Raw genomic sequence first — 125,507 nt, forward strand, 5'->3', positions numbered from 1 at the left:
ACTGGACTGGCATTAGCCGTTATATCAAATGTTGATCATCCAAAGTGATTTTCATGTAAACATTTTATTGTAACATTTACATAAATTTCTGTTTCCAGCATCACAACTTGTGCAGCTGTAATAGTGCACACCCTTCCATGACCTTGTCATGTTATGTAAACATAAAAAGAACCTTACCTAATACTTGTGAAATATTTTCATACAGAAATAAGAAAACACATCATTTATTCAAACTCACCAAAGAGACAAACCATGTTTACCAGCATCCAGAATTTTTATTGTCCACATATTTCTATTGTTGCCACTGCACTTTGTAGACCGAATCTTGTTGACTTCATTTTGTATGCCATTTATTTTACATGATAAAATGTATTCTGTGTATGAAATGTGATGTCAGATTTATTAACTTATTACTGTACATGATTCTATGGAAAACTATTTGTTGAACCACCCATGTTGCCTTACAAACAAAAGGAAATGCATTTTTTTTGTGAAAAGGAAGCTATTGTCTCTGTAAATGATGTATCATTGTGTCACTGATATACATTTGTACATGCACATGTGAAAGGAGAAATACTGATTTGAATTAAAATTATGCTCTTATTTTTACTGTTTGGCTTTTCATGTTAAAGGTCTCATAGGGAGGCTGTAAACAACAGTGATCTGTGTTGACAGAGTATATGATGCATTATGTCTATTCAGTTACACTGGGCAATATGACATTAGCTGCAGATTGCACTAATGGCATCTGTTTAGTTGATTCATTTGCTATTTATCCCCCTATCTCCAAGCATCATATGAAATAAATGCAGCGGTCTTGTAATGACTCAAATTATTATTCTTATGATAGAGTACACTACTGCGGCTTTACTGGCACAGTGGCATGTAATTGTCTTACTTGTAAATATAGTTTTCAGTGATGGAGTGAAAATGCCCTGAGCGAGTGCCTGGTATGAAATATGAATGTAGAATGTAGAGTTTCATACATTCTAAGGCTGGGCTGGAGTGAAGTGGAGCAGAAACTATTGCCTGTGCCCAGAACCCTCGGGACTCCATGAGTTATACATCCCCAAACAATTACCTGAGACTCGGATGCAGCCTAATAAAGGCTTGTTGTGTCAATTAATGCTTTTGATTGTTGACAACAGTATGAAAGACGGACAGTGAATGTGATGTTGTGGAGTGTACCAATGCCAGAGGCGAGCAGTACATCTGCACTTCATTGTGGATTGTTTCCCCGAGCTCCTTTGTCACTATATTAAACTGCATTTCACTCATTACCTCAGCTAGAAAAAAATGACTGGCATGACAGCCTGAGGCTGCCACTACAGTCTTAACAATGCTTCATCATTTATAATGCTATGATTAGGTGTTTCCCATAACACTATGCATCTATTTGAAAACAAAAAAACACAACTAAGTTAAGGTTGCTTAGGCAATGTTTCTAATCACTTAATGAATTACTGCTTTTAGAATGGATGATCTCTTAATGAATACAGAAGATTTATCCTAAGTGGCATCCTTTAAAAAAGCACCCTGTCGATTTTACACATAAAGGTCAGTTTATTTGTCATTAGGAGTACTGGTCAGCCTGTTAAAACAGCTCTATAATGTCTTCTGTTCCTGCTGAGGAGCTTTGTCAAGTCTGACAAATAATCTTAGAAAGGATCAAAGAAATATTGAGGTCTTGAGTCCAAGTACCCCCAATGGTCTCTATTCCAACCCCACAAAATTCTGACCAGACACCAAAAGAGAAGTCTAGAAAATGTTTTAATTAATTATTTTGGATTTTTCATATTTTATTTGCTCATTCACTAAATGTTGTGTCAAAACCTTTGACACACTTCAAGGAATACAATTCAAGTTGGTAAACAGTGAATCTTTTATTGATTGATTTATTTCGTTGGTTTAAAAGCAGTCAAATGTACGTATATTGTTTATAATGTAATGTAATCTCCTCTACAGTTGCTAAAACGTAAAGATTGCCCCAAAATGGACATGAGCTCAGTGCCCTCAATGGTAGCTAAAACCCTGCCTGCGTTATAATCTGGGGACAAGGATATATTAAATTTCATAAAGAGATATTATTGGTTGAATTATGGAAAATGTAGGATCCAAAAGTCAACTTTAAGGAAGAGCAATACAAAATAGGTGGCGTACCTCTTTTTTGGTTGAGTAATGCACAGGAGTGTTTACTCAATTAGCAGCCCTACCGGTGGCAGTTGAGGTCAGGCTGTAAGGTCAGAATGAGCTGCAAGTATACGTTAGGTGGTTAACATTGTGAAACTGTCGCAGTTTGGTTAGGTTAAGGCAAAAAGAACTACTTGGTTAGGTCGTAGAAAAGGTTTCAGTCGTAGTCATCTGGACACTGTTTTCAGAATCAAGACGTTTCGGCTCCCATCCGGAAGTCATTCTCAATTGTGAAAAAATTGGACGGGAACTGGAAATTTAAGCTAATCTGAGTTGCATAAACCCTGCCCTCAGGAAGGAATCTGCCTGAGTATCTGTTAATAGCTAGTTTCACCTGAAACTGACCTAATAGTTTCAAGATGGCCCAGTGATCAGTAATCAGGCCTATTGTTCTCTGGCTGCATCTACTTCATCACTGTTAAGTGCCTGATTGTGATAGACTTTGGGCAGATTAAATCTCAGACCACCATTTCTGTTCAAAGAGGGGTTCTCTTTCTTCACAAAAATGGCTTCCTTGACACCCCGTTCAAACCAACTCTTCTCTCTACTAAGAATCTTCACCTCGCTGTCTTCAAATGTGTGGTTTGTAGCTTGTAGTTTGTAGCATTTAAAAGCTACAAGACAGCGAGGTGAAGATTCTTAGTAGAGAGAAGAGTTGGTTTGAACGGGGCGTCAAGGAAGCCATTTTTGTGATGAAAGAGAACCCCTCTTTGAACAGAAATGGTGGTCTGAGATTTAATCTGCCCAAAGTCTATCAGAGTGTAAGACGGTGTAGTCCCTCATTCGTCCAGGAGTGTTCTATCGTAGAAAAGGTTTCAGTCGTAGTCATCTGGACACTGTTTTCAGAATCAAGACGTTTCGGCTCCCATCCGGAAGTCATTCTCAATTGTGAAAAAATTGGACGGGAACTGGAAATTTAAGCTAATCTGAGTTACATAAACCCTGCCCTCAGGAGGGAATCTGCCTGAGTATCTGTTAATAGCTAGTTTCACCTGAAACTGACCTAATAGTTTCAAGATGGCCCAGTGATCAGTAATCAGGCCTATTGTTCTCTGGCTGCATCTACTTCATCACTGTTAAGTGCCTGATTAGCATGTGATAGGCGTGACCAAGGTGATAATACACTCTGATAGATTTTGGGCAGATTAAATCTCAGACCACCATTTCTGTTCAAAGAGGGGTTCTCTTTCTTCACAAAAATGGCTTCCTTGACACCCCGTTCAAACCAACTCTTCTCTCTACTAAGAATCTTCACCTCGCTGTCTTCAAATGTGTGGTTTGTAGCTTTTAAATGCAAATGCACGCCGCGACAGAGACCAAGATTACAATGTTCAACATGTAAAACATTTTTTACACAGAGGAATACCAATAGAATAAAATACTGTAGATCAAATCTCTGGCTAATAAAATGCATGTAGTAAATGCTGAATATAGCCTATCTATCTAATTAATCAAACCAAAGAATTTCAAATGAGAATATTTTATTTCAGCATTACATTCCCCTATAAGGATGGGTTTTTGAGGTTGAGTACGATTACAGTGCACTTTAACAAAAATAGCATTGCTCTTTACTTGGAATCACATTAAGGAAATGAGTCCATTATGATACAGCCGGTTCACTGAATTAGCCTACTCAGGCTGTGCAGTTGAGTCGAAATATCCCAGCAACCATAAACTGGTGCCATCCTAGAGGTCCAGTGGAAAATTGGCTGTGCACAAATAATTGCTAAATATATAGCCTGATGCTCAGGCTGGAAGAGGAGAGCTGACTGACAAAGATTATGTGGTGTGATGAAGGTCAGCAGACCAGAGAAGGAGAGGCACTTGATAAAGCTATTTGTAGTGAATGTGAAGATCATATTAATGTTCAAATTAAAATAGTTTGGGTGGATTTGTTTCCAAATGAGTTTATCCCCCAACAAACCTGTGGGCTAGTTCAAGCTCATGCTGTGCAGCCAAAAATTGTTCAAACCCACAAACCTTTAGCGCCAATGTTACTCTCTTCTGAACTTTGGGGTGTATAAAATAAAGCACAAGACATCTAGAATATTTTAATTTGAAGAAATGGTGCAGATTAAAAAACTTGTGTTTACATTGTGTTTTTAGAGTGTGAACATCATAACCTGTGGCTTCAACGAAGAGTTGAAACAGGCTAATATTTAATATTTAATATTTATTTATTTACTAAAGCATTTTTTCTACTTAAAGCTATTGAGAAGCTATTGAGGGGGAATAAAAGGTGAAAATTTAAGGGGCTGTCTTAAGCCTCTAGCAAAACAATTGGAGTTATAGTCAGCATGAAAACACAGATATTCATTGATGATGCAGGTAGCCACCAGGCTAGCCTATAGCAAAGAAACTAACATTTCATGATGCAAAGCAGCCCTTTAAACAACATAGCAGTTAGCAAACCACCATGAGCTAAGTAGTAAGCTAGCATAAAACAACAAACTACTGTAAACACCAAAAAGTTCAAGCAGCAGTGTAATAGCACAAAGTTAATCATATTAAATTCTGTGAGAAGGTTGTGTTGTTTCTCTTTAACTGGAAATGTGGATTTGAAAGAAAGAGAGAAGGAAAGAGGGGTTATTTAACAACAAAAACCAGAAGAAAGTGAATGTGTGTTTTGCTTTTTTGAGGGAAAAAGCTTTGCTTTTTATGTTCAGAATCAGAATCAGAATCAGAAATACTTTATTGATCCCCGAAGGGAAACTCTTTAAAGCAGCTCGCCTTTACGTCAGTGCACACAGGAGAAAGTACTAGCAAAAAATATAATACACTATGAAACACTATAAAAACAGGTCAGAAAATACATTTTTATATATAATATTATAATAAATAATTAAGTACCAGGTGGGTATAAGTATAAGATGAAATAACTGTGAAGTACCAAGTGGGTTTACCGGTTGATGATGATAATACAGTATAATAATACAATGTAATAAAATAAGTATTAGGTAATAAGCAGTGGAAGTGCAGCTTATTGAGATTATTAAGATATTGCACAGCAGTAATGGAGGTATATAATATCAATGTCAATAAACAGGAAAAACTAACATGGGAAAACTACATATTGCACAGACTAACATGGGAAAACTAAATATTGCACGGAAGAGTAGTACACAGAATATTGCACAATTATTCAAGTATTGCAGAGATGTTAATGATCAATGTCCAGTTTAGTGACTTAGGGTCATACAGACTGACACTTAGAGGGAGGAGTTAAAGGGTTTGATGGCCACAGGCAGGAATGACTTCCTGTGGCGCTCTGTGGTGCTTTTTGGTGGGATGAGTCTTCCACTGAAGGTACTCCTTTGTTTGACCAGCACATCATGGAGCGGGTGGGAGACACTGTCCAAGATGGCAGGTAGTTTGGCCAGCATCCTCCTCTCTGGCACCACCGCCAGAGTCCAGCTCCACCCCCACAATGTCACTGGCCTTACTGATCAGTTTGTTGAGTCTGTTGGCGTCCGCTACCTTCAACCTGCTGCCCCAGCATGCAACAGCATACAGGATAGGACTAGCCACCACAGACTCATAAAACATTCCTCAGCATTGTCCGAAGGACAGACAGATGTTGAAGGACCTCAGCCTCCTCAGAAAATAGAGGCGGCTCTGGCCCTTCCTGTAAACCGCTTGAGTGTTCTTGGTCCAGTCCAGTTTGTTATCCAAGTGTACTCCCAGGTATTTGTAATCCTCTACAATGTCCACACTGACCCTCTGGATGGAAACCGGGTCACTGGTGCCTTGGCCCTCCGTAGATCCACAATCAGCTTCTTAAACTGCAGATGGTTCTGCTCACACCATGAGACAAAGTTCCCCACCACAGCCCTGTACTCAGACTCATCACCACAGCTGATACATCCCACCACAGCAGAGTCATCAGAAAACTTCTGAAGGTGGCAGGACTCTGTGTGGTAGCTGAAATCTGTGGTGTAGATGGTGAAGAGGAAGGGAGAGAGGACAGTCCCCATGTTAATTAGAGTCTTAGTCTCTAAGTGTCGAAAAATGTCGATTCATCAGCAATGTGAATGTAACTGTGATATTGGTTGGATCTAATGGAAATTTAAATGACATTCAATTTTGTGGCACCAATGGGATGGATGGGTTGTGACAGGTGAATCTTAGAGATTTATATGCTCTCATTTGTGTGCTGAAAACAGGACTGGAGCTTTGAATCTGTATTGAAGAAGTCAAAAGCCTGAATCAAGCTTTTATGATTCTTTATTCATTCAGCAAATGACATGTTGTTGGTTTTTCCCCCAGTGTTCACTGAATCCCTGTAATTAGAATGATCTGGGCAACAGCTCACCCTGCTGGCTAAAAAGGGGAATTACTACTACAAATTTCTTTCAGATGAAATTTGTATATGTCATGGTTTGAAAGTCTGTGTTTGGTTATTTCCTGTTTTATTTTGAAATATTGTCCTTTCCTCATGTGTCTGGTATTTTTGCTTGTCTTTGTTTGCTTTTTCCGCCAGTTTGGATTGTTTGCCCCGCCCTAATTAAGTTCACCTGTGTCTAGTTATCCTGCCCTAACCTGTGTACGTAGTCTCGGTGATGCCTCTGTTCTTTGTCAGTTGTCTCAAGTGCTATGTTGGCGGCTGCTGTTTTGGTTCCTGTTGTTTGGACTATTAGCTGCTTGCCTGTTGCCATCTTGCTTCCTGTCTACCTACCTCCTGCCCTGCCTGCAAACCTGGTGGACCTGCCAGTAAGCCGTATTAAATCATTGACTGCACCTGTCTACCTGTGCTGTCTGCGTTTGGGTCCTTTCCCTATTTCCTTTAGGCTGACATTCTTCACGTCTACATATGTCACTTGTGTTTTCTTTTAGTAAAATGGAATAGAGCAATATAAAGTTTAAGCTAATATCTGTATACTTTAAATAGTTTTAGGTACACCTAGCGATAACTACAGTCTTAAATTTAAAAATGTTAACTGCAATTCACTTCTGTCCTGATAACTGTCTAAAAGAATCAAAGAGAATCATTTGTCTGTTTTCTTTCTTTCCTTGTTTCCCCCTTTGAATTTGATCTTTTAATATACCCTGTGCTCTAACCCTTTTATTTTGCCTAATTTGTTTGGGGGTTCTGGTGGTGTAAAACAAATGTCTGTTGTACACCTGATTTCTGCACACTGTCAGCACTGAGGGCCATGATGGAAAAGTTGTTTTCTAATGAATTCAGTAGTGACTGTGTGCCAGACATCAGCTTCTAGTAACAAAGTGTATACAATGGAGTAGATCAGATCAGAACCATCTCACATTGCAAACTATCTCTTGTGGCGGATATAAACCACAGCTAAGGAGCTTCATTTTGAAAAAGAGAACCATCAACATGAATGTATTTATTTACCATGATGAACAGGGGTAATGTGCACACAGCATCAATGCATTTGGTCTTAGAAAAACAAGGTGAAATATAGAGTTATAGATCAGTCTGAGATGCATGGAAATAATGGGATTTACAGAAACAAATCTTATGTGTTCAAGAACTTAGGATCTTGGTTTTCAAGTGAAGGAGAAACAAATGCATTGATTTCATAACAGAGCAATGTAGCACCAGAATGACAATGAGGTACCCTTAAGATGCCATAATGTGTTTTACAAAAGCTTCATAATTAATGCATCCATTAGCATCCTCTTGGTTTTGCATTAGCTGCTCCACTTCATCCTCCCTCAGCTTCTCACCTGTGGTCCGTAAGGAAGAAACCAGGAGAACTGTCAACTCAGTATGTATCCTTATGACTGCTTTATAAAATCAGTTTGCAGTAAGACTGTTCAACTCACCCAGTGTTGCCAGAACGTGCCTGAGCTCAGCTCCCATGACTGTGCCATTCCCCTCCTTGTCAAATACCCTTAGACCCTCCACAAAATCCTCATATGTTCCACACTCCTTGGCCTTGCAAATGTGTTGGTGTATGGGCAGAAACTGGTCAAAGTCAAGCATCTTGGTCTGCATGTCTGTGGAAAATTATTAATTAAATGCTTTTTTTTTTTTTTGCCAAAGAAAATAAACGGTACAGGCTTCAGTCATGACAGATGTTGACCTTTTTTAATTTGAGCCTTTCTCTGTATTAGACAGACACTGCCTTAAAACCAGATTCAATGCAGAGTATTAACACCAATGTGACTGTGCACCTAGACAACAGGGGAATCACTCAGAATATTGCATATTATGCATACAACCCACCTTCAGGCTTGGGCTTTCCAAGGACATGCATGATCTCTACATTGGTAGGATTCTGGCCCAAAGCCCTAATCAGGTCACCACACTGGGCGTAAGTGATTTTCATCTCATTGGTTGGTGTCCTGTCAAGCAGCTGGAAAGCATCTTTGAAGTCTGAACAAAAAGAAATAGGTTATTCCTTTTTTGATTTCCATTCAGTTCATTGTGATCAGAGAGTGCATGCAGAAACTTGAAGACCTTGAAGATGCATGCTCAGTAATGACGTATAATGGCATCCCTCAGTTTAAAAAAAAATCCTAAATTGCTTAAAAAAATAAATAAATAAATAAAAAGTCAAACCTTAAGTTGTTCCACTCTACTTTGACTGACACATGCTTTCATCGCCTTTCACAGGGACTGAGTTAGATGGATGTGTTTACTTAAACATATTAACAAATCCGTCAACCGCTGTATCATCAACTGTTGCTGAACATTTCGCACACACTAATGGAGAGCATGATCATACGACCCATTAATTCCCTCTAATAGCTGTCAGTCCATGCAACACAAATGACAACTGTAACAACCACCTACACCTTACCCTCAATTTGCTCAGGGGTGAATTCCAGCTGAAAAGAGACAAAGCAAACAAGGTGGTTAGGTGCTGCTGATCATTCAGGAAGTAGAAGAGTTCACAAGTCAAGGGAATGGGATTGACTCTAATGGAAATTAATAAAACAAACAAAAAAAAACTAGAGGACAAACTGTTAAGCATGACCCCTGACCTTAACTCCACCTTTTTTTATTATGACATTCCAACAGATCTAGTTACAGTTTCCATCTGTTCTGATCATAGCGCATTGTTTATCAGTGACCTTGGGTCCAACACCCTCTTCTTACAGTATCTATACTGTCTGCTGCTGCCAGCTTCATTTGAGTTTATTTTTAGATGCCATATGTGGCAAATTATCTTTGGTAACTATAAACACCACCAGGACGTAAAACACAATCTCAACAGGGTCAGGAATTCACAACCTAATGATTGTGTTGTATACTTGCAAATGCATGAGCCGAAGATTAAGAAAAAGTTAAAGGAGGTCCTGCACATTTTTTTAAAATTTATTGAATAAGTTAATGAATAAATTTATTGATATAAGTTTAGTGAGATGTACTAATTTAGAACGTGCTGCTAATTCATCAACCACTTGAGTGAAACATGAAGGTGGTTCAAAACTTTAATGGGGACCTTGTTGAATTTTCACTTTTTATGAATACTTTGCAGAATGAAAGAAGCGTTACAAGACCAACACTTTTTTTTTTAAAGTAAATATCAAAGGGATGTAGAGTTGTAGGGTCAAATCAATTGTACAATACAGTATTTTAGTGTTCTATACCAGAGAAAGAGATCAATGTTAAACTACTGTCTGCATAACTATTCAGTTTTACACTCACATTGCACGGCAGTTTAATGTGGTGCTCTAAAAATAACTAATTGTTCTGATCCATGACAAATGTTGACTATTTATACTCATGTATATTTTGGGCTCCCGTCAGATAGTGCCCACAGTTTCTGTCTGATGTCTGTCTACAAACCCCAGCCCCTCCATGAAGCTTTGTAAAAATATTATCCAAACACTTATCTGAGCATGTTTTTAAAGATGGCTGGCAATGGCTATAATTATTTATATTTTTCTTCCTGCCAGTTTTTCCACCCTTTTGCCCTCAGAGGAATGGTGCAGGTGGTCTGCTATTCAGACATAATGAAAATCATATTTTGTGGCTTTAACCATGCTCCATTGTAACAGGGCGGCTTCCTCAACCAGGAAAACATTTATTCATTGAGAAGGGGTCAAGTCAGCAGAAGATCTTTCTCTGGTATAAGCTAGTTTGCCTCTGAACCTCTCTCTGACAAGAAGTCACAGCTTCTTTAACTGTATAATGCAATTTGTTATGAATGTTTGAAGTTTAATAAAGACCTGAAATAACTTTTTTTTTTTTTTAAATATTATACAAATTGCCAGCATAACCACAACCCATTCATATGGTACAGTGCTGCACTGCCAAGTTTAGGTCACATGAGGTCTCTGATGCTCTTTTTAAACACCAGCTTGGCTCCTAACATTGAATATTTCTATGAAATCTCCTTATTAGTAATAATCTAACTAAGATAAATAGAAATGTTACTATGCTAATAATTTAAATGCAAGAATCTTAATTTCCAGTGTGAGTTATCAGTCATTTAAAATATTAAAACACTCTAATCTGTCTCGATCTACGGTTTCTCTACGTTGCTTAATATTGGTATATTTGTTTTGATTTACCGTCACTGATGCGGGGTCAAACTCCGGGGTCTTGGGGCGCTCGGGCTCTGGGGGTTTGGGGGCCGCTACTGCAGCAGGTTTCGGCTCTTCCTTCTTTTTAGGGGCCATTGCAAGAAGCTCTCAGAAAGGCAAATGGGAAGACTGACACAACAGGGGATCCAGCACACTGCGGGTAGAGGGTAGGTCCCTTTATCCACTGTCCGCAGGTTTCATCTCCACCCCCCTTCCATACCAAACCACACTGCCAACAATGGGGGGGCAGGACTATAAAAGGATATGCCTTGGTGTTTCTATTTAAGACAAAGGTTGGTGTGTCTGTGTGTGTGTCCACATCATCAGGATATGGATGATGCAACACTATTAGCTGAAATCCAGGCCTGGTTCTGCTATCGAGGCTATTTCCATCAACACCATCAGTGAGACCTTGTGTAACCTCCCTGATCTTGGACTGTTGACCTTGTTCAGTGAAGTGTGGCGGTTATTAGTGAGGAGGGGATGACTCAAATGATGATTGCTGGACAAGAGGGGGATGAAGTTGTTTAAATTACAAGGCCACAATGCTGTATGATGAACTGCAATTCCCCACAATTATTCTTGATTATTATTCAAAATTGCAACCAATGAGACAGTATTATTCCCTGTGCACATGATGTGCCAGGACAAGCCTTTATGATGACCATTTATCTGGTCTGATCAGAGGGATTTGCAGAGCATTAAACTCAAATCCTCCCCAAAATAGGATGTTGACAGAATGTTGTATCTGTCTGATCTCTGACTTTTCGAGTGTAGTTGTATGTGAACAAGCCTCTCTCAAGAACATAGAAGTCAAGAAAGTAATCTGGGATGACACTAAGTGCCACTTTGTGAAGCTGCCATTCACACTTGAACGGAGACAGTTTTGTAGACAGAGTGGCAGCCAGGGTGATGTTTTTGGCGTTCACATTGTTTTGAAATAAAGATCATATGAGTGTAAATAACTCAAATGAACATTTGACTAATTTGCAAATTAATTAAAAGTGGGGCAGCCTCCAAAGGTCATTCATATTAGAACGATAGTTGCTTTGATTTCTGGTTAAGATGTTCATTCAAAGACCCTCTAAATAACCATTTCTTTCCAGTAACATTTGTTACACTGCATCCACACTGTAACCTGTGTATCTACCTATACAAATTATAAGCACACTATGAAAAACAATGTATCTAGCATGCTTCCAGTCTATCAACCCAATATATATCACTGGTCACAGGAAGCATTTGGTGTTTATGCTCAGAGTATGGAACAGCCATCCAGGTGTTTTGGGGTTTGCACCTACACTACCTTCTTTTAAAAATATTTCACTGCATTTTTGTTTACTTTAGCTTTTGCTTTTGTGTTTTTCCTTGTTTGTGTGTACTTATGTGTGTTGTCTGCATCAACTGCTTCTGTATGAGGCTGAGCTTCTCAAATAAAATTTAACTTAATATTTAGTAATTATTAATAATTACTCCTAGCATTTTAAGTGCTTAGGACGATACTGTACTTGCAATGTGTTTTGTTAAGAAATTTGGAAGTTTTACTAAAAAATACCAACGTTACCAAGGATGATGTGCTTAATCTCTTAAACATTGTGGTATTTCTTCGGGTCACAGTAGAACAGCTCATTTAAATTTCATGACAGCAGGTAAGACTGAAGTCATACATAATAATCATAATTATTAGGACTGAGTCGGCTTACAGACGGCTTATAGACCTTCAAGACTAAAAGTGGTTTGTATGACTCAATAAATTATTGTTTACTGTAGTTAAAGGGAAGGTAGGTGTAGTATGGATTCAAAAGGACATTTTGATTTGTGTGCAGGTGTTGTAATCTTTTGATTTCATATCTATTGACATATGGAGAATGAAATATGACCCATCCATAAATAAATGAGTGAAAGCTAAAAAAAAAAGTAAATCAATTCTCCTACAACAGTGTCTGACTTTGCATTGTTAAAGGATTGTTCAGTGATACAATTCATTCTTGCACTTGTTTTTAAACAAATATAATATATATATATATAATATTTAGAATTTTTCATCTTGTATCAATGTGCCTAATAAATATTTTTTTCCCTTCCACAGATTGATTATCTATAATTGCACAGACTTCCTAACATCCCTTTGTCTTTGCTCTGACAGATGTTACTCGACAGCTGCTCTGGGCTTGGGCTCCCACCCATCTCATGTGACAAAAGAGGCAACCGATCAAGTCAATAGTGGCAAATGGTGAGTATTGGCAAATCCATTGTCGGGCAATGCATCCAAAGTGTGGCTTTCATCATTTGTCGGGCTTGCAATGCTGCACCACCTACATTCTTCTTATGTCTGTCCATTTGCTTTTAAACCTTAAACCCTGGCTTTTTCAGAGGAAATAAATTAGTTTTCAGATTTCCTGTTCATAATGAAAAGCAAAGACTTTTAAGTCAATATGGATATTGAATGAGCTGTGAGATCCCCTTTGCTCTGCGACGACAGGTTGCAAAAACCAACAATATTGTGGGAGCTTAAACAGGATCGTTACAGTGTGGTGATGATAACCTAGTTGTCATGCATGATTAAAACAAAATCTATCCACTTCAATCAAACCCATATCTCAACGGTCATGGTTTGAGGGTTTATGTATAGTTTTTCCTGTTTTATTTTGACATGCTCTTTTCCCGTCATGTGTCTGATAGTTTTGCTTCGTGTCTTTGTTTGCATTTCTGCCTGTCTGGTAACCCGTGTAAGCCTTGTTATTTTGTCATTAAATCTTTGAACTGCACCTGCTCGGCCGCTGTTGTCTGCATTTGGGTCCAACTCCTGTTCCTCCTGCTTGGCAAACTACAACATTAACAAGCTAACTGGAGGATTAAATTAACACTCTCTGGGATGATGCCAGACAATATGGGCTAGGGCAAAGATGGTAGCTCACATTAGCATGACTTGTCAGTAACAACTTGTAAAAAGGATTTGAATGGATTGTTTTGATCATTGCAGACAGAGAGAGTATTTTGATATGTCATTGCGTGTTGATATTGTTAATTGATGCCTGTCAAGATTCTAAACCATAATATAAGATCAAGAGGGATCTCATCCTTTTTAAATGCTATAAGAGAAAAATAATTAGGCTCGCTCTGCTTCTCTTCCTTGCACTCACTGTGGCCTTGCCTGCCATAAAAGAGATGGGACATCGGAGCATAAAATAATCAACAGATTAGTGCGTGCTGCAGAAATAAGTCTTGGCTGCAGTTTGTTCCTCATTATTTTCAAACAGCACATGACAACAGTTGTCAGTGTTTGGCTAGAGCTAACCTCTACATAGTGATACAGATGGAAACTATATGTCAGAGTATAAATGGATCCAGCCCTGCAAAGCACAGCACCAAATCCACATTTAGGTCCCACCAGGTGACTTTAATTGACAGGCTTCAGCAACAATTCATGACATGACCAACTGTATTGAGTCAAGCTCTTAAAACATCCAAGACCTGTGCTATTTTGGAGTTAGTCTGTTGTCTGGCTGGTATGTACATGGAAAGGCTCCAATCTGTGTACAATGCCAATTGTTACTTGGACCCATCAGATGACCTTCAGTGCAGCTGTAGCCTTTGCTTTGCGGTGCTTTAATAGGATAAAAGCATGGCTGTTATATAATTAACACGAAAAAAGTGGTTGTGCAATTCAGATGTGTCACTAAAACAATGTTATTTATCAAGAGGGAATCTGAGGCTGAAAGACACAAAAAGCAGACGTTAAGTGTCAGTGGCATGCAGTTCGATTCTGAGGTAACATATCTCACCCTGTTGTTTGAGATGTAATAGTGGCCAAGTGTGAAGAGAACCCTATTTTCAGATGGAGGAGGTGGATGATAAAAAGGGGAAACACTCTGAAATCAAGTGTAGTGGCCCCCCTGAGAGGAAAACTTTGACAAGACTGTTAAATCGTTCAGCCAATAATTTTGACAAATCTTAATGCTGAACTTTGCTTCAACTCCAGTGCTTGCATTATTCATTTATTGCCACATCTTATTGAAAATGTACATTTTTTATGTGGGATAACTAAAGGTTTTTGCTTTGTTGTAATGTTTGTAAAATCAGATGCTTGTGATTCTTTAATTGGAGATTAAATTAATATATATATATATATATATATATATATAGCTTGGTTAATCAACTGTCACACTATGTGAGCATAAATCATAGATGTAGTTAAAATGCCAAATGATAAATTAGCATTCATCAGTTGAATACCAATTCCACATAAGAAATATATCTTGCAATGTTTTTGTCTAATTACTCATAAACCATAAGTGATATACAGTACATTCACACACAATTAAAAGTTTTGAGTTATGGATATTTAAACTCAGCATTTTGTGTTTCTCAGCTGATCACTATTAAAATATAGGCTTTTTGTCTGCTCTATACAACAAATTCATATACTGCAATACTAAGTGTATGCTGTGCTCTGTAGCATTAACAGGCAGAAACTCCCCTATGGCTCTGAATTACCTCTTTAATCTAATGATAAGGTGGCTAATACACCAGCTGGGCTCCTGGTAGATGTGACGTGTTCATTATCAAATCCACAAGGCAGTCAGTGAAGTGCGTGAGCATGTAATTATACTGTCCCTTGTCAACTAGGACCTGATGTGGTATCCAGTTTAGTGTGCAGAAGTGGTAACAGTGCCAGTCCGAACAGGCTTCACTCCAACATAGACTGTTTCCATGTTGTTTGGCAGAAATTCTTATTTAGTAAAGATAAAATAAACACCGTTTTCTGGGGACTCAGCAGGATTTCCGTTGAAACATTTTTTAAATCAATTTTATCCTTAATAAACAAACATTTATGCTGTTCCTCTCACCCTGCGAGAGTGTGTGTCGCAAAGAGACAGCATACAATTTATTGACGTTTGAACTCTTCTTGGTTCCATTCTTTCACAATCAATTAAACACCTCTAACATCAACATGCTTCCTCAATGTTCACAACCAGAAAGTTCATGCATCAAAGATCACACTCTGAAAGGTAATTAGAAGGAAGTATTATTTATTCAGGGGCAGGATGTCAGTCTACGGGACTAAGTTTTAAGTTGTCAACATCTGTGCTGTCAAACACCAACAGCTGAGCCACAGCACCCTCCTTTGGTCACAGGGTAACCAGCTGGGACAGAATACAATTACTAAAAAGTGAACCTTCTTTATGAATTCCCCATTTAATAGATTTCTCCTTTGGTTTTCCTCATCTCAACTTTTCCACGTTTTTTTTTTAACTCATTTAACATGAGTTTACACACAAAAACAATGGGGTAATTTGGAGTTTTGGATGCTGAGCCCTGCTGAGCAGCATCACTGAATCATTCTGACATTTCCAAGATAACCTTGTAAGAAAGTGTCCTCACATTAGATAGATGACACATCATGTTCACTGGATTAAAATCCAATTCCCCCTGTTCTCTGTGTTATCTGTCAGTATCTACTCTGTCCCCTACTGTACTGCTGTCTTACTTTCATTAGTCAGTGAGAAGAAAGAAAAGATTTATTGAGGTATGTGTATTGATCCTCATGGGGTAATTTCAGTCTCTGAATTTGACTCAGCAGAGCGGTATCTCGCCAGCACACAGTGACCACCACACACCAGAACGCCCTTGCTGCGAAGCGACAGTGCTGACCGCCAAATCACTGTGACAAGCGCTTGTATTTTCTGAAATTGCATACTGGGTTGTGATCTCTGCACAGTGCAGAGACAACATTAAACTCACAAACAACCCTCTTGGCACAGCCTCAACCCCACTGCTGCTGTTTATTACTGATCAGTTAATTGACCTGCTCTTCTCTGTCCAAATCATATTTGTTTACCAGCCAAACCTAGTTAAATCTAACATAATGTTCTTTTGATGCAAGTTTCTACATTAAAAAGAAAAATTGATTTTAAAAGAGCATTCTGTTGTTGAAAGTTCATTCTTGACCTTGGAAACAGTAGTTGACAAAAAAATCTCCATTTAGAAGCTGTTCTGAAGCATTCAATTTGAATTTCTTAGTCATTTAAGGACTTCTAAAGCTCGAAAGCTCCAGAGCAGCTACTAAATGGACAATGGGCGGCCATGGCTTGGTGGTAGAGTGGGTCGTCCACCAATCGGAAGATCGACTGTCCGATCCTGGCTTCCCCCAGCCCACATGTTGAAGTGTCCTTGGGCAAGACAGTGAACCCCAAATTGCTCCCAAGGGCTGTGCCGTTGGTGTGTGTGTGTGAAAGATTAGTTAGTTCCTTGAACTGAAGAGCAGTTAGCATCTGCCATTAGTGTATGAATGTGTGTGAATGGGGTGAATGTGATATGTAGTGTGTGAAGCGCTTTAAGTGGTCAGAAGACTAGAAAGGCACTATACAAGTACAGTCCATTTACCAATGTGGTGAGACTGTTCTGTCAACTGCTGTTTCCAAAAATAAGTTTCAATTGCAACTTTTAAGCCAACATTGGTGAAAATTCCTTAAAGAGATGAGAAATTAGAACACCAACAATTCCTTGAAAAGTGGGCAAAATCAATCTGCTGATGAAGATTGTGTGATGTGAAAGCTCAAGAACAGCTGCTAAATGGACCTTGAGGTGAGACTGTTATGTAAAGTAAAGCATTCTGTTAGATTTGGCTGTGCAAACTCTTTTCCCACTTGCTGGACTTTAACTTTAGTGACACACTGCCCCAGCTCTGTTTTTGTATTTGGTTGAAGGCATTTTGTTTTACCACAGCTGTCTTATTGCAAAACACTTTGCTTACTTAAGAACTTGTTGACACTATTGGACATTGTTGGCAGTCAAACATTACAACACATTTTGTAGTTTATATGTGCGTGCAGCTGCGGCATGTTTTTGCATTTACTGTATTTGTATTTTAATTGTAATTTTGAATTTCAGAACAATTTGTTCAACATCAGCAGTGAAAGTGCAAGGACCCTTGTTTGGGTTGGTTGACAATAACAAAATGTGACACTTAATGACTAAATGTATACTTCACCAGACGGCAAAATGTCTGGCTTTCAAAACCCTCTTGGAACTAAAAACTACAACTGGTATTTGCACCAATTCCAGGTCACAGGACAATGTGTCAGAGACCTGTTCATGTTATAGCGATTTCTCAGTTGTGTGTAGAGGCCGTACAATTCATTGGTTACCTCATGCTGCCTTATCTTTCTGAGACATGTTTGATAAAAGTGGCCTCAATTGCTATAGACATCAAGGTGGAAGAATGAGGTTTGTAATCATAAAGACCTCCATCTCAGTGTGTATGTGTAACTCGTGCTCAGGGTGTCAGGGACGAAGTTTCTTTGACACGATTTGTTCCTTTACTCTATTTCTGAGGAATACCTTTTGGGAGACCTGGGTGGGTGAGCTGTCAAGACAGCAAGAGTCGCTTCGGAGAAGATGAGCTGACCCCGATCCAGCTGGAAATAGCTTCCTCTGGGGATTTCACCAATTGTTTTGAGACAAAGGAAGCACATTGATTGTATTGTATATGATGTTTATTGTCTTCAAATCACAACTACAGTAAATGGGAATGATTAAAAATTAACCTAAGAAGTCATTCCAATTCCAATCCCAAGTGCTTTTCCCGGGCACAGTGGTGGTCATGTGAAATGTCCGATATCCCATGAATAACATTTTTCACCCATGAGTTGCACTTTCACATGCAATTTATGCAAAAGCTTTTGTCAGGGTTATGCGAAAAGGTGAAAATGTGGGTGGAAACATAAAAAAAAACAAAATGTACATATGGAAAAGATCAACCTGAAAGTATAAATAGAAATCTTCACATGTGAAGTCATGTGTGCTACATGAAACCATAAGTATAGTACAAAAAAAATGTTCACACATGAAAACCATCATGTGCCCAAAACATACATGTGCTTTGAATTTATGTGTTTTTTTTTAACATGACTTTTGGGAAATGCGTCTCACAGATATAGGGTTTCAGTGTATAGGGTTCATTCTTTTCAGTGAGTATGTCAAGCAAACATAAATGTAATGTGTGAATGCTGGCTTTTTTTATCTATTTTGAAAGGTGTCAAAAAAAAAAAACACCAGAGAAAGCCCATTGGCCGAGATGGACAATAACATCCAATGTTAATGATTCAGGAAGAAATCTAACATCTATAGTAGGAACACATGCGATGATAAGATGAAGTAGGAAAGAAAACATTTTCTGTCAATGTAATATTCGATAGATTTCTTGCAGACTCTGTATCTAGGGTGCAAACTTGTGTCCAACTTTCTGGATGATAGCAAATTTCTCACTTCTCTGAGACTTCTCACTTCCCTGTGTCCCATAGACACTGACATCGGACTCAACTGATCACTCAAGAGATAAATGCGTGAAAAGAAGCATCTACAATTGGACTTACTATTGAGTGGGACTCAGGCTACAATGGCAGCTTGCCAAGCTCTTCCTAAGAAAATGACACTATCATTGTTTATACTTGGCTACTGCAAATGGCTCAATGAATGAACAAATCTTATACCCCTAAAAATGCTTAAAAGAGCTATATGTAAGAATTGGCCACCTGTCAAATTCATGCTCCAAACAAACTGGGGGCAGCATATCACCAGAAAGCAACAAGTCCTACAACCCATATAACCACATAGGTCATTTGTTCTCACCCACTAATACAACCCACAGGAGTGGGTTCCTAAATTAGCACACCTACCGGTGGCAGTTGAGGACGGCTGCAAGCATATGTTATGTAAATCACGTGACATAAGTCATGTGACGTTAAACACGTGGTTAACGTTATGAAACAGTCGCAGTTTGGTTAGGTTTAGGAAAAGATCATGGTTTGGATTAAAATAAGTACAATATGTTAGTTACACAACTAACGTAAGTTAAGTATGTGACTTAAGTCAAGTTACGTGAGTCACATAAGTAACATTATGTAACTTAAAACTTTAAAGAAATCAATGTTGACTTTTGGTTTCACACAGGACACAAACCCTGGTCTCCTAGGTGAAAGTCCTTTGTTTATTTGTGCCAGACATCCACCCCACCGCCTCCATAGGCGGACTTTTCTTTATACTACGTCACCTGACTGCCTGGTTTGCTCCCGTCATAATGACCACAACCACTAGAGGTCACATCCTACAACAAACGTAAACATGGGTCATAACAGGCTGCTTGCACAGACGATCTATATGGACGTTTTCTGGTGAGGACAGTCTGCTAGAAAGTTGGGGTGTCCACCCGTAAGAAGCAAGGAAATGCACAGTCCCAGTGAACTTAGCAAACACATTAACCTGGTTTCTTACCCTCGGGGCAGCTTTACTTCTTCATCCTTTCATGTCAGACTAAGGGTAGACTGGACGCTACAGTGACTCACTATCGCCTCTTGAGGTACAAAGTTGTATTAAGAGACAGGATGTTAGCATGCTAACTTCAGTAGATATATCTGCAACACAATACATAGATGTCTTTGACATGATGTCAAAACTGTTATTTCTTCAGATTCTGTTGATAATTTTAGTTAATTTTTGAATGTTTTAAACTAAAATTCTTACATACAGCTCCTTTTAATATTTGTCTCCTGTTAATAAATTTTCATGTTTTGTTGCCTGTGATGGATGACATTTGCCAAGCACTTGCGACACTTTCAGGAGGTGGATATTAATCATTCCAGATGGATGTCAAGGATCAGAAGACTTCCATAGCCAGGGATAAGTACCATAACCAGAGATACGGTAACTGGCTTAAAGGCACACTTAACCTTTCAGAAAGAACGTTTTATAAGCAAGGCTTGTCCTGTTTTTTTAGAGAGGAGATTATGCATATGTCATGAACATGGTCCCCTCTGTTAATCTTCTGCAGTTTACAGTATTTTGAGTTTCCCATGGAGACGCAGTAGGGTGCAATCATCTGCATGGCGGATGAGCAAATGTATGGTCACATGTCTTATTGCTGGCTGTCTGTTTATGACAGTGTTCATATTGTTCATTGCCTCTCACCCCAGGAATAACCTATTCATGATGGGAATGAAGCCCAGGCTGATTAAGGTTGAGGATGTTGTTACAGTAATACCGTGACTTCGGAAAGAGGGATGCATAGGGTTAAAAAAAGGAAGGATTAAAGGGAAGTGGAAAAAAGAAAAATATATTAATATTATGAGTAATGTACAAACACATGTATGTTTCATGCACAAGTCTGTGAAGCAGGTGCTGCTGTCATATTGGTACTGAATGTTTCTTATGAGTTAGTTAAAAAAACATCTTATGGTTCAACTGTTGCTTCTATCTTTGATTTAATGAGCAAAGCAACACAACAAGAGATTGACATCAAGTAGGCCTACATGCTCAAAAATAAGACATTGCTTTGCTTTTTTATAGCTTTATTTTTTTTTACCTACAGCAAGTGACAGAAGGAATACAGCATCAAGACAATTTTGTCATGTAGGTAATTATTCATAGAAAAATTACTATGAATCAAATTGACAAAATGATTTGCTGTATCTGTCTATATCTGTTCAATTGCATTTGCATTTGCAATCAATTAAATTCAATTACATTACATTACATTACAAATGCCATCTAACTGTCTGGGGGCCCAGGTGCAGTTGCCAGCTTTGCCCTGTTGGCAATCCAGAAAAAAATCATTGAACGAATCATTGCAGAAGAAACTGTTCAAGTTGAGATCAACTTATTCGATTTTTTCCCCAGCGCTTTCAAATACATCTTGCAGTCTTTCCCAGTGCATGGAGTTTGCTCAACAGTCTCCATCGACTGGGGAAGATCATGAGGGGAAAAAGCTGGAAAGTGGACCTTGAGTTTAGATTTGTTTTCGAACTATTGTTTCCAAGCTCAAGGTAAGACTTAACTTTAACACCCCTATTTTGTGTTTTTAAGCAGATATAAACATTTAATAGATGGTTTATAACATACTATATTATTGGGACATGCTATTGAAAGCAGATGTGTGTTTTATTAATGTACAATATTTGTCAATAATTATAACTACCCTATGAAGACATTTTATATTATTACAGCTGTGTTTTACTTGATTGTCATTCATTATCTGTTATTACACCAGCCTCTATTTTTGGGGGCCCACAGGAGGAGTTATAGCTGTTGACAAATACATTTATAAACACTTAAATCTGCTTACAACCACATTATAGTATGTTATAAACCATGTTTTCAACGTTCATATACTGCTTATGAATGCTAAATAGGAGGACTTGGTTATTAATATTTAAGTGCACGTCGAGTGTACAGTATATAGCCCACATCTGTCTCATTGTGCAAACTATACTATAACTGCACATGTAATGAGTGCAGGCGAGTTAAAATTTGATTTGGTGTCATATCATTTGATGACACTGTCAACAACATGAGATTCCACATGAGGATAAATGACACTTTAGTGGAGTTGCTTTTGTGCCAAATCTCTGCTCTCTGTGTGGCAGTAACATCTGCTGAAACATTATTGTCTCATTATTGTGTTGGATAATGCATATATTTTCTCAGTCCACAACAGCAGTTGTGTCTTTGTATTTTCAGTGTTTCTTTGTTTGCTGCTCGGTGTGCTGTATTACAAACAGCCAGGCAGTTACTGAATTAAACAATTATTCCGCTATCATAGCTATTGCCCTGCATGGTTTTATAGATGGGAGATTTCACTTATATTGCCACGTTTAAGTGCTTGTTCACTATTGAGATCACCCATGCAAAAATGGTATTGTACCTTCAGCTGTTTGGAGTATACTAGAATAAGCAGCACTGGTTTTGCACAATGCTATTTTAGCATTGTACTGTCACTATTGTCCACTATACAGGTGTGATCATAACCTGCAGAATTCATTAAGAGCATGTTTCTGTGTTCTTTTTTGAGAAAAGGCTGTTTCATATTCAAACGGTCAGCTTAACACTTGAGTTGGTCTAAAGAGGATGTCACACTGACCGCTGGCCTCAGAGCAGCAGGCAAAAGAATAATTTTAAATGGGAACATCAAGACTACCTGCTTTACAAAATTTGAAAAAAGGATTAATCCATTTACCACTGGAGAAAAGCAGAACACATGATTATCTAAATGTTAACCCTCATGTTCTGTTTTGGGCTCTTGAGACCCCTGGTTGTCTTTAACAGCTCAAAGAACAAATTTAACATTTTAACATAAAGAAAATTGTCCCCTGTGACTGATATATTATCATATATGACATTGTTAGATTGTTAGTACTGATGCAGAATTTTACTGTTGTGGCTAGCCAAGTTGTAGCTAGTTTTAACTACTGTGAGGTAGTTTAGTTAAGTGGTTACCAACCCAGTGATCGGGCCCCACCAAAGGGTCAAAACATAAATCTTGTGGGTTGTGACACGATTAATGGGAGAGGGAAAAAAAACAAAAGTTCTGATACACAAATCTGTATTTTTTTTTTTTTTGGACTTTTATCTAATCTTGGCTGTTTTTGTAAAGTATTGAAGAGTTTCACCTCTAAGGTCTTGAACACTTATCTAAATTACACCATCTAATAAGTTTAGAGGGGAAATCACTTTTAGTGGAACTGCTAACAGCTCATAGATGAAAATACCTATGATAGCTATGAAATAAATGTAGCATAGAGTAAAAAGTACAATATGTCCCTCTGAAATGTAGTAGAGTAGAAGTATAAAGTAACAGAAAATGGAAATACTCAATTGTACAAGTACAGTACTTACCACCTTCACTGTTACTCTCTAATCCCAAAATCCCAAATAAGTGTGTACACACACACACACTTGCACACACAGCTGCATGAGGTCTAACAGGGAGTTAGACTTCTCTGGAGTATAATTGACCCCAAACACAAGTCATGTCTTTATGTCTGATGACATGTTTCTTTGTCTGTGAATGAATGTTTGGCAAACAAAATGAATATACATTTGTTTATGAAAAGCCCATTAAGCTTGTTATATTTCCTTATATAGTGCAATAACAGAGCTTTACAGCCATTACTTTCCTCAGTACTTTATTCAATATGTAGAAAAGTCAAAAGAAATAATACAATTGTAAATAGAAAATTATTATTATTATTATTATTATTGCCCATACAGCAGTGGGGTCTGTAGGACCTCAAAGTAGAGGAGTACCTCGAAGTAAAGCCAATGTCAACAAAACACACGAGTTAAATACAACAGTTCAGGATCAGAAGTGTCAAAAAATATATAGCCTAGTCGGATGAAAAAAACATATAGGCCTAGATTATTTATTTTTTACTTGCCTGAGACTGTTCATACATTCAACACTTTATGCCAGACCCTCCAGTGTTTCATTTACAAACACACGTTTAAAAGCTGTTAAAAAAAATTGTTAACTTGAAGCTCTTGAAGCCTTAATGTAAATTACAGAAAAGCAGCAGATGGTGCCTGAGATAAAAACGGATATCTTCTGCATTATGTCTCGGTAATCCAATCCTACTAGATGCAACTTTTGAGAGACTGCAGGGGGAAAAAGTGGTTTGGCAAAGGCCCTGCGATCTGTTGAATGTAGAGTTTGTTTGAGGGGTGAGAAAATATGTCATTTCGGAGTCGTGGTTTATTCCAACGTAAGAGAGTGCGCACCAATGAGAGGCTGTTACGCTCCACCCTACCTGCCTCCTTTCCGCCCCCCCTTTTCCATCCACATACTCACTACTGAACACGACCTGCTGCCTTCCACATCTGGAGACGCTTTCCAACACGAGAAACTTCAACTTTTGCATTTACTCTGCGCAGAAACACAGACTTTGTCTATCCTTCAGTGCGAATTTGGCTTTCTCTTGGTAGTAAGTAGAGATTCTTGAAGTCAACTTGGCGTTTCTGTCTTTCTCTGAGCTTTTTACATCACCATTGGTAAACAGAGCCCGTTTGGGAGTTTCATACATTCAGTTGCTGTTTAACTGCCACGCTAGATTGTGTTATAGTTGAACGCGGTCTCTGGAAATAACACAGGCTAAATGACACATTTTGCATGTTTTCGCAATGCGTAAGAAAGAAGCGTAACCAGGGAAAGTGAAGTGCCACAGTGTATTAATTGAGTTGATTCACGCAAATCAAGCAGCCTAAACAAATCTATGAAAAGTTAGTAATATCCCACTCTGCTCTGTCACGAGACTGTTTTTATTGTTAAATGCTGTAATTAACCCTGTCTGAGATCCTGCTGCTTTCACTGCCGCTCGCACGATAGTAGATGTCTGCGTTGATAGTGACATGAGTCAGAGGGAATCAAACAGTGAAATTCAACAGCGACTAGTGATGGAGTGATACATTTCGGGCGTATTTCTGTCCAACACTGATCTAACACTTGGAAGAGAAGACTGGAATAAGCCATAAGGCGCACAGCTCCATACTGAAGTGTTTAAATTAGTCTGAGGGGAAATTTAAAAGACCTAAAAATACAGCGTTGGTTTCTTCCCTACAAAGAATCATTTGAACTTCCCACCGCAGAGCTAGAGCGACATAAATAGTTCTGACATGTGGATGTAATTTCAGACGAGGAAAAAAGACAGATGCAGAGAAATAAAGAGAGCGGGCTAAGCATGAGAATATAGTAGATTATAGGAAATTAAATCGAGGGCAGAGGGAGGCGATTACAGAGTTATGATTTCGCAAGCCGCCATAAGCATAGAGAGGCCAGATGGAGTAAAAAAACACAACTCGCTCCACTTTGAAGAGAGTTAAGTAGCTTAAATAATTTCATCCGAGCATCACCAGCGTCTGTTTGAGCCCCGCAAGGACTCTTGGAGGTAGAGTTGCCCCAGGTCAGGCATGGGATCCGCTCTGCTGCTCCACAATCTGGACTTTCTTCTCATCTCACTACTCAGCAGTTTATGCCTGGTAAGTAATTTTTTTATGTATACACATGCAACCATGTATCTTGTGTAATAACCAAAATGTCATTTTGATGTTGCACTTGTGAGCTGTAGAGGTCCAGTGGTGCCTCCTCTGTTTCACAGATCATTGACAGCATGTCAGGCAGCAGGTAGAAGAGCAGCTGTTATTACAACCGTTCATATGTTAAGTGTTTTGCGTTAGGAAATGTTGGGGAAAATGTAATGCCACATGAATTTTTTAATCAGACAAAACATGCACACAGATCATATCTGCAAAATGTACTCTCAGCTTTTGATTTATACAAAATCTGCTTATTGCATTTCAAACTTGAACACATGCAAATCAGCATGTATTCAAGGTTAAGGGAAGAGTGGTATTGACCTCCAGAAGAAAAAACAGAAAGAGAACCAGGGTCAAAGTCAAAAGCTTTGTACTCACATCACCTCCATTTTATTGCCCCTGTGCTGCATGTTACACATTGTATGTTTAGTTTAAAATGTTGGAGAATCCGTTGTGTATTGACACACATATTGAAAGAGTCATAACTGGACTGAAGAGGTTGACAGGGCTCCTAAAAACAAGCTGCTGTGATTAGTGATTACACTCTTGTTCCATGAAACGTGTCTTCCCACAGTTACAATACAACAACACAGTGTTTGTGTAAAGCAGCGCCTGGTAACCTAGTTCCTGTAATAAGCAGGGCATTGTGTTTACTACAGATTGTTTCATAGCTTTGCAAAGCTCTCACCTGCCTGAACTGAAGCAATTCTTGCAGTCAAGAATGACCTGAACAATTTCACCTCTCTGATTCGCAGCTGTAATGATTTACTTTTGCCCGACATTGTAATTTATAATTGCGCACTCAAATATTGCCATAGCTGCATCCAGAAGGCCTGCTGCACACACACACACACACACACACTGTGCAGGCAGAGCAGCGCACCAAGTTGGTTCTGTGTGTTTTGGCTGAGGCTGTTGTGCATTCAACAGGCAGTTCGCCCAGGCTCTGAGGTACAGTGCATTTTCCCAGTGATGTGGTCCATCACTATACCGCAGTGGACCTCTAGGCTCATTGGTTTAGATGGCAGAGGAAAACAATTATAACATAGCTGTGTATTTATAGCTGATTCAACATTCAGTCGTTAAAAGGCTCTGTCTGTGGATGGTGTTTACCCGTTTTTAAGTTTGATGTTTGCTTAGTCTTCCTCTCCACAAAAAGGTAATTTTTTTCCAAACTGTGACCAAACGGTACGTAGAAGTCACTGAAAGCCAAAGCTAAGAGTGGAAAGTCTGTGTCTCTGTTTAAAGAAAGAACACAAAGCTTTTTAAATTGAGACATACAATTGTCAAACTACAGGACTACGCCACTTTCCGGAGGTTTGGCATATAAACGATGATATTCTGGTATCATAAATACAACTATTCACCAGTACACAGAACACAATGAACTGGTTGGGTCCATACATGTTATCCACCATTTTTATCTGAAGGAAATTGGCTGATACAAGAACAGACAAGGAATCTCTCCATTGTGTTTTACACCTCAGCAGGCATGCTGCGGTGATAGCTCACAGACAAAGCACTGCCTCACACAACCTTTGTTCAGTGTGACTGGCTGCCTCACTTTCTCAGTTATTACATTTATTAAGCGGAAGCACTGCTTTCAGGAACCTCAGCGAGCATTTAATGTCTACCTCATGACTGTGTTTTCCTCTGGGATGACTTGCATGTGTCTGAATCCTCACTGGGAGGACTAGAGCTGTATCTGTATCTGCCTGCCATAGCCAGGCATTATGTCAGCTCTGGACAAAATATGACTGCGAGGACTGTCATGATTTGTAGTGCACAAGGCAGTTTTGACTAGTTTGACTAGATGTGGAAAATATCCGTTGTTGACGACCTTAGCCCAGAACTTTTTTTGCAGAGAAACAGTGGCTTGGTTCCTCAATGTAGCAGAAATTTCTAGATTTAGTAGTTAAATCACGGTTGTGTTGAACCTGAATACTTGTAACTATCAATTTCACACATAATATTTGTAAAAGTAACACTAAACTGAAATAACAGATACAGAACTGTTAAAATGCACATAGATGAAAGATTTATGTCCATTTTCCTCAGCAGAGACACACTCGTTTGATGTTCATTGACACGATCAATCAATTTGAAACCACAGGATCATGATTGCAGTCTACAATTTCCATCAAAATGCATGCAACACGAGAAACAAGTGCCATTAAATGCACAAAAGACAGCTTTTTATCATAAATCTCTGCCTCACATTTTCCCTTATTTTATCATTTAAAAGCCTTTACAGTTAATGGTCCTAAAAAGCACACACTGCATCACCATCAAAATAACCTTTCAGAGCAGCTATATCTATCTCTGGCAAATTACCCTCAGTGGAACTTCATAACACAGATTAGAGTGTGGGATAATCTGTGTCTCTGGTAATTAGGGGCAACAGATTACTTCTCACTAATTCACATGAACTGCTGCTGCATTTGTTAAATAGGCTTTAATATTGAATTAATTTTTGCATGCCCTTTTAACTGATCTCCAGTATGACTTATGATAATTTTTCCCCGCTTTTGTGTGAGTTTGTGAGCGTGTGTGTATGAAACAGTATAAAATGAATCTCCTTAAATTGATTCCACAAATTTGCTTATTGCTGAGTAATTTAGGCAAGACTGCAGAGACCTCAGTCTGTTTGATTGCCTCTTTTAATTATACGTAACCTGCAGCTTCATGCAGAGAGTTATTTACCATAAACTTTCCCTAATAAGAGACGATGCAGTTGACCCTACTGTCGTCATCATTTTACTCAATGGGACACACCTGACGTAAATTATTCTTTGTTTGCTTTTATTTTGAACATTTTAGTTGAAATTGTAAAATTAGTGTTGTGATAATGCTGCGATAATTATAGCAATATTAATTTTATCCACATTGCCCACTCCCAGCTGCAGTGCCTCATTATCTTTCAAGCACATGAACAAAAGTGGAATTGTTTTACAATTTAATGTGCAACACTGATTCATTTCCATTTGAAAAACAAATGACTCCTCTTCATGAAATTACAGGTGACATGAAAGTAAAACTCTTCTCGCAATAGCCTCTTTGGTTGTAATAATGTCACCTCTGACCAATGAAACTGTATGAATAGGATCTTTCTTTATCAAATATGGCTGTTTTTATTCACACAGGGTTTTGAAAGGAAATGCTTAAGGTTAGATTTTGTTTGTATTTTTCTCTTGTGAAATCATGGCTCTAGTCTAAAGTAAATCAATCCAAAATCTATTTGAAAAGAACAGATGAGTTAAACCAGGTATTTTTCCATATACATTTGATGTTTTCATTTATTATTGTGAGATACTACAACAAAGTGCCACCTATAGCGTATATATATATGTATATATATATGTATATATATGTATATATATATATATATATATAAACATAAACTGTTTGGACACAGCCTTGATCTTGATTCCCTCTGTTATCAGGCCCCATTAAGACACAGAGGGACAACAAAGTCCTGCCAAGACCAATTTACTCATCTCAGTGTACATTTTTGTACATTTCTTATTCCTTTTATTAAAGGAAAAACCCACCCCCAGATATGCTTACACAATAGGTATCATTAGTGTGTTGTTTTCTGCCTCCTAAAGGTTATTTTATGATGAAGGGCTCAGTTTTTGTTTTTTTGTATGTGTGTGTGATGCATGGCCAGACTTTATATTGTGACCTTTACTGCTCCCAAGTAGGAGAAGAGGAGCAGTAGGAGGTGTGTCAGTAATGATTAAGTAGCAAAGTTTAATTTTGTTGTCAAGAATTACCAGGATTTGTTGCCTGCCTTCAGACCACAAAAAGCATTAAAAAAAAATTTTTAATCTGCTATTTTTGTGTTTTTTGTGTATTGACATTGGTCACTTTTGCAGTAAGTTGCCAGTTGATTTACAAATCAGAGCCCACTGCTCACAAAAACAATACAACAACTTTGAGGAAGCCCTCAGTCATAACAGTTTAATTTCTTACTTCAACTTTCGCAGCTGAGGATCCGTGGAGCGAATTGCTGATTATTGCTTTGCTTGAGCAAATGTGAGCTCTCGCATGGCGGGAAGCTACTGAACAGGCCAAGGGAACACTGGCCATCTGGCCATGTGAATCCACCAAAATCCACACCAGAAAAACAAACAAACAAAATACTCATTGATAATCTAGCATGTGGGCTCACAATCAGCATTGTTTCTAAGAGCAAACGATGCATTTTAAAGCTATTAAAGCTATTTTTATGAAGGTTATGTATATGTCATTGTTATATTGAGTAAAAAATCATTATAAACTGGATTTTTAGTGACTTTCAGTTTCCTTGGGTATGGCAATGAGCATGAAACTAGCCCTAAGGTAGTTGTGACATATTTTTATGTTGGCTAATTTGACTGTAATACTAAAGGATGAAACACTTTTTATTATAGCTTTAATTAGGCTTAAAGTTAATGATTTTAAACCAACAGGCAACTCCCACTGTCTTTCCACAGTACAGGGCAGTGATAATAGTATCTGGTTGTTTGGAGAATTTGAATAGTGTTTATTGTGTGTGCTTCACTACTTCAGAATGTCTCATAGTTGTTACTCGGTCTAAATGAAGGTTAAAAAAGTTTAATTAAATAAGTTGTTGCACCGCCATGTTTCTACAGTATCCCAGAATGGACAAACCAAGCACTAGCTCTAAATAGGGCCGTTCACGTTTAACGTGAGTTTCGCGGCCACCGTAGTTTATCCTACACGCTTGGAAGGGGAGGGTGATGCGAGCGGTATTCAAATGGTTGCAAACTGGAATTTCACCTCTAGATGTCACTAAATCCTACACACTGGACCTTTAAAGTGCGGTATAGCCTGTTCATTTGTTGTGGCTCTGCTTCCCACAAGGACAGCAGATGCTTTTATGTTGGATCCACTTCAGACTATTCTCTCCATCACACAATTACAGGATGGCTGTTTTGCAGAAGCGATAAAGAGGCAGTTTGATTGGTCATCAGTGAAGTGCTGTAAACAACCAGTTTGCTATGCTCACTTTTTCTCAGCCTGCCTCTCTACTTTTACTTCAGTTTCGTACATTTTACAGAATGATGTTTGTTTGGACAGTACAGACAACTATGAAGTTTTAGTCAGTGGCCATGTAGCAATATACCTGCTAGTGTGGCTTGGCAATAATTCAATATTATTGTTTATCAACCTTCAGCCGAATCATATGGTATCATGATGATATGATCTTTTCATATTATCATTCTACAAATTCCTGTTGTCTTAATCTGGGTTTTCAAAGTCTGACACTTGGTGCTAAGCAGGTTGTGTACAGTGGGTTTATCAGAGCTGTTTTTGAGGAAAACAACTTTCTGCTGTGGCTGAAAATCAGGCAGATAAGAGCAGTGAGACTGAACCAAAAAAAAAAATCAGGAAACTGTGGCATAAAACCAAAACAATGAGCTGGAAGATGTTAAAACACTCCGTAAAGCTGTGGGGAACTGCAAAGTCAGGTAATAATTCTCTGTGAGTTTGTCACTTTCACATTACATATAGTCACTTGATCCATTGTTAATATAAGATATTGATTAGAGCTTCAGGGTTTTGTTTTACACATATAAGGAGTTTCAGTCTCAGGTAATATATAACAGTGAAACAAAATTCATTGGTTTGAACATCAGTTTGATTATTTCACATGTGGTTTTCATTCATTTGCCATATTGTTACATAATGTATACTGGCATCATACTAGTTTATGAACATTAGTGCATGTCTGTGTATACATTGACCTATTAGTATTGGTTGTGTTCCCATTTAAATTTTGAGAATGTTTTTTTTTTACACTTTACGTGACAACTTTTGCAACTTTTTCCTACATCATGAAAAGTATAACTAATGGCTAAAATAAAAAATGTGAAACTATCCCTTTATATTAGTAATTATAAACGCCTGATGATAGTCTCATTTCAACAGTTTCAATAGTTTCATTTATTTAGTCTCACAGTCAACAGTTCTCATTTCCACTCTCATGCTACAGTAGACAGCAGTTGCTCGTGCTAATTCCAGTTTGGACTAGTGTCAGTGCAAACAGTGGGTTCACATTGTTGCACTGTTGAACTGTATAGGCCGATTGTATGATGTTACTCGGCTGCCATCTTTTATGCCTGTGTGAAAAGCAGTAGTGGAGGAAGTATTCAGATCCTTTACTTAGTAAATACTAATACCACACTGTAAAAATACTCTGTTACAAGTTAAAGTCCTTTGAAAATGTTACAGTATGTAAGTATAATCAAGAAAATGTACTTAAAGTATTAAAAGTAAAAGTATTCAATGCAGAAAATGCCCCCTGTGACTGTTATATATTACATCATTAGATATTATTACTCAGGCATTAATGTAAAAGCAGGATTTTCTGTTAATCAATTAATTGACTAATCGTTTCAGTTGTACATTTTCATATTTTTTCTATGCATTCATTTGTAAAGTAACTCGTAACTACAGCTGTCAAATGAATGTAGTGAAGTAAAAAGTACAATATTTCCCTCTGAAATACAGTGAAGTAGAAGTAGAAAGTAGCATGAAAAGAAAAGACTAGTAAAGTAAAGAACAAGTACCTCAAATTTGTACTTAAGCACAGTATTTGTGTGAATCTACTTAGTTACATTCCACCACTGGTAAAATGTAGAAAAAGTTATAGTGAGCTTTTTTCTTTTTTCTTTTCTTTTTTTTTGTATTGTCATACTGGGTGTGGAAAATTACCCAGAAACTTCAAAACTTCACTCTACAGAGCAATATACATTTAAACCTGCCACAGGCTACATGTGAATTAACAGTTATAAGTGGTGACAATAGGTCAGGAAAGCTTCTAGTTGTGTTTGAGGTATAGTTATGGATAGTGCTTTAAACCACAGGAAGCTTGTACCTCTGTGGAGACAGACACTGCACTCACTTCTCGAGTGAAATATCACATCATCGAGTCACTGAAACACACGAAAAATAACATGTTTACACTCTCAGCTTTGAGAGTATCATGTAATTGTGCTTGATGGACTGTGGAGAAATTGAAATCAGCAGTAGTATATAAAGCTGAAGGATTTGAGAGGGTGTATTCAAGTGCACAGATGGTATTTATACCCACCTTGGTAAGATGTAATTTCTCCATCTAAATGGCAGATTTGAGAAATCCTGTTTTGTAATTTAGCTTTACAGCACGTAATGTGGATTAAAGCAGCATGGAGGTGTAAACTCTGTATCAGCTGCAGATTGTAAGTCACTCGCTGTCGTCACTGGTCAGTTAACATGTTTGCCTGAATTTTCCTGGGATCAGCATGGGATTCAGCTCACAGAGGCAACTTGTAGTGGGAAAATATCCTTCCCACACATATCATTATGCTCTGTATTTCACTGCAGAGCTTTACAGTAGCTGAGAGGATTCCTGAGATAATGCAGAATAATCTAATTTCCTTTAACTTTCTCTTAGGAATGCCATGGTTATCTTTTTTTTTTTGTATTGACTGACACATTGCTCAGTTTTTAGAGGGCCTGTGAGTCAGACTCATAATGTGTGTTAATATGAGTGTCTTCAGTTTCACCAGCATGGTAAGGTTATACCATGGCTGTGTTTGACTCAGGAAAGGGCTTGTTTTCTTGACTTACTGTGACCTCAGCTTTTTTTCTTAACTTTTCCACTTCAAGAATGCTAGAGTATGTGTAACTCAATGCCACTTTTACACCTCACTCACTACACTTTTAACAGATATTTTAATGATGTGCCTCTGCCCTATGAACTTCAGCATTCATAAAGATCTGCCGTTTGGCTGTGCACTCTGAGTTTGACTTGGTAAGATTTTTTTCCTTTTTTTAATGCCTTTATTTTTTTAACCTTGACGACCTAGTGATGCATTTAAAGCGGTTTGTTTGTACTCAGTGATCCTGTGAGTGATGCATCTTCATAAACTAATGAGTAGCAGTTTGACAAAGATCGAAAGCAAAGGTGGCAGTATTTAATGATGCCTAAGATGCTTTAGTAAACTACATCTGACAGTTTCGCCTTCACTATTTCTTTTTCTCATTGTGGACATGTCATAAATGAAATGGGGTTTTTTCTGCAGACAGGCAGAAGTTTCCAAGTTTCAGCTGAATACCCGAGACATGCCCTATGTGGCAATGGTTATCTCAGAGAAGTTAAAGCCACGGCCATGTGTCAAACATTGGACACATTTCAAAGTGATAGGCTGCCTCTCCTCTGTCAGTCTTTGATAAGGTGGTCTGGTTTATATCTTCTACTCACTCAGTGTCAACATTGTTTTCACTCAAGCATTGCACTTAGAAATTGTTGAACAGAAGAATAGCAGTATATAATAACTCAACAATTCAAAAAATCAGGGACACACTGATTGTCAGTGCTATGATGAGTTTGTGTCCTATGTGGTTCTTTTTCATCAGTTACCTGCTGTATCAATATTGTGGTGCAGACTTCCTTGTGGGCAATATGCTTGGAATCCCAGAGTACCTCAGTTGAGTTGACATGTGAAAATTCTCAGCTATGTAGATGCCTTCGCCCTTGACCAACGCTTCTGCTCAGGCCTACCCCCACTGTTGGTGAAGGGATTGAGTTTCAAATATACAGAAACTCCCAGACTCATTCTACTCTCCTAATGCAACAAGAATTGAGTTTGTAGACAGTTCCGAGTCAATTCCTTAAATTATCAAGAGAGGGAAGAGTAGGATTTTACACATCTGATCCAGTTGTTTACGTGATTTGGAAGCTGCTCAAATTTTGGGCAGGAATACTCCCCCGGCACATGGCTTATGGCTGAGCAGAGGCCGGATTTCTTAAAAGGACCTTTATTAGTTTCATTGCAAAACTCTGGGGCTTATGGGTTTGTAAGTATGCAGTTCACAGCTCCAGTTTTTCCAGCAATAAGTAAGAAATCCTCATACTGCAGTAGAGGGGAAATCTCAGCCAATTTATATTCAGATAACAATGCGATGTTTGGCTGGACTTTCCTGCATTAGCTCCATGGCATTTAACACATGAGAAAATGAGAGCACAAACTCTGAAAGTGGTTAAAAAGTTGTAGCTCAAGTTATCACAGATCTGAAGTTAAAGTGCTCCATATGAATATACTTGTATAGTCCTGGAGGGATTTAATTGATGTTTGGGACTGACATTTACAAGTGTAATGTTAATTGTGTATTGAAGGTCAGACAGATGATTAATTCCAAGTGTTATCGCAAATTTTTTTGCTTGAGTTCTTCCTCCAACATTAGAAGATATTGCTCATCGGTTGAAGTTCACCGTGTCTTTCCCTGTTAGACTGGTGACGTGTGTTGGGATGGGCTCCAACCAACCCTGTGATTTAAGCTCAGTGGATAAGAACTGAATAAATGATTGAGTGAGTAAATTAATTCAGAAATTAAAAACACAACGTTGGTTGATTATATTGTATTGTATATGAGCTGTCTGTGTAAATTTTGGTGCAGGTTTATTTTGGGGAGTTGAGTTGCACTAAGCTTGTGTTTTTTCAATTAAAATCGAAGTTTGACAAACAACAAAAGCATCTTAGTGAATTAGTGCTTTGGCGCCAGTCACACAGTGCATGGTGTTAGTCACTCAAATATACTTCAACTATGTCTGCGTCTGTGTGTGTAAAAATGTGCACTAAATAGAAACATTGTTTGAAATATAGCCCATGGATTCGTTGCTGTATGTAATATAGCAAGTGTTTTAGTATTGAGTTTCATAATTTATCAAATTTACCATGTGACTCTCAAGCTGGAACATCCGTTAGAGTTTGTGGCTTATTTCCGCAATTATTTTTATTGGTGATGTAATGTAGCATGGTCGTTTTTGGAAGAACCAGGCCTCTGTGTGAATTAAGTTTATTTGATGTGTTATTATTGATTTGGTTTTTTTCAAGGATAATTTGCATCATAAGGGCTACAGTAAAGAACTATAAAAGCCAATCAAGAACCTACATTCAGCATGTTCTGTAATGAATATTGGAGGCTACAACATCAGCTTGGAAGATTTTCATTCTTTTAATATCCCCACAAAGTTTTATAATTCCAAGTCCAAATTCTACTTGTACAAACGTCATTACAGCATATCTCTATAGTCATGGCCATAAAAAATATAGTGAATGTGGCTTTAAAGGTGATTTAGACACATGCAGTAAACAGAAGAAGATAGTAAAGTGCCTCAGTATCCCAGATAATATTTACAATCTATCATATTTACATAAAAAAAGATATGAATGTATTCCAGCTACTAAATGTTATGCTTGCATGCTCTTAACCAAATATACAATGAAGGCATGAGTATGCAAGCATAAACTCAATGAAAACTTGAAGGGAAACTCCACCGAATTCATACATCAGAGTCTGTTTACAGGTACTGCATATGTGAAGTCTGATAAATTGCCTCAAGTGATGTCACTTGAGTCAGCATTGTTTGGTTTGAAAGTTCAAGTTGGTTTCAAGTTTGAAAATGAAAAAATGAAAAATGGAGTTAGACAGAAGTGAGCTTATCAGACCTCTGTGGCCCGCTCCTCATCTCTGCTTGAGGCTAGCAACTCGTAGCTACATTAGCCGCTACTAGCATAACACACCAGAATCGACGCTTGAACTGTCAGCGGTCGAGTTGCATTATGGGTAATGTAGGCACCAGGTTTTGACAAGGAAGAAGAATGTGTGGAATAAAAAAAGACAATATCTCTGGTTCTGATGCATTGATTTTGATACTTTTTTTAAACTGCCCATTGTCCAACAGTGTTTTAGGAGTGCAATTCTAAATTCTCTTTTAAAGAATTTGGGGTAATGAAGCTTATTTTGATTTGCAAGGTACAGTAGTTTGGTTTCAGTTTAAATATGTGACAAGGCAGATGTTGTGTTGTCTGGGGTACATTTGAAAGGGACTGCTAACAATTATGTCAATGAGGAAAAGCTCAGAAACCCTGGTACTGTATGATCCTTTGATGTGCCAGTTTTACTTCAGTTCACCACTGCTTTTAAACCACTGATGTAAAAAATATTATCTAGGTTTAAACCCAACAACTTCTTGTCAGTAGGCAACAGTGCAAAACACCAGCTTCATATATGGTAAAAAAACAAAAAAAAACAAAGACATTTTTAAAACTTAGTCCATAAAGATGGTTTTGTGTTTTAGTGCTGCTTTTTAGTGACTGCATGTGATGTCTTACTTTGTCGTGTTTACAGTGAGCCAAATGTGTGCTATCGACTTGTTCTCATCCGTGCACACTGTTTGCCTTTTGCTACAGACTCTGCCTTTTACCTATGAGTTCAAGTCATAGTCAGTCAAATAAAAACATGGTTCAAAGACCTCAGCGCGTGACCTTGTAGTAAGTGGAAAGTGGAAAGCTCATGCTGACAGGCCAGTTGCAGGCCTCTCAGTTGGAGCACACAGTGAACAGTGTAGTCCATGCTGCATTTTCTTCACTTACTAGACAGTCTGATCATCTTCATCCTCAACTATATGCATTAACATTTGTGTCTCGGATATGTATTAAATCCTTTAAATGCAGTCATAATGTGATGTATGTATCTATCTCTGTAGTTAATCCATTAATGGCTCAGCAAGTCATTTAGTGGCTTTACGGAATCAGATTTGTGGAAAAACAGCTTTTTATAGAGTCAGCAGGCCTGCGAGCAGCATTTGAAAAGTAACAGGGACTGTGTTTACACACCTGGTATGCTTTTTACCTTTGTTAAGTGTTTTGAATTATGTCTTGACTGAAGCTACAGTGTGATTTTTATTTAATCTTTCGTAGCTTATAGCTTGTGTTTCAAGTAGACTTCTGTCGTGTGAATGCTTTTTCCAGGGAGTTATGCTGGGAATTTTGGTTATTTATGTTAACCCTTACAGCAATGCTTTAGTGAACAACTCAACATATACACATTTTAAAGATCATGTTGAAGGTTATAGTAATGTTGTTACTATCATGTTTTATTAATTTCTCTGCAGCAGGAAAATCTGTGGTTCAGAAAAAAATATTAAGAATAACCTTGTGCTAAAAATAAGTTGGAATACAATGAACTAATTTGGCCACATGTCAACGTTATTAATTACAGTTTGAAACCGATACATATTTCATAATGGTTGTTAGTTCATTAATTCTTTGCTGTTCTGCCAAATTAGAGAGCTCCGACATGACCTTGCCTTTGCTTCATGATTTTAAATTCAATCATTCAAGGTGACCATCTGCACAAGGTTCACTCTCAGCAGCCTCTTCAATAAGCAAATCAAAAGGATGGAATAATAGCAGGAAAAGAGAGACACCTTGGGTGATTAAGCAGGGCCTAATTTGTCTACAATTTAGAGGCTTTATTGGGAAGACAGTTACAATTAAGGGCCTTATACAGTGTCCTTGTCCTAGTTCTTAGCAGGCAGTGGGCTGCTTGGTGCTCCTTTGGTTAACAGTGGAAAAGGGACTGATTGCTTGGAGTGTTGCCCTCTACATTTGTCACCTTTTTGTATTCCACTCTTTCTTCACTCAAATGTTAAACAACTTCCACAGCACTGATTGCTGTGATGTGCTCCGTTCTCACTGGTAATGGCACACAATATTCCAGACCAGAAGGACAAGTGTCACATTGGCTTCTGGCTCCAAAGTGTGCTTCACTCGGTCTTACTGGTCAAACTGTTTGCACACCTTCTCCCAATGTGTGAGCATTTGCGCCTAATATGTTTTGTGCATGTGTGTTGCCTCTTGGACAGGCATGTCCACATGGTTTTATGGTTCACTGACTTTAGTTTTACCATTATGTGGTCAAAGTCTCTCACTGAGCTTTTTAGGCACCATTGCTCTGACTTGAAAGCACGAGATCAACCAGAACGACTGGTTAGGGCTGCAACTAACAATTATGTTAATTATTGATTAATCTGCAGATTATTTTCTCAATTTTAATCATTTTGTTTATATTTTATAATTATATAAACATATAATTAATTTATTAAAATAGTGAAAAATACAGTCACAATTTCCTAAATCCTAAGGGAACATCTTCAAATGTCTTGTTTTGCTTAACCACCTGTCCAAAACCGAAAAACATTCAGTTTATTATCACATAAGATGCAGCAAAGTAGCAAATCTTCCCAATGGAGAAGCTGAAACCAATGAATATTTTGGCATTGACATAATCAGTTAAATTGGCAAAAAATTGCCAGTCAACTAATTATTTTAGCTCTAAATAGTAGGGTTGAGCAATATGGATGAAATATTTTGTGACAATATTTTACACATAAAATAATCAGGTGGTAATGTTTGGTTTTGGCTAATTCAATGAATTTAATACATGAATAATCAAGGCAGCTCTTTAATTTGATTTTAAAAAATTATGTAACTCCAATATTTCCATAAATGTATCCTGTTCATTTATTTGCAATACTGCCCACAATGATCTAATACAGCCAGAGACAATAAGGGAACGTCTACCTCAATATAAAAATTATAACTAAATCTCAACTAAATCTCTTTTGTCTCATAGTACATATTGTCATATTGTGCATTCCGTGTGTTAACCTCTGTTTACATTGCAGGCGAAACTAACTAAACTACTGCTGCTATTAAACCATCAATTAATAAAATGAACTGATTACACTAAGTGACCATGAACACAAAAAGAAAGAAAATGAGGCTAAAATATTATCATTGTTGACATTGTTGTTGACTCTGTAAGGAATACAGGAACAAGCTTGAGCAAGCAGAACGATCTGCGCTCTGAGAATGCTGATGGTGGCTCGATGGTGGTTGACACTCACATCCATTTAGACTTGTGAAAGCTTTGTGATGTTAAACAAAGTGGAACATAAATTGAATGAAAAACTCCCTGCAGGCAACAAATTATAATGTTGACAGTCCGATTGAGTGCTCTAATATTGGAACAAGGTTCTGCAAATTAAGTGGATTTGCTGTTAATTAGAGGCTGACAGAGAAACATTTGTGGCAGCGGTGAAGACGCTGATATGAATGAACAGAAACAAACCTTTGCACACAGGATGATCCACCTGAACTACTGAATGAGGCCACATGACCGGACAGTCACTGTCATCATTCATTTATGAGATCTTTTGTGTAAAAAAAATTACCTTTGGAAAGCTTTCAGACACTTTAAGGCTTATCCTGTTTTTATTTCTTGCAGCAGTATGTATTTTGGTGAACGTCTCATTTAAAAATGGATGAGTCCATTAGAGTGTACCTGCTGTCAATCCTAATAAATATTGAAGGCCCCTACCTTCTGCGACCTCACCTATTTTGTTTTCGCAATTACTGTAGGTCAAGGCGATTTGCAGGTATGTAATTAGATTAACTCACAAACCTGATATTTCATTCAGTATTACAGCTGATACTAACAAATGGAAAACTTAAATAATACATTTTTAATGGCTTAAGTCTATTTCTCAACACATAATGTGTGAATGTGTTGTTTCTATGTCGGCAAAATGTAGTGGACAGTTTTTGTCAGTGTTTCTCTCTGATGAAAATCAACATGAATGAATGATGCTTTTTGAATTCTAATATGACAATATCATGTTTTATCGTCAACTGCTGTGATTTAGAGGATTACTGCTGATGTTGCCAAGCTGTGACTTAGAGGGTATCATATTACACTATGCTATAGTGTTTGGAGTAAAACTACACGATCTGTTAAATCTGAAAAAAAAGATTTTATGGATTATACAACTTTAACCTATAATCCTCATAATCCATATATACAAAAATGACTATATTTACATTTATTGTAACCCATTGACATGCATTAAGATATTAAGAAATGTTTAGTGCATTTGATTGTTGCATAACCATTAGTAGTTTTTAAGCTTTTGATGAAAATTAAAATGCTGCATTTGCATTGCTTTATTGAAGAAACGGCCCGTACTTTGTGTATTAAGTCACTTATATAATGCAAGACTGGTCCTTTTTAATTTGAGAGAACAACACAATCACAGCTATCTGGGCCCCATGAAATGTATGCTGCCTCTCAGAGCACACACAATGTTTCCATCAAGGACAAAAGTGCTGTTCTTCAGGCTTATGACCAGAGCAGGGTATAATTAGGAACTAAATGCTGCTTTAAGTCAGAATGTGGTCTGCAAGCATTTCCAAAGGACAACCAGTCTTGTGGTTTGTGGTTTTTATCATCAAATGCAAATTGCACAGTTGAAGAGGAGTGGCACTGACTCATAGAGTTTATAATATCCAGGAACCTCATCCGCTAAAACATTCATGCGGTACAATATGTCAAAAGTAACATATTCATGTTTTTTCCAGATACTGGACAGGCCATTAAAAACAAGATTCAGCGGAGTTCTAATTTTCTAGACCCCCCTATTTTGTGGAGAAAAAACGTACAGGAAAGTCCAAAAACCCTTGGGATCAAATTTTGAATATATGCCAACAACAAGGAAGTGAATGTTAGCCTATGGTGTAAAGAATGGCAAATGACCAAAACAAGTACATAAAACAAACATTCAACTGTATTCCCATAATAGAAGCGCTTTACAGTGACCAGAGTAAATATTATCTGTATATTATTTATCATCCATGTGATGAAGTGTGACCTGGAAAGGAAAGTCTCACTTTATACGACCATTTACCTAAAAATCTCATCCTCACTGACGGATCAGCCAACAGAGAGAGGCATTATTGGAAGACTATGAAGTGATAGAGAAAATTAATATGGTTTGTGTTTCCAGTTAAAATAGTAACACTGAGGTATAACACGAGTGTGTGTATATACAGCACACAGTTTGCCATCTTCCCCTCACATGTATAAACTATTTAATAGTTGGTTGAAGACTAACCTCATGTTTTCTAAATCATGTGAAATGTACCCTGAAATGAAAACCAGTAACATCTACAAACACATCCTCAGATAATGTATCTCACACTTAACATATCTCTGTATAAAGCATCTGTCAAAAGGGAGAAAATATTATGTAAAATATTCAAGATCACATTTGGTTCTCATTAGCACAGAAATCAATTGATAATTTCACCATGTTTTACAATTTATTAATAATACAGGTAAATGGAATTGCGCTTCTTGTCTAAATACTGGATGCAAAGAGAACAGCAGTAACTGTTGTTTTTCCATTGAGCTACAGCACTGTATATGTGACATGATCAAACTATATTAAAATCATGAAAAACCGTCATTGTACAAACTTAAGATGCACCCATTAGGGATTCGATATGTATGAATGATATAGGGGACAGTTAATGTACTGGAACATCAAAATTGTCGTCTAACATCAAGTCGTTGGTATTGAGACAAATCAAATGACATGTTATCTTTATTACTGTTCAGTGACATTTTTCAGGTGCATCACACTTGAGAATTTCTGCTGTTGGTTCCAATCTGCATTTAAACTGACGTATTTTGTTCATGTTGGAGATGAAGATGGAGAGGATATCTAAATCCCAAGTGTTGTTTTGGCTCTCAGCCAGTGACTGACTGAGCAGAGTCAGCTTTAAGACTTCCAGTGGTCTTCTAGTGCCACCATTAAGCTTGCCTTTCAGTTTTCAAATGAATTTATCTCCTAATCCTACAACCTTTCCCGTAGTGCCACCATTAGGCCACACTTTGGCTACTCTAGTGAATAAAACACCTAAACCAATCTACGCTATCTATCACTTGACCAGCTTATGGTTAAGTTTTCTGTCAGAGTTTTGTCATTTGCTGGTCTAATCTTGCTGATCAGACAGGTTTCAGTTGGATTCTTTTGCAAATTGCAACATTGTTAAATCTGCTGTTGTTAAGGTTAATTTGAGGGACTTAAGGATATTCCCTTGAATGACCACAATTTAGCCTTTTTCTGCTGCATATTTGTTATATACTTTATAGCTTCCTAGCTCCTATGGAGCCTTCAGTAATAGTCATAATCTTTCAGAAATATTGTATATAGTAATTCATTCGTATAGCATTGTCATGAATCAATCAGTTAGTGTGATTAAAAGATTGGGTTTTGATGCCATGTAATGGTAAAAAAAAAAAAAACTAAACAGTGCAGTCCTTAAATCTCCAGTCTTTACATTAATTTATTCATCTTTATCTTTTCAATTATTAAACTATTGTAAATATATTTGTAAGCAATCTACTCTAACAATTTGTTCATCAAGATGCATTTTCTCAGTGTGGAAATGTGGAAATATGCTGTTTGTGATTTTAAAAATCTGCATCACCTAGCCATTCTTACTGTAAATAAAAGGTGTTAATCCTGGTAGAGAACTTTTTCTTTTAGTGCAAAGGTCACAGCCCTTTGAAGCATCAGCCTTTTGCTCAGAAATACACAACTCTCTGCTACTAATGAGATCATTGGGCTGTACTTTGTACTTTGACTCGCAATCCATTGTTGACTTATTGTAGATAATTACACTCCATTGAACTCGGTGGTGTCTTTGCGGTTCATTAAACTTTTTGGATCCTCAAGTTTTTTGTTTTGTGCTTTCTAATGAAAGTCTACCTCACAAGCTCCAGCATTTGACTCTCTTATTCACTGTAGGGCATTTCAGGAAATGACTTTGGTCAACCACAACTTTTTTGAAAAAAAACAAGAAAAAGCGCAAGGCTGTCCACAATCAAGACTGTTGGTAATGTACCGGAAACCCAGTGTCTCCACTCAATGTATGCATCGCGTCTATCCACATGACTCCATTTTTCAAGCAAGATTTTTTTAGATTTTTTTCCTTTTGCTACAAAACATTCAAAAATCAATAAATGAACACCGAATATATTAATTTGTGGCACCAGACAAACTCAACTTGTATAACTAAGTATAGCTTAGCATTAAGTTACTAAAATAATTCAGTAACCAAACGCTGGAATTAGAAAACTAAAACTAAACTGTAAATGTGCCTTCACTCTCATACTATATAGTGTCAGTATTTAGTCATAGTGGTTCAACACTGTCTTGACACACCAACCTAAATACAGTTCTCTCAATATTGGTCTTATATCCTTGCAGAGAGCTGCAGTTTAAGTCATCAAGCTGCAGTTTGCGAAGACAAATAGAAACTTGTGGTTTATTCAAGTGGAGTTTGTATTCTAGCGACCAGTGATGAAAACACACATATTTATATGGTGTGTATTTTTCTAATTTTCATTTTGGCACACACTCAAAAGCATTTAATAAAAAGATGACTGTGTTTTAAATGAAATGCAGTAAATAAGAATGTCCATGTTTCTCCCTGTGAGAGTTGTGTTTACTTTGGAGGTTTGGACTCTGGCCAGTGGAGGAGGAATAGTTTTCAGAAATAATCAGGAGGCACACTTATTACCCAGGATTCTCTTCTTAAAATGGTAAATGATACTCTTCTACATCCCTGCGAGCAGGAGTCTCCAGATGAAGGAGACATTTCCCTAGTTTTTGAGAAAGAAAATAAACCCCTGAAACTCCATGTCTTATTTTAGTTTAATGTTTCACAGGGGCTCAAACTGCGCTGTAAAGGTTAAGATAGTTGTTCTTAATGTGTTGGAACAGCAGCTTCACTTACCACATTTGTAGAAAAAAAGCTGAAAAAAGCAAACTGTAACTGATGTGCACCCTGTGATATCAAAGTGTAGTAAACTGGCTGACATTTCACTCCACTCTGAATTGTTTGACTTAAGTTTAAAAAAACCCTGATGACAAAAAAAATTTAACATATAAAATAAAGTAGATACATAACATAAATTAAGAGCTTGTTAATTTCAATTCAAACAACAAAATTGCAGAACCACTGATACTATACTGTACTATACAGTGATGATAATGACACTTGTCTTTTTTGAGGAGTTACCATCCAGATTCACTGTTTCTGGTTTCCTGTTTGTTGAGCTTTCACCTAAAGTAACACCAGCCAGTTATTTAGATGAAAATAGTGTTAATGTCTCAGGAGCATTCAGTGGAATATTCTATATTGGCATAGTTAGTACAGTAAACAGGTAGTATCTATCCTTGTTCGCCTGCGGTCAAATGTTGTTCCATCTGTGGTTGTTTGCTGTGCAAAGCCATAAACGTCTTCATTCTGTAACCTTATTCAGCTCTCAGACTGGACATCCTTATTTCAGGGCTGAAAGTAGTGAAAATATTGATGGATTGAGGTATTATGGTTTTGTGTGCAGCAAATCCACGACAGCTTGGTATTTACAGTTTCATTTTAAGCTCACGATATTACGCACTTGCATCAGAGACAATGTATGCATGTCTTTGTTCCCAAATAACTCCTTGTCTCAGCGTGCAGATTTAGAAGTTCCTCAGCTGCTTATTTAAGATTATAAACAGGCACCATGAGAGGGCTTAAAAAGAATAGAAGATATCAAAACTTTGCTTTGCTGCAATAGTTAGTTCTCAGCAGAACTATAGATACTGCTCAGCATGCAGTACTTCTGCCATAGTAATTGCATGAGTACATTTACTCAAGTACTGTAGTTACTGTAAATACAAATTAAAGGTACTTGTACTTGAAAATTTCCATTAACTAATGCATTATACTTTGCATTGCATTTAAGAGGGACATATTGTACTTTTTACTCCACTACATTTACAGTAAATAAAGTTGTTAAAATTAGCACCACCTCAACCAGCTATAAGATTAAAATGCTGCTTACACTATGAGTACTTGTACATTGTACTGATAATACTTTTGTATTCTTAAGTAAGCTTTTGAATGCAGGACTTTTACTGTAATAGATTATTCTTACATCGATGTATTTACTTAACTATTAAGACCAGAATACTTCATGCACAACTGCATATTTTATAGTGAGAAACCGAAAGCAATGTAGAGTTAATGTCTGCACTAACAATTATGTACTGTAGAATTTAACACTAGATGCCTAAACACAAACATTAGAATGCAATCATCTGCTTTTTCAAAAGTTCTCTTAGTTTATTGTCACTCTCAAATGCTAGTTTGTCCCTAGTAAGCAACATCTGACGTGCATATTTAACAAATAAATTATGTTGGCCAGATTAAAAACTCACAAGGGAGACATGGACAGTAGCATCAAATTGTAGTTTGTACAGACAGGACAGAACATAATAATTATAGTATAATAAGAATATCCTAAGATTATCTCCACACTGCCTTTGCTTTTTATGAGCTGGAGCAGAAGCTAAGTTTCAATCTTGCATTTTAATTTATGTCATATATCAAATTATAAAAATCGAACCTGAAAATGGAAGTACATAATACATTTTTTAGAAGTGCAATTATTGGTATCTGTGTATGCATTTAACCTCTTCACTCGCTGTCTCTTTTCATTTCTTTTCTTCTCTGCATGTTGTGACTAAACTGCCTCTTGGCAAATGATTTTTCCATCACCATGTAAACATGCCCACTTCTTGTTTTGATAGAAGTCAGAGCAGAATTTGATTTCTTTACATGCAGACATGTAATTTGTGTCTGAAAGTGACAACTGCAACTGCAGCCAGGGAGTCAGCTGCTCTGAGCAAACGTCTGTCTTTAATTTGCACTGTTTGCTCTGCATCACTGAACCAAAAAAACAAGACTGGGAGTTTTTTTAGCCTTACCTTAGGCACACTGTATGGTATACACGTTAGCTTGTCTTTCATTGTGTGGATATATATTGCATTTTGGTGCAGTATGGCTCAAAGCACCATGAAAACCCCTATATGACAGAGTAGAAAATCCTGTGATTTGTGCGCTGATCTATGCTTTAGTTTTAGCACTGGGCTTGAATTTCTATGTTTTCATTTCCACTTTTCTTGTCACGCTCTGTTAAAAATGAATGTGGTCATTTTCAATACAGTCACATTTGTCATTGCTCAAAAGTGATCCACGGGCAAACAGTGAGCCAGTCACTATGACCTATTAGAATGGAAAATGTTTCCTTGACTGGAAAACCACACCTGAGGTACCACGCCACTCTCAAACACAATGTTCAAAAGCTGTGAAAATATAAGGTTTAAGAAAATGTTGGGAAATAAAATGTCGTTTTTGTCCGTGTTATAACTTTGTCATGTCAGTTTAGTGATCACATAGTGGATATAACCACAGGAATATAAATTGGGAGTATAAACAACAAGTGAAAGTGATACTGTTTAGTCAAGGAAAAACAGTCTTTTACAACATTTTTTTGCTTCATGACTGTTAAAGGGATAGTTTGGGTTTTTTTGAAGTGGGGCTGTATGAAATACTTAACCATAGTCAGTGTAGCCTCCAGTTTGGGAAAGCAGAGAGTTGTACCAGCACAGAAGCTAAGCAACCTACTGCTGGGGACAAGGTCAGCAACAAAACGTATTTTAGCCACATAAAACAAGGCCCACCAAAAAAAGCAATATCAGTTTAAGCATACGCTATATTATGAATATTTCCAGCGCTTTACCTTGCTGTCAGACAGTCATTTCCTTTAGAAATACATTTTCTCAACTTAGAACTTCCATATTCCTACGCATAAGCGCAACTTGGCCATGCACTGTATAATGCCAGCAGGTAATACACTGACTATGGCTAAGTACTTTGCATAGCCCCACTTCAAAAAACCCGAACTATCCCTTTAAGACAGAAATAAATATACCACTTTGCTCATGAACATTTTGACGGGTGGATTGTTGCAGTAAAAGTACAATCAAATCTGACCTTCCAGATACAGAACAGGCTGTCATCCAGGCCACCCTGTTCCTTTCACTCGTATTCCATTTGAGAAAATGTCAGTAGTTTACATTTTGAGGAACATTTCACAGAAGAACGTGGTGTCCACAGCACTATGGCCAGGGATTCAGAGAGCAGTGGTTAGAGGGTTGTGAAGCAGCTGTGAAGAGGAAATCATGTATGGAGATAGCAAAAGTTTTTAATTCAACATTGAGTTATGGTCAGTATAGAGACTATGGTCAGAAAGGATGGTATATGGTTGAGGTTGAAAAGAATATTTTATCACATTTATACAGCAGACACAGTTTAAATGTTGTAAAAGTTTAATCGAATCAACATTGTGTTTGGGTCATGGTTTCAACATTGAAATACTAACATTTAATCAATATTGTCTCAATGTGCCTATCAACTTTCCCGCCAAAAATATTTTAAATTAAATGAGGACTTGGGAGCAACCATTTTAGTGGTGTGTGTAACACATTTATTTTAAATAAAGCACTTCTTTGTGATGTATGCAACTTGTTTGGTTTATAATGACAAAGAAAACTAAATAATTTATATGCAATTAGGAAAACATCTAAAAGTTGTTTTTTTTTTGAGGGAAATGGCAAAGAAACAATGCTATATTCAACTTCTGCAACTGCCCAACGTTCTCATCATCTCTCACCAGCCTGTGCAGAAGGAGGTAAGTTTTAATCTTTTAACTAAGGAAAATGCCAGACAACTCATAGCTGCATTATTGTCTTGGCAAATTGGTCCATTGATTGTAATAGTTGTAAGGCTAGGCTAGTTTACTCAGTAATGTCAGCTAGTATTTGGCTAATGTTAGTTTTTAGCATGTCTGATGTTAAAATAGGGTCTCATTTTCAGTCAGGCGATACTTGGGGGAAAGTACTAGTCTGTCAGAGTCACTGTGTCAAAATTGGCTCTATGGTAATTTTTGAGGCCATTGTTGTTGATTTGTTTTATGGGATTGTATTACACTGTAAGCACATAATGTACATTAAGATTCAGTCGAATACAACAACTGCACTCTAAGTGCATTACATATTGTTGTTACTTTCTGTCCACCCTCTTAGTCACTCCAACCAACCACTCTCTCTCTCTCCAATCTGTCAAGGTTAGACTTCCAAGGTGTTCTACAGAAAACTTCCACCACTACAAATAGTGTACTGTCAGCTGCAGGAGGGAATGCAATTGGTATACAAGACAAGAGGTCCTTCAAGGAGACAGTAATGAAAAACTGCATGTTATGTGAGTTTGTGCCACAATAAACTATGGTTAATATGCATTTAATACCCCTTTTAGCCCCATTAAGATAAATTATAAGATAATTATATTTGGTTTTATTTAATCTGGTCTCCAGTTTGTTTGCAAGAAGAACATAGTTCATACTGTTAATGCATACTGTGACCTATGTGTTGATCATCAAAAAATGGAACAGTATTCTCTGATTTCTTGTTTTGAATACTGACAAAACGGTCATTTACACAGATGATGTGCTGACGAAAGAGGCCTTTATCTACAAGTATTTGACTCACTGTTTAATTTCCAAGGTATGCTGTGTCTTTATATTTTATTTCACTTTATATATTTGATCTGTAAGTATAGTTTCATAAATATTGCACATTTAATAATTTTGTCAGTAAACATCTAAATTTAGATTGATCCTACGTCATTCACTTTTTTGGAAATGTTTATGAGTTAGCTAATTTATTTTTTTCTTTTATTGAAAGCAAACATTTCTTGTACTTTATTTACATGTAGAGAACAATAGCATGTACAAATGTCTAAATAAAGAAAATGTCTTGAAAAGGTCTGGTTTCTTGTAATTACTTACTGTAACATTGTTTCAATATATCAAAATCAACTGAAATTAAATCCCAGGCACCCTTTTATATAATGGGTGTATCAGTGTTTATTCAGTGTGAGTCATTATTGAAAATCTGACATTTATGCAACGTTAAGCATAATGAGTGCTTTCAATTTGGTGTCAATGTCAGGCATCAATGTAGATTCAATACTTCTGCCTGACAATATTTCACTGTTGATTCAATCATTTTTTGCTATCTGGGAGCCAACTGATGCATTTCATGTAATTTCTTTACTCCAAGAACAAAATCAGAACCTTTGCTTCAGATCCAGATGGGACCACAAATGTTCAGCACACTGTCTTTTAGAATTTGCCTCTTCAGACAGATCAAAAATGGTCATATTGTTTAATGATGTTGTTTATTGATGGATCTTTGGGTTTACAATGTGCATCCTGCACATCACTGCCATTTACACTTCAATATTTCCCTTTATTAACTTCAATGTCATTGTCTATTTTTGCAGATTTACGCAGATGATGTGCTGACGAAAGAGGAACAGATAGGCCTGTTGTTCAGAGCCAAACTGAAGTGTGAGGGGAACATCAAGTCAAAGCACAAGATTCCTGGTGAGTAAAGAAACAAGAATAAGAGTCTACAGCCATGCTAACAGTGCTTAGGCACAGCGCTACTTTGAGCTAAATTCTAATGCCAGCATGCTGACTTGTTCACAATGACAAAGCTAACATGCTGATTTAGCAGGTGTAATATTAACCATGTTCAACATTTTTGCTAAGCATGTTAGCATGCTAACATTTGCTTATTAGCACTGAACATAAAGTACAGCTGAGGCTGATGAAAATGTCATTAGTTTTGCAGGTATTTGGTCATAAACAAAAGCACTGGACAAGTTACAATTTTGACCTGATGATGGCACTAGAGGAAAAGTCAGGGGATTCCCAAAGTTATTACAATTAATATTCAGGGAGACTTGAATGTCTGTACCAAATTTCACAACAATCCAGTCAATAGCTGTTGAGACATTTTACTCAAAATCTCAAAACGTCAACTTCAAGATGGTGCTAGTGGGAAAAGTCAGAGAATCACTAATGTCAGTAGAATTCATCCTCAAGGGGCCATGAATGTCTGTAAAAAATGGCAAACCATGCAATAATTGTTTAGATATTTCAGTCTGGATGAAAGTAGTGAACCAATTGCAGCCATGCCGCTAGCATGGCTAAAGAACACCAAGAATGTGAGAAAATATCACAGATACTTAATCCTATTGTGGGATGTCTTTTTTGCCACGGATCAGATTTTTTTGCTGCAAGGACATCTGTGGTCGCTTAAGAGCTGGTAGCTTTTGGTCCATCGTTTGCTCCTTTAACCAGATTGTGATTTTTGTCAGTAGAATGACAAAGGGATTACAGTGTTGATGTTTGTAATGCAAATCCCCCAATTAAATGAGTGTGTTGGATAGATAGCAGATAAAATTGATCCCACACCTGTCCATCATGGTTTGTTTATATCGACCAAAATGCCTAGTTTAGCAACACTGAAGGAAACTAATTATGTGTTATGTAATGTATGTGATGGCCCACTTCATCAGCCTTCCAATAGTGTGATTTTCCACTACCTGCACAGAGTTGCTATTAAAAGATTTCTGTCAGAGTTGCTTATATCAAAGGAGGCAGAGCCATTTATTGCAGCAAAATGGTTTAATTTGTCAGAATAGGCTGAGCTATTGAGGGAGGTCCCCAGTGAATTACAGCTAGAGCGAAAGGTTCAATGGAGAGTGCAATAAATCCCCCAGGGGCTAAACAGAAGAGAACCTCATGGACACAGATTTGAAATACACATAATGTGCAAGGCAGGGGATGCCATCAGACGTAGGAGGAGTACCAGGAAAAATCTGTACTGATAGAGGAAGAAATCAATCAACACAAAAAGTAAAGTTTTCCAGGAACTGTGTGAGTAAACAGCAGAACCATGATGATCACATGATGATGTCTTGATTGAACATGATTGGTGACTTGTTTGAATGTGATTGTTGATTATAAGAGTTTATACTAATCAGCTGATGTTGTGCTCACTTCAGTGCTCTACGAGAACCACCTTGATGCTTCATTAAAAAAGTTCAAGATAGATAAAGATTTTGGAGACTGTTTTTGCCTACTTTTCGCTGATACGTTCAAATCAAATACTTATTTTCTTTGGAGCAGTTGCCAGGCAGTTGAATGTGTACTGTAAGTTGATGGTTACATTATAAAATGCTGTTCTGTTTCCTTTGTCCTCCTTGTGGCTTTCCGGAGGCTGGGACTGAAAGCGAAGCTAATCCTGGGGTGTATTTGTGTATTTATGGGTGTCTGAAGAGCACCATTTTCCAGCAGACCCCAGCATCTACTGTATCCCATTGTGGTTACTGTCATTTTCCCAGTTGATTGTTCAGAGGAGGATTTTGGATTCCACAGCCAAACCAATCGTATTATTTTCTCTTTAACCCCAGTGCATTGTGGTCGCATTGAATTCTTCAACCCTCCAAACGATACCCACTGTAAATGAAACACATAATTAAAAATGTTTACTTCCAGGCTCAGAGCACAAAAGCTTTTGTTCGTTCCCACTAGTTACATTGCCCCGAGTGGTATTTCCCAACTTTTCATGGTTTTGATAAATGTCCACAAATCTCAAAATTGGATTTTAAAAAATATGACAGAATTGCTACTATTGAGAACTGCAGGCGCCGAACAGCAGCTTGCGTAAGATGTCCAGGTCTTATATAACAACGCTGTGCTTTTTCTCAAAGCATATTTAACAGGATGGCCATAGATGCTAATGCAGAGCAGCCAGTCAAACAGTAGGCCTCTCTCAGATGAGAGTCTGTGCTGCTCATCTGACCACCATCATGCCTAATCCATCCTGACATGTAGTGACTGGCAAGCCTGGTGTCACACTTCACCAGCCACCTCCAAACACATTAGCAGCTGTCTTTTCATTTACATGTTGGTAGATTTTATTTGAATGTCAGAATTTTAAAACTTTGTGGCAAACCAAATCAGACATTTTGTGCAGTCTTGGTCAGATTTATTATGAGTGACACATATGTGAAATTTCTTAATTACTTAAAGGAATAGTTTTTTGGGAAATACACTTATTTGCTTTCTTGCAGAGAGTTAGATGAGAAGATTGATACCACTCTCAGGTAACAAAATCCACCTACCAGCACCTCTAAAGCTGACTACTTAACATGTTATCTGTTATCTGTTGTTTGTTTAATCTGTATCAGTTTCAGTTTACTGTACAGACAGGAGAGGGGTATCAGTCTTCTTATCTAACTGTTGGCAAGAAAGTGAATAAGCATATTTCACAAAATGAGGAGCAATTCTTTTAATTGTAGATGTGAGTCAGTGTAATTGCTGCCATTTCTCCATGCAGTGCAATGCTTGAACAATTATTCAATTAAGCAATTAGTTGAATTTAGTGATTCATTGTTTAAGTCTTTTATCGAGGAAAAATGCCAAATATTCTCTTTTTCCAGCTTTTCAAATGTGAGTATGTGGCCATTTTTTCTGTTTCACATGATTTAAAAAATGCATTAAATTTAATAAATTGGGGTTTTGAACTGTTGGTCGGAAAAAACAAGCAATTTATGACATCACCTTGAACTTGAGATGGCTTTTTATAGGCTAAACAATCAATAGATTAATCAAAAAGAAAAGTGACAGTCTAATCTACAATATATATAATAGTTAGTTGCCGCCCTTATGCAGTGCACTATATACTCTTTCATGGACATATTTCTCTGCCTGTACATCAAGGAGGATGTTGATACTGAATCTGGACTCTAACAAGCCCATCAGGAATGTCTGACTGGGGTTCTGTGAAAGGCTTGAGGTGGTGTTTTGGGAGAACATCAGCACATGAGAGCTGACCTGCATACCTGATGATGCTGGCACACACCGGATGTGACTCATTCTGCATGCTGTGGCTGTTTTCTGACCTCTTTTGGAAGGTTGCACATGTGTGTTCAATCACATCAACAGTTGACAGAATTAAGATAAACATATTACCTTAATAAAGAGAAAAAAAGATTCACCGTTGCGGTTGTAGTGTATGCCTGGATAAGCACATATGTACTCATTAATCATGCTTGAGTTGAGATATTTTTTACTTAATGGCACATGAATTGCTTCATTACTATTATTACTTCATTTGAACTCGATTTGAACTCATCTGGTTGTTTGTTTGTAATTATGTAATGTGGAAATCATTTAAAATCTGGGTTGTGGTTTGTCTGTGATGCTGAATAAAATTTAGGAGACTGTCGAGATTTGAGATGAAGTTCAAGGAAAGCATTGCTTGTGCTTTCTGGTGACCCATGTAAGCGTTTTCCTTAAAGTGGTCATTAGAATTTGGACAGAATTCAATCTTGTATTTTTTTTTAACGTATTATTTTTTAAATCCTGTATTGTGGTGTGACCTTGAATCTGTGGGTTGAGGTAAACTCAGAGAATAGCAGCTAGTGTGCATTTTTGAGGACTTTGGCTTTGCATCTGTATTCATCTTGCCTGTGTCCAGCCTGACCACCCTCTGAGTTTTTTTCTGGCACTGTAAACTCGTGGTTTTCTGAGCTATTATAGGAGATGTGGAGTGATGACTATTTTAAAATGCTAGTGTGAAATGTAGGACTTGTTCTAAATAATGAATTGATCGTGCAATTCTAGGTTCATTGAGAAAAGGATTAGGTCGCTGTGTGAGGCTAAAACCATGGTTTTGGTTGTATTTCAACATTTTATCTATTTGTTTTTATTTCTCATTTGTGCTTTAAATACACAAGTCTCCATTACGTGACTGAGACAAGGTTTTCATTGAGGGAAACACTGAGGTTTGCCTGGAGAGTACAGTGGAGGGATGTGGGTTCAATGCCCCAGACCTTGCAGTGTGAAAATAGCTCAGCCTTCAAGCTTGTGGTCTGGGTGTAGAATAACATCAGCAATCATTATAAAAGGTGGCATGTATCATGAGAAAATGCTATACGTGTTTTGACATCTGCAGGTCAGAATCAAATGAGTTGGGGGCAAAGAAAACCTTATTAAAAACCCCAGTGACATCACTAATACCAAAGTCCCCCCATAGTCACATTTATATATAAATCGTGGTAAAGAAACGTACAGGAAATTATATATGTGTGTGTTTGGTGTTTGATTTAAGCCTGTTAGTAGGTGGTCCTATGGTAATAAAACCTATGACAAAAGTGAACAGCAATTCTACTTTTACTCAAACGATGTGTGGTCAGTGTGATTTTCAAAACTAAACGCTGTTTTTCTCCCACCAGAGATCTGTAGGAAATCAGTCAGCTCCACTCAGTCTGCTCTTTAATTTTGTTCTCCAAGTGACAGTCAAATAAAAAGCATGTCGTCACTGCTTCAGATGTTTCTTTGTAAGTTTGATTACAGGAATGAGAAAATAATGGATCTACTGCAAAGAGAGGATAGTTTTAGTTTTATCCTTAGCTACTTATTAGTGGTCAAAGTGGGGCAGATGTTTTCAATAATACAACATAAATGCCAAGCCATAAGGAAGGCTTTTGCCAGGAATCTGTGGGGAAAGGGACTTTGCTCCCACTATCAGAAGGCTGAGGTCCACGGTTTAGCTGACAATTAAGGGGCTCTACGCTTTGAAATGGCATTTTTTCCCCTTGAACCTGCAGTTCTTTGTCTGAACTAAGTATAGATGTATTATTACAAAGTCTCATGTACGTAATGCGTTCACTGAAAATAGATGATGTTTTTGTGATCTTCAGGAAAAGCACACCGCCAGCAACCTTGTAGGAGTCTCAAGAAAGTGAGGAAAATACTGAGAAGTCTATGTTATAACGATTCCTGGAGAACTTTTGACATGTTCCTCACCACAATCTCAAAAACATGAAACTTGAATTGAAAATTAATTGAAAGTTTCATTCGATCAGCCAATCCTGTAATGAGAAGTGTAATTACAGGATGTTATAATAGTTGATTTTTTTAAAATTGCTTTTCCTGGTAATGTTTATTCATTAAGATAGTGACAATAGCAAAATTACTCCTAGACCACCAGGGCTTCCCGACAATTAAGTTGAAAGCTGAAAAAAATTAGATGATGAATCAATTCATTAATTACTAGAAAGTTAATTGCCAACAATTTTGATTGATCAAATGTTACAGTTTAACCAAGCAAAAATGGCAAATATTCTGTTTGCAGCTTTTCAGATGTGAAGATTTGCTGTTATTCTTCGTTTTATATTATTTCAAATTAAATATCTCAGGGTTTTGGATTGTTGATCAGACAAAACAAGACATTTAAAGAACGTGAGATGGGAATTTTTTTTTTTTTTGTGACATTTCATAGACCAAGCAATTAACGATTAATTGGAAAAAATAATTTAAAGATGAATCAATAAGGAAATCGATGTTAGTTGCCATCCTAATTAAGATGAATTTGATGCAGGTCAATAAACAACCTTATAAAACAAAGAGGAAAATAAGCTATATAACATAGCACTTAGGATACAACAATGCAGCCAGTGTTGCAGGGAATCTTTTTAATGAGATCCATACTGAAACCAATTCCATACAACATAAAAACAGTAAAATGCTATCAACAATGTAGCAGTTATGGAAATCTGCTGCAGCTAACAAACAAGCCTTAATGAACACACTAGATTCAATGGACAACTTGTTATCTGCATGCTGGGAATTCCATGATTACGAATCTTAATTATATTACAATAGATGGGGAGTTTGTTCTCTGGGTGACCCATGTTTTCCTTCAACAAAACAAAAAAGGTCTAATTTACAGTCAGACTTACCACAAATTACACGGCTGCTCTGAAGTGCTAATTTACATACTGTGTAAATTTCATGTATCTGGCCCACTTTTTAAAGGACAGCTGACTCCTTCAAAATATACAGCACGGCTGCTCTTGTAAATGCCTATAAGCCATGTAATGCTGAAACCAACGGAGAAGAGCACTCTGCGGCTCTATTTTTAAAAGTCAGCACTGCTTTTTGTCTCCGCAGATGGTTTCTGCTCACCAGAATGGGATGGCATTGTTTGTTGGCCTGAAGGGCCTCCAGGAAAGCTTGTATCCACCTCCTGTCCAGAGTATATCTATGACTTCAACCATAAAGGTAAGACTAGCCTGGAATAAAGTGAGCAACCCTGGAGCTCATTTTTAGTTGGTGAAAGAGCACTAGGCCTCAGGTGCTACTGTATACTGTGCAATCATAACTTGGGCTCCCTCTGAAACCTTGTTTGCAATTTATACAATTATGCAGCTTTAAGTAAGAAACAAGCAGAGGATGAGTAATTGACTGTGTTGGCAAAGAACTGGCAAAATCTGTAATTAAAAATAGACTTTTCTGTTTGGTGTCTAGGACTAGCATACCGTCGGTGTGACAACAACGGAACGTGGGAGCAGGCCACAACCAACAAGACATGGGCCAATTATAACGAATGTGCAAAATTCCTCTACCATTACAACCATAGCCATGAAAAGGTGAGATCTGTCTCATCTCCATTTACATGCTCATAGACACAGTTACAGTGCCTTCCTCCACAATAATTAAGAGCAATAGCCTTTGCGAATACATTGCCAGAGTAAACTGTCACACTTTACATATTACAACCTTTTAGGCAACTATTGCACCATTTTACCCTGCAATTACAATCCCTTTGAAATGTGTAACACATTTTTGACATGCCCTCTCAGTAATATACAGTGAGAATAAACTTTAATCATATTTAATGAAATGTCGAGATGATGATGAGGGGGATAATGACAGGATGGCAATGTGGTTTCTTCGTGATAATATGATGCTGCAATTTGCTAAATGTCCGTTCAAACATAAACTGAAAACAGTGTCACATTAGTCTTAATTGCAAATTGCAAATTATCCCAGAAATCATTCCATTCAAAGAAATCTAAGAACTCAAAGTGACTAAACCTCAAAGCCGTCTTCACAGCAACTAGACTGTGATAAGAAGAAATTTAGACCCAAGGTCCCTGCAGTGTGCTGATGTCATGTTGCTTTCCTGGTAATCATGTAATCAAACTACAAGAAATAGTGTCTCGCTGCCATTTGAGGCTACCAGTATGCTAAGTTGTGTAACACACCTTTGAATAAGCATATTTTTTGATGTTTCTGTTTTTCGTTCTTTTTATTTCTTCAATTAACTCTAATCTTGTAAATGTCTTAAATTTATATCCGCTACATGGTCAAAAGTATATGGACACCTGAACATTACACCCATATGAGAGTGTTGAACATCTTCCAAGATTTTCAAACCTGGCTGCAGGGATTTGCTCCCATTCAGCCACAAGAGCATCACCGAGGTCGGGCACATATGGTTGGTGATAAGATCTGGCTCATGGCTGGTGGTCCAACCCATCCCAGGTGTCCTCAAGGTGTTTGATGGGTTTTGTTTTGCACAGGCTAGTCAAGATCTTCTCCGCCAAACTCAGACAGCTATTTCTTTATGGACCTCACTTTGACCACAGGGGGCACTGTCACATAGAAACAGCAAAGGCATTCCACAAACTGTGACCACAAAGTTGGAAGTGCACTATTGTCATTGTAATATCATTGTATGCTGCAGCATTATGATTTCCCTTCACTGGAAGCACACCATGAAAAATAGCTGCAGAATAAGTACAGCACATACTTTTGGCCATATTGTGTGTTTTCCGTTTCTGACTACATTCTTAGTCTTAATCATAGTCTGAAGCTAGTCATGTTGAAAATGTAAGTGATTTAATTTTATAAAAATTTTGTCATTTGCTGTTGTTATGATTGATGAAAACAGTTATTGCACAGTTACAGTGGAGATAATATGGGAATGAACCTTGTTTCATACCTGTCCCATCAGTAGCTATTGTTTCCTTGTTGTGTATTTTACCATTATGCAATGGCATTTCACGCAAGCAGAAATTTGCTACACACACACGCAACTTCAACACAACTTCAATACAGCAGCATCATTGTGGGAAAGACTCCTCAGACAAATACTGTATAATGAGGGTCACATGATTCTCAGTGTCTAACCATTCTCCCAGGTTCCTACTCTTGACCCCCATCACACCCTTACAGTTTTAATATCTCTAATTTAACAATAACTATTACAATTTTTTTTATCTTAAACCACAAATTTCTAATACTTTATACTACCTAAACATTCAAATTAAGCTTAACCATCTGTAATATAAAATCTAAATGCAATCAGCAAGTGAGAGTCAAACCTGGGATCATAAATACCAGAAGTACTGACTTCACCATCACACCACAGTGCATGTTGAGAAAATTGTTTTGTTCAAAAAACACGGCAGCGTTTTACTACAATCATCCCTATGTGACTGACAAAGGTAGACGTTACCCCGGTCGCAGTTGCTCCTGTAGTGTTTCTTTCTCTATCATTGTGTGAGTGTTGGATCTCGGAACATTACACTGGCACTGAATAGGACTACTGGGTATTGGTAAGAAGGGTGGAAAACACCTACAACCTGGCTTTAAATGGTAAAATAGCACTTACTCAGCCATTATTGTGTGTATATGAATACGTTTTTCTTGTATAAGCAATACTGCATTAAGCACAGTAATGATGCTGACAAGAATTTTTAAGGAACTTTTAATGTCCGGAAGCATTTCAATAATCAAATTTGTGCCATGAAACGATACAAACATCAGCTGTCCCACATACATTTTCCTCTCCTCTGCCTGAATGTGGTGTAGAGGATGTGGGCATAACCTCATCATGGCGCACTTCAATTTCTTTTTGACTTCAGATGTTTATGTTGATGGGCTCCTAAGGGAGCGGTTGCAACAGTTAATGACAAATACATATGCACGAATGAAAGCCCCACACAACACAACTGCCATACCGCAGACCACCACCACAACTTACACACCCGTTTTTTTGGCACAGGATCCTGATGATAAATGATAACAGCAGTGGAGTATCTGGTTACATCACACTAGGCTCTTGGCCCCTTCAGTACGTTGACGCACAGAGGGTCTGGTTAGTGGCTCTCCTTACAGTGTCCTCTGGCTGCCAGCTCACTGCTGGAAGATCAAACTGCCCCACCCAGCCTTTCCCAGCTCCGCCACCCATGTCAAATGTTGTTTCCATCAGTAACTTCTGTGTGCTTTAGACATTTCTGTCACCAAGTGGCAATGCATTTTCAAACACACTGAAGTTAACACATTTTGAAGTTTTTTGGGGGGGAAATTACCGATAAAATGTGACCTTTCCTCTTTATCTGTGAATTTACTTTGCCTTTTGAGAAAACATGCTCTTTGTAATGAAATCAGTTGCCTAAAGTAATTTGATCACAGAAATTTTAACTTGTTGTAATGTTAGCACAAATAATAACCCTGAAGCTTAAGCACGTTAAAGTCTTGTAACATCTAACAAAAACATATGTAAACCAAATATTGGTCACTAAACCAGAATAAAAGCCTGCCAGTATACATGTGAGCACAAAATATAATTTTTTTTATGGAAAAAAAATGATATAGTGTATACTGACTGAATGTCATTTCATTTGGGTTACTGAGGCCTCCTGAACCTTATCCATTGCATAAAAATATAGCCTATTATGAACAGTAAAACTAATAAGTATGCATTTGTCCAATGTTTGATCACTGCTATCATATGATATGATGATATCATAGGATATAGGATGATATATATTATTAGCCATTTCTTCACATAAATATGGGAATACAATTAGGTCTTGCAGTATTTTGTTAAATCAACAATGCAATCCTAAATTGCCAAACTGTTTTATGAAGTAGGACTTTTTTGAAAATAAAATCCTAAGTGTACCTATAGTGCATACACAGTAGTACTGTATATATTTTGGGTTTTTTATAAATCACAGGTATTTGTGATATATTCATAGTTACGTACAAACATACAAAACAAGAAATTTTTTACAGTGTTCTATAGTTGACATTTTACTGTATATATTTCCCAAAGTCCATCTGTCCTGCTTACTGATGCTGTTGTTGCTACAATGTATTCTAGTCCTCTCAGTCCTCTCAGTCTCTCATTTTGCTGCCCTGTTGACATTCTAACAAATTATCCTCTTCCAACAGGAGGTCTTTCACCGTCTATATCTTATCTACACAGTTGGATACTCCATCTCTCTGGGATCACTCATGGTGGCTGTCGTCATCTTGGGATATTTCCGGTGAGTCGATGTTGTCACTCGAATTTTTCCAATCAGTCCTTTCAACCACAGATGCTCCCATGAGAGGGATTTAGAGACAGGATCAGAAATTAAGGTTAAAGCAGTTGCGAAAGGGATCAAAACAGGGGGTCTAAATGGCGTGATGGCACAATTTCTTACCATGCCGTTTTGTCAGTCGCAAACATTTTATCAGTCGCAAACATACAGTGAAGCACAGAGCATATTAATTTCAGGATGACTTAATGGAAAAAAGAGGCTTTATCATGAAATCATGCAATTCAGCATAGTTGTATAAGCATGCAGTTGAGTATATTGTGTGTCACGGCAACAACATGAAGCATGCAAACTGTATCAAACGTTACCTTTGACTTTTAACGACTAAGATATGTCTACCTTTGATGAGGAGTCTGCCTCCAGGCTTGCAGTAATGCATGCTTCATTGTCTGACATTTAGGTTCTTTGTTATTTTCATGCTGATTTCAGGTTTCGATGGCAAACAACCAAAGCTTAGATATTGATTTTGCAATTCCACCAAGCTTACAAAGATTACAGTTCTTAAGCCACAAAGTGTGTGTTTCTTTCCCATTTCCCCCCACCGAAACAAAGAAATTAAAATAAGTTCTCAAAAGATGTGAAGAACTGAGAGTAAAATACTTAAAATACTGGTAATAATGAACAGCTTCGCTTCTCCTACTGTCGGAATGTAAGCGATGAAAGGATTTGCCACAGATGCTGTATATATCAGCCTTATCTTGCCTCTCTTGCTTAAGTGAAGAACCCTAAAACAAGGTTGAATTCATTTTTTGTGCAGCAGCAGTCTGATTTATTTCCATGGCTGATTAATGCAGGGTAGATCTGTCATTATTTGCTTATTTTGTTTAGCATGGGGAGTATCAGGAATCGATGTGAAGGTGCTGTTTACCAATGTTCCCACCAGCGTGACTTACCATACAGGCAGGCAGTCAGAAGGCTTTAGGAATGCTCCCAACTGGCACCAGGAAATCTATGGGCGAAATGAGTTTAATAAGTTATCCCAGGGGCCCATCTGACATTCTGGCTCCGTGCTCCGGAGCACTCCAGCCATGTCTCCCCTTCAACATGTCAGCTTTTAGACAGGATAGCTCATAAATGTTTTCCAGGGAGAGAAAAGGGATATTTCACATTAGTAGTTGTGTTCAGTATGTTTCACCAGGGAAATGTACACTAGATTAGTTTTTGCCCACCACTCCTAAATCAATAGTTCTCTCTGGGTAGCTCGTCAAATATTCAGCTCATTAATGAGGCTTTAGAGAAAGAAATAGTTAATAATGGATTGCAGTGGACTAATTGCAGTATCCAGTAGATTTCAGAATATTCTAGTTCAAGTTGGCTTTTGGAATTTATTAAAACACTAATGAATATTCAGTAAATATTATCATCGCCTTTCTTTTCTTGACTTTGTAATGACGTAACCTTTATGGCCATTGATCCAGCAACCTGATGCCAATACTGGAGCATGACCTCAAGGCCCACTCCAAAGTAAACGCTCAGACAGGATGTTTTGGAAGAATTTTTGACAGATAAACTTGTGCTTGTCTGGAAGGAAATTTGCATGCTTTTCTCGACACATGCTTGCAATTTTGTTTTTACAGCTCACTTTGAGCCGAGCAATTCAATATTTGTGCGTTTCAAGCCCCTAAATCTCAAGAATGTGTTATAGTCAGCGTGGAATTCAGCTGGCTCTAATTAGGATGAGTATTGTTCATGTGTGTGTGAAAATACTTACACACACTTACATAAAGGTGTGCCTGCCCACACATACTCACACACTCACAAAAACACACAATTTTCAGCAGATCTATCTTTTGACCTTGCCACTTTTGTTTGTTTTCTCCCTAGACGATTACACTGCACCAGGAACTACATCCACATTCACCTATTTGTGTCCTACATGCTAAGAGCTATAAGTATTTTTGTGAAGGATGTTGTGCTCTACTCTGGATCAGCCTTAGAGAACATGGAAAGAGTCACAGTGGAAGACCTAAAGTCCATCACTGAGGCTCCACCAGCCAACAAAGCACAGTTTGTAAGTACACCAACACATCTAAAACACACCTGCAGATGGGATCAACATAAAGCATTCTATCCTTGAAGATATACAAAGAGAAGGAAAAACACTAATTGAACATCTTTTTAGAGAAAGTTTTTTAATTTATACACGCTAACAAGGAGCAAGACATATATAGTAGTTGCTTTCATGTAACATACAGTATTATTATGGTATTAGGATTAGTAGGATTATGGTATATAATACACAATATAGCCAATAAAGGATTTTCTGTCTTTCTCCAAACAAAATCATAATAGCAGTGATCCTTGTTTGATTGCATTACACACAGATAATTTGACTTGTAGTGTAGTTGGGTGTTTGAAGAGGAAGTGGTATTTTGCAAAGTCTCACCTGCTTTTCCAATGCTGGAGCAAATAAACTGTACTGTCTGTCATCATGCCAAGCTTTTACTAGGCCAGTACTTGGCTTTCCCTTTCAGACTCAAGTTTAAAAAAATGGGTGAAGAGTGGTACTTTTCATGCATGCTTTAATATGCAAACAAACAATTTGCGCAATATATTTAGTGGACACTGAGTTATACTGGATTAAAATTGCTTCGTTAAAGTAGGTGACATATGTGACACCATGAAGGAACATAGATGTTTGTGCATTTGCATACTGTATACTGTAGTGTATGTAGCAAATAAGACCTAATGAAAATGGAAATTGGCCCTTTTTTAAGTTTTTTTCAGCTTTATCCTAAATTTACTGTAGATACTGTAGATATCAATAAAAATGTCAAAGTCATCTAAATCTGCCCTCTGGCAAAACCCCTGTTGTAGCCTAACAATGCTTGTTAGAATACAAACTGATGAGAAAACATAGAGATGACAATTATAAGAATGGTAATCAGTACGGAAAGAAAAGAGCGCTGAAAGGAACTGGTTTGACTTTAACTGGAGCCGAATCAATGGCTGACTAATCAATATTAGCTCCTGGGACTTCCACTCATCCTGTCAAACCAACAGCACATAATACTAACTGGATTATTGTTAACCTCTGTTCAAACAGCAATAATCTATAATAAGATAAATGTCACTTTCAATATTGTACTGTATAATAAAGGCACTGTTCTAGGGTATTCACTTTGAACTTGGACGTTTATTCATTAATTCATTCATTTATTTATATATTTTTATTTTCAGTTTAAGTCAATCAATAACTTGTGCAATGTGTCTCCATTTTAAATGCTCTAAAATACAAGCCAGCAAGGCCCAGGGGAAATTCACATGGTTTCACAAAGCAATTAAAACATGTAACTTTAACACAAGAGTTGCAGTTTGCTGCTGTGACACCTACGGTTTTCCAATAATCTCTGAGTTCACTATGTGTTGTGGTGTCATTACATGTAGCATGTTAGCATGTAGAAGGTCTTTGTACTCGTATGACGCATTCATGTCACGTCACTTTTAAAAATAAACACATCCACGTCAACCTTCAATTTATTTATTTTCTCATGAAGTGTAAAACACACTAACTGGCAGCTGAAAACTCTTTTGAAGTCTTGTTACCCATATGTTACACTGTGAGAAGTCCCATAGTTTCAAAACTGCATTATTATACATAAAAAATTTCAATTACTTTCAATTTCAAACAATAAGCCCAGAACAAAGCTTCTAGTGTAGATAATGAATCAAGACACTGCGTCAGAGAGAAACAACAGGCTGTGAATAGCACAGACACAAATTCCATTTAAAATATGTGAATTTTAGGGTGAGGAAACTGTAGGCTGATTCTCAGGAGGGCCAAGAAAAATGTCTTCTAATCTTAAAGCAAATGCTTTATGTCCATTCACTATTTGTCCTTGTTTCGTATTCTGCTCTAAATGCACTTGAATATAAAATAAATTTAATGTAGACATAACCTTGTATTATTTCTCTTAAATGTCATAGCCTTCACATTTATTAAAAACAAAGTATTGTAAAAGCAGCCCAGTATCCCTAGAAATTACGCTGATAGTGGATGACTCTGCAGTACACAATCCATCCAGTGCCAATAAAGGAACTATAGTATGTTGTTTATGTAGCATGGTGAAAGGTCAAGGTAATGGATGGCTGTGTAAAGCATTCAATCTGCAAAGGTTAGTGTCCTGCTTTAGAAAAAAAATAGACGTTTTTGACAATGATTAACAATAATGATTATCTTTTTCTTTTCCTTGTTTTAGTTTTTGAACCTCAACCATCCCAGTTTGCACTCACCACAGTGTGACTCCGGTTCACCAGTAGAATTAAATACGGTCCAACTTTACTGCTCAAATTCAGCCCTGAGTAGGCAGTATGACGCGTCTTTACCGGTTCTGGGTCGGCCCCATGTTGGCATGGCCTGTGTCTCCTTTAAAGGCGTAAAACTCCAATTAAAAAGCTGCGCCATGGCAAAACCCCTGCTGTAGCCCAACAATGCTTGTTAGAAATACAAAGTGATGAGAAAAGATAGCGATGACAATTACAAGACTGGTAATCAGTACGGAGAGAAAGGAGCGCTGAGAGGAACTGACTTCTAATAATCATGGCATGACAATACAGCAGTGTGGAGGTTGGCTTTACGGCTCAAATTCGGCCCTGAGTAGGCATGGAAGGTCTTACCGGTTCTGGGTCGGCCCCAGGTTGGCATCCCGCTAGGAATGCAAGCAACCCCCTCCTTTCAGCTCCAGCTGCTTTGTTATGCTAATATTGTAATTCACACCCACTTTCCCAAAACGCTTCCCTCACCTGGTTACTTGAATAAATTAATTTGAAATAAATAATTAGGCTACTCAAATTTTTTCAGAATTCCTGTTAATGGTTAATTTGAATTTAACATACTTAATTTTACATGACTTAATTAAAAAGGACAACAGGTACATACATTCTTTTTTTTTGTATTTTAATTTTATTGAAAAATAATACATTTTTCCACATACAAATCTATACAACAAATCATACAAATCAGTACAGATATTGCAAATCAATATGGCTTACATCCAGGCATGCAAGTCAGTACAATAGTAGTCCATACACAGGCTCTGTTCACACTTTTTTCACATCTTTACAAATCTGATTTGTAGCAATGTAATATCCAATTAAAGTGTTTCTCTCATTCTGTCATGAGTTTGTGCTAGCAGTCTCTAGCACACACAGTCTGACAGAACTAGAGGGGAGGTTGAGGTCAGAAAAGATGGAGGTGTTCAGTGGTGAAGTAGTGAGGCGATAGACATGAATTGTATCAATACAAGCAGCACTCCAAAGAACATGTCACAACCAGTTTTGGGACTTTGTTGATCTCAGTTCAGCTTCCCAGGAAGTTCCTGCAGAACTATGTTGAGATTTTTGACTTTTCCGTCTTTTCCTTTAGATCTGAGTTGCAGACAGACAAGAAAACAGTGATTAAAAATCTAGAGCAATACAAGTAAGAAACCTTCCAAAAATGTAGGCTCACTTGAATATTTTTTGTGATCTCAACAGATTAGTCAGTTCTATGAAACATTCAGCCACTAATCACAATGGCAATGCTAACATGCTGATGTTTAGCAGGTAATTTGCCAGGTTTACCGTCCAGCCCGTTAGCATGCTAACATTTGCTAATTCGCAATAAAAATCAGGGAATCGCCAAAGTCATTGAGATTCTGCCTCTGGGGACCATAAATGTCTGCACAACATAGCGTGCTAATCCATCCAGTAGATGTCAAGCTATTTTACTAAATAAGAGAAAACTTTTCACTTGCGTCATCAAATTACTTCTTTTGTTATTGTTTTGATGTGAGAGACCCCTAGTGGCAGAAATTACATACTGTGCATTTAAGACAAGATATAAAGGAAATACAAGGCGATGAACGAATGGTGCCAAATTTAATTTAGTAAAAGGCAGTGGCAAATAGGAAAGTTTTAAGCCTTGATTTAAAAGAACTGAGAGTTGGAGCAGACCTCAAGTTTCCTGCAGTTTTCTCAGGTTTTCTGGGAGTTTGTTCCAGATATGTGGTGCATAAAAACTGAATGCTGCTCCTGTATGCTTAGTCTTGTCCCCACAGTACAGTAAGCCAAACTGTCCCAGATGAACTGAGATGGGAAGGGTCCATAATGTAGCAGCATGTCAGAAATGTATTTTGTCCCTAAACCATCCAGTGCTTTTTAAACCAATAGTATTTTAAAATCAATTCTTTGACACTCAGGCAGCCAGTGCAAAGATCTGAAAACTGGAGGGACATGATCCACTTTCTTTCTTGGTCTTTCTTGGTCTAGTGAGGTCTCTAGCAGCAGCATTCTGAATCAGCTGCAGCTGTCTGATTTAATGGACTGTGCTTTTTTTCAGGTTACATCAAGGAGTATGTATTCAGTAATCTGCAGTGGAATAATTCAGTACAGATTACTGAATACATACTGCACTTCCAAACTTGTTGTTCACTCCCAGCAATTTAAAGATGTGTGACTGCAGTGTAAATGTTATGGTGTTTTAAAGGGTGTGTTTTGTGTTGGACTCTGAGTTTTGCTTGGCTGCTTTGATTATTATACTCAACAGCTGCACTACCTGCAAACCACATCCAAGTCAATTAACGCAATGACAAAAGTCGAAAGTGGAAAATGATCAGAAGTATCCTTCTTATCTATGTGATTTGTTCATTATGGTAGAGCTACTTCAGCATTATGAGAGAAGAAGATACAAAATACATTTTTAACAAGTATTTGAAAATTGTCACTTTTTGTCAGTGTGGGTATTGATTAGATCTGTTCTCCTTGTCTGATGTTTGTGTATAGATTGGCTGCAAGGTGGTTGTAACCTTGTTCATGTACTTTCTGGCAACAAATTACTACTGGATCCTTGTGGAGGGTCTGTACCTCCACAGCCTCATCTTTATGACCTTCTTCTCAGACAGAAAGTATCTGTGGGGATTTACTCTGATTGGATGGGGTGAGTTCTGCTTCATTTCCATTCTTCTTGCACGCACGTGATTATAATATGATTAGTAGACTTAATACCATGCAAATTAAATCATATGTAAGGTATTTAATTTTTGATGGTCTAATTAATATGCAAAAACATTTGGGGGAAAAATAGGAGGCACTGTCAAATCCCTTGCTGATACTGTATTAATAACAAAGTGAGGACAATGGAAAATGACTAGTGTCTGTGTAAAAGCACAGAATGAATATGGGCTTTACAGTTCCTGCATTGTACACACTGTGCGTATAAGTTACATAAGCACAGCGCATACAATGTGGATGCTGTGCTACCCAGGTTCTACCCATATGAGCGAATTATGGACTTCTTATGGAATCATTTCGAGTATTTTCTCATAGTGATGGCTATTGTATCACAACAATTTAAATATTTTTTATTTTCTTTTTCAGGAGTACCAGCGATGTTTGTGACAGTCTGGGCAACTGTGAGAGCCACGTTTGCAGACACAGAGTAAGTGATCTGCATAAATAATATACACATTATTCTTCTTAAGCTTTAATACAGAAATATAAAGGTCACGAGTTTCTTGAAGCAAAGAAGGCAAGTGTAAAGAGAGTTAAGGATGAAGTGCATTTTGTGTCAGTAGTTTTATTATGCTGATCTGATCAAGTGTCCTTTAACGGTATATACATAGTGTATACACAGCATCGGTTCACACAGATTTAAGTTTCAAAGGCTTAAGTTGTGAAATTCAAAGATAACTAGCCTAAAAATATCAGTATTCTTCACAATTCCTGATTACTAAACATGCCATGAATTTCTGTAGTAAAGATTCAGGACAGGTTTGAAAGCTAAAAAGAATAAAAGTGGATTCACCTTCCACTTCTGAATGGGCACACCTTGTCAGGGAGAAAACTGCTTCAAGAGGGGCCCTAAACCCCCTCTACTATCTGTAGTCTCCACATTGGTCCTGTACCATGGTCGAACATTGAGGACTCTGGAGCTGAGAGCTTACGGCTAAGCTGGTATCCAGCAGCTGTCCATTGGAACTAAACCACATATTTCATTTATCAGTCAGCAGGAGAGCAGCAGAAGATTTCTGCCTCCCTTCTAGGACTTTTTTGGCAGGAAAACAAACCAAGCATGATAATAACCACAGCTCGGGCATGTACATTAAGCAATACGAAGAAATTGTAGGCATTTGGCTGAACGTCAAATCTATCAGTAGATGCCATGCAGGTTCATATCAACCCACTATCAATGGTTTTTTGACCACAGATCTATGAATCTTGTTGCTAAAGGCCAAAATGCAGAAAAAATAAACCCAAAGAGGAGATTACCTCAGTGTCCGGATTGGTAGCACAGCCCTCGTTAATGACATGTGACAGTTTACGCTGTCTGCTTTGATACCAACTTAACAAAAGGCACAGATTTTGTTATTTCAATCTTGCAAACCAAAAAAGTATTTTCAGAACTGCAAAAGCCCTCGAGTGCGAAGGGGGTTTTATATGAAGCCCAGGAGTAATGATTCAATTCATGAGGAATTAAGGCTGGAAATATAATGAAATATTTATTTCGACAAATTGAATTAATTTCTGAATGGTTTCATATGATACTTGTGTCCGATCAGTCTTAGAGAGGAAGGGGAGTCAGAGTAAATGTCTTGTCTAAATCTCTAAATCCTATCATTTAGTGAAATGATGGCAGTGATCATCAGAGACACCAGAGTTGAACAGAGGGATCCCGGATCAGGACACCTAGCAGCTTGATCCTTACTTATCTCTGGCTGATCCCTGTATTGTTGTTGTTTATCTACTGCAGGTGTTGGGACTTAAGTGCAGGCAATTTGAAATGGATATATCAAGTGCCTATCCTGGCAGCTGTAGTGGTGAGTACATGCTCACTGCTTGCAACGTCCCCGTGCTGTGTTGGAAATGACAGTGTTTCACTGCACCTGTGGCATTACAGCTGTTGGAAAAGACAACTTATTATGTTTGCAATGACACTTAATTATATCATTATGTTCCTATTTTCTCTTCAGGTTAATTTTATGTTATTTCTGAACATCATCAGAGTCTTGGCAACTAAACTACGAGAAACAAATGCTGGAAGGTGTGACACAAGACAACAGTACAGGTACTGAGTACTAGCACAGTGAAAAATTATTATTGTCATTTCTGAACCTCACAAACTAGCTGCTCCTCTTGATTCATTCATCACTGCCAGCGTGATAAAAACATGAATGGATTTACTCTGATTGCATTTGCATCATGAGACAGGTTCTAAAATGGGGATTACAAATGGTATATAACTATGTCCCTTGACTGTCATGAACCAAATGAATGCTACAACTAATGATTATCATCATTACTAATAATCAGTCAGATATTTTTTTGTTTAATAGATTGTTTAGTCTCTAAAATGTTGGAAGATGGTAATGCCCATTGCAATTTCCAAGGTGACATCTTAAAATAGCTTGTTTCGTAACAGTTCAAAACTCTCAGATATTCAATTTAAAATGAAAAGCAGAGAAAATTTAATCCTCACATTTGAGAAGGTGGAATTTTTTTTGGCATTTTTGCTTGATAAATTACTTATATGATAAATGCTACTGTTCTGTTACTGTTACAGAAAACTGTTGAAGTCCACGTTGGTGCTGATGCCACTCTTTGGTGTCCACTACATCATATTCAATGCCATGCCATATACAGAGGTGTCTGGAGTTCCCTGGCTGATCCAGATGCACTATGAGATGCTGTTCAACTCCTTCCAGGTAAAGCTGTTGTGGTAGAAATGCTGCTCTAACTCTCAGGGTCCCAATAAATATTCATGGTAAACAAATCTGATTGACCCAATCAGTCCTCAGAGTTAACATGTCTTTATCACCAAAAACACTGCTAACGTCTCAGGAAAACGCTAGAAGGGATCAGTTACCTCATGTCCAATAGTTGCTTATTGTTGAGATATTTGGCTGTGGTTAGATCTTAATTAAGATACAGAGGAATACAGGGGTGGCTGATGATTTGAAATATCATACTAAATATCAAATTATACAGCTAAAATGTCATGTTAAGTGCACACTTAAGATAGTTGGCCTGGAAATTCATGGATGGTGCAAGTAAAATAATTCTCTACTCTTTTCCAGGGATTCTTAGTGGCAATTATATACTGCTTTTGCAATGGGGAGGTAAGAACTCAGAAAGTTTTGCATTTTACTCCAAAAACTCCTGCATGATATTTAAGCTCTTATATGGCTTAATTACTTCTTCTCTTCTAAGGTGCAAGCTGAGATCAAAAAGTCCTGGAGCAGGAGGACTCTGGCCCTGGACTTCAAAAGAAAAGCTCGGAGCGGCAGTAACACTTACAGCTATGGACCTATGGTATCACACACCAGTGTTACCAATGTCACTGCCAGAGGACCGCTGGCCCTCCACCTCACCACGAGGCTGGGGCCGGTGCCTGTGAACGGGCACCGGAACCTCCCCGGGTACGTGAAGAACGGCTCTGTCTCTGAGAACTCTATACCTTCATCAGGACAGGAGCTTCACATTCCTGATGAGGAGCATTCTGCTCACACGCGCCCCTGCGAGGACGAGAAACCATCACCTGTGGTGGAGGAGGAGAGGGAGACAGTCATGTGACCTCCAGGACTGCTGTGTATAGGGATGTAAATGGGAGGGGGAGGGGGGACAGACAAATCATGAAACAGTCTCAGGGTGGTCTGGAGGGGACGGCTGCATGCATCGACACTGCCAGTTTTTTCTCCTGTGAATCGAGCCAGAACGTTGCCGACTGATGAGGCTCAAGGCAAAAAGGGTGTATCACTTTTGTGAGCTGGGCAGCCTTTATTTTAGGGATGATGACCCTTGTTGTGGCAAATACTCTCAACTGTTTCACCAACCACCTGCCACAGTGAATGTGTAAAAGGATGAAAACAGACTGCCGTTTCTTATTTCTTTTCCACTGCCATAACTGTTGTTATTATGTTTTCTGTTTGCTTTTTTGGCAAATGTCTTGTGCTCAGCTTTTGTGCATTCATCAAACCGGGGTTAGTTACAGTAGTTACCATTAACAGCCTTAATCACCTATGTAAAGCCAGGTGGATTTTGAGTGCACTTAGTGGCACATGTGAGGGCAATTTCATCATCAGGTTTTCGGATTAAGTCAGCGTGAGTAGACTAAGCATAAGCTCAGCTTAAAAAATTATTAATGCTACTATTTTGAGGCATGTGTTCATGCTTTCTGGCATGGTATCTCATTTGTTCCGCATTGACTTAAATCCACTTCAGTGTAAAAGGGAAGGTACTCAGGTAATTGAAGTCCTCTGTTATTGCACACCTAATTTTATACTTTTAAAGTAGTGTTTTAGCATGGTCAGCATTGGTATGTTATATAAGGCTGTGTTAACTATTCTTTTTCAAAATGTTGTACAGTTTTTGTTGTTTAAAAAAGTCCAGTATTCATTTCTCTAATTACAGCAGATGTTGAAGAGTGCAAATGAATGTTTCATATTCAAATTTTCTCCAAAAATACTCACTCACTCTCACTCTCTCTCTCTCTCTCTCTCTCTCTCTCTCACTCACTCACTCACTCACTCACTCACTCACTCACTCACTCACACACACACACACACACACAACATTATGCCAAAGTAAGAATATTTCTTTGAAGACTCTCTCTCCCTTTGGGTTCAGTGTTAGTTGAGGCAAAGAACTTTATGGAAATCTGACAAAAAAAATCGGTATCATATGTTCTCACACAGTTTTCAAAGGAAGAGGTCATATATTCCAGTGGAATGTTATTCAAATGAGGAATCCAAGAAAATCTTGAGTTTCGCTGGAATTCCAAAGGTGACATTTGTGGTGGATATGAAGGACAACCCAGAAATTAGTAACACACAGTAATTTTTACAGACGGTCCAGTGTTATGCTGCTTTTTGATGTGTATATATATACAAGTCACAATGTTTACAAAGATCAGAAATACATTCTAATTGTGAGATAATAGTGTTCATGTGTATGGATATATTATAAAGCTATGTTTCAGTGTATTTTTTTTTCATGTGTTTGTTTACGGAATGTTTGCAATATTTGATTATGTATATAGTCCAAAACAAAACTGGTGAATATATTTACAAGACAGGGCATTCAAACTAGCATTTAATGAAGCATTCCACATGATATTTTAAACTCTACAATTTGTAATTTACAGCACTTAACCTGCATGGTTTGCAGGTTAGGTCACATTTTGTTATTATACCAAAGATAAAAAGTGTGATATGCTGCCAGAGAAAAGGTTATTTTGCAGCATTTCTTTGTATTTTCATCCACCATCTTGTTTACAGTGACCAAAAAGTCTTAAAGTTACAGTAAAATCACCCTCCAAAAAAAGTATTTGCTACTGGTAGTTAATGTAGGAAAATGTCAAGATAGTGTTGAAACAGAGCGCCTACATGGATTGAAGTTTCTTTATAGATACTCAGTTTCATGTAAACAGCAGTGAGGCAAATGAGAAAACCATTCACAACACTGAGTAGCTTAGAAACAATGGACCAAGACGATTAATATTAAAGGCAGTTTTGTTGCTCTTAATCCTCCACGATTTTTGACTTAACTTGGTCTCAAGAGCTAAATTAGTCGCTATTTGGTTTGGACTAAAATGTCTGATGGAGTTGTGATTTAGATCAGATTCCGCAAAATGGAGTTTTACCTCTCATTAATTTCAGCTAATATGTGACCAAAGATAGTATTTGCTCTTGTATGCAGTCTTATCCCACATTTTTTATTGTTATTGTGTCCTTTTTGGTGATTTTATACTGACTGAATTATGCTCCCAATTCCCTGATTCCCAGTTTTGCTCCACCTGATGCTGGATCCGTTAAGTTGGTGCTTTGGCTCCATTTTGAAAGGTTAAAACCTGGTCTGTTCCAGTTTGTACTGCCTACAAGTCCATCCAGCAAATTTATACTGCATCTAAAAGAGTAGATGACACTAAATTGAATTCATACTTTTGCTTCAGATTCATTTGAATAAATGAGACAACTTTACAAACCGTCTTCACTGGTTTCTCATTAAACAGATGTGTAAAGGATAAGTCTAGTAATATTCTAGATTTTTCTTATTGTCAACAAATCCCACGAAAAGACCAAAACCAACAATTAACTGACTTTTAAGTATTGCCCGATATAGCTTATTCCTCTGTGCCATAGACATCATTACTATTATAATTATTAAAAACACAATATGATGGCACACTGTTGCACTGGGTGACATTTTCCTTCATTACAAATGAACTTGGGCACTGTACTTTATTTTGAGTCGATCCCACAAACAGTCCTGGGTGTGTAATTACTCACTAGCACATCAAATGTGTAATAATCCGCAGCTGAAAATAGTCCCCAACAAATGCGCCATTTACTCATGTTTGAGTAATGTTTGCTAAAACAGTGCCCTTCTGTTTTGGGAAATTATGTAGCCTTTTTTTTGTAACCCATTTTTAAAGATTTGGAAATAAAATGGGTTTTCGGATAAGAGACAAAGACATGGTAGGAAAATACTGAAAGATGGACTAACACATTGATTGTTTTGGTCTTTTCATGGCATTTCCTGGCAATAAGAAAACTGAAAATAGAATGGCTCCAACCTTGCAATAATTTTAGAAATATCCACTACACTCATTTGAGCCAGACAACTTCCAACTGTTTTTGACAGCCGGTCAGACGCTTTTGTATTTTGAACAATTAGCAGTGGAATTCTGAGATGTGTATTTTGGCCCTTCAGGGATTCAAATTGGACCCAACTTGAACATTTCCATGGGGATCGTTCATGATTGCGACTTGAGGCTGAGTGGATTGACTACAACAATAATTACAGGTGGCTGCAGGCCACAGTGATGGAAAAAGAAGTTGAGGAAAACCTTTGTTATTTGATAATTTAGTATCTTAATCTCACTTAAGAATTTTTCATATTTAACAACCTTCTTTTAGCTGGTATTTATTGCATTTCTCACTAATTAATACGAATTTGTACCCCATTCGGTACAGTTGTAATATGTACATTTAAAAATGCAGTTGACTGAGGTGGTTGCGCTTCAAATTCAATCTGGCTTTCCACTAATTGCCACTGGGCAGGTAAATATTATGTCACTGTTGTGTAATCCAGACAGTTTTTTATAAAAAAAAAAAGGTGGCTTGTATCAGACCATGAAAATCTTTTATTAAAAATACACTTGGAAAATTCTATTTGAGCACTTTAATACCCTATAATACAGTATTTTGTTCTGATTGTATCTTGTAAAATGATTGTTTTGGAATCAGGTGTACAATAAGGCCAATAATCTTAGAGCTAATGTTGTATTTCACTGTTTTCAAATACCTCTCATGGAAGTATAAAATGTGTTTCATTGTCTTTTATTTATCTCGTGCCGAAATGTACTCAGTGGAGTCGACAGTCTTCATTCTTTAGATACAGTATGTGGGCAGTGTTTGCAAAGACACATCTCACCTTCTCATCACTCTATAGTGATGTAGGCATGTTGTAGATAACAGTGTAAACTTGTAATAAAATAGGAAGATGTTTTTTTGGTCTCTAATGTTCATCAGTAAATTGTGAATAAGACAATAAATGTATAATTTTACTGTACTCTGATATTCTTGCAATTTTCATGATTCTGAAGTAGAAAAATTATGCATTTTCTTATATATAAGCTTTTTGTTTATTGTAAATATGATACAAATTTCATTTAGAAAACAAAAGTGTGCAAAATGCTTGCAGTGAAAAATATGAAATGATCTTTTTCAGTGTTTGTCCATGGAAGGCAAAGTTCACTTTTGAGCTTTCTTGGGTCCCCCTTTAGCCCCTCCTTTGCCTCCTTTGCCTCCTTTTTCTTCTTTTTCCCCTCTGTCTCCCTTCTCTCCAGATTTCTTCCCTTTCCCCTCACCAGCTTCTTTCTTGGTTGCTTCCTTTTCACCCTTCTTCTTTGTTGATGCATCCTTTTCATCTCTTTTCCCTTCTTTGGCACCCTTGCCCTCTTTCTTGCCCTCCTTGGTCTTCTTCTCTCCTTTATCAGCATCCACTTTCCCGGATACTGTTGTCACCTCCTTATTTTCTTCTGCTTTTGCAGCTGCAGGAAAACAAGAAAAAAAAGGTTAAAAGGTATCAGGTATCATCAGGGTCCTGCCTGTAACACTAATTGGAAAGGAGAATTTAATCCAACAGAATGCCGGGCTAAGTAGGTTGCATGTAATGAAGGCACATCTGTTTCTATCTGTTTTAATAAGCATGGTCTATTTAATCTTTTGATGGGATTGTTTCAAGTACTTTCTGTGTGAGACATGGAGAGCAAAAGTTTACAGTCAGCTTTGTGTGTTGACAGAGACAATGTTTTGAGACAATGAGACAATTATTCAGGAGGTGACACCCAGAGGATACACAGCTAACAGAGGTAGTGAGGATGAATATCTCCTAAAGTTACTAGATTTATGGTTGGGGAAAGGTACATTTAAACAGCAAATATAATTAAATGAATATTTACAATAGAATATATCTTCTGTACTTAAAGGAATAAGTTGACATTTTCAGAAAAACGTTTACTCAGTTTCTTGTTGAGCATTAGATGAGAAGATCGTTACCACTCTCATGTCTGTATGGTCAATATGAAGCTACCGCTACTGGCCGGTTAGTTTAGCGTAGCTTAGCATAAAAACTGGCAACGGGAAAACAGCTAACTTAGCTTTGTTCAAAGGAAACAAAATCCAACAGCAACTCTAAAGCTCATGTTGTATCTAGTTTGTTTAATTGCGACAAAAGCTGAAGTGTAAAAAGTTGCTGTTTCAGGGGGATTATGGCAGACAACCAGCGAAGACTTCACATTAACGACCCACCTTGAGAAAGTTTCTGCTCGCGGCCAAGAAATAATGTGGCACATAACCCCCTGTAAAACTGCAACTTGTAGTTTTTACACTTCGGTTTTTGTACGAGCCACAACATGTTAATTAATCAATCTTCTCATCTAACTCTCGGAAAGAAAGCAATTGAGCGTAAGTGTATTTCCCAAAATATCAAATCAAATGCTTAAAATTCTCCATGACTGACACTACATTTTCTCTGTAGCAAATATCCCCAAACCTGTCTGATAATGCATAAAATTATACATGCAAAGATAATCTAATAAACAGGTTGCCTCCATGTGGAGATTTTGAACCAGTAAATGTTCAAAAGCTGTTAACCTTTAGATGCAAAGTAGACCCTGCAGCCTCTTCCTTTTATACATCTACTTAAGCCTGATTTTTTTTTTTTTTTTAAATGAGATTACTTAGTTTTTTCATGAAAACTAAAGGAAGAAAATCAAAAGTTTCTAATGCTAGCCTTAGTTTCATTCATTTCTTGGAACATTTGAGCCCACAGTGTTTTCTTTCAGATCAGATCATCAGATTTGACAGATAGCTTTTCCACATGAAAGATGCACTCCTAAAATAAAGCTGTCAGTAAGCTAACAGACCCCCCCTCCCAAAAAACATGTAACGGGTGAGAGTTAACAAATTACACCTGACTGTGGTAGAGATCAAAAAGATACATTGGTGTGATTTTACACTTCAGCAACTATTGTTTAAAAGCTGTGAAAATTGCTCTAAGGAAAGACTCCAGTTGGGGCCAAACAGAGCTTCCTTGCTCTTTTTTTTGCATGTTTTCCCAGTAGCAAAGCAAACATTTTCCCAGTGCTCTACAAATGCTGCAGAAACACTGGATACACAAACGAAGGCCAAGAAAGCAAATGACAAACACACACCAAATGTCAAAAGTTGCCAGAGGGGGTCAGAGTAAACCTGAAATTATTCTGGTACCGTGTTTTACTGTGTTGGGTGAATCCAGCTGACTTAAAATAATCAACCAACCATCAGAATGTTTGTGAACAGATTTGGTTTTGACTGGATTCTGAAATGGTTTTCCGCTCTTATCCTCCTGCATTTCTCCTCCACTCATTAGCTCTTTTCTTTTGTGTCTTTCTTCATTTCTTTATATAACAGTCTGATTTTGACAAAACTTGGAGAGATAATGCATCAGTGCAATGGGTTAAAGCCTGGGTTGGTGATGGCTAAATGAAGAGCTGTAATTAAATGTCAGATTTTGAAACCTAGATGTGTCTCAGGCTCAGACATTATTTCAATTTTGGTCAAACAGGGAGTGCTGGCGCCTTTTTGCCCATGTATCCTTGTTGTTTATATACTGTGTATGGTAGTGGAATAATTAAAGGAGAGAATTAAAGGAGAGTCAAGGCCTTCTACAAAGGCCTTGACTCTCACACCACTACTAAATATAAAAAGTTCAGCTTAGCTACAGCTGGTAGACTTTTTGATAAAACTTGAGGGCACAGTGCATTTTGACATTGTGACATTTAAAAAAATCAAAATCAAAATCACAATTCAGTCTGACTGGGGCAATATAATTGTCAACATGTAATTCCAGAAGTGATGTTTCTACAAAAACAAACTGTCTTACTGATATCAAAAACAATATAAATGCAAAAGTTTGCATTTTTTCTCCTGAGGAACAGGACCAGTAACCAGACCATATTCCTTTTTGCAACTCCGCCACTCATCAGTCTGCTTGCTGTGAACCTCAAATGACCTTTTCCTCGCTGCCCATATCAGGGACACATGTGTGAGAAATGTGTGAACAACAGCTGCAACTGTTTGATGACACTGAAAACTTCTTCATTTTCAGCTACTTGAATACTATGCACTTTGTACTGTAGAAGTGGCAGGGCTCTGGTGAGAGCTGCTGGCAGATAAGTGAAGGTGGCAAATAGGAGGAATTGATTCACAGCTCTGCCTTTTCAGTCTCTGTATTTTTTTCAATGTTTGTGTGAGTGCTTATGATGGAGACGGAGAGAGAGGGATGATAAATAGAGACTAAGCCTTTGTTTCTTCTTTCTCTTTCTCTTAGCGTGTTTGCAACAGATATTGGCTGTGAAACTGGAAAGGCTCACTACTTTCTTTTCTCGTATTTTGTACCAGATGCTTTTAACAGCTGGGTAAGTATGTGTAAATGGAGGAGCAGAGAAATTCTTAACAGAGAATCTTGTATCATGTAACATCAACTAACATACGTGAGTTTACAGTATAAGCTCTGTTGCATTATCACAATATCTAACCTTGTTCCCTGAGGTTTTACTTTTACACAGCAAATACATTTTTTGTTATCCCCGAATGCACCAAAGGATATTTTTATGCAAACACGTAAACATCTGATAAGCTTCTGTTATTCATGGGCACATCCAAAAGATAAGAGTGGGCATTTCTTGATCCTCATTTAGTAACAGTTAATTCACTGCTAAGTTATTTTCAGTGTTGTTTTTACTGACTACTCTGGAAGAACATTTCGCAAGTGTACTGTTGCTTTGCATAATCAAGCCCTCATTTTAAAAAAGAAACTTACAAAAGTTAAGATTTTATACTACTTAACATAAATACATATTCTTGCATATTTCCTCTCAGTGTCCCATAAGCATGACATAATCACTGGAGAAAGGTATCAATTTGCATATTTGCTTGTACATTTATGTTGCCCTCCCCTTTAGTTAATCCAGAAGCGAACATTACAGTATGGTTTGTTTGGAGTTTATAGTGGAGAGCAGCAAGTAAATATGTGTTCATCCTCACGCTTTATAATGGCCACAGTCAGTGTACCTCCCCTTCAGCCCCTCTCCCAGCCACACAGTTGATTAGTTATATAGTCACGGAAGAGGATTTACTCCGGTGCATATTAGATCAACTCTCTGTGATGACACTAGAGACTGAAGAGATATGGATGGTCTCGCCACAGTAGGTTTACAATGTGATCTTATTTGACACAGTCATCATGCAAGAAAAACTTATTGACAGCTCAATGCTTTTTCTCCCATAATTAATTACACAATAAGCAATGAATGTATTTGTGCACACTAATGTATGATATTTCATTGAGAGGAACAGGACGAGACAGATGTCAGTCCCTATTTGTCACATTTCTTAACCTGAAAAAGCCACAGCTAAGCAGCTACGACGGCTTAGATACAACACACCATATTCCTGAGAGAAAGAAAAGAAGTAAAAACAGGAACATTTAATCACAGATGAGACCAGTGTTGTTGACATCAATGATCATATTTAATTTACACTAGCAGGAGATAGTGTGAATGATTTGCTTTATTCAAAGCTAATGTCAGGAAAGCCAACAGACAGGTAGGGAAACAGACAAACACAGAGCACAAACAGGCATTCTGCATGCATTAGCATTTCCACTGCTTATAGTAATAGAAATTTTCTGCCTCATAATTACCTAAAAGTTATCAAAGTCATATGCGCTTGACATTTTCATGCAAATATGCATGAAACAAAATGTGTATCTATATTAAAAACATCTAGGCCTTAAGAAAGACGAGAACCTCACAAAATACAAAAATATAAACTACACAAGTCCAGCTGCCCTAAAGAAATCATATTTTCAAAAGCAGTACAATCTGCATGTTGTAGCCACAGTAAAAGTTTCTACTGCACCCAGCTACTGCTACACTACAACTCCACTACGTAGCAAGATTTGGAAAATTCAAATTGTACTCTATTTTCTGGCTATAAATTTCAAAAGTGATGTGGTAAGCAGTTGAATGAGAGATGCATTTGCAGCAATAGCATTTAAGGAAGACCAGATGGACTGACTGCAGGAGAGATGGGTGTTAGATGCATGAAGAGGACTTTTCGAGTGGCTACCAATGTATAAATTATGTTTTTTTTAAAGTGACTTAGCCAAGAGGAGTGTCTGAAAAAGGATAAGAGTGGAAGAAAAGGAGAAAAAAAATCATCCCGTCTCTGACAAAGTGAGGGAGCTTTGGTGCTCCTCGCTGACCCTAACTACTGAGAGCTGGCTGTTGTTAGCACTTTGAGTTTGGACCTGCTCAGAGACTGTCTGTACTGCAGATGCATCTGGGGTAGCTGGAAGAAAAGCAGGGAGGAAGAGAAGAGAAGAGAAGAAAAGAAAAGAGAAGAGAAGAGGAAATTTAGTACAATAGAGCATAAAATAGAGCAGAATAATTAAAAGTGCAGCAAGGTTTGTGAGGTGAAAAAGAGAGACAGTAAAGATTTAAGAAATTAAAGCTGCCCTAGAAAGGATGTTATGTAAAAAGACAGCTGTCCTCTAGCCTTAATTATAAACTGGGACAACAACAGCAGAGTATTGTAAGATCCTATAGATTTGAAAAATATTTAACTCACCAGTTATTTCTCCTGTTTTATAGATCTAGGGTGTGCTTTTGTGTAAAGCAATCACAGATTGGTCTAAGGGGGCATTATATAGTTTATTGATGTCACAGGAGTTCAATGAATGAAGGTTCAAACAGTTTTCAAACATTTCTGTCCCATTTTTTCATTTGCCACCAGCACTTGAATCTGCCCTGTGCAGAAAGAGTATTAAAAGAAACAGTGGCACAAGAGAAAACAAGCAGAGCCACTCCAGTCTACATCAGACTTAGAGCTTGTGTATCTCCGCTTATTCATTTTTAATTACCAATTTAATATAATCATATTAATATTGGAAAGATAACTTACATCCTGGGATCTCGGTCAGCTCATTCAGAGGTGGCACTGTCTCTAATGTGTTGGCGTATTTCTTGGCGGCCTGTCTTTGCGCGTGCCGTGCCTCTATTTCCTTTTTGGTTCTCGGGATTCGACATTTGAATATACAACACAGAGTTATAACTGAAGGAGAGGGGAAAAAACAGCACGTTAATAATTGCAACATCTTATACACGACTAGGATGGGGTTAAGTGTTTTAAAGTATAACTTTTACAAATTACAAAATATACATATATACATAGAAACATATACATATATTACAATATATATTTAAGTTACCTCTAGTGGTGTCTAGCCCACAGATAGTTTTGGTTTTATTTGCCCAATTTTTGAGACATTTCTGCCTGTTTGCGGTGCTCACAGCAGCTGAAAAAATTACAATTGTAACATTCAACAGCAACACTTCTTTACAGAAACAATGTTACCATTACTCTGGACAATCCACAGACATCACTGTGGACGGTATTTGTTGGAAGTTTCTACCAAAGAAATCGTCCCAATGAAAACTGTTGACAGTGAGGTCTGTGGATTACCCAGAGTAACGAAGACATTGTTTATGGAAGACATGTTACTGTTGATTATTTTAGCCTTTGCTAGCAGAATGGCTCTATAGGGATTGAAGTCTGTCTGTCTGTTGGTCGGCCCATCAGTCTACTACTATTGGATGGATTGACATGAAATTTGGTACATGTCCCCTTCTGGATTAATTTTAACGTGACTTTTCATCTAGCATCATCACCAGGTCCATTTGCAAAACCTGCAAAACTAATGACATTCCCATCATCCTCAGCTGTACTTTGTGTTTACTGCTACTAGCAAATGTTACCTGCTTAACATCAGCATGCTAGCATTGTCATTGTTAGCATGCTGATGTTAGGATTTAGCTCAAAGCACTGCTGTGCTGTACAGAGTTGTTAGCATGGCTGTAGACTCTTAGTCTTGTTAAAATGCTGTGTTTGTCCTTTGAGCTCCAAAAACAGTTCTATTCACCTCTCTTGTATTGGGGTTGAACCAGAAAAGACCTGGCCAAATGAAACCCAAACTAACTGCATGGCTAGATATCACTATAGAGGCAAGTTAGAAAAAATGCTTTCCTAATTTGGGTGAACTGACCCTTACTAGGCCAGAGATCCTCTTATCAATTTTGGAACAAATCAGAAAGTGTCTCAGGTATACCATATGCTTCTATTGGACTACACAATTTGTTGTTAAACCAACATTAAAGCCATTAGGATGAAAAGCAAAGTGAGAGTTTCTCTTTCCCCCACAGTTTCTGCTATTACTTGAATGACTCACTTCTGGAAACACAGTAGTGATCCCTCTCTTTCCTGACATAATATCTGTGTCATTACCACTAATCACACTGTGTTTGATAATTAAACTGTGGGCGCATAATTGCAATGCACAGACATCTTTGGCCTGCAGTTCTTTCTCAAGATAGCTGTCTGTTTGAAGAATGGTTTCTGAAGGTGAAAACAAAGGGATTTCATAAGATATACTGACCAACTGCTAAAGCAAACACAGCAAAGATACCGATAACCTGCCATAACCGCAGCCCCCAGAAAACAACGGTCTCTGAGGTGACGGGGTCCGGCTTCTTTGGAGGATCTGTGGGTAAAAGCTGTAGGAAAAAAAGAGACAACATTGAATTTTTTAAGTATCTGCACACCACAAATAAACCTTCACAAACAGGTTTTACAACAGAGAGCAAAACTCCGGAGTAAACAAAATCTCAAGCTTCACATCATCTAAGAATTATGTTTAGTTTTCTGTGTGATAGTTTGATCTTTAGGCTATGTAGTGTGTCAGTAAAGTAATTGGTGTAATATTTTTCAGTCATTTATCTTTCTTACTTCAAATGAAAATGAATTAATGATGAACTCTGTTTGAATTTAATATACATAGTAGAGTCATAAAATAAGATAAAAGAAAGAAGAAGAGATATAAAATAAGAGTTTGAAGTCCTCTAAAGGGCACAGATTCCCTAATCACCAGTTATCACACAAGTGTCACATGACCAAAATGCTTAATGGTAATTTCAGTCTCCTTTCATCGCAATCTATCCACAACCTCACCTTTCCTTCTGAACTCTGAGGATCAATCCATGATGTCATACTTTGTTGGTATGGTTGACATATTCATTTAATTTATTATTTATCTAATTATTTAGATTTATGGCATTTAATTGAACTGACGTGCAGTTTCTGCCATAAATAGAAAACCACCGAGCTTGAAGGTAAACGGATCTTTTTTCAAGGCAATGGCAAGATGTTAAAAAAACAAAAGGCCCTAGTGAAACAGTCTTTAGTTAAGTAGCTGTCAAGAAAACAAACACCAACATAACCTGTGGGTTTTTGTGGCTCTGTCTCCACCTGAATCTCCCCTTAGTGCTGAGGTCTGACCGGCATGAGACCATGCAACCGGAGTAGGCTGGTTTCCAGACCGTTCTTGCATTTTCTCTGAACTTTTGCAATGATCTTAGGTGTATCAATTCTCTGCTACACAAAGTTCAGTCGATTGAGTTCAAAACAAACATTTTTCGCATTTCAAAACACCTCTCTCCAGAGCTGGGGATTGGGGAACAATAAGTATAAAAACTGTGCCTGTCTTTGTGTTAAATCAATGGCTTGGATCACTACTTTGCTGAAGCCAGCAGAGCATCAGCTCCCTGATAAAATCATCATGAGGATTTCTCCTTGTCTACTGTATATCGATTACTTGATTGGATGGTACAAGGTTGTCTTGGAAACTCTATACTTTAGTCCATCAACCAACAAGCGAAGGATCAGAAAGTGGATACTTATTACATTTGCTGCCTTTACTGATAATTCCATTATGTGGTGAAATAGAAAAATGTTCTAAGAATAATCTGAGATGGTGATATAACAAAAACTCTGCAGAGGATAAAAAAATGTTTGCTTTGGTAGAAATAAACTAAAATATGTTTTTTTAAAACATATGATCACAATAAAGATAGACATTCCACGTATCCAACAGTCAGTGTTTCAGAAGAATATTTCTTTGAGATGTGAAAGTAACCAAATAAATTAGTGGATGTTACGATAAGCTTAGAATTTGAACATACGAGCTCTTCCTTTTCCAACATCTCTACCTGTTTTTGCTGTTTGTCAGACCTGATAGGCTTCAGCGAGCCAACATGCCAAATGTGACAGTACAAGCTGTCTTCAGGGCCTCTGCACTGTTTGTCTGTTGAGGAGGGCACAAGAGGGGCTGTGAACTTGAACAAAGAAGCTGCAAAGAAAATGGTCTGAATGAGTTTCCGCTCTTGTTTGTGCAACTCCCACGGAAGGATTAGCCTTGATGGGGATATTTAGCACTGCTCCTAAATAATAACATTTTTTGCCTCAAGAGTAATTATATAATGCTAAATCCTTTCCTCTGGAGGGGCATTTCATGTGGCAGGATTAATGGCTATAAGCCTCAAGTTTTCTTATAGTGGAACAAACGACACAAACTCAGAAGCATACTGACCTCAAGTTACTTCATGTTTATCATTATATACCCAAAGTTATTACATATTTTTGTTTGTGGGATGGTTGATTGGTTAGTTGGTTCATTGCATATTCAATGGTTGATATTCTTCCTCAAGTGTTTTGTTTTTCTAAGAAGATCCTTTAGGGACTATTCAAGGAAGATTAGTATAATTGAACGGAAGATTAACATCTAAAAATAGAAAAAACATGAAAATGAATGAAAATTTGTGTAATAGCTAAGTAATGACATAAAAGGATATCCTGTGTAAAGAATATATACAAATGTGTGCCATGCCTACAGAATTTAGATTCTATTTCATGATATTTGGAACCATTTGTATTTTTTATTGTTACTGTATTGTGTGCTTTACCTGGAGAAAAAGTTAATTAACCACATGCACATGAAAGTAAAACTGATGTTACCCCAGCATTCATTGTCTGACACCTGCAGAGACTATTGATATATACAAACAGAATAAAATTTAATTTATACAAGAAAGGCTATTTCTAGAAGTTCCTTGTGCTTTCGCTGACCTTCTAAAATAATATGTATCAACAACTATGGGATGTTGAGACATATGAACAGACTGCTGAAGGTAATCTTCTGTAATAACCTTGTGTTTGTTTGCTGCAGAGCAAAGTTCAGTGGATGTGGATGTCACATGTCAAAACAGGGTTATATTTGTGTAAATATTAATAAATATAAACACAATCTATTATGTTGCCTTCTTACTGTACAACTGTATACAGGAATGTAATCTGTGGAATTACTCATAATCCATTTTGCCAGTTTTTAAATCATATAATCAGTATTCTACGTGAAATTTATTGTAATGCCATAGCTAGTTTGTTTCTAATATTTCTATGATATACATACTGATGATTCCTTAATATAAAGGGATGTTTTGTCAGTTATTAATGTGGTATTTTGTCTACACAGTGTAATGTATATAAATTAAGTTAATTTCCTATTTCTCAGAAGAAGAATTATTTTATTACCTTGTCTTTTAGAAAAAATAATATATTTCAGCTGCGTTTTTGTAGTCAGATCGTTGTAGTAGTCATATTCTCTGCAATGTAACCCTGCCCAAAAGCACAAAAACAACTTGTCGTACCAGGACTTGTCATATTCATCCTCCTGTTTGTACCCATTTAAACAGATGTGGCTTAGCTGTTCATGTAAGACCATGTAAATTAATGTATCAGGTTTCAACATATGTTCACTCACTCCCATCATGTAATGCAAGCAAAAACTCTGGCGACCAAACAATAAGTAGGAATCACACCTGCGCCCTTCACAGAGAAACCCTCAGGATATTCCTGAGAGGAACCTGTGGAGGACACGGTGATGTATATCTTACCTCAGGATCCGGGATCTGGGAGAACGCGGAGGACAAGCACTGAGACAGCAGTACTGCTCCCCAGCCCCGCGGTAGGAGCGGAGGTGGACATAAAGGCTGATCCCCAACCATTCTCTCCCCCCCTTTCTCCCTGCAGCCACCCTGCCCTCTCTCCCTCTTCCTCTCTCCCTCTTCCTCTCTTTTTCTTTCTGTCTGCCTGCCTGCAGTGGCGCCGTATACAGGACAGGACCACAATGGCCCTGGGTGATTAATGGTTACTATTGTGCTGACGGCTTCCTCCCATTCACAGTTGTCTGCTGCTCTGCTCCTCTATCGCTTGCCCTTCGCCCACAATACTGCAGGAACCCAAAGACACACCGGTGGTCACTACTGCAGGCAGCTCAAAACAGCTCCACTACAATGGAGGGAGTGGCTGCTGTTAGGGTACATTAATTAATTAATAGACCTGGTGTGGTTTACAGCCAGCTCGTCCTGCTGGGGACAGGAAGTTAACACTGTGTGGGGGGATGGGGAGTACAGTTACTCATGATGCTGGCCTGCGCAGGGCAGTGAAGCAAACGACTGTGAGCGTCATCATGTTTATTGCCTCAGAATCTGGAGTGTAAAAATCCTCACAGCCTCATCCCTTCAGTGTGGCAAGATGTGAAGAGCCAAGGTGCTGTGGAATCCAACGTTTTCAATATGCACCCACCTAAGGAAAGAGCAAAAACACTGGAGTCAAATTGCTTTGGTTGCAGTCATTTGTATTCAACTCAGAAGTGAAGTTTATGTTATTTCAAGGTTTATTTTTTTTCTTGTTTTTTGGTGCGATGGTGTGTGGCTGCTCTATGCCATACCACAATGGAAGAAGACCTCAATTGAAAGTTAAAGTGTTTCATTCATAACTCATGTAAAAATAAGGAAACAGCATTCAAATAGCCTTAAATATGACAACTACAAAAAATATAGATATACAACAAAAAATGGGCCCTTTCAGTCAGTTGAATTGTAAATCTGTAGTTTAATGTTACAGGTGGTCCAGGTTATGCAGCCAGGTCTAACTGATTCGTACAGTACTGATAGTGGTTTAAACTATAGCAATGCATAATTTTCTATGAGCTTATTTCATGTCTTGCTTGTGAAATCTTAATCTGTAAATCACGCAGTACAGCAGCCAGCAGATACAAATGTGCAAGAGAAATAATGACAATATGATTTCATACCACATGAAACACTCGAGTGAAGTACCAATACAACAAAAATTGCCAGTAGGGCTTTTTTAGCCACAAATAGAAACAATATTTAATTGATTTGTCCAGTGTGTTTACAAACAGTTGCTTATTTACACATCCAGCTTATATGGAGCAACATTAGCCTTCATTTTAAGCCATCTTTCAGGCCACCTCCTAAGTGATGAACTTGATGGGTTTGATCTGTTTTACACATAGTCATTTGAGCTATTTGTTTAAAGAATAGTTTGACATTTTGGGAAATACACTTATTCACTCTCTGGCGTAGAGTTTGATGAGAAGATTGATACCACTCTCATATATTTCCATTAAATATAAGGCTACAGCCAGCAGCTGGTTAGCTTAGCTTAGCGCAGAGACTGGAAACAGGGGGAGATGACTAGCCTGGCTCTGTCAGAAATGTGTCTACCAGCACCTGTTTAATCAGAGCAAAACCTAAGTGTAAAAACGACATGTTGCGCTGTTACGGGGGTTATGTGCTGACCTATTTCTTGGCTTTGAGTAGTAACCTGGAGTCTTTGGTGGTTGCCTGGCAACTGCTCAGAACTGAGAAATAGTCTGGTATAACCCCTGTAAAACGGCGAATTGTCGTTTTTACACATCAGTTTTTGTACAGATTAATCAAATGAGATATAATAGATTATATAGATTTTGTTACCTTGAGCCCAAAGCCCGTTTCCAGTTTTGGTGCTAAGATAACCATCTACTGGCTGTAGCCTATTTAACGGACAGACATGAGAGTAGTATCAATCTCCTCATCTAACTTTCATCAAGAAAGTGGATAAGCCTATTTCTCAAAATGTTGAACTATTTCTTTAATATAAACAAAACTGATTAGAGTAGTTTTAAGTAGCCTAATAGGCCTATACTTGGGTATACATTGTTACTTTCCACCACTAGATGTTTTTACTGTGTTGTATTTTCAAACAGATTGCCAGTATGTCTTTTAGGGTCAGTTATCCAATCTCATCATCTGTTGCTATTGTGATTAGCTAATATCCCATTTTCACACCTACTGCTATAACAGCCAGACGTTATACTTACTTTACAGATGACATCAGACTGTAAAGAGACTGACTGAAGCATCCTGCAGAGAGATGCTTTTCACATGGTTTCAAGTAGGCCTATCATCCTCTTGTCTCACAGCAGGTCTTTAATAAGACATGCCACAAGTGGATTCTTTGTCATTAGTTGTTCCATTTATCCAACCTTTTCTTGGTCCTGGGTAAGTCTTTAACTGTGACGAAATATCTTCTCTTCAAAGATTGTTTTTCCCGCAAAAGACGTTTAGACTCTCACCATAGAAACTGGGGCACTATGCATTATGTGTATTGATCGAGGAGGATACACTTACATACCTATGTAGCACACTTGAATCTGACTTCCCTGACGATTAATAGGAAATGTATGCTAGCAGCCTTCAGACCTGCTGCCAGCACTCCCATTTTTCCCGTATTTCAAGGCCATCTCCCAGCGCCCTCCCGTTTTTTCGTTTCTCCCGGGAAACTCCCGTAATTTGCATGGCCCTCAAACTTTATTATGAATAGTCGTCGGATCCACATTTTATATGTTTTTATGACATCACCAAAGTTGTCAGATCGAGAAACACACACAAACCACACACTACATACAATGTCAACCCATATGTCACCGCAACCTGGCAACCCACAACCCGATTCAGGCAGACGGTCAAAATGGCAGGGCAGGATGGCATTCTACCTAAAAAATTTACACCTTAAAATTTAACTACCCCTCTGCCGCCAAAAAAAAAAACACCCCCGTATTTTGAAACCTAAATGTAGTCTCAGCCTTATAAATAGCTCTCAGTGAGTGGCTTTTGTCAGAGGTGTTGGACGCAATCACAGATGGTAGTAATGAATTACATTTACTCCATGACATGTACTTAAAGGTCCAGTGTGTAACATTTAGGAGGAGCTACTGGCAGAAATGGAATATAATATTTAAATGTTTTCATTAGTGTATAATCACCTGAGAGTAAGAATCGTTGTGTTTTCATTACCTTAGAATAAGCTGTTTTTATGTACAGAGGGAGCGGGTCCTCGCCACAGAGGTCGTCATGTTTCTACAGTAGCCCAGAATGGTCAAAGCAAACACTGGTTCCAGATAAGTCAGTTTGCGTTTTTCGCGAGTTTCGCGCCCACCGTAGTTTCTCGTACATGCTTGGAAGGGTGGTGCGAGCGGTATTCAAATGGTTGAAAACTGCAATTTCTCCTCTAGATGTCAATAATCCTACATACTGGACCTTTAAGTCACCTTTTTGAGTAAATTGTAGACTACTTGTAGAACTAGTTTCAATGCGGCACACTTTTTACTCTTAATTGAGTAGATTTTTGGAGAAAAATAAATACATTTACTCCGTTACATTTTGAATCATTCATCGAGCTACTTTTTATTTAATATTTTATGCATTCATGCACATTCCGTTAAGAGGCAGGTGGTCAGCTGGTCCCAGGTCTGCTTAGCCTGCAGCAGCCACATCTCCACATGACTGTTGTTCGAAACAGCATAATTGCTGAAGCCACAGCAGGAGTACGGCTTTCAAATAGCAAAAGCAGCTAATATTTACATTTTTTTACAGCGTACAATGCAGCGGGCTCCGGTTGTGAATGGTAATCTTATGCTGCGCTCCAGACAACTCGAAAACTTCCAACCTCCTTCTAGAAAAAGTGCAGTGGTACGCCACTCATAGTCGAGTAGAGTTCCTACTTCTGGACTCGAGGCAAATTCTTTCACCCCGACTTCATGAAGAAGCAGTTGTCTGACGTCACATAACAATGGCAGCACCCATGGAAGTGCACATTAGGCTGCATTTCAATCAATAGGGGTAGGGTGTATTTGTAGACTACACTATTGTATTAGGCTAGTGACTGGAATATGAAGATACGATTCCGAGTATAAAAGTGGTAAAATAATATATATAATGGCGTCTGTTCACGCGTCGTTGTTTCCTCCTCTGTTTCGTTTATATATGCAAAGAGGCTGCACTGAGAGTTCAACGGTATGTACACTTACCAAAGAAAAATCAGTTTGTCACGGTCAGCCATGTTTTTTGTTTACGTTTGACGTCGTGCACCTGGAACGCTGTGAGGTCGGAAGTCGGATGTTTCAACTGGGAAATTCCGACCTCGGACATTGTCTGGAAAAGCAGCATTAGAACCGGGTTGACACGAGGTGACAGAGAGCAGCAAGTGTCCGTGGTGTGAATGCTTATAAGTTTAATAATATATAGCTACACACAGTATATCATGCTTCAAAACCACTACTGCTGCTTTTTGCCCTAATGTAAATATTAAAGTTAACGGTGTGTGAGTGGTGTGCATTTAACTAGTCATGCTTAGCCTAATGAAGAGAGACAGAAAAGTAGAGACCAAATTATGCACACGAAAAAAAAGACAAACTACTTTTATTTCATATGGACAGGATTGATATAACGTTTCAATAACAGATGGTCTTCCTCGGGTAAAAGTGAAGAAGTGAACGCACCTCTATTTAATAGGCAATTAATGATGAAACATCACAGCATTTTCTCCTAATTAGCCTAAATGAATCATCTGATGTAAGACATTTTCAGAAAGATAATAGACTGATTTGGCCACTTCTCTAACCTTTTAGTCAGGTGGTTGGAGAGACCTGGATGTGTTGGGCTCACACTTGATCTGTGGCTGTCTGTGATGGGAACTGCACTAGGAACATCTATACTGGAATGATCAAAGTTTAAGGACACTGTAACATGTTGACACTCTTTATATTTACTTTTTGACATAACAGACACAGTCTATTATGCACATGCACACAATTTGCTAATTTATTTGTCAAATCATAATATAATATAGGAGACAACAAGCAAAAACCTTTACTTATTGGTGTACTTAATATATAATATTAATGTAATATTTTGTGATCACACTTGAGAGACTGGGTATATTGTCCTGGTGTATATGTGGCAGGCATCTAATCAGGAGATGATGACTTGTCATCACAAATAAATACAGGCGTATATTCACTTCTTTACTTGAAGACCATCTGTGGTTGAAATAGTCATATCCACATCAAATAAAAGACTTTGGAAAAAAGACAATAGTGTGCCTGTGTTTTTTCTTGTTTTTTTTTATTTTAGTTATTCACAACTCAAGTAATTTTTTCAGTTAATACTGTTGTACTTTAACTCAGGTAGTTATTTTGATGACTACTTGTACTTCGACTTGAGTACAGTTTTTGGCTACTCTACCCACCATCAGCTAGATCAAGTCCGACTGGTGGCATATAAAAGAGCCTGCTGTGTTGTTTACTCTGGTATGCTTGCACAAAGAATCAGATTTTGATTTTTTTTCATTAACTCTCTCTCTGTCAACATTTCAAAGCCTGTTTGAAATTCTGTCCCTATCCAGCTTGTCATTCTATTGTTATTGTTAACAACGCACTAAAGAGGGGTGTTACAAAACAACATTTGGTGATAATGTTTTGTCCTGACACTTTATTTGTAATCAGGGTAAGTTAAAAGACAGTAAGCAGCTAATTCACCACCCATTAATAATTATTATTACATGTCTGTTTGTACCAAGGTCACAGTATTTAAAATAATGCACTAGCTTGGATAACTGGGATATTTTCGATGTGAAGCACCTCGTGAACCCATTCACTCATTCAAATGCTTGAGTGAGTGCGCCCTGTTGTTTAATTTATTATCATTACCATTATAATGCAGCACTTATGATTCCTAATGTGTGGTGAGGGAGTCTGTGCTTGAAGAGAGAAGGTACGGTGGCTAAGAGAGGAAACACATGCAAATCGATAAAACAAATGATGAAAACATTGTCACCTTTGACAACATATTAGCAAAACAACAGCAAATATATATAAAAAAGACATACATTCACCAATTTGGGAACACATGCGGAATAAAGAAATGTGTGGCAGATGCAGAAAACACAAGCCAATTCAGTCCAACACAACAGAAGTTTGCATGCTTAAAAACTGACAAATATGTCAACCACTTGTCACTGATGTTCAAAAATCTCTCGGCCACCGCAGGAATGCAAAACTTATGAAATATGTATACACTGTATATAAAACATAACCAAAACTGCCATAATGGAAGCCTGACTCTAGCCTATCACTAACCCAAATTGTAGTCCATGGCCCTCATGGCATATACTGGGCCTATCTCCTTCCATTTCCAAACATAAAACAACAAAGTCTCAACCATTGGTGGTTCTCTCTGCTCTATGTCAGAGTAGTGCATTGCATCTACGACACTGTGTATTCTTGTTTCACAAATGTTCTTATTTGTGGATGTAAGAAAAGTATTAGTTGGCTACTATGACCAGAAACTCTATGGCCATATGGATTTTTTTTTTCATAAATTCTATTTGATAGATGCACTCATACTTCTATCACATATAGATAGATGCATGCATACTAAATTCAAGGCTAAATAAACTAAAAAGAATTACCTCGGCAGCGTAACTACTATTTTAATCTGTTTAAGAATGGGTTAAGAAGGCCATCTTGCATCTTCAAGCCTCAAACACTGAAGATCAGAACACTTGTCTGATTGTAATACAGTGAGTCAAAAGGACTCCTCCAGTGAGAGTTTGACATTTTCATCCTATGGCTGTCTGCTGAGCTAGATGTGTGATAAAAGAAACATGCTTGGAGCCATTAACGCCTGGTATTGCGGTAGAGGACAAGGTGGAAGCCTCAACTTAGGGCCTGGAAATGTGTAATATATTTAATGTCTTTTTTTTCTCTTTTTTTTTTACAGAAGTACAGACTGTCTTTAGTGTCAGGAACCAGTCACATGAGAAACAGAGGCAGAACAGAGTGTTCAGGATGCAGTGGCTGACAGAAATAAACAAAACATATGAATAATTTTTTTAATTGAGTGGTACTCTGTTTTAATCATGCAACTCATGGAGGATTGTCAGTAAAGCTTCAAAACATCTTAAAATATCTGAGCATCTTGTTTTTTCTTTATTGGGTCTGATAATGTTTGATTGATTGCATACTACCTTTACATAGTGCCCTACATGACGAGCTACAGTATATGAGACACAATTAGAACCCATTAAGTAGTAATCAGTGGATGTGATTGTTGTGTCAAAAAATTACTAAAACAAAGCTTTAGACATTTATATTCATAAAGCATACACAGACATATTTCACTGAGCAATAAGCAGCCTCCTGGGGCGTCGAGGTGGCTCAGCTGGCATGTCACCCCCTTTGTCTCTCCCAATTATTTCTGTCTCTCTCTGCTGTGAACTATCAGATAAAGGTAAAACTACAAAAATCAGCAGCCTGTGATCAGTGGTGCTCATGCACACATCTCCAGAAGGCAGTAGATCCCACTGGGAGTGATCATAATCGTGAGCAAAATGTCAATGCCATTGTGTCAGCATGTGTTAAGGGACTGGTTGAACAACTTTGTCCACTAATGGACACACTAAGCATATCTGCAACAATGATGATGGACATACATGACAGGCAATGATTCAAACATCCAGCTCTGGTACATTTTCTTCTCATTTTGGGTATAAATAGACACTGCATGTCTTTCTTCTTTGACAGTGGTAGTTTTTGAGGTACATTAAAATGCAACAATGTCAGTAGACGAGTACTAGATATTAAAACAGCAGCTTTTTTCTTCTTTTTTTTTGCCAGGACTGTCTTCAGATGTGAGGTGGAGTGATTCCCGAAGAAATTGATTATTTCCGGGTTTGACAGCACAGAGAGCAATTCAATTTAGAGTGAGAAAATTGTTCTACCATTGGAGGAGGTGAGATGAGGACGAGCCACAAGTCAAGCGTGACGTGTAGGTTACTACAGCGATTGGGGGAGGAAAGCAGCCTTTAGTAGCAGAGCATGCAGGGCACAGACTGTGAGGAGCTATAGTTTGTCAAAAGATAGCAGTTTTCTAAGCAATGCTGTCACCATTTCAGAGTCAGTTTGTTTTAGTGTCAGTTTACTCTCAGTGCCTTTACAATGTTGTCCTACAATGTATCTCAGTAGCAAAAATACAGCTGGTATATTCTACAGTAATGTCCCCACCAAGATATATTCCTGTATTTGTGCTATGTAGAATAATGCATTTTTATCTCTGCTTGTCTAGTTTAAATAGAAAATGCAGTCTCTACAAGAACATAGCTACTGTATCATTATTTTATTTGTCATATTTATTCACTCCATCGCTTCCAGAAGCACAGTCTTTTTAATCTCAGTCTATTTTATTTAATCTCAAATAGGTCATCACAATGGCAATTCAAATGTGCTGTACTAAACAGATACTATGCCTATGTTTAATTGTCATTTTTGGCTTTAGACTGCATTATTGCAGGACACTGACAACTGTCAGAAAAACATCAAAAGTGGTTGACATACAGTACATGACTAACCACACTGCCATCTAGTGATGCCATATGTATTTAAACTTGCTGAAATAAACAAATGACTAAAAAGGAGCATACAGTACTGACATGATACCTCACTGCACCAGACTACATCTATTGGCAAACTGCAAGCAAAGCCAAAGTTTGAAAATAAGCAAACATAATTTCAAAAGTTTGAAATAAAAGAGTGCAAAAGGCACAAATCAAAATTAAGATCAGACAATCTTCTGATAGAACGTGTCTCATCAACGCATCACCATGAATAGTGGGTGACTGTAGTGAACACCTCCATACTTTATTTTGGATATCACTGTCAGCAACAGTTTAACTCATCCTGTAGACTTTGATCAACATGTCACATGCAGAAAAGCACTTATCACTGCTTCCCTACTGTCTTAGTAAAGATAACAGCACATTACTTTATTTCTACTTACTGTAAATGAGCATATTAGGACTCTGCTGTTTATTTTCTTTCCATTACATGTAAATGAGAGGCACTAGGAGATGAATGGACTCATAGAGGCACAAACCGTTTTCTGGCCTAAGTAAAGTTCACAGATCCCTCATATACTGATGGCTAACTTTAACCTCTGCGTTCACAGCTCCACTATTTACTTTAGTTTCTGGATGCAGTCAATGGTCTGCAGGAAGCATTGGTCCAGAACGAGGGAATACCTCTGAGGAGAAGGATGGAGAAAGGAGTCATTCAAACCTGGAATGACAAATAGGTGAGGCTGTTTACGTATGCTGTGTTTACATAAGTTTGTGTTTGGTTTGGTGGGTTATTGGGCATTTTGGAATAAATCTACACCTTTCTGCGTAATACAGCTACATAAAACAATATTAAAATTGTTTGGTGAAGTGTAATTTATTTGAAAGTGATGACACTTTGTAATGACTGAAGTCAACAAGAGCAGTCATATAAATCTATGACATTGGTTAGTAACTGAAAGTACACATTAAAATTTGTATTGAACAGCAATAAGCTTTATTTAAAATCCAAAAGCTGGTAATGTTGGCCTCGCTCCTATCAACTATTACATATTCAAAATAAAAGCTTTAGATGACACATTTGGGAAAATATTCTAAATACTCACAAACACTGACTTCATTTTTATATTAAGTTGTGTTATGGCAGATTTAAAAAACAACCAAACAAAAATGTATTAAGTTCAACATTTTCCCTGGAATCAGATGCAGTTAGGGACCATGACAAGTATTTGCTCCATCAACACCCTTTCTGACGCACATTGCTACATTTGATACATATTTGGCAATGCCGCAGGGCATGTAGTCATAAGGCTCACGGTATCTCATCTCCAATGACACATCTCACTCTGCTACATTAAAGGGTGCCTCACCTTCTATCCAGGAGGTATTCAATACAAGCTGTTTTTTGTTACTCTGAGCATAAAGGCTTTCTTCATCACGTCCAAACTCTGATATTTTTGTCTTGTGGCACTTTCTCACTCAGTCCAATGGGGACCTGCCAATCTCCCACAGGGTCCTGGAAGAAATAGTGCGGTATTTGAAGCAGCACACTAACTCAGCCATGGTTTTAAATTAAGCGTGATGTGTGGGGGGGGGGGTTGGGCTCTGCTGAAATCCTTTTGGCTACATCGGAAGAAAATAACTCGGATGTTAGTATGAATGTTAGTATGAATGTAGAGGCCACTCCCACCAGGCTACGCACATCCAGACAACCTTGAGATTAAGAAGCTAAGATCTCATACTGTACATACATGTGACATGCCCTGGGGGAGTGTATGGAGGACTACAGTGGGAGTTTGTGTAGCTTGAGTCCGCATTCATTTTCAACCACTATTCCCACACAGCTGGTTTCAAGTCAGAAGTGATTAGCAGTAATATTTAAATGGAATATTGAAGTTTTGGGGAACTTGACGGGGGTGTTTACTATTTGGATTGGCCTGTCACACATTTATGTACAACCTTCTGGAGCAAAAAAAACCCAATACTCTAGGAGGGTCATAGCCATGAAGATAAACAATATATTCAAAACATTTGGTGAAGATTTGGTTCCCTTTTCATTGATTAAATTGGATGTCCCATTAGTTAACAAAAATACTTCAAAAACAGGCCTTGCTGCTCTCTATACCTGTAATGTACTTAAGGTTGCCAGCGAAGGAAATAGATAGCTTTAATAAAATGTGACAGTGACATTTATAAAACAGCAAGCAGACAAGATATGAAACCATGGGGAGAGATCCTATCAGCGTCAAACTTTTCTGCAATCAGTAGGATGTCTGATGCCATCAAGGTACTGAGTGGTTAAGCTGAGGTCAATGAACGCACAAAGGAACCATCACAAACTGTCTTTGAGGGTTCAAATGGAGAAAAACACGGAGAACCGTATGATGTTGTGAGGAGAGCCTGTTTCCTGCAGGCTGCTGTTTGTCACATGTGACAGGAGAGGGTAGGGCTCAGCTGGACGTGAAGTTGAGCAGGGACCAGCCACTTCCCCTGGTTAGTGTCTTGTCTGGGCTTTCACAGAGCCCGCAGGAAAACATGCTTGACTTGTCTCATCATGTCACTGCAGAGCTGCAGGTCATGGTGGAGAGTGCTCTTTAGCGATGCCCTCAGCGCCGCCGTTTCCTCCAGCTAAATGACCAGCCAGGAGACAACATACATTACAAGAGCAACATGAACATCCCTGTGCAGTCCAAACACGAGTGTTAGAATGAACACTGTCCATAGGCAGTGTGTCCATTGCGATGCATCATTATTTCTGTTGCCTGGTGTAAAAATAGTTGGAAAAATAAAAATCTTGCTAGTTTTCAGAACCAGTTCAAGACATCTAGAGTGTTGTCAGATGTTTACAAATGCCAAGGGACTCATTGGACAGTCTACTCAGTTTGTCTGTGGACAGTTCCTGCTGCTCAGAGACTCCTGCCACCCTGGTGCTGAGGGACACTGCTCCTGAGGGACAGTCGTGGTAGCCACAAGTGACAGAAAAGGGAGAAATTGATGAGTCAGAGCATAAAAAAATAGATGACAAAAATGAAAATCTGCTTGACATTGTTGCATCATGCTGTCACTGAACCTTGGCATACCAGTTCTACCCTTGCTGCTTTTACAGTTCTGACTTTTACTGTAATTTGGTCTTCTCCAGCTGCTGCTCCAGGATCACTATCCTGCGGTGCTCCTCCATGTACTTCTGTTCTGCCTCCAAAAACATCTGGTTCATCTCTTTCTCTCTGCAAGATTCAAGCAAGTTCTCTGATAGTTACAAATTAGTTACAAATAATGCCATTCATCTTGATGGTGACTATAGAGCTGGACTAATGAAACCTCAGATTTAAATAATTTGATAAATAAATCAAATGAACTCCAAGATCTAGTGGAAACAACCCTGCAATGCTCAGAAAGCAATAAGTGTCCATGGCCTTGAAATGGGCATGTACAATGGACTACAAATTAATAGAATGTAATAGTGATGTAGTGTTGCAACGTCCCCTCACACCTTATTAGAAATGGTAATTTTGATGTTTGTGATATCAAAATTGCCAAATGAAAATAAAATATGAAAAATAACATTTCAAAGGTTCAGTGCGCCTCATGAATCATTTAAACCGACAGAAACCTGCAAACAAACTCACAGTGCATGGATACTGCCACCTCTGGGCCTCGGATGCATGCTGTAATACTTCTGTTGTGTTCACGAGCAGCTAACATTACTGACATTTTATTAAGTTAGACAGTACTGAGACAGCATTGGAAAATTTTAGCAAACAAAAGAGCCAGGAAAAACAACAAGATTGATGATGCTGTTACTTATCTAGCTGCAGTGTTGTTTGCAGTAATCTCAGACGCCATCCTCAGTGCGAAAGGTAATAGAATGAAAACGTTCTTGCTTTTGAAGACCATTTATGGCCAGTGATGCTGGCACAAAGTGTTTACTTGTTTTGTCGTGATATTTGTTTTGTTTCTCCAAGATATGCATTTCAACAAACACCATGTACCACTGACAGTAGAAAATTGAGAGCAACAAAGTGGAGAAAAAAAACAAAAGAATATAGTACTTTGTTTGTAGGACGTTAACCAGCTCAAGGAGTCTGTCCTTCTCCGTGCAGAGTATTTTATATTCATTACACTGGGTCATCAGTGCACCCACATCAGCTGAACACTGTGGACATTTTGAAGAACTTGGACCCCTAAGAACAAAAGGATACAACATTAAAACATCCCTTTTTCTGTTAATTAATTTCACAGTGGTACATAAATTGATGCGTAGCAATGTATCAGGAAAGGTATAAATAGAGCAGCTTTTTCCCCCCCACTTACTTGAATTCTATACTACTTCCCACAGCAGGCAGCACCAGTTTATGACCAAATTTGGGAACTGATCTGGAAAAAAGTTGACAGACAGTCATATTAACAGAAATCCCAGCAGAATACACTGATGAAGCTGTGAGTCACTAAACAAAATCAATAACCTGATTACAGCAAGTCCCCCATTAGCCAGAGTGAATTATTAACCCTTATTTTGCCAGATAAGATATCAGATATTAGAACCCAGTATTACTGTAACAATTAACAGAGGAGATGTAAATACACGTTCAACAGTCTTAATGACTGTCAGGGACTAATTCCATTAAAGTAAACTAACAATATTCACACTCCAATGATCATTTAGCATGATTACCATTAGCAAACATACCCTGAAGATGTTATTCTCTTGTTAATGTCTCCCTCTTCAGGGGGAAATCCTGAACTGCAAATTGTTGTCTTGAGGCTGGAGTGTCTTTCCACGCCCTCTTCCTGCAACAGCTGTATACATACATTTCATGTAATGTGAATGACCAAGAATTAGGATAAAAGTTTGAATGGGCAAATAACTTTTCAACTCAAATTTTGTGCCATTTGCTAAGAAGTCAAATACAACATTATTTTTGCTGAGGTGAGTTTAGATGTAATTCCCATGATTTGTTTACCATGAGCTGCTGCATTTCCTCCTGTAGTTCTTTGATCTTGGCCTCTTTCTTAGCAACCGTCTGCTTAAGATTCCGGATGAGAGCGTTGTGCTCTGAAGGCTCACTGCTCAGCTTTTGTCTCGGGCTCTGCTGGATCTCCTTGCTCCGCACGTTCTGCTGTTGGCCGAGCCGTCTCAGCACCTCCTGCATCTGGGTCTGCTGCTTCTGCCAGATGTAGAACGGGCAATTATTGTTGAGAATGTAGTGAAGCATGGGCTTACAACAGAAGATTCCTCTTTCTTTCTGCCACGTCTGTGGCTTATTTTAACTGGTAAATGTGATCTGAAATCCCTGATTATTTTTTATTTGGTCTGTGTAACTAGAACTGAATTGTGTAAGTTATGCATGCCTTTCATTGAGCAATTGCTCCTAAACCACAAATTGTCAGATTAGTTGACAAAATTTCAGGAATATAACGTGATATTTTTCTCTTATCTAATGCCTTACCAGCAAAGCATCCACAAGCTCATCATCATGTTTGCCCTTCTCCAGGAGAGTGGAGATCTGGACCTTCAGAGTTTTCAGTTCTATAGACAGAGATTTGTTCCTGGCTTTAGAGGCTTCCAGCTTTTTCTTCACATCCTCGTGGTCTTTCAGGAGGGCCTCATAGTCCACTGAGATTCTCTGTACAGTTTTGGAAGGAGAGCAGGGTCGTGGCACATTAACAAATTCATATTTCAATTAATTTACAGTTTATTTATACACACCTCAAATGCCTCCCTCTTCTCCTTCTCCATGGTGCGGATGTAGCTGAGGTTCCTGTCTTCAGAAGGGGTTTTCTGGAGGACCCCCATGCCCAGAAACTCTTCCTCTACACTCAGGACACTTGATTGTCTTCGCTGAGTTGACTGCTTCAGCTGCTGCTCAAGGTCTCGCACCTGTTGCACAATGCCCGGTATTGTTAATGTTCAGGTATTTGTTTTATAAATCTTATATTAGTGACTTTGCAAAGCACTTTATTAACTCTGTAAAGAACTTTGTCACCTTAATTTCAGAAGCACATTATGACTTAAGTTATAATAAAATTTTTAGCTTACCCTTGTCTGAAGAGCCAGTATCTGCTGAGAGCGACCTCTAAAGCTCCCAGGGCAACTTAGTAATTGCTGAAGGTTGACCTCCTCTCCAACCTCACTGATCAAAACCTTAAACAGCAGGAGCAGTTCATATTTTTGGAATACAGAAGTCACTGATGATTAATCATATGAATATGTGCTATTCTTCTTGAGTAGTTAGGTTAGGCAGGAAAAAAAAATATACCACCTTCTGAGCTACTTTCAACTCCTGTTTGACAGATTGAACCTGATTGCGATACTCAATCACTTTCAGCTGGGCAGCAGCAAATTTTTCCTGCAGTGATTTCACCACAGGATTTTCCTGCTTTTGTGAACAAATGATATATGATTCAGACTGAGTTGCAATCATTCAAATTAGGAAGACATAAAAATATATTTTTGGTGAATTTCCACATCAATAATTACCTCACAATCTTCAGATGACCTCTTATCCTGTGACTTTGTGTCAATCTTTTGCCCAGGTGGAGAGTGCACCAAAGCGGCCTGCAGCTATAGAAAGGAGCATAATATTACAATTATTTATTAATTTATTCCCACTGTAATAAATCATATCATTTTACAAATCATATTAGAAACAATGTATCTTTGTTTAAACAAATATATAATTTAAAAAGTTGTGTGCTGAAATGATGAATATACATCCAACAAATCAAATGAAATGAAACACCTAACACAAAACTTTGTTACCTCTTTCTCAAGCTCTTTGATTCTATTGCTATTTTGTTTGGATTTAATCTTTTCTCGCTCAATCTCAGCAGTTAGCTCTCTATTCTTCTTGGACAGCTCAACAATCTTGGAGGCTGCTATATCCCCTGCCAAGCCCGATGTGCCTAAACGGATGAGCGGATGAGTCATGAGGAAGCTGTGACACATCAATAATATCACTGTGGCCAAAAATAAGTGAAAGTTATGTTATTATACCTGTTAAGAACAGTCGTTCTTCTTCTCTTTTCTTCTTCAGGTGTTTAATTTCAAAATCCTTTTCACTCAGAAGTTTGAAGAGCCGACCATTTTCATCCTTAAGTTCCCTCAGCTGGTCCAGCAAATTTTGATACTGATTGTCATTCTGTAGCAGTCTGTATGGAAGCAATTAAAATGAACAGTGACTAATTGCAAGAACATGACTGTTCACATCGATTGATGAAGGTGATGAATACTTCCAATGAAGAATTCTAATGTGTGCTTATGTATATTTTTGTTTAATTAGTATTAAGTATCAAAACAATTTAAGATAACACTGAGGACAAACACTTATTTCAGCCTTAAGACGCACCTGTCTTTGAGATTGTCTGCTCGAATACCTTGCTTAGATAGATCCAAACCATCCTGGGTAGCACTGTCATTAAGCTTATCTGGTTCATTCTGCTTTTTCCTATCCAGTTTCCTTTTCTCCTGCTGTTTTTGTAGTGCTTGGAACTGAAGCCGCAAGTCATTCAGTTCATCATCATGCTCCATGATCTATGATTTATAGCATAAGGAGAAAATAATAAGCTTATAATAATATTATTATTTATTGTGACAGAAAATTGTGAAGGAATTTGGTTATAATAATATCATGGACATTTGGCTATACATTTCCCTGGATTTAAAGGCTGTAGCACAGTTAAGTGATACCGTTATCGGCATTTGTTTGTTTTAGCTAAGTGAAAATACCCATTACCTTTACCAGTTTAGCAATCGTAGCTCCATCGTTAATTACATAGTTATAATACATACACAATTAGACCAAGTTATAATACTTGTTGTTTAAATAAACACCCTAAATTTGTGTTCATCCTTGTGAAAGTAGCAGCAAAACAATGGTCCTTCTCTTCATAGCTCCTCAAGATGGCCTTTGAGTGCCCTGGTTGTGCAGAGTATATCACTGTCAGGCGAGGTTATTGTTGATGACCCCATGGTAGCCTAAATTTGGCAAGTCATGAGCCTAAAAAGACTGAAAGTGACTACTCCAGTTTTGTTAGCAAAAAAAAGCAAGATATGCTAGATGATTAGTTAGCGAGATAATGTTGATGTTTATGATCATTTGAGTGACTGTGAATACGTAGGGTTAGAACTCTAATCCTAGTCTCCCAACTCCTTACTAAGTGGCATACGTTAAGGTTATATAAAGAGAAAATAGCTCACCTGTCACCTTAAGGTGTTTTTCACTCCATAATTTTGTATGGTAGGTGAAGAATCTGTAGCTGCTTCCTCACTGATTGCGACGCTACTGTATCCATAGCAACGGCCCTCTGGAGATTTAGGACAAGATCTCGCGGGAGCAAGAATGTAGTCATGGGAACAAGAGGGCGGAACCTGCTAAGTTCACTTGTCTGTAACGTTATAGTTAAATATTTTTCAAGTTGTTAATTTTTTCCAAATTTCAGAAGTCAGTAACTTAAATTGAGGAATAAGACCTGCAAGTGTGCTGCTTGTCAATCGTTTTCTAATTTGGAGAATAGTTTTGGAGAATTAAAGGAGGCGGGAAATGAGGAAATGAAGAGGAAAGTTAGCTAACAGTAACTTTAGGTTAACAGGTGTAAAACCTCTTGACTGATTAAATTATTATTTCTAGCTAAACTATACCAAATTAAGGTCAGATTAAAAATTTTTTGCCGCAAAAATCTCAGCGAAAAAGATATTTGTTTAAAGCAGGTCACCTCAAGGCAGAAATCGTGTTCGAAAACTTGCAGAGACCCATAAGTAAAGTGTGAGTATTTCTCCTATGGAAATATAAAAACTAAAGTCAAGCCTTTATCATTGAGCAATATCCCACATGGCCACAAGGGGGCGAGATACTCTACAAAGCAGCTTCTGGAAAACTGCCAAAGGTAAATAGACTAGGGATATATAATGGGTGCCAATAGCACATTCATTTTGTTTTGTCAGGTTAGAAGATATTGGCTATAAGATCATCCAATCCATGTTTAAACCATATATGTTCTTAGTTTTAATACACTCTAGACAGAAAAGTGAAATACTATTTCTCATTTGACAGGAAATCCCATACAAGTACCTCAGTCATCCCTCAACCCAGGTTTGGAGGTAAGGGACAACCTAAGAATGCTAATTTGGTATAATTGTGTAAACAATGTACGAGGAGTGATGACAGCTACTGGATTAGCATAGTCATGCTTATATACTTACTTATTGTGATGAACTAAACAAGTAGGTGACATACATGCTCTCCACTTGCATTTTGTGTGGTACACAGTGTAACCTGATTACTGCAGTTGCGTAATATTTACTGGATCTCAGTTAAACTCATTGTTCTTTATTGTGTCATTACAGCAGTTCAGTCACAATGACACAGCATTTTAGAGCATATCACTACCTGAAATTAATGTGCTGCATTTCCTGTTTAAATTGGATCTTAGGGTGGGACAATACACAGGAAAGTATTTCAAAGCATAACATTAAGATAACAGTGATGGAAATCAGCTGTTTTATTTGATGGGAGTGATAGAGTAATGTTCAAAATGTGTAATGGTTTTATTAGTTGGAATTTTTGGACACTAACTGGTGCACAATGAAGTGAGCACTAAACATTTTCCAACTATCAGGAGATACAAGTAAGAAAGTTTGAGCTAACATACAAGAACATCATTTGTAATAAACTATACACTTAATTGCCAGTATGTTAGGTAAACCTAACTAAAACTAATGCAGTCTTCAATGCCATCATATATGTTTTAATGTTCACCTTTTGTTGCAACTGTTTTAGAGATTTGTAGAGAACTTAATGGTGATTATGGAGGCTGTAGTTCATGATGATACAACAGTTAGGACAAATTCTCAGTGCAACTTGGAGAGGTTTCAAAACGTATACACAACAACATTTTAGAATTACGAGACTGGCAAAAAAAATTTCCAGAGAAAAAACAAAGAAACAATGTTTCAAAAATAACGTTCTGTATTTGCACACAACATTAAACTCAACTTTGTGAATAACTTAACAAGGCATCTATTTAAGCATATCACAAAATAGGCTATATGATGATATTTTATCATATGGTGTACCTCAGTTAGTTTAGCTCATATGTCTCATGAAGACTTGTGAAGCTGCTGACATAAAACATTGGACCCCTGTGTATCACACTATAATGATAAAAGTTTTAAATAAAAGACTTGGCCTTTACAATCAAGGCTATTAAATAAAATCGACCAGACCTTTATGGTTTTGTTTCATGGTTTTTGTTCCTTTTCCTATTTCTATGTGATTATGTTATACATTTGTTTAGTGGGATATTCTGATACTGTAAGGAGTCAAAAAGCATTTGTGTCCTTGTTATTAAAATAATGTGAAAGCATAGGCCCTGTCTGTAGGCCACATGTTGTCAAAGCCTTCCATTACATGCCCCTAATGCACTGGGATGCCCTTTATAAAAAGTGGGCTAAGGTGCAAGCATTTTTAATTTGGCAAATACAATATAGCAGGTATGAGACAATAAATCAATTACAGAGGGGAAAAAGGTCAGGCTATCTACCAATCTATCCCTAGTCATACTGTTTTCAACTGATCTGCTAGATTTTCTAGTTTTTTATATTTCACTCACACACCTTTGAAATAAGAGGCAACAAAACTCCATCAGTAATGTCACCTGTTCATCCAGATGTCAAGTCAGATAAACTTACAACCGCAAACACACAGTGTGTAACCAGTGTAAAAACAGCTGAGATCAATACACCTCCTTCTCAATACAGAAGTGATAGCTTGACCCACAGGTTAGAGGAGAGGAAGTGTAATCAATAAGTTATAACTATTTACAGAAGAGGTGAGCTGCTGAAGGGATGTGTGCATACAAAAATTATGACACATCTGTAAAAATAAACTTTCTACACACCTTAATATGCGGTCATATTAAGGGACATAAAATATCTGTGTATGAGTCCATGTTCACTTGTGTTCCACTGCTTTCTGTTCTTCTCTGGGTTTTACAATGTAGTCTCTGTACATCGAATACAGGACCCCTAAAAACAAAGAAACAGAGGGATAAGTAAAATGGTCATAATGTAACCAGCCAAGATCCAGGCCTTCATTTTTTAATGAGAACAGTTTTAGTCCAAACCAATTGTGATAACAAACTGAAACAATTCAACTAAGATCTAACAAGAAACGTGACACATACCAACAGTCATGGCTCCAACCACAAAGCCCTGGGCAGCTACACGCATGTGGATCAGGTGAACCGACATTTTTGTATCTCCTCGACTTTTCATTTTCAGCAGTCTGTACCCAACAATGGCAAAGAACCCAGCCATTCCTGCAAGGAGCAAAAACACAGATCAATTTACATAGATGACTAATGAAAACAAAGTCAGTTTAATAACTTTTACAACAACAAAAGTATAAACTGGGGTACACTTGACAGCATACTTTTGGACAAAACAATTCTGCTTTAACTTCAAAGTTTGTAAGTTATTGCAAGTTAATTTAACATTTTTTTCCCTTTTCATGATGTAACCATTAGGGCATAAGATGTAGCTACTCACCCACTGGGACAAATGGATTCTCTTTTGCTTTGCGCAGGAACTTGGACTCATTCTCATCATAACTAGACATCTTGACTAAAAAGAAAAGAAAAGTTAGGTATTACTGTAAATTCTGTTATTCCCAAAGCATAGCATGCTAGCTCATTCAGTGTAGGTGGGATCCATGTTAAATCCTCACTGTAAACCTAAATTAGTTATGTAAGTTAGTGGCTTGAAGTTTTAGCCTACTAAATACTAATGAATAATGTTTAAATTCGTACCCCAAGCTGGTTTGTAACTTGCTGTTCGGAGCTAATGTTAAAACCACATGAACTGCTGTCAGAGGTTATACATGAAGGGCAGCGGGAAGACACATCCTTTTGTAGGCCTAAATAACTACACACAACCTACATATTGTAAAACACATCAACCATTGTGCAATGCTAAGTTATAATATTTTAAAGTGGCTTACATTTTGATTAAAGGCCTCATAACAGAAACACCCCAGAAAATAAAATAAAACAATCGAGAGCGAGGATGACAGTTTTAACAGCAGATAAAACCTCCATTACGCCACAATAGGTTGGACTGATTCTTACCTGTTTTTAAGGAGTATGTCGCTATTTGAATCGCCTATAAATAAAATATCCGGAGAGGTTTTATGAGTCTTCAGATCGCACGTACTGTGTGAAGGAAGTAAGGAGCCGGCTCGTGATGTAACTACCATTGCACGCAGGTCTGACGTAAGCAGGTTATCAGTAGTGTGTTGTGTTCAGGTCGTACGAAAAAATGTGAAAGACAAAATGCAGTTCAAGTTCTGATGAAATTTTCTTTTTTGTTTTAAATGAGCGTTCTGTGGCTACCCTAACATTTTAAAGATAGAGCAAATGAGCTTGTCAGTATTGAAACTTAAACATTTAGACTATATAAATAAGGTCCTAGATTTGTGAATAAAACAAATAAAAATCCACCTTTGAACAGGGGTATGTCATTGAACATAAAAGCAGTAACTTTTGGGTGCTCTCAGGTGGATTTGTTTGTTGAATGACATCTTAGCCCTAAGCTAAATAGCGAAACTTGGCTAAATATGACATAACATCAAATTATGTTATCCTAGGCAGCATAACAAACGTTTGCTGTTATCATTAGAGCCGGATTATGCTCATTTAACCGGGCAAGATGTTGATGTTGTTGTGATCCGATGTGTCATGAACGCAGCATCAGTTGTACAATCCCCTCGCAAAATCAAAGACTGAAACGAATTTGAGATAGTAAGCTACTCCCAGCCCAATAGACGTGTAGTCTGTTTCGCAATGAAACAAAAAGGCTCCTTCACACTGTCAGCTGATTTTTCATATTGCACTTTTAGCTGTAAATATCGCATTACTTTTACTGTCGGAAACTTAGCGACTCTTTCTCTGTGCCTAAGTAATACCACGTTGTTTTACGCTTTTGTATGCCCCCCTCCCCCTCAATGTTTTAACATCGAACTGTAAAATGCCTCAGTATGACTTACTGGTATTTAAACGAAGGTGGAGGTAGGTGGAAGTGAATCCTCTTGCTTCACGTGTTGCTCTCATGTCATGAGGGCTCGTGGTCGCACGTTCCTGAAACGTGCTGCACCCGATTCAGAACAATGTAACAAAAAACTTTACAATAATAAATTACAATACTTCTAATAATAATCCGAGTTGATGGTCCGCATTCATAGGTTTATGACCCACTTTTAAATGACTTTGAGTAATACATTTGGCATTTAGTCCTATTTGTAACTGCTGGTTGTTATTATTGTAATACTAATAATGTGCTGTAATAATAATATCAATAATTACAATAATAATAGGAATATTAAAAACAATTGTATCATTATTAATATACAATCAAGGGTATATGATCAAAACTTTGGTGCATTTGAAGCATCTTGCTTATGTATCTAACTTTAATGAAGAAATGTATCTTTCTTAGAACTAACAACTTGTAATTCTTCCTTGAAATTGTTAAATACACCACCCAAGTGTTATACTAAGAAAGTTTTGATAGGCTTATTAATGTATACATTATGCATGATTATTAGTTGTACTTCTTGCAAATAATTGTACCTAAGCCTGATGTGACAGGGCCAACTGAAACCAATAACTTACAGATTGTAAGTATACATTTATATTGTTCATGAGGTATAAAATTACACCCCAAACAACCTAAAGCAGAATAAATCTTTGGAATCTTAACAATAGCAACGCTTTTGTGAGAGCTTTTGCATTGTGTTCAACCCTCTTGAGAATGGAAATCAAAAACAGCTTTGAAGCCCTAATGAGCCTGTGGCATTTTCTTTATGCAATTATGGACTATCAGTTCCCACTGATCATGCACCAGTCCCCGATGTACACCGTAGATTAAAGTAGAGAGATAAAGGAAGGAGTGCTGCAAACAGCCTTCACTTATCTTCCAGACAACCCTCTAAGAACATAATTGAATACACATTTTATATTTATTTCCACTTTGTTGTTTAGTGTTATGTAGTGTCATACCTCATACTGTACTTTCTACTGAGCCATCCTATATGTTTCATATGTTTTTGCTGACCTGAGGACGTAATATTGAGAATTATCAGCTAATATCTGAATTCTAACTTTTTCAGCTTTTCACTTTGCCTTGTGTACAAACAAGGAAACTGCAATGACATTCAAAGAAATGTAAAGGAAACTGCCTTAGTGAGGCATCCATGAGGGATGTAGTCATGTTAAAGAAAACATCTTCACCCAGTGGTGAGTTTGTGAATCAGTAGTGAGGTGAGATGGTAACTGTTTAGTTTACAACTTACTGTAAAGATGTCAAAGTAAACTGCAAAATAAAAAAGGATATCAAAATCAATCATTCAATTACCTTTACAGTAATATCAGTTAAATATGAATGTGTGTGCTTCAAAGTTTATGTTCATGAGGCCTGATCTTTTTTACAGCAGATTCATCAATTTATGAAATGTTGTCGTAGCTGTAAGAAAGCTATGATTTTTTTTTAATTTCATGTACATGGGCTGTTACCTTATTGCTCTTCAGAGCGAGGGCTACAAAATGAATCCAATGGATCCACAGAGTAGATTAAAATCACAGTGAACACCCTGCCACTGCTGCCTTTTACATTCCAATAAGATATACATTCCAGCAGGTGGTGCTATATATCCACTTACATGGTATCGGTGCAACAGCCCAAACAGATGACTCTTCACTGTGCAGATATGACTCTTGACATTTATGTTCAAGAGTGAAGGTATTATTTTGCTTATTTTTCTACATTTCAATAGATTAACATAAAAAAGATAAAGTGTTGAATTCAGTATGGTTCATATTGCTCTAAAAGCACTTTATTTCATATTTCTTATTCCTTATTAAATCCACATGATTTTTTTTTTTTGGCATGTTTGTCACACTTAAATGTTTCAGATCATCAAACAAATTTAAATATTAGTCAATAACACAGTAATAACACAAGTAACACAAAATACAGTTTTTAAATGAGGATCACAAACAGATGGCCGGACATTCTCCTTCAAGAGTTTTTGGTAGACAGCAGAATTTATGGTTCCAGTTATCACAACAAGTCTTCCAGGCCCTGAAGCAGCAAAACAGCCCCAGACCATCAAACTACCACCACCATATTTTACTGTTGTATGATGTTCTTTGTCTGAAATGCAGTGTTACTTTTATGCCAGATGTAATGGGACACACACCTTCCAAAAAGTTCAGCTTTTGTCTCGTCAGTCCACAGAGTATTTTCCCAAAAGTCTTGGGGATCATCAAGATGTTTTCTGGCAAAAATGAGACGAGCCTTAATGTTCTTTTTGCTCATCAGTGGTTTTCTTCTTGGAACTCATGCAGGCCATTTTTGCCCAGTCTCTTTCTTATGGTGGAGTCATGAACACTGACCTTAACCGGGGCAAGTGAGGCATGCAGTTCTTTGGATGTTGTTGTGGGGTCTCTGAATGGCTGAAGAACAAAATGAAGACTTTGGAGTGGCCTAGTCAAAGTCCTGACCTGTGATAACTGGAACCATAAATTCTGCTGACTACCAAAAACTCCTGAAGGAGAATGTCTGGCCATCTGTTTGTGATTTTCATTTAAAAAATGCATTTTGTGTTTACTTGTGTTATCTTTGACTGATATTTAAATTTGTTTGATGATCTGAAACATTTAAGTGTGACAAACATGCAAAAAAAAAAGAAATCAGGAAGGGGGCAAACACTTTTTCACACCACTGTATATATGTATTTTGTGCACATTTGCTTGTAAATGTGCATTTGCTTGTAAATGTGCATTTGCTTGTAAATGTTCATACAACTCTCTTAGATAATAAAAAGCACATAAAAGGTAAACTAAGGAGAAAAGCAGAACAAAGCAAAGATGCAGTAACTTTTATCCAGCAGCTACAATAAATAAGTTATTGCCACACTCAGCAGTTGTAAGGGTCAGAGTTATAATCATAATCATACCACTGAGCTGACTGTGCAGTTTTATATAAGGGTGTGGTGTGATCTATTTGATATCACTCCAAAAATGTGTTCAAGAAATTACATTGTATAATTTTGACCTGAAATTTGGTTGTATGCCTTCTAACATGATAATTTGTGACAATGGTTGTTCTGACAAAGGTTTTCTTCCTGCTGCCACTGGCCCCCTCACAGATTGTAGGCAGTGCCTCCAACATTATTCTGACATCTATAACAGGCAATAGGTGTTTGTAACAAATAAATAATTTAAAGAACAAACAAACCAAATTGTAATGCTATTACAATTAATACTACTGTCATGCCTGCTGTGATGACAATGATTGTTATTATTATCATCATTATTTTTAATATTATTACTACTACTTCTACTACTACTGTAACTACTGTCACTGCTGCTGATAGGTAGGTATTATTATTGTTATTACAACAGCTTGTGATATGAATATAATTATTGTCACAAATGTTGTTAAAATCTACCAACAGAACACATATAGTACTGACAGAAATATAATACATACCATTGTGGACATGGACTGGCACATGTGCGCTACACACACATGAAAACTGTTATGGATCTCCCTACTTCACTCGTAACGACAACATACCATACTCAAACACACATACCTTAGCAGAAACTTTGGAAAGTACAGAAAATAATTACCTTTAGTTAGTCAAATACAATTGTATGTCACATTGGGTGTGCTTTTCTTGTCAGAAACGTTTGTACCTGTTTATAGACACAAATACCATTTCTCAGCCATTTGTTGTCTATTTTCTGACCACATTGAGACACAATCTGTATGTCACTGAAAATCAACTTTACTCAAAGAGACACATCATCCTTTCTCCATATCGTACTAATTTAAATGCTATGATTGTACCACACAAAAAACCCCAAAAAGATTAATGGCCCTCATGTTTTCACTGTAAGATGTACAAATGAAAATAGTCATGCCTTATTGCTAGTGGGTTATAAAAAAATAGTTTCAGCATGTCATATAAATGCACATGAATGCATTTGTGTGCTTTTGACTGTTTCCTACTTACATAGAAATGTATTGGGTATGCAGTTTCTGGAATGCTTGAACTTATCCCACAAGCAATGGGAGGAGCAAAAGTCACTGTGTGAAGAGTTTTGAAAATGTGGTTTCAGTATTGAACAATGCTTGTTAGCAACTGGAAAAAAACTGTAATTATGTTCCATTCGGAAACATATTATTATTGGTGGGTTTTTTAAAAAATGTGAATAGTTTTAGCGTGTCATATAAATGCACATGAATGCAAATGTAGTCATGTGAATTTCACTGTTTCCTGCTTACATGGGAAAGTATCAAGTATGCAGTTCCTGGAATACTGGAACCTATCCCACAAGCAATGGGAGGAGCAAAAGTCTGTTTATAATGCAGGTTGTGGACCTTAACTCAAACCACTGTGTGGCTCCCAGAGGAATCAGTCATGGGACTGCTGCTGCCGATTCTTCTTGGCTTTCTTGCTGCTCTGATTGGAGGACTGTACCTACTCGGGGTGTTTCGACAGCGGCAACCAGGAGAACCCCCTTTGGATAAGGGGCTCATCCCTTGGCTGGGTCATGTCTTAGAGTTTCGCAGGAACACGTTTAAGTTCCTAGAGAGGATGAAGCAAAAGCATGGCGATGTGTTCACAGTACAGCTGGGAGGGTTTTATATTACATTCCTTCAGGACCCCCTATCATTTGGGGCACTTGTTAAGGAGAGTCGAGAAAAACTGGACTTCAGCAAGTTTGCTGTGCATCTGGTGCGCAGAGTGTTTGGTTACATAGCTGTAGAGGACGACCACCACATTCTTCAGGTGTCCAGCAGCAAGCACCTGAAAGGGGATGGCCTGAAGGTAATGACACTAGCCATGACAAGTAATTTGCAGAACCTGATGTTGCACAACATCGGCTCAGCTGCAGACCAACGGACCTGGATGGAAGACGGACTGTTCATGTACAGCTACAATATTCTTTTTAGGGCGGGTATTTATCCTTGTATGGCAATGTGCCACACAAGTCAGAAGGAAGTGAGGAGAAAGCCAAAGAGAAAGACAGAGCTGAATCAGAAGCCTTATTTTACGAGTTTCGTAAATATGACCAACTCTTCCCCAACCTGGCTTATGGGGTCCTGCCACCAAGAGAAAGGTTGGAAGCAGAGAGGCTAATGGGATTCTTCTGGGACTCTCTGTCAGTGGAGAAGATGAAGACCAAGGACAACATTAGTCGCTGGGTGTGGGACATGCAGCAGGCCAAAGAGGAGATGGGTATGAAGGAGTCAATGATAAACAGGTACATGTTTGTGCTTCTTTGGGCCTCTCAGGGCAACACAGGGCCTTCTGCATTCTGGCTGCTCCTCTTCCTCATGAAACACCCAGAAGCCATGACAGCGGTGAAGGAAGAGATAGATAAGGTTCTGAAGGAATCTGGGCAGGAAGTCCAACATGGTGGCCCGTTAATCAACCTGACCCATGAAATGCTGATGAAAACACCAATCCTGGACAGTGCTGTAGAAGAGACCCTCCGTCTCACTGCTACACCCCTCCTCACCAGAGAAGTGCTCCAGGATATGACCCTCAAGATGGCTGATGGGCGTGAATACTTCATTCGCAAGGGTGACAGAATGGCATTATTTCCTTACAGTGCCATTCATATTGACCCAGAGATCCACCCTGACCCACATTCATTCAAATACAACCGCTTTCTGAATCCAGGCGGGATCAAGAAAACAGATTTTTACAAAGCAGGGAAGAAGGTGAAGTATTACAACATGCCCTGGGGTGCTGGGGTCTCCATGTGCCCTGGACGTTTCTTTGCCACCAATGAGCTGAAACAGTTTGCTTTCCTCATGTTGGTCTATTTTGAGATTGAGCTGAAGAATCCTGATGAGAAGATACCTGAATTTGATTTCAGGCGATGGGGCTTTGGATCGATGCAACCCAACAGAGACATTCAGTTTCGATACAGACTCAGATATTAAACCAAATCATTTTTATTTTTCTGATAAAACATTTTCTGATTTTGATCGAGCTTTAAGTAGACAATTATGTTTCTAGGAAAAGTGGTTCTACAATGAATTATTATTTTACACTTGGAGAGTAGTTGCCATTCCTTGTCACACCTTATCTGAGATCTGTCTATAGAGGGAATAGGAGCAGCAACACGACCAGTGAGAAATTTCAACAGTGATGTGAAAGAAAGCTGCAACCAAGACAACCAAGAAGATAGATAATGAGAAGAAAAGAAAACAAAAAAATGGTTGTACATTCAGTACTTTTAATAATTCTCTCTTCTACATTTCAAAGACCAACACAATGATTTATTTTGTGTGCATTTGTTGATTTAATTAAATTAAATACATTTAACTAAGAAAAATCTTTTTTTAAATGTTATTTTAAAGTAGAAAAATGCTTTGTTTATATTTTACATGCATTTCTGTTTGTAATTGTTAATCATTTGTTGAACAAAAATAAATCTGTTTGTGTAACCTTAACATCAGAGGGCAGGTGTTATCTTTGATAGCTCCTGTCTTACATATGTGTGATTCTTAATCTGACGATCAAGACAGCAATCTGTGTTTTTAGGACATGTTCATAAATCAAACATCACCGGACTAGTTTCCCTAGGATGTCAAACTTAGGTTTCATTCAGGGTCCAATAATAATGTGTGTCTGTTTTTTCTATTTTTTAACCTGTAATAAAGACTTTAATGAGACTGAAGTAGAAACAAATGACATTTTCCTTGATTGGACAAGCCTATGACATACTGTGGTCTCTGAACTTTATTGTTTTACAGTGTAAATAGTAATGTGTAACTTAAAGTTTACTCAGCAGCTGCAGTAAATTAGCTATGGCCACATTAAAATAACCCAATCAGTTGTTGCTTATATTCACTATCATCCCAATGAGCTGACTATGCAGTTTTACATGAGACTAGGTGTTGTAATCCATTTACAGAATCTTGATTTTGAGAGAATTCAACTCATATTACCTTTTTTTTTAACCTGTAAATGTAGTTATATAACTTTTAACATGTTAATTTGTGCCATTATATATCACCATTTCTGAAACAGTTTCTGCATCTGCATTTTACATTTATCTTCTTGATTATAAACTAGCTTTGGTTATCATCCTTAAATGCTGTGTTGTGAGTGTTTTCCAGTATTCTTAAAACAATACACTATTTCTTCCAAGTTGGTGGTGGAGGAAGTTGGTTATTGTGGTGATTACTCATCATAGCAATCATACAATATCACGTAATGGATAACAAATATAATTTTATGTTATTGAGTAACAAGTCTGGGAACAGTGTTGGGGTAACAGTAATATATTACTTTTAGCAGGAACAAAGTAATATAATGCGTTACTAATAGGATTTCGGCAATATTATATTTACTATGTCAAGTAACTCGTTACAACCCAAAATTATGTTTTTTCTTTTTTTTTTAAGAATCCCAATACTTTCAGTTTATCAAATAAAAGGACAAGAACATAATAATCAAGTGCAGTCTATGTCTAGGGAAGCCGAGGGAACTCTCTACAGCGAGAAATAGCACAAGTAATCTGAAAAATATTCATCCCTATTTCATAATTTATCAGACTTTGATCCTTTGCCTGCCCATCCCTGTGTCCATGACTATTCGTTTATTAAATAATGTCTAAGCTATTTAATTGTTCTTTATCATCACACTATTGTTAAGCAGGTGATTTTAATACAAAGTGGTAACTGCTGCATGTGAATGCATGAATGGGCAAAGTCTGCGCTCCTGAGAAGAGCCTTCAATATGCTATACGATATCGCCCACCACTGGATTTGTAATAAACAGCAATAAACTTGAACTTCTGGGCTTTGATTACCTGCTATCAAACAACATTACCTTGTCATTTTAGCTAATTGCTCTGATCTGTACAGCACTTTGGTCAACGTGGGTTGTTTTTAAATGTGCTTTATAAATAAATTTGATTTGACTTGACTTCCCAATTCCATTTTATAATGCTTAGTCATACTTCTGCAGTTATTTTGGTGAAAGTAATGCAAAAGTAGTGCAATCAGTAACACATTCCTCTACACAGACAGTAATATTGTAAAGTAATTTATTACTTTCAAATAAAAGTAAATAGTAATATATAATGTTTTACATTTTTAAAGTAACTCGCCCAATAGTGTCTGGGAATCTCAGAAGAGCTGCAAGCACTGTAAGATTCCTCTGTCCTTTTTAAGGAGAAATGCTGTTTTGCATTCCAAAATGTGATTCAGGGACATAAAGGTCCAGAACATCCTGATTCCATTACTGATTTGGTGCTAAGTTGGATATAACTTTTTTTTTTTAACTCTATGTACAGAGATCTCATATAGAGATGTGCTTAGGTCACACTCTCATGTTCTCACATTTACTTTATGAAACTAAATATATTACAGTTATTATATGAATGATTACACTAAATGTTCAGTTGAGAAAAATCTTCAATACAGTACATGCATTAAAATCACTTTTACAACCAACAAGGATAAACTTAAGAATGCCTAAAAAGCTGACATTATGGAGAAAGAAGATTTTGACCCCACAGTCACGTGTTCACTAAAACAGCTGCTTTGATGTGTGTTGAAACATTCACTGCCATTTATAGCAGTAGGTGGCACGCCACGCAGACACACACACACACTCAAGGCACACATCTGGCACTGATACATACTATATGACATTGTTAAAACAGATTCAGATTAACCTCGCTGAATGTCATTTCCAGCATTTGACAAAACATGAAGTGCACTTTGGCAAAACAATCTAATGGATTGTTTTGTTTTGCCTGATCCTATTTAGCAGCATACTGAACTATGTGCAAACATCAAGATGCCAAGGTGTCTCTTTTTGTCTTAAAATATACACTCATTGACCAGGAAACTAGAAAACCTTGTGAAGTAAATGTAATTCACTACAATCATCATGCAATAATTAGACTACCTATGTCAAACTTATGCAAAAAATGTTTGTCAGAGGGTTTTTTTTTTTTACCTTATTGTAATTTTTTACGGCCTCTGTGCTGTTTCTAATATCTTTCCACCTCCATTTACATTACAGTTTTATACAATTGGTAACACACATTTCTCAATACTGAGTTAAATTTTTCAAAATTCTTGACACAGTCAGCACAATAGAAGTCAATGTGGGCTAAACTGTTGATCATTTTTCATTGCTTTCACACAAAATGCATTCAATCTTTCAAAATGCACGAAACACAACCACCTCGAAAATTGTGTATTTATAGTCCATTTTGCACATTTATATACAGTTGTAAAAAATGTAAAATTTACATTCATAGCATAACACAGTTACTATAAATTAAGAGTGCAATTGGCTACATTCTACTACATCTACATAAAAAATAAATGTAAAAATGCATAAACAATGAACGCTTATTTTTTAACTGTTTTCTCACTCAAGCTCCACCACCACCAAAACTCTGTGTATTTACACTCCATTTTGCACATGTTTACATCCTATTGTGTCATCAGCTACTGCTACAGTAGGTGAAACATGCTATATTATAATAATGCCTGTTTATGGACATGTTTGTCATATACTTTTGATTTACAATTTTTTCCAGTTGCTAACAAGCATTGTTCAATACTGAAACCACTTTTTCAAAACTCTTCACACAGTCTGCATTACCAGCATGAATGTTGGCCAAACAGTTAATCTCACCTACAAAACTCACTCAGACCAACATAACACTGGCAACAATTCTCATTCAGAAAACACACATTTCATTCACAACACACTGACCTAAAAAACACTAACAGCAGGAAGCATTACATAATTGATGAACTTTTCTTTTTTAAAGTTTCAATGATTTTCCACATAAATCAGTTCTTCATATAGAATACTGTAACACAATTTCACTTTATTGGAAGCATTTGTAACACGAATGCATCAGAAATTAATCAAAATTAAAAAAAATTTATATGAATATAGTACTTGAAAATTATAACCAAAAGTTGAAAAAAGAGGGAAAAAACTCCTGGGCTGCAATGATAATAAAAAAAGAATAAATAAAATGCATTCTACACATTACTGTAGCAACATGTGTAGTTGTTCATTATAGTAAATTACAGTGATGGTTCTAGTCTGCTCTCTCTCTTGCATTTGGCCACAAGTTCTCAACAACATCACATCTGATGTCGTCTCTGGCAATGCATCTTGGAAAGTACCTCCTGGAATGTCTAATCCATCCCTGGCAGTCTTCAGGAGAAATGTCTCCACACCCCGCATTCATTGCCTCCAGTAAAGTCATCTGGTCATGTGGATGGTGGTCATAAACCTTCCACCTCCACGCAGAAAATAACTCCTCTATGGGGTTTAAGAAAGGGGAGTATGGAGGCAGGTATACAGTTTTTTACAATCGCTATGACAGTTTTTTCAATACATTTACAGTTTCTTCCAGTTGCTAACAAGCATTGTTCAATACTGAAACCACATTTTCAAAACTCTTCACACAGTCTGCATTACCAGCATGAATGTTGGCCAAACAGTTACAGTTTTTTACAATCGCTATGACAGTTTTTTCAATACATTTAACAAGTTTCCTAAACTCTTAACACAGCACAACATCCGTCTTTGTAGGCTATACAATTAACACATTTCTTGTTGCTTTGATACAAAATGCATACAGTTAACACCAATTTAAAATGATTGGACTTCTTTTACACACAAGCTCAACCAAGACCAAAACAATGTAATTTTACAGTCCAATTTACAAATGCTTTCACACTGTATGTCAGAACAGATAACATCATGTTCTAAACATAACTTATGTAGGCTAAAGTCAAAGTGAACAGCTGTTGAATTGAAACACAAATATATTCCCTGTATTTTATTCCATTGCTAATGAGAAACAGCTTATTGCAATTATGCAAATATATAAATCACAGCTGATCACTGCCAGGGGTGGATAAGGCATGCCAAAAGATTCTTCCCACGGTGCCTTGCCAGAGAAGATATCAGGTGTGATGTGGATGAGAACATGTGGCCAAATGCAGAAGACCGGGCAGATTAGAAGATTACTTTGTTTTTTTTATCATCATTCCGGTTCTTTTTCTGTTTGTATATCTTGCAGTAATGTCCTTTTGCAAATAAAGTCTTCACTGCAGCAATTCTGTGTCTGTATTTATTTTTTTTTACATAAACTGTACATTATATAAAGCTACTCTGAGATGGTCATTCATTTTTTGTATTGAATTTCTGCAGCAAAAGAAACAAAATGCATGCATTTACTAAACCCAACAAAACAAAAATGTAGAGAGGCTTCAAAAGAAACTACAATGCAAAACACAATCTATGATCAATACAATATACTGCCTATTGTATAAGGGCAGACCTGACAAAATAATGCAGTTTCTGTCATTTTAGCTGATGATAGTGTTGTTGTTGTTTTTTTGTCATTGTGTTATGATTGACTAAATGTTCCTGTTGGAAGAGAACATGTGTTAGTGTTTTGAATAATTATTTGATTTTAAAACATGTTTGCAGTGTTTTGTTAGACATAGTGTATTGTGTTAGTTTATTATTGTATTTTGAAAATTAGTTTTGGGGTTTGTGATGACAATGTGTGATTTTGAGCATGAAATTAACCATTTTGCCAATTGTGTGTTTTAGGTGTGTTGGTGCGTTAAGAGTTTAGGAAAATTGTCATAGCGATTGTCATAGCGATTGTAAAAAACTGTAACACTGACATCCTGGGATGTGCCGCAAACCACTCTGTGACTGCAGCAGAGTGGTGGAATGCCACATTATCCCAGACAACAATGAAGGAAGGGGAGTTTGATGCCCTTTGGCTTCTCTCCTCTGCTGGCACAAGTCGAATATGTAGGTCATTTAGAAACGAAATGAGCCTCTCTGTATTGTAGGGGCCAATGAGTGGTTTGTGTAACAGCAAACCTTCATTGGACATTGCTGCACACATCATGATGTTAGCTCCCCTTTGGCCTGGGACCTCCACAGTCGCTCTCTGTCCAATTACATTTCTTCCCCTGCATTTTTGCCAGGTTGAATCCAGCTTCATCCACAAAGATAAAAGTATGTGGAGTTCGTCTGGCTTCCATCTCCATTACCCTCTAAATTGCAAACAGTTTCACAGTAATTGACATTAGGCATCAATGTGTATGTACCCTGTTTGGTTACTGAACAGACATCTTAACTGGACATATCGATACTGGAGTTCTTTTACACGTTCACTGTTTCTCTCAAAGGGTACAGTGTACAATTGCGTCATCCTTATTTTATGTTTCTCTAGGACTCTGGCAATTGTTGTTGTGCTAACCATATTCACATTTTCAAAAGTGCCATTGTCTGCCAGCACTCTCTCCCGAATTTCCTGCAGTTTTATTGCATTGTTGGCAATTACCATATCCACAATGGCAATTTCTTGCGCATCAGAAAAGATTCTGCCTCTCCCTCCTCTCGTGGGCAACCTTTGGATCCTACAGTAAATCACAACTATTACTGTATTGTAATAGGCTTCAAAATGTCAATATGTGTAAAAATGTACACATTTTATTGTATTTTACTGTAATGTGTAATTCAGTTATCATTAAGGGATGCTCATCTCACCTGTTGTGTTGTCGGAAAATGCATACTATTGATGCAACTGTTGAACGTGGCAGATTTGGTTACACTCTTAGACCAGCTTCTCTCAAAGAGAGACCATGATTTACTACATGATAAATAATTGTTGCTCTTATCTCATCGGAGATCACCACTCTTGGCCTTCCTCTCCTTTGTCCTCCATGCACTCTCCCTCTCTGAACTGCTCTTCTTTGATCCATATTGGCCAACAAATTCTGTTCCAAACTATCCCCTTTTATACTAAATCATGGTAACGAGACTAAGGCAGAACACCTGGGTGGAATTTCAGCTAAAATTGCAATTAGCTTGTAATGATTATTTATTTATTTTTTTTGGCTATAAAATTGAGAATATTTTAAAATAATTACTGCATAAATGCTTGGAATTTGCCATCATTCTGTTTTGAATGTGTTTTTAATCATTTTGAATGCAGTGTGTTAGCATTAGAAAAATGTGCTGAAAATACATAGTATTTTGCATGTTGTGGTGTGTGGGAAAAGAGTTCCTGAATTTTGAAGAGTGAGGTCACTGAATGCATTTTGTCTGAAAGCAATGAAAAATGGTTCACAGTTTGATCTGCACTGACTTCTGTTTCGTTGACTGTGTGAAGAGTTTTGAAAATGTGGTTTCAGTATTGAACAATGCTTGTTAGCAACTGGAAAAAAACTGTAATTATGTTCCATTCGGAAACATATTATTATTGGTGGGTTTTTTTAAAAATGTGAATAGTTTTAGCGTGTCATATAAATGCACATGAATGCAAATGTAGTCATGTGAATTTCACTGTTTCCTGCTTACATGGGAAAGTATCAAGTATGCAGTTCCTGGAATACTGGAACCTATCCCACAAGCAATGGGAGGAGCAAAAGTCTGTTTATAATGCAGGTTGTGGACCTTAACTCAAACCACTGTGTGGCTCCCAGAGGAATCAGTCATGGGACTGCTGCTGCCGATTCTTCTTGGCTTTCTTGCTGCTCTGATTGGAGGACTGTACCTACTCGGGGTGTTTCGACAGCGGCGACCAGGAGAACCCCCTTTGGATAAGGGGCTCATCCCTTGGCTGGGTCATGTCTTAGAGTTTCGCAGGAACACGTTTAAGTTCCTAGAGAGGATGAAGCAAAAGCATGGCGATGTGTTCACAGTACAGCTGGGAGGGTTTTATATTACATTCCTTCAGGACCCCCTATCATTTGGGGCACTTGTTAAGGAGAGTCGAGAAAAACTGGACTTCAGCAAGTTTGCTGTGCATCTGGTGCGCAGAGTGTTTGGTTACATAGCTGTAGAGGACGACCACCACATTCTTCAGGTGTCCAGCAGCAAGCACCTGAAAGGGGATGGCCTGAAGGTAATGACACTAGCCATGACAAGTAATTTGCAGAACCTGATGTTGCACAACATCGGCTCAGCTGCAGACCAACGGACCTGGATGGAAGACGGACTGTTCATGTACAGCTACAATATTCTTTTTAGGGCCGGGTACTTATCCTTGTATGGCAATGTGCCACACAAGTCAGAAGGAAGTGAGGAGAAAGCCAAAGAGAAAGACAGAGCTGAATCAGAAGCCTTATTTTACGAGTTTCGTAAATATGACCAACTCTTCCCCAACCTGGCTTATGGGGTCCTGCCACCAAGAGAAAGGTTGGAAGCAGAGAGGCTAATGGGATTCTTCTGGGACTCTCTGTCAGTGGAGAAGATGAAGACCAAGGACAACATTAGTCGCTGGGTGTGGGACATGCAGCAGGCCAAAGAGGAGATGGGTATGAAGGAGTCAATGATAAACAGGCACATGTTTATGCTTCTTTGGGCCTCTCAGGGCAACACAGGGCCTTCTGCATTCTGGCTGCTCCTCTTCCTCTTGAAACACCCAGAAGCCATGACAGCGGTGAAGGAAGAGATAGATAAGGTTCTGAAGGAATCTGGGCAGGAAGTCCAACATGGTGGCCCGTTAATCAACCTGACCCATGAAATGCTGATGAAAACACCAATCCTGGACAGTGCTGTAGAAGAGACCCTCCGTCTCACTGCTACACCCCTCCTCACCAGAGAAGTGCTCCAGGATATGACCCTCAAGATGGCTGATGGGCGTGAATACTTCATTCGCAAGGGTGACAGAATGGCATTATTTCCTTACAGTGCCATTCATATTGACCCAGAGATCCACCCTGACCCACATTCATTCAAATACAACCGCTTTCTGAATCCAGGCGGGATCAAGAAAACAGATTTTTACAAAGCAGGGAAGAAGGTGAAGTATTACAACATGCCCTGGGGTGCTGGGGTCTCCATGTGCCCTGGACGTTTCTTTGCCACCAATGAGCTGAAACAGTTTGCTTTCCTCATGTTGGTCTATTTTGAGATTGAGCTGAAGAATCCTGATGAGAAGATACCTGAATTTGATTTCAGGCGATGGGGCTTTGGATCGATGCAACCCAACAGAGACATTCAGTTTCGATACAGACTCAGATATTAAACCAAATCATTTTTATTTTTCTGATAAAACATTTTCTGATTTTGATCGAGCTTTAAGTAGACAATTATGTTTCTAGGAAAAGTGGTTCTACAATGAATTATTATTTTACACTTGGAGAGTAGTTGCCATTCCTTGTCACACCTTATCTGAAATTTCAACAGTGATGTGAAAGAAAGCTGCAACCAAGTCTTGGGAATCAGAATCAGAATCAGAAATACTTTATTGATCCCAGAGGGGAAACTCTTTTGTTACAGCAGCTCACTATCACGTCAGTGCACACAGGGATAGAAGTACTAAGCAAAAAATATAATACACTATAATACAGGTCAGAAAATAAATTAAGTACCAAGTGGGTATAAGTATAAAATACGTGTGAAGTACAAGTAATTAAGATTAAAATGAGACGGAGGATATTGCACAGCAGTAATAGAGGTATGAATACATATCAATAAATAGGGAATTTTAAACTGAAAAGAGTATATTGCACAGGAGTATTAACACAGAATATTGCACAATTATTATTTAGTATTGCAGAGATGAAGATAGATAAGGGAAGATAGATGAGAAGAAAAGAAAACAAAAAGATTCAGTACTTTTAATAATTCTCTCCTATATTTCAAAGACCAACACAATGATTTATTTTGTGTGCATTTGTTGATTTAATTAAATTAAATACATTTAACTTGTTGTTGTGTTGTGTTTATGTTTTTTTAAAGTAGAAAAATGCTTTGTTTATATTTTACATGCATTTCTGTTTGTAATTGTTAATAATTTGTTGAACAAAAATAAATCTGTTTGTGTAACCTTAATATCAGAGGGCAGGTGTTATCTTTGATAGCTCCTGTCTCACATATGTGCGATTCTTAATCTGACGATCAAGACAGCAATCTGTGTTTTTAGGACATGTGCATAAATCAAACATCACTGGACTGGTTTCCCTAGGATGTCAATCTTTCCAGAAACTGCAACTGTAACCATATATACCCTATGATTTTAGCTTCTTAATGTGATCATGCAATAATGCGTGTCTGTTTTTCGATTTTTTAACCTGTAATAAAGACTTTAATGAGACTGAAGTAGAAACAAATGACATTTTCCTTGACTGGACAAGCCTATGACATACTGTGGTCTCTGAACTTAATTGTTTTACAGTGTAAATATTAATGTGTAACTTAAAGTTTACTCAGCAGCTGCAGTAAATTAGCTATGGCCACATTAAAATAACCCAATCAGTTGTTGCTTATATTCACTATCATCCCAATGAGCTGACTATGCAGTTTTACATGAGACTAGGTGTTGTAATCCATTTACAGAATCTTGATTTTGAGAGAATTCAACTCATATTACCTTTTTTTTTAACCTGTAAATGTAGTTATATACCTTGCAACATGTTAATTTGTGCCATTATATATCACCATTTCTGAAACAGTTTCTGCATCTGCATTTTACATTTATCTTCTTGATTATAAACTAGCTCTGGTTATCATCCTTAAATACTGTGTTCGTAAGACATTACACAAGTTGGTGGTGGAGGAAGTAGGTTATTGTGGCGATTGCTGCATCACAGCAATCATACACAAATTGGATAAAAAACTTAATGTTATGCTATCGAGTAACAAGTCTGGGAATAGGTATTTTTCTCCCAAAAGAGCTGAGCTTTGTATTATATAATAATACAATATATATTATAAGATTCCACTAGGTCCTTTTTAGGACGAAATGCTATGTACAGTATATATGATTCAGGGACATGAAGGTCTAGAGCATACTTATTCCATTACTGATTTGGTGCTAAATTGGATAGAACTTTTTTTAAACTCTCTGACATACAGACATCTCATATAGAAATGTGCTGTCATTCATGTTCTCACATTTACTTTATGAAACTAAACAATATATTCCTGTTGTAATATGAATGATTGCACTATCAGTTGAGAACATTTTTAATTTCTGCTTAATTTCTGTGACATACTCCAAGGCAGCACAATCCATGCAATAAAGAAGCACCCTTATTTTTGTTGTAATGGAATCTTGGTTTGTGCTAAATAAATAAAGATACTTTGGCAACAGTGGTACCCATTGTACATTATGCTACCTGTTTGTTGAGATTTTTAGATCATTATGTATTGAGGGACAAAGTGTAACTGTTGGGAGACAATTAGTGTCAGTGTTCTGGTACAAGTTGAACCTGGTGTACGTTAAGTGTTTTCGTTGCATTAGTGCATTATGGATGTAAGATTAACTATTGTGCTGAGCTGTGAAGAGTTTTGAAAAAGTGAACTCAGTATAGAGAACTGTGTTTTACCATTAATAAATTGTAAACATTAACATGAGTAGCCAACCAAGAAAGACTCAACAAATGCTGCAAATATGTTTTTTCAGTTCCAGTATTTAAAGAAAAATGAATTTATACTGTAATATTTTTTAACTACTGGTTCCCTATTCTAATATGAGCCTGGCCATCCTTGAAAGCCATCCACCATTGACATTTACTGGTGAAATAAGTCGCAGCTGAGACGCTATAGACATGTTTTTTCTATAGAGAGAGAGGTGTTTGCCTGTGGTTTTGGCATTAGGTCTGCTCAGTTTTGGAAACAAGTTGAATTTGTTCGAAGTTTGTGTACTGTTAGAAGAAATGTGCTGAGTTTGAAAGTTATGAAATAATCCATAGCCTTTATTTTGATATTGTACAATGACTCAATAAAGTTTTTCAATGACTGTAGTCATCAAACTTTATGGTTCATGACAGTTACACTGTGACAGCACATAAAATCAATCATCTTCTACAACTGCCTTGGCTGTTAGATGAACACTCCTGATTTTCACTTCCGCTGTATTTACTGTAGAAACTTCATCATAAAAAAGCTTTTCTACTTTTGTACTCCATAACAACAATAAACAGCAGCCAGTGTCAATCCACATAAACCTGTACTACCTCAGACTTCTGAAGTCCACTGTAAGTACAATGTCGTACCCCATAAATAGGTAATATACACAACACTTAACAACATACACAGTAACGTACAGGTTATAGGCCTACAGTATGTTCCCCGGACATCTGTTTGTTCCAAACGCAAAAGACTATTTATTTAGGAACTATGAGGTTAGCCTATCCTCATTTTGTTATCATCTGTACCCCTCCAGTATAGGT

The 125,507-nt window shown here is 37.6% G+C and overlaps 7 protein-coding genes and 1 long non-coding RNA gene across 15 annotated transcripts; 4 read left to right on the plus strand and 4 right to left on the minus strand.

The window, feature by feature from the left end:
• Positions 1–7,520: 7,520 nt before the first annotated feature.
• myl13 (myosin, light chain 13) lies at positions 7,521–10,868 on the minus strand. The gene is made up of 5 exons (XM_044220205.1): positions 10,678–10,868; positions 8,958–8,985; positions 8,381–8,530; positions 7,978–8,151; positions 7,521–7,878 (listed from the first exon to the last, which is right to left on the minus strand). Exons 1-5 carry the CDS (start codon positions 10,783–10,785, stop codon positions 7,772–7,774), a joined length of 567 nt encoding a protein of 188 aa, XP_044076140.1. The 5' UTR covers positions 10,786–10,868; the 3' UTR covers positions 7,521–7,771.
• A 2,035-nt stretch (positions 10,869–12,903) lies between these two features.
• pth1r (parathyroid hormone 1 receptor) lies at positions 12,904–74,783 on the plus strand. 5 transcript variants are annotated; one of them, XM_044220184.1, is made up of 16 exons: positions 43,095–43,133; positions 47,739–47,823; positions 48,259–48,392; positions 48,633–48,694; positions 49,476–49,578; positions 56,005–56,115; positions 56,362–56,483; positions 60,082–60,176; positions 62,055–62,241; positions 66,993–67,146; positions 67,587–67,647; positions 68,959–69,025; positions 69,179–69,273; positions 69,769–69,910; positions 70,283–70,324; positions 70,416–74,783. In XM_044220184.1, the coding sequence occupies exons 3-16, from the start codon at positions 48,374–48,376 to the stop codon at positions 70,776–70,778; spliced, it is 1,623 nt and encodes a 540-aa protein (XP_044076119.1). In that variant the 5' UTR covers positions 43,095–43,133; positions 47,739–47,823; positions 48,259–48,373; the 3' UTR covers positions 70,779–74,783. The 5 variants fall into 5 exon arrangements, with proteins under 5 accessions (XP_044076122.1, XP_044076118.1, XP_044076121.1 ...); XM_044220187.1 differs by lacking the exons at positions 43,095–43,133; positions 47,739–47,823; positions 48,259–48,392; positions 48,633–48,694 and adding an exon at positions 12,904–12,922; XM_044220183.1 differs by lacking the exons at positions 43,095–43,133; positions 47,739–47,823; positions 48,259–48,392; positions 48,633–48,694 and adding an exon at positions 24,231–24,446.
• On the minus strand, positions 71,626–89,977 carry tmie (transmembrane inner ear). Of its 3 annotated transcripts, none has more exons than XM_044220199.1 (5): positions 89,862–89,977; positions 85,600–86,290; positions 82,248–82,365; positions 80,717–80,866; positions 71,626–75,258 (listed from the first exon to the last, which is right to left on the minus strand). In XM_044220199.1, the coding sequence occupies exons 2-5, from the start codon at positions 85,708–85,710 to the stop codon at positions 74,960–74,962; spliced, it is 678 nt and encodes a 225-aa protein (XP_044076134.1). In that variant the 5' UTR covers positions 85,711–86,290; positions 89,862–89,977; the 3' UTR covers positions 71,626–74,959. The 3 variants fall into 3 exon arrangements, with proteins under 3 accessions (XP_044076134.1, XP_044076136.1, XP_044076133.1); XM_044220201.1 differs by lacking the exon at positions 89,862–89,977 and adding an exon at positions 88,849–88,863; XM_044220198.1 differs by lacking the exon at positions 89,862–89,977 and adding an exon at positions 87,873–88,234.
• On the plus strand, positions 89,436–96,587 carry LOC122887215. The gene is made up of 2 exons (XR_006380494.1): positions 89,436–89,847; positions 92,614–96,587. It is a non-coding gene; the product is annotated as an uncharacterized LOC122887215 (long non-coding RNA).
• Positions 96,376–102,572, minus strand: ccdc13 (coiled-coil domain containing 13). 2 transcript variants are annotated; one of them, XM_044220182.1, is made up of 15 exons: positions 102,423–102,572; positions 101,572–101,756; positions 101,220–101,374; positions 100,986–101,128; positions 100,704–100,787; positions 100,486–100,599; positions 100,263–100,367; positions 99,933–100,103; positions 99,673–99,849; positions 99,187–99,390; positions 98,913–99,022; positions 98,537–98,599; positions 98,275–98,406; positions 97,306–97,449; positions 96,376–97,171 (listed from the first exon to the last, which is right to left on the minus strand). In XM_044220182.1, the coding sequence occupies exons 2-14, from the start codon at positions 101,751–101,753 to the stop codon at positions 97,341–97,343; spliced, it is 1,749 nt and encodes a 582-aa protein (XP_044076117.1). In that variant the 5' UTR covers positions 101,754–101,756; positions 102,423–102,572; the 3' UTR covers positions 96,376–97,171; positions 97,306–97,340. The 2 variants fall into 2 exon arrangements, with proteins under 2 accessions (XP_044076117.1, XP_044076116.1); XM_044220181.1 differs by having other exon boundaries at positions 100,486–100,602.
• A 1,136-nt stretch (positions 102,573–103,708) lies between these two features.
• On the minus strand, positions 103,709–106,498 carry higd1a (HIG1 hypoxia inducible domain family, member 1A). Its single transcript, XM_044220202.1, has 4 exons — positions 106,349–106,498; positions 105,771–105,845; positions 105,407–105,541; positions 103,709–105,248 (listed from the first exon to the last, which is right to left on the minus strand). Exons 2-4 carry the CDS (start codon positions 105,838–105,840, stop codon positions 105,175–105,177), a joined length of 279 nt encoding a protein of 92 aa, XP_044076137.1. The 5' UTR covers positions 105,841–105,845; positions 106,349–106,498; the 3' UTR covers positions 103,709–105,174.
• Positions 106,499–111,667: 5,169 nt separating this feature from the next.
• On the plus strand, positions 111,668–115,236 carry LOC122887207 (7-alpha-hydroxycholest-4-en-3-one 12-alpha-hydroxylase-like). Its single transcript, XM_044220188.1, is given in 2 exon segments — positions 111,668–112,240; positions 112,243–115,236. Coding segments are annotated over 2 exon segments (1,533 nt in total). The 5' UTR covers positions 111,668–111,708; the 3' UTR covers positions 113,244–115,236.
• A 5,554-nt stretch (positions 115,237–120,790) lies between these two features.
• Positions 120,791–123,427, plus strand: LOC122887208 (5-beta-cholestane-3-alpha,7-alpha-diol 12-alpha-hydroxylase-like). The gene has a single exon (XM_044220189.1). It carries the CDS (start codon positions 120,821–120,823, stop codon positions 122,354–122,356), a length of 1,536 nt encoding a protein of 511 aa, XP_044076124.1. The 5' UTR covers positions 120,791–120,820; the 3' UTR covers positions 122,357–123,427.
• Positions 123,428–125,507: the final 2,080 nt, after the last annotated feature.

Source organism: Siniperca chuatsi, linkage group LG13, assembly GCF_020085105.1.
Source record: "Siniperca chuatsi isolate FFG_IHB_CAS linkage group LG13, ASM2008510v1, whole genome shotgun sequence".
NCBI lineage: Eukaryota > Metazoa > Chordata > Actinopteri > Centrarchiformes > Sinipercidae > Siniperca > Siniperca chuatsi.

Bases quoted from the DNA above. Each gene is read 5' to 3' on its own strand.
- myl13 (XM_044220205.1), bottom strand. From the start codon at position 10,785: ATGGCCCCTAAAAAGAAGGAAGAGCCGAAACCTGCTGCAGTAGCGGCC. The intron at 8,986-10,677 runs GTAAATCAAAAC...GTCTCTTTTCAG, and splicing joins TTGACCCCGCATCAGTGACG to CTGGAATTCACCCCTGAGCA. The intron at 8,152-8,380 runs GTGGGTTGTATG...AATTTTCCACAG, and splicing joins TGGAAAGCCCAAGCCTGAAG to ACATGCAGACCAAGATGCTT.
- pth1r (XM_044220183.1), top strand. From the start codon at position 24,246: ATGAGAGGCTGTTACGCTCCACCCTACCTGCCTCCTTTCCGCCCCCCC. The intron at 56,484-60,081 runs GTGAGATCTGTC...CTCTTCCAACAG, and splicing joins ACAACCATAGCCATGAAAAG to GAGGTCTTTCACCGTCTATA. The intron at 70,325-70,415 runs GTAAGAACTCAG...TTCTCTTCTAAG, and splicing joins ACTGCTTTTGCAATGGGGAG to GTGCAAGCTGAGATCAAAAA.
- tmie (XM_044220199.1), bottom strand. From the start codon at position 85,710: ATGGTTGGGGATCAGCCTTTATGTCCACCTCCGCTCCTACCGCGGGGC. The intron at 80,867-82,247 runs GTCAGTATATCT...CCTCTCCTTCAG, and splicing joins TGTGTTTGCTTTAGCAGTTG to TTATAACTCTGTGTTGTATA. The intron at 75,259-80,716 runs GTAAGTTATCTT...GTTTTCCTGCAG, and splicing joins GCTGACCGAGATCCCAGGAT to CTGCAAAAGCAGAAGAAAAT.
- ccdc13 (XM_044220181.1), bottom strand. From the start codon at position 101,753: ATGGAGCATGATGATGAACTGAATGACTTGCGGCTTCAGTTCCAAGCA. The intron at 100,368-100,485 runs GTGGTATATTTT...CTGCTGTTTAAG, and splicing joins AGTTGAAAGTAGCTCAGAAG to GTTTTGATCAGTGAGGTTGG. The intron at 100,104-100,262 runs GTAAGCTAAAAA...ATTGTGCAACAG, and splicing joins TACTGGCTCTTCAGACAAGG to GTGCGAGACCTTGAGCAGCA.
- higd1a (XM_044220202.1), bottom strand. From the start codon at position 105,840: ATGTCTAGTTATGATGAGAATGAGTCCAAGTTCCTGCGCAAAGCAAAA. The intron at 105,542-105,770 runs GTGAGTAGCTAC...TGCTCCTTGCAG, and splicing joins GAATCCATTTGTCCCAGTGG to GAATGGCTGGGTTCTTTGCC. The intron at 105,249-105,406 runs GTATGTGTCACG...CTTTGTTTTTAG, and splicing joins GGTTGGAGCCATGACTGTTG to GGGTCCTGTATTCGATGTAC.
- LOC122887208 (XM_044220189.1), top strand. From the start codon at position 120,821: ATGGGACTGCTGCTGCCGATTCTTCTTGGCTTTCTTGCTGCTCTGATT.